Below are 113,223 nucleotides of genomic sequence, written 5' to 3' on the forward strand. Positions count from 1 at the left end.
AGCAACACATGAGGAAAGAGAAGTTCTGAATTTAAACCCTTTTGAATGAGATGGAGAATCAAACAGCAATGGAAAGCAGAACTACTAAGGTATTATCCATCCAAAGGCAAGAATACACATGAAAATGACTACTAAATCCATTGTCACAAATGTCTTTGAGTTCAGTGAAGCAGAGATATTTAGTGAGTTGGCATTGCTCGAAACCCACTAATCTCCATGAGCAGACTGAGATTCCAAGCAGACCAGAGAGCAACCCATTGTTAATCATAATAAAGAATTCGCTGTATTCAAATGAAGTCACAGCAAAGTGGATGTGTGCCAGTGCAGCACCAGTGTTCCAAGAGAAAGGCAAGCTATGAAATTATAGACCCTTCATCTCAATGTCTGCAATTTGCAAAATAAAAGAGTACAATCGAGGAGTACGTTTGCAAAATGCATGTTCAAACGGAGTATCATTCTCTGTAATCTACTTGTGGATAACTAGCAGGGATAGATGGTGTTCGTTAACTAATCTTTTTGAAAAAACTATGCTACACTTTAGTTATTAAACTTAAAATATTAAAAATAATAATTCATGTGACAGGCTGCTCACATAATGCTCTGTGGCAGAAGAGGTTAATTCTCCTCTAAAATTGGTGTCTGTTATTCTGTAAAAAGAACTCCATGCTACATAACCTACTACGTCAGAAAACAGTAATCTATGTCCCAAGTCTCCTAAGTTTGGGTTTTGCAGACAGACAAACTTGTGAGCAGCACAAGAGGCAATGTGATCACAGGAACAGACACACAGAAAGAAAATGATCCAAATTTTTAACAACAGCTGTATCAAGTATCTTCAGGACACTTACCTGCATCATGTAGTTATCCCAAGCCTCTTTCACAAAGCTGTAATGTCAGTTTGATTACCTACTTCTCTTCTCCCCTGTCCCAGTAAACTGCCTGTGAAGAAGAGTTGCATTCAAGGGAAAACTGTGGGGAAATAAATATTGGAAACAAAATGCTTGGTTTCATCAGTATCTCTGCTATCATTCACTAGCTCCGGGGCAACTCTCGGGTTGCCATTCTACCCCCTGCCCCCCCCGCCCCCAACCCCCTTTGCTGTCCTTCCTCTGTGACTATAGCCATCCTCTGCTGTGCCTTTTCCTCCTCTGTGTTGTGTTTCCCTGAGCTGCTTCACTCTGCCTTTGTTTTCCGTTTTGAGACTGTGTTTATCTAAGTAACATGTTCCAAATGACTAACTCAGACAAGGCAGTAGATGTTCCATTAAACTGTAGTTCAAGTGAAACTCATTATCACGACACCTACACCAGACTTGTGCATTGTGTTAGCACCTTTTCACGAAATATCTTTAACGCCAAGAGTAGGGAAAGCCTCCAGGAGGACTGGGGTTGGCTTCTGCCTGTGTTCCCCTCTCCCCTGCTGCTCCATTCCTCCCACAACAAAGCCTGCTGTAGAAGTTCATTCATATTTAAAACAAAAAAAAGGTTTATACACAAGTAAGTTTGTTCTATAAACACCGGAAAAGAACCCTTTGTATTTAGTAACATTTTCAGTACCCACAAGGTTTTCATTTTGCTTACACAAACCACAGATTAAAATACAACACACCTCTACTGAAGGAGCCCAGCAAAGCAGAACAGCTTTACTGTTTCCAAAGGAAACCCAACCATTTAGAAACCAAAAATTTAATTAAAATAATTTAGAAAGTCAAGCCAAAACATTACACTTAAAAACATAATCACAAGAAGATGGCTGAAATACTGCCACTTCAAAAGGCAGTTTTTCAGTTTTACTAGATCTTCCCTTTCAAAACAAAGGCAAATCCCTAATCACCAGCCAGAGAAATAAATCAGATTTAGTATTTGAAAAGCTTCTGCTGTTTCCTGGGGGGTGCTGACTTGGAGAACAGAACGTGCCACAGCAATGAGTTGTGACTTTGTGTTTTGTACTGTGTGTTCTGCCCCAAACCCACACTGTGTTTAACATGACGTGCTTGCATGCGTGTTATGCCTGTTCGACAGGTAACTGCTTGGGCACAAACTGCCCCGATGCAATCCCACTCACAGGCTCCCAGTTCATCAATTTTAGCTCAACAGTCATGAGGTGTGATTGAGCCACGTTTGGGTCCGTTTATGTGTTTGCTGATTTCTGAGCTGCCCTACTTGTTTCACATTTCCAAATGTTATTTCCCACCCCCCACCGCCTCCCCCCTGGAGGAAGATTATGAAGGTTTTATGTGTGGGTTTTGGTGTGGGTTGTTTTTTTTCTTTTAAGGAAGCTGAAGTCTTACACAATCCTCCGATTTCAGTGATCGGGGCTTTGAAATGTTTGTTTATAACCCACTGTAACACTGATCATAGCACAGACCGTCCCCCACAAGGCAAACGCGCCTACCAGAGGCGGGCCGAGCCCGGGCCCCCAGCCGCGCCCGCCGCCGCCCGGGAGCTCGCAGGGGCGCGTACCGGCGGGACAGCACCCCCGGGAGCGCGGGCCCTACCGCCTCCTCTTTCGAGCGTACGGGCGCCGCCAGGGCCGTCCGGGCGCCCGCGACAGGGCGCTGCCCGCCCTCCCCCCCGCCCCAGCCCGCGGCCCCGGGCAGCGCGGCCGCCGTTCCCCCGCCTGCCCCTCACCGCGGGGCCCCCCCATCCCTCCCCGCGTTGCTGCGTAACGATCGCCCCGCGCCCCGCCGGCGGCAGCTGGGCCGCGATGCGGAGGGCGGGCATGGCGGACCCCGCTGACAGGGCCGCACAGGTTTACGGGCCGCGCTCTGCCGGCAGGAGGAGAAATCGGCGGCAAAAGCCGAACAGGATCGCGGGCGGGAGCATGGAGCGAGCGCGGCGGGAGCCCGCCCGGCCGCGCTGCGGGAGGGCTGCGTGGCGAGGGCGGACGGGCAGCTCCGCCGGCGCCTGCCTCAGCTCGTCTTCGGTGTGACGGCAAAGGGCATGTTCGCGGAGCGGGATCGTCTGTTTTACCGAGCGAGGCCGCGTTATTTGTGCCTCTCCGGCTCCAGGGCGTGCGTGTGCCTGTGCCTCTGTGTGTGTCTTCGGGATTTTTTATGGAGGAGAGCGGGGTGGGAGGTGGGAGGGGGTCTGCCGCGTTTCCTTCTGTGGAGAACGGGGCAGCTCGTTCCCGAGGGAGGACAGAAAAGCGGAATGAACAGTCTGTAAGTTGTCTCTTTCACCCTTTTCTATTAGCGAAAACTAATAAAAACTTTCAGGTTTTCTGAAGACCCCTAAGGACTTGACTGGAAGGAGCACCTCCACAGAAACTGCCATCAGGGAGCTTCCCTGGGAAAAAAAAAAACAAAAAAAACAAAAAAACCAAAAAAAACCAAAAATCAGCTTTAATGAACCCTCTACTCACTAGAAAATAGGAACTCGTACAACACAGAAAATGGCTCCTACATCTCAAGCTAGTGGCCTGGCTTTCAGCTGGTTAATGAAGGAACCTGTGAGGTGTGGGTGGTCCCAAGTTATCTGGCTATCTGGTGTTTCCCTTACATTTTGGTTACAGTGGTATTTGCTTCGAGTGCCTTTAGGGTTAATGTCAGTGTGTGGTATGCAAGCCAAAAATATGCGACTGCCCATTTCAAAGCAGGGTATTAATCTCCAACACCAAGAATTTATGTAAATAAACCTATACTATCTCATAATTGGTAGCAAGATGATCAAAATAAAATTGTATCCATTGCTTAATTTATTGGAGTATATAATTTCATTGCTGGCTGACAGGTTTTTTTGTTTTTATCTCAGTTCTACAAAATTTGCAGTGGAGTTTGCATGTAAAAAGTGAGACTCTAAGTAGTGTTTTATATGGTCCTGTAATATTTATAAAATATAATTTTCCCGAGTGTGTGATCTGATTTGTTCATTTTGAAAGGAACAGCTGGTTGTTTTCGTTGTAATTGTTACTTCTGCAAATTCAGCCTTGACTCTCAGAATCAAGCTGAGTTCTTTGACACTTCACTGAGAAAGAGCAAGGTGACATGCCAGTCTGGCAGATTTCTTAATATAAGCATAATCTAACTTACATGGGAAGTTCCACCTAAATTAAGACAGTGAATGAATACACTTAAAATAATTTCAATTATCATCTTTCCTTTTCCAAATCCTCCCTTTAATTCCAGTGTCATTTTAGGGGTTGTTATTCACACACATTGTTGTTACTATGCATGAGTGATCACAAACTCCCCCAAACGGTTTTTTGGGTAAAAATTACCTCAACTGTGTATATATAATTATTTCTACTATATGCTCAAACATATGCATTACACAGGCCTATGTTTTCTGTTTCTGCCCTCAGTGTAGGCTGGTTGGGTTTGGGGTTTTTTTGGCCTGTGCTGCTTTTGTTAAGAAAAAGTGTTTTCTCTCTTCCCTCCCCCCTTCCCCCTTTGTGGTCACTTTAGGCTAATAAAGTAGGAAAAGGTTAGTCTTGCTTTTTGCAAATTCATCCCTTTGTCTTCCTCAAGCTAGTTAATTTGAAAAAAGGGAACTGTAATCTTTGTATTAGTTCTGGCATGAAAGTCCAATGAGGTAACCTTTTTTTCTGGGAAACAAAGCCTTTTAAGAGACATAAACATGTAAATTGCGTGAAATTAATAATTGACAACAGCAAAAACTTTAGGGAGGGGTTTTAAAAAAGCCATGCAGTTCTGGTTGATGTTCATTCTCTCACAGTCCAAGGATGAACTATCCAGAATTCCTTTCCATACCAGTAAGGGTATTCAGAACTAGTAAATGTTTCAGAGCAGTAACTGAAAAGAGTAATGCGTAATGACTGATGAATTTTGCTGCTTCATTCCAATGCATGGTTGTTGCTGGAACCTCCTTCAAGCAGAAGGCATAGCCCTGTCTGCAGGGTGGCATTTCACTGCACAAGTCAGAGGCAGAAGTGACCTTGTGCTCCCCACTCAGTTGATGAGTGAGGCAGAGGCATGTCACAGAAGCGACAATTTTGCTTACTGAGAAGGGGGTCGGAAGGTTGCCACCTCTCCTTTTGAGCAGCGTCTGGTAGACAATTTTCTGCCTAATATTGTCAATCATTCCCTTGTTCTTGAAGGTGCCTGGCTGTCCTCCCAGCTGGAGTGAGAACTTCAATGATCACTATAAAGCAAAACAAATGCAAAGTTTACAAAGGGGGTGTGGAGAAGGCAGGTCCCCAAATAAAGAAGTTGGCAGGGGCTCAAATGCCTGGGATTATGAGAGAAGTGGAACACACACGCGTGGTTCATGCACATGCTGGTTTGAATACTAAAGCTCAAACAAATATATTTTTTGCACACTAAAAAGTTAAAAATGAACAACCGCTCGAGCAGGTTGTGTTTAAAAAACTCAAGATCAAATGTGCAGAAAATTGAGGGTTTCTTTGCTTCCTATTGATGCTAGACTTTTTTGGAAGGCAAGGTACTGAAGCATAGCATCCGTCTGGGAGGACATAGCGGCAGAGGGGATCTTGCCTCTAGTGATAAAAAGCTGGCATTCATGGACAAGAGGGAAAATATTCAGAGACTAAAGAAAATAAATCAATAAATTTATTCTTTCCTTGCAGGCACATGAGAAAAAAAGAAGAAAAGGAGAGAAAAAAAAGAAAAAGAAAAAAAAAAAGAAAGCAGAGCTAGCCAAGGCAGGATTAGGGGTGGTCCAGCAAAATGCATGCTGCAATGTATCCACCTGCTCCAGTGAGGCAAACTAAAGCACACCCATACTACTGTTTGTTAGCCATTGCTAGTGCTTGTTGCTGCTGGCAGCTGCATCGCTAACTGACTGATCGTCCCTGATGGAAGTTCTGGGACCAGCAAGCGAGGTGGTTACAGAGTAGTGCCTCCCTGAGCATTATGGAAGAATCCCTGCTTTTTGAAGCAAAAGGAATTATTTCCCCAATGTGATGTCAGGCAGACTTTGCCTGCAGTCAGGATCACAGAATAATGTAGCAGAAGCTGAATGGAACAAAATGTCAAACAGGTCAGTAAATAACTACATTAAAAATGAAAATACTTAATGAGAGATGGACCGTATAAAATGTTTGGGAAAAGTATGTATCATAAGAAAACTCCACCAGATATTAATCAGTATAGACCAGTTAAGGCAGTGCCACAGAAAGCCAGATGTTTTTCTGTGGCTAGTGCACACATAGCTGCCCAGTGGATTTGTTGAAAGAAGTTAGACAACAATTACGCAAGATGAACCGCAAAGCTGCCACTGTAATTCACCTTCACAGCTTTTTCTAGAACTTCTGGAGGAAGATACATATGCTCATATATACTTATAATTCAAATTGTCTCATACGTCTTTATAGAGAGACACTTCTTTTTTTGAAATACAAATGGATTGCTATAGTTTGAGGCAAAGAAGCATCTGAAACACTTCTGCTGTGTTGGAAAGCCATATACACAAAGGGAGTGCGAATGTGCACATTAACTTTTAATAAGCTTGGAAATCATTAACATGTAAACAGCTATTATTACAGCCAGAGCCAGTACTTTCATTAGAGGCATATTATGCTGTCTCTGTTAAGCTAAGTGATGCCATATTACCCTGTATATCACAAGAATTTACTCAATGTCAGGACGTGGCTATGGGCCAGAATTGTTCAGCAGTTCACCCCAAGAGTGCCAAGATTGAGTCTCAGGGGAAAAAATGTTGATGGGTGACAGTGGATTATGGCTTGTGTTTGACTCTTAACTATTTCTGAATGTAAAGATACTGAAGAGGACTGTACCTAGGACTCCTTGACTGTCCTTAGAAAACTTTCTCCATAACTGAACTTTCCTGGGAAGCACTGAAAGGGCAATATGGGTTCAGCTTCAGCTCCATTCATACTGCAAATCAGACAGACTGGGAGAAATGAAGCAAACAGTCATTTCTATCTTTTGTTTGTATAAAATATTGTGAGAGAAGTTATTCTTACTACAGCTCCAATCTGGCTCGCCTGAGAAGTGCTAGAAATCTTTAACCAATCTGTTGTAGAGTTGTCAACACTGGCTTCTCATTGCATTTCATAACCCAGCAGGAGTAAAAAGCATTAGCAGCTTGGATTATTAATCAAAAGTCAATATCCTTCTCTAAACCCCTTCCCAGGATTGCCATGCCCATCAGCCCAGAGAACTCTGGACTGCCGTTCCTTATCCCTCCTGACCCCAAAACTATTTTGCCTCCTCTCCTTCCACCAGAACTTGGTTACCCTCTTCTGTCATCCTGCCCAACTTTTCCAAGGCTCACCTGCCGTCCTGCTCTGCTTTGAGTGCTGAGGGGCCATGACCTGCCAGAGTCCTGGGGGAGAAGAGGCAGCATCCTGGAGGATGGAGCAACCTCCTGAATGCAGGCAGGCAGGCAGGCAGGCAGGCAGGCAGGCCTGGGATGTTATATGTGGCCCTAAGAACCTGTCTGGTCCTCCTTCTCTGCCTTCTGCCACCATGCTCCCAAACAAGAGAACCCAACTAGTAATTTTTGAAACAGTTGTTGTTGAACTGACAACTAAAAGCCTGATTCTCATTTAACAATCTCTGCTTTTCTGTTCACCCACCAAAACCTCAGGGCAAGAGGCCTCAAGTCAGCTGTATCTTACAGCAGGAACTAACCTGATAAAAGGGCTGAATAGAGTTCAAATAGAGGCTAAAGCGTGAGCTGTCATGGAAGTAACAGACATGTCCACGCAAGCCCAGCTATCCTGTATCACCACTATTTTCTACAAGAGATCCCTTGGTCTCCATCCTGTTTATTTGCGGTGTTCAGGCTAGCACATCTAATCCAAGTCAGTGATAACACCTTCAGTGCATATGATTTCTAATTTTGATTCTGGTTTTGCTACAATTAAGACATACAGACCTTTGAAAAAATCAAGGAACTCTCTCAACGTGTATCCTAGTATGCAGCAGAATGGAACCATCAGTAGTGTGATTATGATTTAGATAACTGTGAACACAGGCCACCACAGAAGATCACAATTAGGTTTAGGTTGTATTCAAATAATTTTAATACTAAGAGGTATTGGAATGATTCCATTTCTATGCCTTTGAGGTACAAGTGTGAAGGAATGGAGAATACCATTTAAATTCATGGTGGAATCCCATGTTTAAGACAGAACCTAAGCATGACTCTTCTGCCAAATCTAAACCTTAATTCTGAACATTCAGGGTAGGAATAAAACTAAAAAGCTTATCTATCTTTTATATCAGCTTCAAAAAAACCGTGACTGATCCATCCAACCAAGTATCAGGAAGCTAAATACTTATGCAGTGGCAGCAAAAAAGATGTGACATCTTGTGGCTGTACATACCAGGGGCTTTGACTGCTGTTCTGCTGCGAGATGGGCCGACCTGACATTGCAGTGCAGCTGATCAAAGCCCAGGTAAAACACCTGGAGATGTCACTTTTTGGTGGGTGGGGAAATACTGCTGGAAGACCTGATATGCCAGAATTTGCCAGCAATGCTGTTGCAGATCTTGTCCAGAGGTGCACAGTCTCTGGAAACCTTCAAAGCATGAACAAAAAACAAGTGTTTGTGGGGCTGGGTTGAGAAAATTGGAACAACTTCCACAGTTTGATATGAAAAGGAATTCCATTATTTCTTTAAGAATGGGTACTGTATTATCTATGATTTCTTGCATAGGAAGTGCTGCATGCTATTTCCAAAATTAATAAATACTTATTTTTTAATAATGATAACAAAAAATGTTATTTTTTGACAGGGACAAGTTAACCTAGAGTTAAAGGTGAAGCTTAGCCTCGTATTGACATACAAGGTGTACACTTGGCCTGTTGGCATGTCTCTAAAACAGATGTGCGGGGTGAAAGGCACCGAACACTGAAAAGGGAATTGCTGTAATTCACTTGTAAATGGAAAAGGATAGATATACGGCTCAAAGATAACATGTACGTGCAGACTTAAAACTTAAGAGGAAGAGGTTAGGAAAAGCATGTGACAACCTTAAGTATAACTCAGTCTCAGGAGGATTTAATAAATGGTGTAGATCCTATAATAAATTTAAATGGTGACTGCAATAACTTAAAACTGTTTGGAAACTATTTTAATTTTAAAAACTTTTCAGAAAGCTATTTTAAAGCTTAAAGTGCAGAAGTACTACAATTTAAGCTGAAAATTATTTCTGTAACCATCCCAGATAGTTTTCTCCTCAACAGGGTGCAGACAGCTCTGGTTCGATTTTTCACCTCGAAAACCCCCAGTTTCTTCTCAGCCTTTTTCCCAGAAGTTCCATTTTTCCCATTTATGTGCTTTGCGGAGAGGTGAAACCGTTTTACCGCACCAGAACGCGAAGCGCCTGGCAGCCTGTCCCGCATGCGGAGGCTGCCGGGCACCCCCGGCCCTCCCGCCGCTTAAGCAGACCCGCGGCCGGCGGGGGCGCGGCGGCAGGGCCGGCCCGGCACCCCGCTCCCCGCGACGCCGCAGGTGGGCGGCGGGGGCCGGCGCCGCTCGGCAGGGAAACTCGGCGGCGGGGGCAGGCAGCGCGGCCCCGCGCAGCGCCTGGCGGAGCCGCGGTCGGCGGGAATCCAGTCCGGGTTTTGGTGCGGGGACCGGCGGCGGCGAAGAAGGGCGAGCGGGAGCGGACCCCGCGCCGCGCCCGACAGCCGGGTCGGGCCGGGTCGGACGGGCAGGCCGGCGGAGGAGGCCGGCGGGAGCAGGTGGGCGAGCGGCGGGGCGGCCGCACCGGCACTGGGCCCGCCTCGCCGCGCCCGCGGGGCCCCATGGCCACGGCGCGGGCGCGTCCGGCGCACACACCCACCGCCGTCTCCCGGTGAGCGCCGCCGCCGCCCCTTGGGATCGGCGCTGCCGCTGCGCGCCGGCGGCGGGGCCGCTGCCCGCAGCCGGGGCTGAGCGCGGCGGGAGGCGGGCCGGGCCGGGCCGGGCGGGCGGAGGCACCATGCAGGCGCGGCGCCTGGCCAAGCGCTCCAGCATGGGCAGCCGGCGGCTGAGCGCTGGGCCGGCGGCCGCGCAGGCGGACGGGGTCCGGCCCCCCAAGCCTGAGAGCGCCTGGAGGCCGCCCCGGCGGGAGGGCTCTGCCGCGGCGCTGGAGGAGGAGGACGAAGACGAGGACGTGGTGGTGGAGGTGGAAGAGGAAGAGGAGGAGGAGGAGGGCGGCCTGGGGAGCCCCCCCCCGGCGCTGACCGGCCACGGCAAGGGCCCCCTCCGGGGGAGCCTGAAGGTGCGTTCCGGGAGGGCGAGGGCGGGAGCGGGGCGGTGGCGGCAGCCGCCCGGCCCGGCTCGGTGCCGCCGCAGGGGCCCGGGCGCGGGTGCCGGGCCAGCGAGGCCGGGCCGGCCGGTGCCCCGGGCCGGGCCGGGGGAGCGGTGGGAGCGGCCGCAGCGGCCCGCCCCGGGCGGGCGGCCTGCGGCTGCCGGCGGCAGTGGGAGCGGGCGGGCGGCGGGGCGGCCCCCGGCGCTGCCGAGGTGCTGCGTGGCGGGGCGGCCGGTCCCAGAGGAAGCGGGTGCCGGCGGCGGCCCGCCGGGAGGGCGGCGAGCTGTTCCCGGGGGCGGCGGGTGCGGGCAGCTGTGCGGCTGGACGGGGGCGTGCGTGGGGAGTTGCTGCTACCTGAAGTAGTTCGAGTATTAGGACTTCCGCGGGCAAAGTGCGCGGCAGCAGAGCTGCTGGGGGGCGGTGGGGGCGTGCAGCCTGGCCGTCTGCGCAGCGGTTGTTTCAAGACCAGTGTCGTGCCTACGGGTGGTGGGCGCTGCGCGGTGCTGGGCAGGGCGCTGGGGCGCTCCGGCGAGGGCGGGGGAAGGTGGCCGTGCTCAGGAGACCCGGCGGGGGGGGGAGATTTGTGAAAAGTTTCCGAGTGCAGCAGTGCGGCGCACAGGCCCGGTGCGGATCCCATCTGCGTGTGCTCGGGCAGCCCTGTGAGCCTGGTGCGTTTTGAAGCAACCTGCTGAACATGCTTGCAGGCTGAAATCCCGCAGACCTAGGCTTAATTACTTTATCGTGAGGGTTTTTCTGTAATTGGCGTTCTCCTGGGCTAACCCGGATAGTAGGGTTAAGTCTGTGAGTAGGTCCGTGCAGTGTTCGAGTCATAGGTTAGGAAACAACATAGTTAGGGAAAACAAATGTGCATGAAAGTTTAAAGGGTATCTATTTTGACTATTTCATTTTTTTAAAATCCAGGTAATGATTCTTACTTAACAAGTGATCGGGATAGGCCTAGTAGTTACCATTGGGGTCTTCTCTGTATCCACAGAAGGGGGAGGGGGGGGCAAACCAAGAAACACACCAAAACCAACGAAACAACAAAAAAAATCCCTAAAAGAAAGCAGCAGCAGAAATACAGGTTATCCCCATATAGCTTCAGAGCAAGTTTGTTATAGCAGGGACAGGGTAATTGTGTCCCAGTTGGGTCATTTGACCCTGTCTGTGCAGCTCTTCAGTAAGTCTTGTCAAAGGCAACGAGATGTGGTTATTGTCTGCCTGGGTCAGACTGTCTGTGCTACTGAGGCCTGACAGCCTGGGACAGCTTTGTTGCTACAAGACCTTTTGACACTTGACTGGTAGCCTAAGGATGAAGGGCACCATAATGGGCTTCTGGTCCCATCAGTCTCCCCATGGCAACGAACAAGTGATAGAGGAAACTTAGAGAAACTTCCCCTGTACATAATAAAGGAAAAGTGTGAAGTTCTCAAGTGGAGCACAGTAATCTGAAATATCAACTGGATTACATAGGTGTCATCTGCCTATAATGTGGCAGTGTACAGTTTTCTTTTTATTGGAGTGTACTGTTCTCTTTGTCAGCCCTCAACATGCTTTTGTGTAGTAGGTCTGTTAATGTAAGTAAAGGTTGTTGATATTTCTGCCTTGCAGTTAAGACTATATGTGCATATAAGAACATTGTGCTTTCATGTGTTTGCTTCCCTGGATTGTAGGTCTGCTTCATAGATGAGATGAGTGGAGTAATGTGTGTCAGTCTACTTGTAGTCTATGTAATAAACTCTCAAGTAATCTTTGGTAACCGGGTGCAGGTATTTACCCTCTTTGGAAAAACCCTTCTAATTGTCATAACTTGTTCTTGCTCTTCGCTATTTATGCTTTGGAGTACTAAAAGCTAGAAAAACTGTTATAATTTAACATTTTAAAGGAATTGTTTTTGGTTTCTATATATTTCTTTAGGGATTGTTATCAGAGGAGTACATAAAGTTTAAGCTAAGGGTTCTTCCAGGTGATTTTCAAGCAACCAATTAAATGTGAGAGAAGCGGGCATAAAATGAATGCAGAGGTCCAACTGCAAAACCGCGGGAGGGTAATGGGACTGGCACAGCCTGGCTCGTGGTTTGTCAGACAGGATTCCTGCCAGGGAACTGGCATGGGGTCAGCAACATTTGACTCTCAGACCTGGCCTTCCGACTTAGGGTCTGGGAGCAAAGGGAATTGAAGGGGTGCCCACTGGTGGGAGAGGGCATAAATTGCTGCAGGGTCCATTACCCTTCAGAATAAGAGACATCCTGAAGAGCTTCAGAATTTAATCGGACGTGAAAGCAGAGTGGTACAGGTGCTGTTTTTGCAGTATATGGTATCCAGATAATGCAACTAGAAAGCAGCACACAATGTTTTGGTGTGTGGTGTAGATACAGATGGTGTACATGTACACTTAATATCTGTCCCATTAGGTGGAATGGCATTTTAAAACTAGCGGTTTCACGGGCTCTCCACAAAGTTACTTCTGTGGAGTGCCTGTGATACATGGATGAATGCATCATAGGATCTGCAGTGTAATTAATATATTTTAAAAGTGCAAGAGAATTTGGTCCACTGGTCAAGATGAAAAAAGTACCTGCACCATCAGGTCTTATAGCTGTGTTGTCTTCACCAGAAAGAAGTCCCCTGTGTGGTTGTGCCACTGGCAGTCTGGTTTTGAACTTCACACTTAAGTTTGAGGGTAGAGAGAGAGGAAGGAGTACTTTAAAAGACAATTTCTAGTATTGGGACAAGAGAACAGATATGAAGAAAGAGTGAGAGACTGTTGGTCATGGGGAAGAGAAAAAAATTGCTTTTTTGTATTCCTGTAGCTGCATAGATGTCGAGGTGGAGGATGCTGGAGAACACTTCTGTTGCTCTCTTTTCCTCTGTCTATTTTAATATAATGCTGGAAGAGGCAAGAGCATGCTGTGTGTAGCTGGTGGGTAATGACAGAGTAGCCAGAGAGTCTTTGACAGCCTTTTTGAGAAGTGCTAGGATTTCTTATTTTGGCAAAACTAGTTCTTTCATCTGAGTAACACTAAGGTGCTGATTTTACAGACCTCATTTTGCTTGTGAAACTTTGTGCAGCTCGTACTTGCTGCTTTGGCTGCATCTAGATTTCCAGCCATTTGAAATGAGAAGAAAAAAGAATAAATAGCGTAATTACCAGTACTTTGTCTTGAAGCGTGGATTAATTTGTAGTCATGTTTATTTCATCTTTTGTATGGAGCTTGGTTCCGATTCCACAAGCAGCCATGTTAGTTTCAGTGTTTCATTTCAGTTTCAGAAACAGCTGGTTTCAGTGATACGGAGAGAAGGTTTTGGAGCAGGGTCCATCAGTGGTCTGTGATGCTGTTTTTCTGGTACTTACAAGCAAGTCCCAGTGCAAGTAGCAGAGCTATGCTCATTTGCCTGTAAACTACTAGAGCACTACGGTTGAGGATTTGAGCTGGTTTTGAACATGGGCTTGTGATAACTTGCCAACATGTTGCAATGTTTTCTCTACTGTTGTAAATAGAAAGGGGTTAGTGCTTTCTTCTATTTAGCCCAGTTGAGCTGCCACTTTATTTCCAGCCCAGTTTCTGCCTACAGGCTGAGAGTTTGAACCCAGGATATTTGTAATCCAGTTGATTGTGGGGGCTGCTCCTGTTCCTCAAGCATTATGTTGCCACGGTCTCTGCCTTACCCTAAGCCCATGTAAAATTACTCATTCCAGATACTGGCTTGTCTGTGAGCACTTCTTGGTAGTTCAGAAGGATGAATTTCCCACAAATGGATTTCCTCCTGCAAATATGCAGCTCCCAAGATCATGGGAAATAAGCAGATGAAGAGCGAGGCATAGAGAGCTGTGCTGTGATGCAGGAGGAATATGAAAGCCCAAGCTGTGTAAGCAAGACTTCAACTTCAAGCACACTAGGCTCAGTTTTACACCCCACCCCCCCTTGTGAAGTGGAATTTGCAACAGATCAGAAGTATGGAGCACATGCAAGTCTGTCCCAGAGGTTTCAGAGTGGGAATGACAGATGTTGGTGGGAGTCTAGGTTAATCCGGGGAAAAAGTATGATTTTGAACATGATTTTTGTCAATTTGTTTTGTTGTGGGTTGGGTTTTGTCTTTTTTTAAAAAAGATAGAGACATCTGTGTGATAGATAGGATGAAGAAGAATCTTCAGAGTTTGTCTGGAAGAAGTCAGTTGCCTGTTACTAAATGTGTGTTGTTTGGCTGGGTTGAATTCACTCTCTGCTCCTTTTCTCTGCATTCTTTCTAAAGCCTAGTGTGCATTCATTGTTGTCCTTCAAATCAAACTTTCAGTTTGTTTGAATGGACTATAGGCCCATCTTGGGCAAAACAAACTTTTTTTTTTTTCCCCTTTGATTAGCGAAGTGCTATTTAATTTAGCTTTCATACGTGTGTGCAAATATACTTTAACAGGCAGTTTGCAAAATGCAGACCTCAAATACCAGATTTGCTTAGTGGTGGAGAGATCTCTAAGACACGTTAGGAACTTGCATGCTAACCTAAAAGTAAATTGAAATGTTCCCTTTCAGACTAATAATGTTAAAGATACTTCTATAAATACTTCTGTTTATTAGAACATTAGATCTCATGTTCTGATCTTGGTGCAGGGACCTGTTAGGCTAGGCTGTGGGCAAACTCAGAACAAGCATGATCCTGCTCTACCCTCTTCTGCAAAGTTGAGGAGTAACAAGAGGGATAATTAATGGATACTGGTGGACAGTGGGGAGCAACTAAAGAGTGAAATAAGAGAGGCAGGTAAACACCAGCAGCCTAGCCATTTCTTGGGAGGTATATAAACCTTTCTGATTTTTAAATTTCAAACTTCATTCAGTTTCTTACAGTCATTGAGTGAAAACCTGTCTAGTGAAGTTGGTGTGGAAACTGCACAACTAGACTTGGGATATTTTTGTTTTCTTCCTTATTAAAAATAAAAAAAAGCTTACATAGTATGGGTTACTGGAGGCAGAGCTGGGGGTGGTGAGATTATAAGATGGTAATTTTTCTCTACTCTCCCATAATAAAGAATGAGTGGGAGTACTTTGCTGAGGATTTTTTATGTACTTTTTTTGTTGTTTGTGGGACACAGACCAACTACAACCACTTTGCCCATAAAAGGAATTGTATTAGAAAACTGTTAACGATGTGAAAATAAAGAGGTACGGTGGAGGTGGAGCCACTAACAGTTTTGATTCTTATTTGCTAGACTTTTTTCAGTCTGGAATGAGTTCAATTGAGAATGATCAGTCGTCTGCCTTCAGTTATGCAGTATGTACCGGTGGATAGAGAGGTGCTGATGAGTCTTTATCACAGAATCATTGAGGTTGGAAGTAACCTCTGGATGCCATCTGGTCCACCTCTCCTGCTCAAGCAGGACCACTTTGAGCCAGTTGCCTAGGACTGTGTTCAGATGGCTTTTGAATGTTTCCAAGGAGAGAGGCTTCACAACCTCCCTGGGCAACCTGTGCCAGTACTCAGTCATCCTCACAATGAAAAAATGTCTCCTGACGTTCAGAGGGAACCTCTGTTTCAGTGTGTACCCGGTGCCTCTGGTCCTGTCACTGGGCTCCACTGAAAAGAGCCTGCTCCATCCTCTTTGTACCCTCCGTTCATCTATTTGTAGACATTTGTAAGATCTCCCTGAACCTTCTCTTCTCCAAGCTGAGCAGTTCCAGCTCTCAGTCTTTCCTTATAGGAAGGTGTTCTAGTCCCTTAATCGTTGTGGTGGCCCTTTGCTGGACCGTCTGCAGTATGTCCCTGTCTCTTCTGTACTGGGGATCACAGAACTGGACCCAGCACTGCAGGTATGGCCTCACCAGTGCTGAGCAGAGGGACAGTATCACCTCCTTCCACCTGCTGGCAATCCTTTGTCCTGTGCAGCCCAGGACACCACCATTCACCTTCTTTGCCCTAAGGGTACATTTCTGGCACATGTTCAACTTGGTGTCTACCATGATGCCAGGACCTTTTCTGCCAAGCTGCTTTATAGCTGGGTGGCCCCCAGCATGTACTGGTGCCTGGGGTTCTTCCTCCCCAGGTGCAGGACTTCACATTTCCCCTTGGTGAACTTCATGAAGTTCCTGTTGGCTCATTTTTCTAGGCTGTCAAGGTCCCTTGTCAAGGATGGCAGCATGACTAGTGTATCAACCACTCCTTCCAGTTTTGTGTCATCTGCAAACTTGCTAGGCATGCACTCTGCCCCATCATCCAGATCAATAATGAAGATCTTGAACAGGACTGGATCCAGTATTGACCCCTGGAGTGTATCACCATTTACTGGCCTCATACTAGGCTTTGTGCTGCTGATCAGCACCCTCTGGGTCTGTCTGTTCAGCCAGCTTCCAGCTTATCTCAGTGCCTACTCATACAGCCCATATACATCAGCAGCTTGTCTATGAGAATGTTATGAAAGAGGGCCTCAAAAGCCTTCCTGAAGTCTTGATAGAGAATATCCAGTGCTCTTCTGCAGTCTGCCAGGCCAGTCATTTCATCCTAGAAGCTCGTCAGGCTAGCCAAGTGTGACTTCTCGGTGAAGCCATGCTGACTGCTCACAATGATTTTCCTTGTCCTTCACATGCCTGGAAACAGGTTGCAGGATTAGCTGTTCCATCGTGTTCCTAGGAATCAAGTTGAGGCTGACCAGCATGTAGTTCCCTGGGCCCTCCTTCTTAAAGACAGAAGTGACTTTTTTTTTTTTCTTTTTTTTTTTTTTTCATCTGGAAACTACGTATTGAGAAAGGGCTTGTCATGGTCTGGTAATTAACATTTGTAATGTGCCCTATGACAAGTACAGACGCATGGACCATCTGTGCCTTTCCTGACCCTGTGCTCTTCCAGTCTTGCTTCTGTGCCAAGGTTATGGAGAAGCCTAATGGTCCTGCAGTTTTGAACCCTTGAGGCCTACTCTTGTGTTTTCCCAGCTGCAAGATTAGAAATTCCAGTGATATGAGAGCACCAGAGAGATCTTAGCAGACTGTATGATAAATCTGTGCCCCAGACTGTGCCAGTTTCAAAGATGCGAGCTTTGGTGCTTGGGCAGTAGGGAACATGCTGGTCCTTGCTGGTGTCTGCTCTGTAAATACCGCTGTGAATTGAGCAATGATTCTTTTGTCTTTTTCCCCCCCCTCCCCCTCAGAATTGGAGTGTCCATTGGCTTTATAATACTTTCACGTGATTTATTTGATTACTGCTTTCTAAAAATAGTGAGTAGCTTGACTATTCCTGCTGCTTGAGGCCAGCCCGAAGACTACGGAAGGACAGTAGGCTAAGAGAGAAATTCTTACGAGTATTTTTTTTAATTTGTGAAAATTGAAAGGGAAATATAAAGTGAATATATGGTGATCAGCTTCAATTTCATGAACTTGTGTTGACATTTGTCACCGTAGCATGTTCCTGAACAGAGCATGTAGGAATTTAATGTGACTGCTGTTGCTGAACAATCAGTGATGGGATCACTTTCACCGCTCTGCCACCTTGCCAAACTTTCCCAATCCCAAATAATGATTGTGGTGACATTTGTCTCATTGTATTAAAAAGTACATGTGTGGGTGGTATTTGTTGTCTGACAGCAAAACTAATGAAGACAGGAAACTGAACAACTTCTGTTGCTTGAACTTTGGATAAAAATACAGATATCTTTATTGGTGGTTTTGCAAAACATAAAGAATCAAATTTCCTTAAAATGCTCAGGTGAAGTTGATGGAAAAGTCCTGCTAGTTTAAGCAGATTTGGGATTTCAGCCCAATTATGTAACCACAAGGGTGAATCCATTAGTCTTAAAATCTTTCCAGACCAGTCCTAATAATTAAGTATTGCTTCATACTATAGAAGATCTTTATGATCACTGGACACAGAGTCAGAGGGAAGGTAAAATGCCTCAATGATTAGATATTAAAGTGTGACATATAGCTCATTGTTTTACCATCTTTCATGTATTTTTCTAACATAGTGGATAAAAAGTTACTGGAACTTTAGATGGGCAGTGCAATTAGGACAGGCATTCATAAGACTGGATGGTTACTTACATATTTTTGTTGTGCTTCAGCAGATGATGTGGCTAATGCCTGCATCGTACTGACATAGAGAACAAATTGTACAATCACCTTCTATAAACTGGACTTTGCAAAATTGGCCGGCTAAACATTTGAGCCAGCCTGATCTTTTATGTATACATGCATATCCCTTTGAAATAGTGGAAAGAACTCTCTTTGGATCAACAGTGCTTTTGACCTTCTATTTCTCAACAAGTCTCTTCCTTTGATGTAATTGTGACAAATGTAAGTACTGCCAAAGGGAAAAAAAAATCTGATTTTTCTGCTTTAAAATACTTCTAAAGAGAATGCTGTGAGGCAGTTCTTGCTGCTTTTAGGTCTAGATTAGTGGTGGTTCCTCTGCAGCTTGTGGTTCATAAGGCCATGGAAAGTGGTTCTCATCTAGCTTACAGAACTATATGGAAAAAGCAGAAAAATTAATAAGGGTGAACCTAGTGGTTGCTAAGCATTTACAGTGATACTTTTCTTCAACATGCATGGCCACCACTGTTCTAGACAATTGTCCTTACTTTCTCAGCAGGAGAGAAGTGGTTGGTTGGCCTTGCAGGTGTTTCTCTTGCCATGCTGGTATGTCCCTCTGCAGGAGCAGCAGTCTTTGCAGCACAATATGCTTTGTGCCCAGGCACTGGGTAAAACCAGACGGAGTTTGTGGAGCCATGGTGAGGTGACTTAATGTTTCACTAGTTCCAAAAAGGGTAAAGCACTCCTCTCTCTGTCCTTCCTCCGGCTTCCAGCCATGCACTAGCTACCTTGGGCTTGCGCCAGAATTCATTGTGTGGTTTTGCGGACTGCTGGAACAGCAGGAAACACATGCAGCAGAGAGTGTACACTATGTAACTTCAGTAAGTTAAGGTGACTTGGGGAAGGGCTTGTCAAGCATCTTGATGGTGCAGAGGAAAAGACAGGATGATATAATTAGGGCATGCATCGGGAGGAAAAGGAGGGTGAGAAAGGGAGCAAGCCTACCTCCTTTAGAGGACAGCAGCTGTTTGGCTGGGCTGTACTTATCTGGGCTTGATTGTGCTTCAGGCTCTTTGTGAAGGCTCTTCTCCCGTGAGACATCATTGCATCGTTAATCAAATCCATCAAAAGCGGTTTGATAGAGGGCTGGTTTCTGGAGTGGCTGAGGAAGAAACAGTCACGTTTGGCTTCTGCGGGTTTCTACCAGTGTTGTTCCATTGCTTCCAGGGATAATGAGATGAAACTCTGTGATACTACTTCTCTGCATAGTCAGACCCAAAAATAAACTCCCTTTTGGCACCTCTCCCACTCTGAACAGGAAAACTGCTAAATGTTGTTTCTGGAGCTGAACATAGATTTGAGAGAATCTCTTAAGTGGGGGCAACACTCCTTGCTTGTTCATCTCTTCTGAAGGCTCAAGATAAGTTAGAGGAGATAAGGATGTATGCTTAATTCTGATCTTATAATATCTTCTGCAGGGTCTCAGCTTCAGGGATCAGCACTGGCCCTTGAAGCTTTCATTCACAGCACCTATTTCATTCAGAAGTTACAACAGGTGGATGTGTCTGTGAACTACCTTGGTTTAATTTCACTGAAAACCCATTATTTAAACAAACAAACAAAAGAAGAGGAAAGTGTCTTTATTTCCAGGATGTTAAGGCAAATGGATTATATTTCCATACCCTTTTAACTAATCTGGGATCTGCAGCATCTCATCTTGGCAGGCTGCTTCAAAAGTCAGACAGTCGTTTTCACCCTTAGAAATCTCACACATCTCTGTACCTTATTTATTTGCAAGAGATCTTGAAAATAAAGCTCATCTGTTTTTCTTTTCACTAGACATACTCCGCTATGTGTGTCTATCCAGACAGAGGAGGAAGGCTTTCAAGTGCAGGTGAACACAACAAGGGTTTCTTACTGAGGAGCAGTGAGGCAGCCTTTCCACCATCTTCTGCTAAGTGTGGGGAGTTCCCCACTGCCTCTTGTATGGCCTGATTTTTGCTTCATCCTGAATTAGGTGATAGAAGAAGTGATGGTGTTTCTCCCTTCTGCTTTGAACTGCTGCCATCCTTACTGATCCCAAACCACCAGCAAGTGAAAAGAGAAACAAGTGGAGCTTCTCATACATCTTCAGCAGTGGCCTTGAAATAGTTGAAACGAAAGATTTTTTATTTGCGTGTGAAATTTGGAAATAAAGGCCAGATGGATATTTCTGTCCATAAGACAGTCCATACACAAGGCTGTATGAAGCTACTGAAAACTTAAGCTGTCACGTACAGCTTTTGAACGTAGACAGAATCAAAATTGCGGACAGCAAAGACAGTAGATACTTTGCCACAGGCTTCTAGGACCCTCTTTACATCTCTTACAAGTAGGAAAAATCACCATTTTAGAGAAAACAGATGTTCATAGGCATACCATAGAAAATACCATGACAGGAGGTTTGAGAGCTTCAGCCAATGCAGTAAGAACACCTGATTTGATGGCGCTCACTAATTACGGCTTGTAATTACATGTAACAGAAATAAGAACAAAAAAGTTTGTTTGAACTTCCCTGCTACTCCACATGAGCATGCTTGGTTTTATTTAAGTTTTTTTAAAAACTTTCCCAGAGGCGGCCAGCAAGACCTGGGTGTATCATGTCTTCTGTCCTTCAGTGCTCCTTGGCCAGCCCAGGGCACATGTTTCTAGTCCCTCTCTGGTCCTGTGCATGGCCACAGTTTGCTCCAGCAGTACTGGGCGCTGCTCGTGCTGCTTTCACTGCAGGGAACCTACTGCCTGGGAGGCACGCTTCCTGCTTGCATGGCCAGGCATGTACGTTGCTGCGAGAAGATGCGGTAGGTAATTGGTTTAGTTCATTTTAAACTCATTGTTTGTGAAACCAGTAATTGGGAAGTAAATTATGGCTGCCCATTCCTGGCCAGCCAAGTTGTTTTTAGCTTGGTAGAGTACCCAGGCACTCAGTGGAGAGCGTGTTTAGCAAAGCTTGAAGTGCAGCAACAGGACTGTTAAATGAAACATGAACCTGTTTTTTGCAGTTGTGATCCTCCGCTTCCCTTCTGTTTAAGGCTTTCCAAGCTAGCTTCTTAATTTTAAGATGTTTAGAGGCAATGTGTTTCTCAGGGGCTTGTTTTATTTAAAAAAAAAAAAAAGGAAAACAGGGCTGAAAGACCTGCTGAGATCCTTCCAGAGATGCCGTGGCTGGGGGCTGCCATCCACTTGAAGGCAGCTAGCCAGGTTTGCAGAATAGTGACTGCAAGTCATCCATTTGCATGCCCAGCATATACAGAATGGAGAGCACAGTGTTATTTCATAAAATTATTTGGGTTGGAAAAGACCTTTAAGATCATGAGGTCCAATCGCTAACTCAGGACTACTGAGTCTACCACTAAACCATGTCCCTAATACCACATCTACATGTTTTTTAAACACTTAATGATTCCACCACGTTCCTGGGCAGCCTGTTCCAATGCTTGACCACCCTTTCAGTGAAGAATTTTTTTCTAATATCCAATCTAAACCTCTCCTGGCACAGCTTGAGACCATTTCTTCTTGTCCTGTTGCTTGTTATCTGGGAAAAGAGACCAACCCCCATCTGCCTACAGCCTCCTGTCAGGTAGTTGCAGACAGCTATAAGGTCCCCCCTCAGCCTCCTTTTGTCCAGGCTAAACACCCCCAGTTCCCTCAGCTGCTCCTCATAAGCCTTGTGCTCCAGCCCCTCAATGTCCGTCTGTATTGTAGTGAGGGGCCCAAACATGAACACAGCATTCAGGGTGCAGCCTTGCCGATGCAGAGTACAGGGGGATGGCTGCTGCCCTAGTCCTGCTGGCCACACTATTGCAGATACAAGCCAGGATGCTGTTGGCCTTCTTGGCCACCTGGGCACACTGCTGGCCCATGTTCAGCCAGCTGTTTACCATCACCCCCAGGTCATTTTCCCCCTGGCAGCTTCCCAGCAGCTCTGCCCCAAGCCTGTAGCGCTGCCTGGGGCTGTTGTGACCCAAGTGCAGGACCTGGCACTTCTCTTTGTTGAGCCTCATATAATTGGCCTTGGCCCATCTGTCCAGCCTTTCCAGATCCGTCTGTAGACCCTTCCTATCCTCAATCAGATCAACACTCCCACCTACCTTGGTTGTCATCTGCAAACTTACTGAGGGTGCACTCAATACCCTCTTCCAGATCGTCGATGACGACATTAAACAGAACCGGCCCCAATACTGAGCCCTGGGGAACACCACTTGTGACCAGCCACCAGCTGGGTGTAACTCCATTCCCCACTCCTTTTCGGGCTCAGCCATCCAGCCAGCTTTTAACCCAGCATGGAGCGCACCCATCCAAGCCATGAGTAGCCAGTTTCTCAGGCAGGCAACATCGAGAGCCTTTCCCTCATCTGCTAGGCAGGTCATCCTGTGATAGGAGGAGATCAGGTTCATCAAGCAGGACCTGTGTTTCATAAACACATACTGGTTGGGCCTGATCCCCTAGCTGTCCTGCATGTGCCGCTCAGAATGTTCTGCTCCATGACCTTCCCCAGCAGCGAGGTCAGGCTGACATGTCTGTAGTTCCCTGGATCTTCCTTCCTGCCCTTCTTGCTGATGGGTGTCACATTGGCTAACGTCCAGTCTTCTGGGACCTCCCCAGTTAGCCAGTCCATTGATAAATGATGGAGAGTGGCTTGCAAGCTCTTCCACCAGCTCCCTTGAGTACCCCCAGGTGGATCCCATCTGGTTCCACCTATGTCTAGCGGGGCGGCAGGTGACTGTTTCCTCCTGGACTGTGGGGATTTCATTCTGCTCCTTGTCCCTGTCTTTCAGCTTCTTGGAGACTTAAACATTACAAGCAAATCTGGAAGATGCACACATTCTACAATTAGTATTAATATTTGGTAATTGTTACTAATTAGTGTCTGATTATCTTAGAAGTCATGTCCCATACTTTTCTGTAAGGAACTTCCTATGGCTGTGAATGGGATGGGAAAGGAAGCTGCCATACTTCTACATCTTGATCCCTTTGTTCATGTGGTAGAAAGAAAAAGGCTCAGGTAACTCTGAATCCTTTTTGTTTAGACCTGAAAATCATGTAGGGGAAGGGCCATGGATTCCCAGTGTTCCTCACTGTCTCCGCCTGTAATCTTGGTAACACCTCTCTGTCTAATTTTAATGACATCTATACTTCTTGTGCCAGTTAGTGCAGAATTTCAGAAGTCAGAGGTTAGTTATTGTTTCATTTTAGATACAACAGGTACCTGGATGGGTACTGAATTTCAAATGTGGGAGTGAAAGTTTCTGTCATTCATCTGGGTAGATGCTGTATAATTCAGAAACACCTTAGGCTGCTGCTGGGGTGCGTGGTTTCTGTAGATGAGTTGTATTTAGCCAGACAAGAACTGGTGTACATATGATGGTGAAAGGGTAGAAACTTCTTGCTGACTCCAGTTCTTTACTGCCTAACACCATATTGTGAATCCAGATAACAAAAATGTTTAGATTTGTATTTTAATATTTAGAAAACATATTCTGTGGATGGTTTGTATATTCAGTCAAATTGTGAAGATAGGACTTTGTCCCACCCTTGTTGAAAATTAATAATACTACATTACTATACATTAATGCATACTATATATTGTAAAGAGCACTTACAGTGACCTTAAAATGCATTATCTTCTGTATTGTTACAGAGGAACAGCAGTTTACAAATGCTTAGAGTGATTAGATTGACATGGTTTATGTGTAATGAGCAACCACTGGTAAAGTGAGTAATTAAATGCAAAGTATACTCGAAAATGTAATAATACATTGAAATTCATGGCAGATTATTTCCAAGCATCATTATGAGAATTTGTCTTTTCTCTTTGTCTTCCAGTATGAATAGAGATTTCTGGTGAAATTCAATGCATTCTTCCCTTTCAGAGAGGATGCTGTTTTGGGATGGCAAAAATTAGAGTCTTTTTACATAAAAATCTCTATTACAGGAACTTGAACTGGAAGTACTGTACAAAGCAGTATGACTAAACCAAAACCTTTGTCCTTCTGGGTTTTAATTTAAATATTTTTTTACTTGCATGGTGTTACCTTGGTAGTAAGTTTGGTGTTTCTCATTGCTGATTGTTGTATTTTGCTGTGAATTTACTCCCAATTTCTTTCTTGTTCAGAAAAGTAGTGGCTTATCCTTGTCCCTAGAGCATAGCCTAGCTGTTCAGGCTGGCCTGAAAACAGTCTTGCAGTTACTGAGCTCATGTTTTGGCTGAACTTTTAAAATGTATATCATGTTAAATATATCCATTTCATTATTGTTTTCCATTAATATACTAAGCTGAAATATATTGATTCCTTCTTTCACTTTGCTCATTGAGCTGCCTATTTGTTCTGTAGCGGATAAAAAATGTTGCCAAAGCCTTGTTTAAAAAAAAAAATCCTGTGACTTTTGTCTTCTTACCAGATGGAACTTTTATTGGCTGTCCCTAACACTTGGCATGCTTACATCTATTCCAGAAAACAGAAAGAGATGGTCACAAAGTCAGAATGAAAAAACTGTTTATAAAAAACAAGAGTTATACATCAGGTTGGCTGGTGCTAAACTGTCTTGTAGCTGTTGGTGGGTTTTAATTGATGTTTAATCAAAAGAGCTTTGTGATAGAATTAGACCAACTGATTACATAGTAGATCAGGATGAGGATTTTTGATTTCCATCTTAACTGTGTTCTTTTTAACAGCTATATAGTGTTAATATTGTACATAAGGCTAGGATTCACAATTAAGTTAAAATTATTTATCTATTGACAGTGCAAATATATCCAGAATTGGAGCGTTGTGTTGGGTGACTGTTGTGGTGGTGGTGGGTTTTTTTAATGTGTATTTTAATTAGCATGTTCCCCCCTCTCCTGCCTCCCCCCAACCTGGAAAGCAGCCAGTGTGGCTTGTGAGTGGTCTTGGTTTTGGAATGAAGTGACACTGGGGTTAAGTCCAGTTATGGTAGCCTGCAGCTGAAGTAAAGGAAGTATAGCTTTACAAGTTAAGGGAGAAAAGGAAGTTTGTACAAAAATGGGAACATAGCAGTGGCATCAGAATTATTAAGATAAAGTGGGGGTTTTTAAGCAGCTAGTTTTCCGAAGTTTATTCCTGCTGGTGTTTGGGTTTTTTAAATAGGGAGTTTTGGATGCAGTCAGCTTTTGTACAGATACTTCCTTCCACCCTCGTAAAATATTTTTAGTGGGTTTAGAGGTACTTTTATTGCTGCTGTTGTAGAATGAGCTTTTCATCTATGAACAAAGTATAATAGTACAAAATAGGCCATAGTTGCAAGATTAATTTATCCAGGCCTCTAGGATTCAAACTGCATGGAGGGGACTTGCTCAGATATCTAAGTCCTTCCAGAATCCCAGTAGACAATGTGAGCAGAAATAGGAGTTAGCCAGTGGCCCCCAGAAGATCAGGGGAGCCTGCTGGGCTCACTGCCGTCCTGCCCAAGAGCATGACACAAGCCTCGCCTGTTTGCTTACCTGCTTCTTGGCAGGCAGATGCCATCACATGTATGGCCAGATCTTCCTCACCTGCTGTAAATCAGCATAGCTTCACTGGAGATGCTGGGTTGAGTCACAGGGTTGGAGGCAGTTCTGCTTCAGTCGCAGCGACGCTCTGTGCTGGGCAGCTGCTCTTTGCTTGTGTACTTCCATCACATCCACTGCCCGACTTCTCATCGGTAAACCAGCCCCTGAGTTGTTTATAAAACAGTCAGCAAAGTAGGCAAGGTATGTGGCATGGCAATTCTTTCAGGTTTTTTTTCTGTTGCCATCTGTCTGTGTAGACCCTCACAAAGCCTGTTAAAAATGAGATCTGTGTTCCTGGTGTGCCCACCTGGATCCACAGGTGCTGCACAAAAATATAGGGAATATGAAAGAACATAGGTGGGATTCAGTTTTTACATTTGAAGGCACATTTTTATGCATTAGGGTCACATACAGGTAAATGATGTTAATATTCTTGAGAGTTTAATACTTTCCATTGTATAGGAAACAGACATCTTAATGCCTGTTAAACGCTAGCAAACTGCTTAAAAATAAGTAATTTCAGTTTTTAAGCACCAGAAGCAAGAGAAGATGCTAAAGCCCAGTCAGGTTGTACTCAAGAGATGACATATATAGTCTGTCAAACATAAGTCTATGCATTTACATATAAATGTGATAGGTCTATCTATTCTAGAGTTTGCTGATTTTTGACTAGGTCGTTCAATACTTGAGCTGTCTGATCAATAATTTTTCTGCCATTCAGGGCAAAATTCAAGATGAAATTCCAACTGAAATTGGAGAAGACTGAAGTTTGACTGCAGTGTGAGCATCTTAACAGGATGTGGTTTTGGGCATAACAAGAATTGACTGCAGATAAGTTAAGGCCTAAGCTGTTGAAAAACTGCAGTCTGCACATCCTCTATAGAAAGAATTATTCCTCTGAATTCCTCAAAATTTGCACTGATGTTAAGCATGCTTTAATTTGGGCAAGACTTCCATTGCAATGCATGGTCTTGATTGGGCCATGTGGAGTTGAGAATTAGCAACTTGGTTATGACAAGATGCCACCAAATACACAAGTTTCTATAGGCAGGTTAAGATGGCTTTTGCAATGAAAAATTATTAATATACTGCTGAAAATATTAACTGTGGTAATAATTTAGCTGTTGCATGGAGTATTAAACTTCATCACTTTAATAATAATAATAATAATAATAATGAATCAAACAAGAGCTTTGGCTTGAAAGTAAACCCCTCAACCTAAATATATACCATTGCCTTGACAACTTCAAAACAGAAATTAAAACACTTTGCTTTTTTTGTTTAATAGTTTATGCTTGGAAACAAAAGCAAGATACTGATTCTAGTTTTTGCAGGAAGGCTACCAAACTCTCTGGTTTAAGTGGCACCTGTCTTGGTCCGCCAGAGTAGGGCTGCCACAGCACCGTGCTGCTGCGCTCGGCAAGTTAAAATACTGAAAAATCAGCAAGGAAAGAACATTCTGTGACCCATCTCATGCCTTTGAAGAAGTTTGTGGAAATGGTTGTGTTATTAGGTGCTGAAAACTCAGAGGAGAGTTAATGGGAAGACCAGTGCTTGCTGCAAGGCAGTGGAAGGAGTAAAGCGAGACCAGACCCCAACTGTGGGGCTGTGCAAAGAGCTGACTTTCGTGAGGAAGGTGTACGTAGTACTGATCTGTCACTTCCAAGCAGTGGCACATCAAAAGTTTCCCTTGCCCAGTGGTGATGGGAGGGGAGTTGCCAAAGGCAGGTAAGGGTAACTGCAGACAGAAGCAAAGCTATTCTTTAAAATTTGCATTAATAAAATTATAACTCCTGTTTCAGTGACTAAACTTCCAAGTGATGTTGGTTGCCTGAGGCCAGGCTGCAAAGGACTTGGTTGAAATTACGCTGAAGGTGGCTCATGGCTTAAGGGTGAAAATATGCAATGAGTTGCATGGAAAAAGTTAGCCTATTACAAAATGGCTTGTATGAATGATAATTAATCAAGTGTATGGAAAAAAAGTTTAAGTTTTTATCAGCAGTTAGTACTGGAGGCAGTAAAGTGGCAACTAACAGAGGTATGATGACAAGGAAGGGCAAACCATTAGGGAGCGATGTAATCATGGAGTTTGAGACCAGCTAAGGAGAGGGAAATACAAAGTATTGGAAGTAAGCTGAAATAAATTGAGTTTATGGTGTTAACATCTGGCCAGCTGCAAGGCCGGCTGGGTCTGCTTGGACTAGACCTTCCATGAATTTTTTGCCGAAATGTGTTATGGACTTAGAGGACCACCACAAGTCTCAAAGTGGTTAAAAGAAAAAAAGAAAAAAAAGCATCTATGGGGGGTGGGGGGGAAAGTTCCTGATAAGATATGACAAAAAAGTTAACCTATCTGGAAAGATATATTGGAAATTGTTCTTGATATCTCCAAAATGCGAGAGATGGTGAAGCAGAGCTTTAAAACAGGGGTGTCCTGGTGGTTAATCAATGTGTTTGGCACAAAGCAAGGAACCTACTAAGTGGAGTGACTGTGGCCCTCTGCACTCCTGACATCGATGGCTGCCTGTGTAAGTGGTTGGATTTCCAGCAAAAGACCCTGTACCCTTCCAGATAGGGCAGGTGTATCAAGTGGAAATGGCTGCCATAGACATGGATCAATTAAAGCAGAAAAAACTGCCTGTGGAGCAGGAGAAAGCTACCAGAGAGTGGCCACCAAGGGAAATTCTTGGCTTTCCCTCATGACCACCTGCTTTTAAAGCAGAAAAGGTTCTTTTTCTGCAGTTGATCTCAAGGGAACATTTAGGAGGTTAATATTTCCAAACATCTGTTGAAAACTGAAGGAGAGGAGAAAGAGAGTTGGTCTAAGCATTGGATTTGGTCTTCTGCTGTTTCTGGTCATTTAGCCAAAGGACCTGAACTGCTTGGCAGCAGGTCTGCAACTTGAGCACTTGCTTGTATGTTTTTTGTCAGTCCTCACTTCCATATGCTTGCATGGGGTCAGCTATTAATTATGGCATGTCAACATGTAAAAACTAAGTTGTTATTTGAATATATTTGAAGTGGATGTGAATAATTTTGATATCTATGAATAGATTATCTGGTATCACAGTAAAAGTATTCTGCTTTTTAAGTTTTAGGGTTTATTTGTACAGCTGTAGTCTGAGTCTGCAACCTTTTTTATTGTAACTGTTTAGGTCTGTAAAGAAACTTAATCATGTACGGCACACTATGCTTGCTGAAATGGAGTAAAATATTACAGTTCCATAAATCAATGATTTTTTTCTTTGTTAAAATCAAGGATTTATTGGGTTACAAAAAATTAAAGCCATCCTGATGAATACCATGTTCAGTCTGGTATTGGAGAGTAGGGAAGGAGGGAGGTTGCATCTCTCCTGTGCTCTTCGTGCTTTCTTTAAAGGCTGTGCAGAGCAAGGAGGAGGGTGCTGGGTCCTGCCTCGTACATGTGCACGCCAGCACTCTGCTGTGCACAGTGGGTGTAACTGCTCTCGCCCTGCACAGCACTGTCCTCTGCACCGGATGAGGTGGAAATCTTGGGGAGGAAGGAAAAGGTATGTGGTCATGCAATGGAAGACCATATGGCAATGGAAAGGATGAAATTCAAGTCTTACATATACACCTGTGTTTGGCATTATATAATTTCTAGCAGCTGGATATAGGAACTTGGCTGTTTTCAGACTTTTTAAAAATTATTTTTATTTGCTTTAGTGCATCACTTCTGCGTCAATGTTGGTGAAAATTGAAGGCAACTCAGTATCTGTTGAGATCCTCACTCAATAAAAAGCTTATTGTAAATCTAAGGGTTTTTTTTTTAAATATCATTAAATCAGAATTAAATTTATGTTGTTTATATGTCTTGTCTTAATTCTTTGTGATCACATGCTGACTGTTTTGTCTTCCAGGAAGATTTTTTTGGTAATGTGTCATCTGTTTGTGTGTGAAGAAGTGTAAAATGACTAATTCTTTCTACTATTTACATTCATAAAGTAACAATTCTAGTTTTGTTCTTGAAACAACTGCTAAAAGAAGCCCTTCCATGGGAACAGTAGAATAAGACAATTAAGTAATCTGTTCTAAATATTTATGTGTTAGCAATGTTGCATATTTTACTGGACAAAGCAAAATTACCTTGGCAAGATTGTCTTTCCTGTGAACTTAAGATTGCTTGAATCCTTTTTTATATCTGCTGAGGTATGAAAGCTATAGACAGGAAGATCTGTGAAGAGAGGAATATATTTTTTATAGATTTTTATGCATAAATATATGCACACATACATTGATGTAAATTTTTTTGGACGATGAAAAGGAGAAGTGAGGGAAGAATTTACATAAGATTTTCAGTTTCTTGGTGCTGTTGTTATCAGAGGGTGACGCATTGTAGATTTCTCCACTGTAAAGTTCAGGAGTAATTTACAAGCATCTAAAAATCCAGTTACCAAGTCCTAGATGGTGTCTGGATTTCTCCGAGGTGGTGTGGAAGTACCTCTACTCAAGGTGGGACAAGCGGCCGTTTTGCTGGGCTATATTTTGCCTGGCTGCTTGGGTTGGGTGCAAGGGTTGCCTCCCTGGTGCATCTTCTGGACTTTTTGGCAAGTTCACAGTTAAAGCTGCTCATCTGAAAAGCACAGATAACTTGAAATAAACCATTAGCAGATGCTCCTGGTAGGCAGGGACCTGAGGAACCTTATCAGGCTGAGGGGCTGGAGGAGCTTGGCCAGATGTGTGGCAGAACGAGAGGCTCTCAACAGCCTGTGAGGTAGGTCTGCCTTGTGAAGCTGAGGAAGCACGGCCGGTGAGAGAGTGGCGTTTCAGAAGGAAATCTAGGTCCTGAGCTTTGTTTTTCTTGCTTAGAAGATGGAGTGGCTTGGTTCCGTTGGCTTTCCCTGCTCTTCACTGCAACCCTGCAATCATTTGCTGTATAAACACCAACACATTGTATTCCAGAGAGGTAGTTTATAAGATACTTATTTGCTTAGGGAGTCGTTGCTTATGGGAAGCAGCAGACCTAAAGATCTGGGAAGTGCTGGCAGCCAAAGGGACAGCCTGACATTGCTCCTGTGTGTGGCCGTGCTTCTTATTGCTTGATGGGCTCCTCACAGAGATCCTGCTGGTATCGCTTGCTCCCCTTTGCCTTCTAGCAGCTGAGTTGGATCATAGTGAATTATTATTATTCTGCTCCTGGAGAAACCATCATTTACAAATACAGCTGTTAAAGAATCCAGTAAGTTGTTGTCAGAAGCGCTTCAATTTCTTGGTTGCCTTTTATTTGGATAAATTCTGACTTCTCACCTGGAATTTTAGGAGGAGGACAACTAGGATTTCTTTTAATAATTATGCAGTGCAGATGTGTGTGTGTACATTAAATATATGTTGTACAGACTGCAGTTTCCGATATTCCAATTTAAATATGTTTTTGATTTAACATTAAGAGGTAACTGCTTTATCAAATGGACAAGAATTGCTTATTTTCTCCAACACTGTTGAGAAATTAATGGCAGTTTCAGAATTTTTGAAGGGCAAAGAAATGGTATTCTCTGATTCAAAGAACTAATTAGAAATAAATGCCTGTGGGTATTGGGTTCCCCCCCTCCCCTCCCCCCATTTTAGGAGAATTAGAGGAAAATTGAATAATTGCTTTCAATTTTACAGGCAGCCAGCATCAAGCGTGAAATGACCTTCCCTGCATTTCAACAGGAGGATGTAAAAAGTGACATCAGTCAAAAACTGCCAGACCAACAGTTTCTCCTGTTCACCACAAAGGAGGAAGATTTAAAAACAGCAGAGACCAAAAAACCAAACAGAGCTCATGAGTATGAAAAGGAAAACACTCGTTCGGTTTGCCTTCTGGAACAGAAGCGCAAGGTTGTTTCTTCAAATATTGATGTGCCTCCAGCAAGGTAAGGAGAGTTGGTGTTTTTTGTTGTGTTTTGTTTTAAGCCTTTTTTTCTTTTTTCTTCTTCCCATTTTTTATTTATTTATTTTTAATAGTATATTAGAGGCAAGTTTGGTAAGCAATACTATGAACTACTAAGACTAGTAGTATTCATCTCCTGGCAGTCCAAAGTTAATCAGAACTCCAGTATTTGAGAGATCTGCTAGAAAATTGAAAACAATAGTAGCAGAAACTGAGACCATCTGCAGCGTACCACTTTGTACTGCTTTTGCAATGTTAATGCTTTTAGAACGTGCTGCAACTGAGGTACTCTCAGAAGAGGACCTGTCTTAATACAAAGAGATTGTTGACCCAGCTTTACCCCAAGAAGTAATCTTCTGAATTATACACATAATCATCTTATCTGCTAGCAACTTTTTGTAATTTTTTAAATTTTTGTTTTATTTTTTACTGCCATACCTGCAGCCACATTATACTCATGGGAGTGTGCAGTGGCTTACGCTGCATAGTGAGGTTGTAGTATTTTATGTTCTGTTACATCCCTGTATAGGTACACAGCTGGGTCATGTGCTCTATGAAATGAATTAACAGAAAAAAGTGGTGAGGGAAGGCCAATGCTGGGAAATCAAATTTATATAAAATGGAGATTTGAGGATTTGGTATTGCTTTTTAATTTGTTATTCCTAGAGGATCTGTTGTGAGTGCACATAAGTGTTTGTCTTAAGCATTCGCATCTGCACAGTTACACTTCAAACTAATTTTGAAAAAAATAATTGTTCTTTAATCTGCGACTTGACATTATGTCACAGCAGGAAATTGAAGGATTATTTCTGAGGTTTTTTTTTTCTTCTTGATATTTAAGTGAAATGATAGTAAGAGAAGGAGAAACTGAGAATTTCATACTGATTAGTGATTTAAAGAGAAGGGGCTTCAAAATACAGAGTCTAGAACCTTGGACTTTGGGAAAGGGCATCGCTGCTTTGAGAGAGAAAGGGAATGATTCCTCTAGGAAATACATTAGTATAAAAGAAAAACACCCAGTAATGCTGAACAGACTCACTTCTATCAATGGTGAAAAACTGACAACAAATTTGGTATTCTGTGTTGCCAGATGAAAAGTGTTTTTTCTTTTTGTTGTTCATGATTTTCTGTTGCCATCAGTCTATCTGCAAATGTATTTTCTTAATCTGCCTGGTAAATTCACTTGCACATAATATTCCGTGAAACACCTTCCAAGTTTATAGTGCCACTTAAAAAAATATGTAGTAAAACTGGATGTTTTGTTTGTTACTGGTTTGTTTTCTTTATAATAACCAACATAACCAGCAGGTTCTGCCATATCATCCAGAACAGGATGACGATTGTTTTCCTTTGTCTCTCATAGATGACACTTGTGAAAACCACAAAGTTCGCGAGCATTTTGACAGGTTGGGTTTTTTTCCCCCCATATATACCTAGTAAAAAGCTGTGCATTAAAATCTTGCAAATGTTAGGATACTTACTTGAGATTTTCACCAGTAAGCAACCCTGTAATAGCTGAGTGCCCTTCTTGTTCACTCTTATGTGTCTCAAAGCAAATAGGATCATCAGAAAATTCAGGTCAGCAGAGACCTCAGGAAGTCACCTAGTCCAACCTCCTGTTCAAACCATATGTTAACATTTCCATTTTACAATGCAGACAGCTAAGGTGAAGGTTTCAAGTGCCTTTTTGTGTTGCTTCATGCAGATAATCTACTTGAAGAAGTAGTCAAGCTCCCTTTTTCTGTAGCTGCAAAATCATCCTTCCTTGGAGGGATGGATATTTTTTCCCAAAAAAGGTGGAAAAGAGGATGAATAAACATCTTCAATACCTTCTTAAGACTAATTGTGACACCACTTGTTGAGCACAAGATACTTAAGAAGATAGGAAATAAGTTCATGTGTGAAGGTGTCTTCTAAAATTGTTCTTTTTTTCTGTATTTTGTTGGGAAACACAGAATTGATCGTATTAGATTGTCGCGTGTTTTCAGACATGCGGGTTTAGTGCTGCGTTAGCAGAATTTGAGAATGAAGTAGAAAACAAACCTGGAGTTTAAATTCAATAGCCTCATAAACATCTTGGCCAGTCTTGCTACAGTTCTGCAGACAAGCTTAAGTTTCATTTTTAATGTGAGGTGAATTACTGGGCCACAATGGACTAAAACCTTTGCTTGGAGATTCTCATAAATCCTTGTTGTTGTAATGGAGGGAATGCCCAGTCTCTCTTCCTCTTCAGCACAGTTTGATCTCTTTAAGTCATATTCTCTGAAAGGTAAGAGTCCACACATTTGACAGTCTCCTGCCTCTTTATAAACCCCTTCCAGTCTTCTGTCTAGGACTGCACTGATGGAGTTGCATGTTCCCCAGAGGTGAATTACTCCTCCCGTTACCTCCTGGCAGGACCTGTTGAATTGACTGTCCTCTCCTCTGATGAGAACATCCATCCACCTTTGCAGTTTTATTGTATCCATTTGCGGAAAGTCATCTTGAATTAATCAGATGATGTTTACAAAAGCATGGGAGAAATAAGGTGTTTAATATGTTCAGTTTCTTATTGCTACATACGTCCTCCTTGCAAAAAAACTTCCAGCTATGGTTTTGACATAGAAAAATGCTATGGAAATTAAGCTTGCTATTTATTTAGTTTGAAAACCTTAGTGGAAATGACATGGTTACCCACCTCACTTCAGATGCTAAAGTAAAGGGTAATGATAAATTTTGCAGTATCTCACTAAACCCAGGACAATATGCAAGTGATTTTGAGACAGAAGTTTACCATACTGCAGAATCCTTATTAACAAGGGCATATGAGTATCTCCATAAGAGCTCTGTTGTGTCTGCAAAAGAGCTGGTAACATGGATAAGTATACTTCACCTCGACCACAAAATGAAACAAGATCCATCCCATTTTATACGTTTTTAGGGATCTTAGTGAATAAGAATGAAGGTCTTTGTCAGGCAGTATCCAAAATACTTAACGATTCAGAAAACACTGGCATAATAAATGTTGCTTCTGAGGCAGTCAGCCACAGGGCTTTCATTATCACTTATAGACTATGAAATTTTAGAAGTGTGAAAATATCTTGACTGAGTCCCTGGTGTTTCAGGTGATAGGTGGTCAGGTGGCGCTGAAATTACAGTAGATGGAACTGTAGAGCAGGGACAGGCTGGTGGCTGTCTTAGGTGTGTGCACAGGAGAATGAGAAACTAATGGAAAACAATGATGCTTTAGAGTTTTGTTTTTCAATGATATCTGGAGAGAAGGGGCAGATCCATACTAATTGAGAGCCCGACAGTTACGCACTTGTCCGGAGCATGGAAGGTGTGGGTTCATGTTCTTTTGCATTTGGAGCAAGGACCTGAACTGGGGTCTTCAGTGTACAAAGGAGGTTGTCTTTACCATCAAAGTCCTGACATATTCAAGGTGCTTCATGGGGCAGCTCTTTAAAGTAATAATGTGAGGCTAAATGTGGCAGATCTGAACTCAATATTTTATTGCATGTAGAATATTTTTAGTATTGACATTAAATCCAATTTTAAAGTTAATTGTTTACATTTTCTATTTCATCTTGCAAAAATACTGCAGACTTTTCTCTCTGTTACGTGCTTAGAGACCATGACTTTTTCTTGCTGAATTTAAAAAAAAAATGTTTTGGAATGCAAAAATGGAATGGGAGATGAATAACATCAAGTCTTTCCCTTTTCAGATTTCTCTATTTGGTCATTTTAAACAAAATTTATATGATTTAAATAGCTTTCCTACTTCTGAAACTCATATAAGCATAAATGAAACTGCTCAGCTTGAATAGATGAATTATTTAGTATAATAAGGAAATTTGAATTCCTTATTTCCCCTTTAAAGTTTAAATCTATTGGTCGTTTTGGTGCATGAAGGACTGCGGTCTTGGAGGAAGGGGTCTGACCACTGGACTATAAACTGCAATTATCTCAGAGAATTGAGATGTTCTCTGTACAACAGAGGAGAATTCGCTTTAGATTGACTTCCAGTTCAAACATGAGTGATCAAACACAGCCCAGATCGCTAGGATCTGGGTAGTGAAAGGTCATTTTCTAAACAGAGAGTGGTGTCACTGAGGGACTAATTGTCTTGTCTTGTGGGCAGAAGCAAGCACAGATCTACCAGTGTTTCAGGCAGTTACATCTCTATAGGTCAAATGTAATCAAAGATGATATCCCTGGTAGGCAGCAGTGTGGGATTTAACGGAGCCTTTTTGCTTATTTGTATTTTCATCAATTTTTATCATAATGCACACTTCTTCCCAAAGCAAGTCAACGAGGAAGATATGAAGCAGCCCAGGCTGCTGATACAGCGGTTGTGAGTCATGATGTAGGGAACCAGTGCAGGTGACACAGTGGAGAATGGCTTCTGCACCTCAGAGGATGAGGATGGAAGGGTGGGGAATGGAGAGCAAGGGGTGAAGTTTCCTTTTTTTGAGTAAAGTGTGAGAATAAATGTCTGGACATGGTGATGGTGTTAAAAGTCCTTCTAGACAGAAATGTTTTGACCAGCTGTAGCTGGAAACCCTTCAAAACTTCTATGCATTAGTGTCAGAAGTGGTATCCTTTCAGGTGTCTCAGGAAGGAGTAGCTGGAAAAATCCAAAAGGTTAAGAGAATTAAAGAAGGAACTAGGCAGGCATTGCTCCTACCCCTCTGATGGGTGGGAGTGTTTGATTAGTTTTGCTTTTGTTAACCTTTTGCTAGATGATCTCAAAATATTGTGGAATTTGTATTATCCCCTGGCCACATCATTCTCCTTTCCCCAGTCCTCCTGTACCCTATATTCCCTGAAAAAAAGAAAGAAATAAAAGCTTTCAAACTGCCTAACTTTTTCTGTATCAAGTTTGTGCTCTTAAAGGGCAAGCCAAAGCTAAACCTCAGCTGCTTAAGCACTTCATATAGTGTGAAAATAGCTATTGTGCAATAAAGCCTTCTGGTTCCTGGGCTCATCTGGTTCACTGCTATGAAGCACTGACTTTTGCCATAACAATAATATATTGGATTTTGCTGTCTTCTGTTGCTTTAATATAAAAAAAAAATTGCTCAATACTGTGAAATTACTTTTTATTCATGTACCTGTACTTCACTTACTAATTAGTTTATAATTTAATGGAAGAATATATGAAATAATTGAAAGAAAGTAAATATCTCTAGGAATTCTCTCCCCCATTGTTTCTTTAGGTGCTTCTAGAATAGCTACAGAAACTGGGGCAAAATGAATTGCAGCCATGTTTTCTGACCATCATTTTAAAGAAACAGTATAGGCAGTAGTGCATTTTCATCACTAAATTATTTTCTTGCCTGGTCTCTCCAGGAACATAACTCTGGGCGGCTTTCTGATTAGAGAGTACATTGCTGATCTGTAAGGCCTGCTGGGCATGATTGATTATGCACCATGCATTGCAATGGAAGCATTTGCATATTTTCGTTGCCCAAACTCTCCAGGAGCCTGACTTCAAGATCAAAAGCAGTATCTGCTTAAGGATGTTATCCTCACTTGGAGGTCTTCCCAATCTGCTTGCAGAGGGAAGAACCTGACAATCAAGTTATGCTTTTGTGTTTATCCAGAGGTGGTGCTTATTCAGAGGTTATCTTCTGTTACTCTTCTCCATCTGTTTTAGAAGGCTCCTCAGTTCTTCTTAGGGGAGGTCCTTTTCTGTATCTCCCACAATTTTGACGGAGGGGATTGATGGGGCAATTTCAGAGGGCATCAGCTGTTTGTTGGATGCTGAGGCTTTTCAGTCAAATTTGATGAAAACAAAAGGCCAAGAAACCAGGCTGAGCTTCAGATTTACTGACTGTAGCTCTGTGAGCTTTCGAGCTCTTTAGCTCTCCTTCTACCAGAAAAGCACTTCATTGAGGTGTGAGGTTTTTTCACCATACTGTAGGTTGAGCACTCCCATTTCTTAAGGTTCATTTTCTGTGCATCCATGATAGTTGGAAACAGTTGTTTTTCATGTAATGAGAATTACTGCCAGAGTCATTCCCATATTTCAGGGCTTCTGTAAAAATGTTGGTAGTTGGCAATACCATGTGTTAAAAAGCAGCTTCTCCAAATACCCATGCAGGCTAGTTATTGAAGTAGTAATTTGTTGCTTTGTTTTGCTAGACCTCTGTAGTTAAATATGTGTGCAGCTTGATTGGATTTCACCCAAGCAGTCATTAGAGCTTGATTATGTTTAATATTGATGGTAAACTACTTGTCATCATCTGCTGCAAAAAGGTGTGGTACCTTCTAGGATCCATTAATAGGAAAAAGAAGTTTATCCAGAAAGCAATCAGAATCAGCCTGTTAGCACTTTTTGAAGTAAAAAACTATATATTTCTTGATGCTGTTTTCTAATACTACATTTTCTTTGTGTTCTAGAAGGACTGTATATATGCTTTAAGCTCTAGGATGCCTTTGATCTGCCAGCAGCATGCAAAAGCAGTGTAGCAGAAACTTGTTTGAAAAGCATAAATAGCAAATAAAACCTCTGCAGGTAGCTAATGCAGAGCCAAACCAGAACTCCAAAAGTCACTGCGCTCATTTAACCGGAATGTCATCTTCCAGATTACTTGCCTGGGTGTGCGTAGTGTTTGTTGCCATGATAGCTGAACCAGCTTCTCACGATGCTGAGACATATGACAGTATTCGTGACGCCTTGCAAACTGTTGGAAAATCACTTTTCGAGTGGTGAGATGGATCAAGTCTTAAGGGTGCTGGGGAACAGAGGGCACGGTTAGTAGGGCTGTCCCATTCAAAGGGTGGCTGACCGTAGGGCTGCTTGAGCTTGCTATAAATAAGATGATTGCACATCTGGGTGGTACAGACTCGGGCATTAGCATTCAGCAGTCCCCACTGCCAGAGAGTCACAGTCATGCGTTGGATAGGATCATTTGTTGAAAAAGGTGTAACGTCCCCAGCTGATTGTGTTCACTCAGTTGGCAGCTTGTAGAGGCACCAGTTATATGACTAGCACAATTTATTCTTTTGTCATCCGCCTTAGGTAGGCTGTCTGGCCTATCCAGCAGGGTTTTGGCAACATAATATTCTTGTTAAAAGTGTGAATTTTGGATGAGTTAACATTACTCTTGAGGTATTTTTTTTTTCCCCAGTAATGTTCAAAGCAGAGAGAACATTAATCTCATGAATAAAACAAAGTGCTTTTTATGTTCTTTACTCGTAATGTTTTGCATTTGATAGTGATTTTCACACAATTTGGCATAATGGCAGCTACGTGTGGTTGTGGTCTTTGAGCCTGATTTACTATGCTTGATCCTGTGAGAGCTGAATGTGGTTTAAGAGTGATGGCTCTAGCAAGAATACAGATAAAGCTTACTTCTCATGAATAAGTGGCTTCCTGTTTGGTGGGGCTTTTTGTAGCAACTGATCATCACACAGACGTCTCTTAGTACATTGTTCCTGGGTCTCCATAATTTTCAGCTTTAACCCTGTCTTCTGATGTGTGCATTAGTATTAATATTAAGAGAGTGAACTTCTAATACCAGCTGGTGCCTTCAGCCATCTGGAGTTTTGGCCAATGTTATTGTCTGTTTTTTTAACTGTGGACTTGCAATGCTATTCCCAGGACATGAAATTTCAGTGAAAAATAAAAGCATGAAAATCTGATTATGCTATTAAATGTGGTGATGTTAAGTTGTCCTATTGCCTGACGTTGGATTCTGTAATTAGTTTAGGTGATTATTATTTTCAAAAGAAAATTTTGCTTGTGCATGTATACATATATATACACATACATATAAATAAGTTTTCCATTTCTCTACAAAGCCCCTTATTCAAAACACTGCTGAGAAAGATTTGTCTTCATCTATAGAAGTATAACAACTTCTCTTTAAAATCTTCTTTCACTGGTAGCCAAGACAAAAGGCTAAATACTTTTATCTGTGATGGAAGTTGCCAATGGACAGTGATCTCATTACCAAGCAAATTTCAATGAATTCCTCCAATGTGGTACAGAGGAAAAATGTGTCCTTAATCTGCAGCGACCGTTAGGCACTGGTTCTTGAAGAGCTGTATTCAGTCAGTATTGCTGCTTTATCTATTAGCCATTGATGTGAATGCATGACTTGTTCTCAGCTCTTCAGTTCCCTTAAAAAATGGAGTGTAATTTCAAAACACTCTTCAACAGCAGGCAATATTCAATAAGAGTAATTTCTTTGTGGTTTGTGTTAGCTGTGGCACAAAATTCCTCTTGAAATGCCATCTGTGCTGAGAAAAAGAAAAAAGTGAATGGGTACATCGTTTATAACTTGTGTATCTGTGAAACGTGCAACAATGGGCTACCATGTATGTGGTTATATTGGTTATATACATCATAGCTGTGTTAATAGCTATAATTTTATTTAAATGCAATAAAATTAAAATATTTTCATTTATACAGTGGTATTCAACGTTGTATTGTTGAGGTCAGCAAAGACAAGAAGCTTGCCTTTCTGAGATAAGTTGTATCAGTGATTGTTATTTGTAAAATATTTTTAGAAATTTCTGTCTTAACTCCTTTACCATCATCTCAATGAAAACATTCATTTTACACATCCGAAAAAAAAGGAGGTAGAAAGTGTGACTTTTCCCCATTTATAGTGATATACTTGCTATGTGTACAATGATTTTTCAGTGTTTTGTTCATATCCCTATGATAACTACACTATAATGAAACTTACCCCACCTTGTTTTCATTATGTGGTATGTAAAGTGTATAATCGGTTTGTATAGATGAAAGGCTATTTTAAAGGTGCCTTTTATTTCTATAAGAAAGGTTTTCTGACCTCTTTTATATAGTGGTTTATGTGCATCAGATACCTGTTTTGCCTATTGCTACTTCAGGTATTGTAACAGCAGGAGCGTTGACAAAGGATGGAGCACGTTAATCACTTCGAAATATATCTAGATTAGGATATGTATGTAAATCAGATTTTTCTAATGGATTATTTTTACTTGAAGCAGAACCACATCTTGTGGTTTTAGTAATCCACATGGTTTAATATAAGCTTCAACTCTTCCCTTTTTACCTCCTGGTGGTTCTGGGAAGATGGTGGAAGAGAAGGGTTCTAGACAATCAAGGTCTGTATGAAGCAGCTACAATTTTTTGTAAGTTGCTAGTCTTTCCAAATAAAATATCCTTTGACTTTGTTACCGAAGCAGCACTCAATGGCAGTGTATTGCACCAAATGTACTGCACATGACTTGCAGTGCGACTTTTGTTCCCTATGGAAAGCCTAGTTCCATACCCGACTGAATGGCTGCTTTTTGGAACCTGTTGTGTTCAACATATTTTTAATACGTACCGAATGACTAGTTCACAGTTTTCTTGAGCCAACAATAAAATACAGGGTTTGTTCTTAAGGTATGCTAGGCAACCTCACTACGTAGGGAGTTTTGTGATTTTGTGTGTGTATTTTAAATTCTGCCACAGGAATTCCTGCAGGTGATCTGATACTGTGTCTGACAAGTGACCTGGGGCTGTCTGTGCTTGCTAGCCAGGGAACAGAACAGAGGTAGTAGCATCTTCAGTGGACCAGGAGGAAGCTGTGCATGAAATCTGAACTTCTGCTATTAGTGCTCCCAGCAGAGAAAGTACACCCTGAAGTACCTTGCTCTTCCATCCATAGAGTAAAAGATGAAATGAGATGAGACATTTTTCTAAAAATATTTAACATTCCCGAGCAAATGTATGTTTACACTTTATATAGAACCAGTGTTTAGAAAACATAACTTCATTTTCATTTTGGGATAAAACATTCAGTGTTAGTGACAGTGTATGTGGAATGGTTTGTTTGGTAACCACATCGTCAAAATAGCCACCTTGGGGAACTGAGGGAAGAAGTATAGATTAACATTGCCAGAATACAGTAGCAGAGTGTTTCTTTTCTTTAATTATACATTATACTAAATTCTAGGTATTTGAGAATTGTCCTTCCTTCTCTCCAGGAGCATACCAGAAGCCTATATGTGGCTGGCCACCTGAGCTGTTGTCCTATGGAAACAGTTGTCCTCTCCAGCATCAACAATGGCATACTGCATTGGGGCTGCTGCAGTGTTGACACCTGGATATTTTTAGTAGTAGCAATATTCCAGATGGTAAATGGAGTCAGTAGCCAATTGATGCTTTTAATAAGTTATTCTTACAACTTAATGCTGTTGCTTCTCATTTGATTTGGTTTGTTACCCAAAACTTAATGTCTTGGCCATTTCTTCAAGGAGGGACAGAGAGTGGTATTTCCACCAGCAGCAGATGTACCATCATTATAGTCAGCTTTAGAATGAAGTAAAGCCTGTGTTTAGGTAATGCTTTCCCCAGGAAAACCCCATTGAAGTTGAAATACTTTGTGGTCTTTTACTTAATTTTGTATATGAAGGACATTCTTCGTCCCATACTGTGCTGCTGAATTTAAGCTCCCTGCTGTGTCTGTCTGCTATTCCCCTTTATCTTAATTTGGATCATCCCTGTTGTTTTCACTGTGAATGTCTGATTGGTTCCCCCCTTGAAGCTGAGGCAGGCAATGATGTAAGGTTTAAAAAAAAAAGGCATTTAGGACTTTCCTGTACACACACACACAGTGCCACATACCATGTGGAGCAGGAAACACTGTCCAGTGGCTTGGTGTGAGGAGATTCCTCACCTGCCTGGATGAGGAGGGAAAAGATGATGAAGAGGATGTGCTGAGCCTATTTTGATACTTCCTTCTAATGAAAAGTGTCTGTGAAAAAAGATTTTATGCCATTTCCCGATAAGTGTGTGCTGATGATTTAGAAAGAATGTTTTGGCTGCTTTTCTCTAGCTTGTAACTCCTGCATCCTGAAGTCATGGACCTTTGTTTTGTTTAATGTCCTCTTGGATTAAATGATTTGGCCTTCCCTCTCCCCTCTCCCCCCTCCTGTCCTCCCTCCTCATTGGTGATAGTGGGGCTATTAGTATAGGTCAGGGGTCCTCAAACTTTTTATCCAGGGGGCCGGCGCGCGGATGCAGTGGCAGGCAGTCATCTGCGGCTGCTTGGTTCCCCCCCAGCCCCCAGCGGGGGTGTCTGTAAATACCGGGGGCCGGATTGAGGACCCTGGGGGGCCGTATCCGGCCCATGGGCTGTAGTTTGAGGACCCCTGGTATAGGGTATGCTTGTGCTATTTCTTGCTTCTCAGTGTGACTTAGTTTATTTTACATAATGGTGGTTGCTTTTATAGGGTTCACTGGGCCCTTGGCTCCAAGGTTACAGATGTGTAATTCTCACAGTAAGTGCAGAGTAGCTATTAAATATTACTTTTATGCATATATACAGACATATATATAATTAGAGGGTAGGCATATATTTGTATTACATACTTGTGCACTTATCTCTAATATCCTGAGAAATATCTTGCTGATATTTAACCTTTCTAAACTAGTGTTTCTACTTCCAGTACCTAGAGTACTTCCAGATCACAGGAGTAATAATAACAGCTATAGTAAAAATACAACTGATGTTGAAAGCACTTTAAAATATGTCACATAAAAAGGCTTGTGGTTATGCTTATTTGTATTTTGTGGTATGTATTTTATGATGATGTTGACAGAAATTCAAAGTGTTGCAGAGGAAGATAAATTACTATCTCTTGCTAATCTCTGAAGCAGATATGTACAGGGGAGTACAGCAGTTTTATCATTTTATTATGTTCTTACCTGAGTAAGAAGCTTGGAGAGAATATTTAATTTACATTGAATGTGTAATGTGGTTCTTACCAAAATAAACTGGGTATGTACCACACTTACACTAAATCATTAACATTAAAGCACTGCAAAACAAGCTTTTCACATCCTAATTTAAGACATAATGTGTAACATTAATAAACATGGCTTGTATTGGTCCTACAGATAGAAGTGTTGAATTACATTATGCAGCAAATGTTGTTAGTTATCTTTGGAGGGCGGGTGTTCTTGGGTTTTTGTTTGTGGGTTGTTTTTGTTTTTTGTTGGCACCCTGTTGTGCAGACAGCCAAACTGTTCACAGTATTAATTGAGTTTTCCTGTCATTATTATGGCAGAGGAATTGGAGAGGCAGCATATCTGTGGTGGAGAGTTGGATTTACAAGCCAGGGAAAAATGTAGTTGCTGTACAAGAAACTGTGAGGATGTCCCACATACTAGTGCTTCCCAGCACTGCTGAGGCTTCATTTTGCAGGACAAGGATTGAGGTCTCTGCAGCTGCTGCCCCTCAGCGTTACCATCACAGCTGAGCCTCTACAGCGGTAGATGCTGTCCTCATTCCACCTGTGAAATCCCCCTGAGATGGAGGGAGCTGCCCGGGTACAGCTGAGGAGACCCTGGCTCCCAGGTGGTTTTTATTGTATGTCTGGTGAAATACAACCCTTGTAGAGGAGTTCCAATTCATCACAACCCTTCAGTGTCATCTGTGCCTTTTGAGGTACTGTTGGCTCTATCGTTATTTGCTGCTCTGTGGTCCTAGACGTATGACTTATTTACCTGCCATCAAATATATCAGAAACAGGAAATACAGAAGATGAAATCTTTAATCAGACTTCAGAACTGAAAACAAGCTGACCTCTGTCCATCCCTATGAGGGGCAAATATTAAGCTGATTTGTGTATTTCTGCCTTCCTTACCTACTGTTTTAAATTAAAGCTTGTCCGAGCTAAATGTATCCCTTGATGCCATGGGAACTTAAAAAGCATCTGGCCTAGACTGCCCTCCTGCTTTGTAAAATCTCCTGTTGACTCACTGTGCTATACAGCCTCCTACCTACCCATCTGTTGCTGTGTTTTCTCTCTCTCCCATTTTTTATCCCTGTGCCATCCCTGTGGGTATGCCTGTACTCCAGCCATCCCTTAAAAACACCAATGACTCTCCAAACCTCACCATTTTTCAAGTACTACACATTTTTCACAGTTGGACTTCTAAAACCTTCCTTTCAATTTCAACGAGGAATACATTTTTCTTCCTCTCCAAAAGATATACTTCCAAATACTCTGAAATTACTCTCTCCTCATGCTTCTATGATTTATTCTGTAAGCAGTGTTTGGGATAAATTGTATTGTGCTGAGCTAAGGAATTACATGGTTAAAAGCTCCTGTTCTCGTATTGTGCAGAGAGGGTATTTGTGTGCCTGGAAAACATCCAGGTAACCTTTGCCTGCCTTACCACATTGGGAAGGAAGGCTCCTGAGAGCAGTGCAAGCTTGTGGAAGGAAGGAAGTAGCTGGGAGAAAGCAAGTCTGGCTAACTAAATATGTAAATCCAATCGTCATGTTTTCACTACTATTGTTGTGAAGTCATCAACATTTGTTATATAAGATGATTGTATCCAATTTTGGGGTGGGGGGGAACAGTGAACAACAGACTGGAGTGGAAAATCTGCTTTTCTTGGTGGTATCTTCATTTCTGTAATCTAGCCAAAAGTAACAAACTTTCATAAGCAAGGGCAGACGTGTATACATGCTAGGGTATGTTTCTATACAACACTTAATCACCAACAGGATAATTAAAATTTACTGTGTAATTTCTGTGGTGAGGCCACAGACAACGTGCACATTATTTTCTTTATATGAGCAGTGACAAATTGTTACTGATTTCTGTGAACAGTACAACCTAAAGAAAACACTAGCCTTTGAAGAAGCTTATATTTCTAGCTTAAAAAAAAAAAAAAAGAATGAATGAAAACCCAAAACAAACCAAAACCCCAAACAAACAGAGCCTAAAACACCCCAAACAGAAGCAACCAAACAAAATACCCCAAACCAAAAACCCACAAGCCAAGTGAGAGGTAGACAGTAAAAAGCCCAGAGAACAACCATTATGAGCAGGCTAATTTCCTCTGTTCGTAAACCAGTTTCGTCAGTATATATTGCTAAGTCTAATTAGAGTTGTTTTCTGTTTACACTGTGCTTCAGTCCAAAATGCACATAGTTCTCTCTAGACCACTACAGGAGTCCATTCACAGGAGTATGGGGACCCCATTCTGCCAGTTCAGCACAAACATGAGTGGGTACCCGTTACCTGTTTCTCCTTGCATACAAAACCAAGCCCTTTTTTAGGCTGTCAGAAAGCTTCGTTCATTACTCAGTAGGGCAGCTACCTCTAGAGATCAAGAACTGGAGTGAGCAGTGCCAAGCTGCACATGCAATGGGCTGCTCTTGCAACTAGTGTAGCTCTGCTGAATCAAATTGCGTCTGCTACCATGTATCTTCCTTAATCAGATTTCAATGAAAACATGGCCTGCCCGTCATCTGCAGTACCCTATACTATCTATACAACGTGCCAAGAAAAAGTTGTCGGATTTATAAAAGATGTTACAGAAAACTAAACTACACTGTGATTGGTAAGTATTTATTTATTTCCCTGAAACATCTGTGTATGTATGTACAGAGAATAAATTCTTATTTTATGTTAGAGTTTAATGGAAGAAACTGGATATGCTGTCTCACTCAGAGCCTTGTCTTGTTGACAGAGAGAATTGCTGTTGTTTTAATGAAAAATATTGAACAGATTTTAACAACCTTAAACTCTACCATGTTGTGTTGAAAAAATATGCTGAATACTTTCCCAAAGTCTTATATTTTAGGAGATGCCTGACTGCATGTTTTATTTCTGGTGTATTGCCAGATTTCCCATATCATCATTTATGCCAAATAATTGCTCACTTATTATACTGGTAGCTTGAATACTGTTGCCTCAGAGATGTGTTTAGAAGATATGGTACATGTTGGCCTATTTTGATTTATACTGTTGGAGCAGCAATAATACAGGTGGAAGGTCTTCCACAGATAATACAGGTCTTCACTACCTCACTACCCCCCCCCCCCCCCCCCCCCCAAGGTCAGTTGTACATATCCCTTTTGATAACTGTTTGTCTAATCTGTTCTTAAAAGTCAGTGCCTACTGGCAGGTCATCATTCAGAGGGGCAGTCAGTTCCAGGGTTTAAATATTTTTACTGCTAGAATTTTTTTCCAGTTACAGCTAAACCCCCCCTCATTGCTTTTTATATCCATTGCTTCTTCCACATACCCCCGTGGGCATGGAGAACAATATACCCCCTTTCTTTTTTTTTTATTCTTATTTTCCCCTCCACCATTTTACATAATGGAAGACAGTCTCTTTGGTGCATGGAAGGGCCACCTTTTATCCAATTCCTATTTAATACAGGTTGTATGAATAAAGTTGAAAATTAACATCCTATGGGTGAATGTCCCATTTCATGGTGGTACAGATATTTGGGGTCTAGCCATTTGTCGAGGTCAAGGGCTTGAGGCACTCTCTGGGGAACTGGGGGGGGTCAGGTTGGGGATGGGATGGAAAGAGAAGGGGACTGATGCCAGTCAGCAGAGACGCACAGTGGCAGAAACCCTTGAGCACATCACAAGCAGGAGCTGAAGATGCCTGTGGCTTCTGTGTTGCTCATGAGGAATTTGTGGATTGTGCCCTTTAAGCATCAACATTTTCTGTGGCTTTAGTATTATTATTGTCCCCTGCCCCCCGCCCCACCCCTTTTCTCCAATTTTCATATAGAAGGTAGTATAATGGTGAGGAACGGAGGAGCTCCAAGCTGGTCAAGTTGAGTACCTCTGTGAGGTTAGTGAGCAGCATGACTGGGTGAGACTGCTGATGTTTTCATGTGGTAACAGAAGTAACAGGTTCTGAAAACCGAATCTAGCATTTGTTTTCTGGGAGAGGGAGCATAATATTTTCCACATTAATGCATTGTATGGGCTCAGCATTGGACCCAGCCCAGTCTGCTGTAGTTCATGCATGGCTGAAAGCCCAGAAATGGCACTTTTGTCCACTGAAGGATGGCACTAAAACTGGTTTAGAGAAGGCGTATCTGTTGTTCGCTTGTAAAACCAAGTCTTATCGCCACTGCTAGCTCTGCAATTTAAAATTAGTTTTCTCTTTTTTATAATGTTTAATATACTTCAGCTGCTTCTTCTGCCCCTATCTCCTTCCCAGCTGCTTCTTCTGCCCCTGTCTCCTTCCCTCTGTGCTCCCCAGAATGTATGTAGGCTCCTGGCAGTGGAGTGCTGCTCGAGGTAAGGAGGCTTGGTTTCAGGATGTAGTGCTTTGACTGTGGTTTGTTTGCAGGAGGTGTAAAGCAGATGCATTGTTTTACACTCTAAAGGAAGCGGGGGGGAGGGGGCAACCCTCCAACCGTGTGGCTTTGAAACTTCATTAATGTTGGAATAGTGACACACTAGATAGGTTTTGACAGATGATACAGATTGTAAAACAGTGCTGGTGAAGCTTTCTTTACGTGTAAGTATATATATGTCTATATAATATGTGTATATATATATATATATCTGTAGAGCCTTGTGAACATGACTTCCAACATGACTTCAAAAAAGTCTGTGGTTTAGGTGAATCTCTAAGGTAATTTCTGTTTTCCCTTCCCCTCCCAAGGATACTTTGTTTTCTGTGGGAATTGAGCTAAAGTTAGACCTGGGGAGAGTTGAAGAGATGGCCCTCTGTTAAAAGTGAAGGACAGTTTCCTACTGAGTGTTTTCAGGTGCATCATCATTTGAAACACCTGGCATACAAAAATTAATCACTCTGAGAATGGAAGCTTTGGTACCTGCATTTGATATGAATTTTTCCCATATACTTTCCCATGCCTGTTTGTGTGTACTGTTAGTTCTGCAGCGTATCTTATTAGCGTGCTGTATAATTTAGAAGAGAGAATGCTTTCTCCATTGTAAGTGAACTTCATGTGTGCACAGGGAGATGACAGTTTATTTTTCTGGGGAAAAAAAAATTACTCAAATGGTGATACCTTCAAAATTTGTTAAATCCACTTTAGTGTGTGCAGGATAGCAACTGTGCTGACACTAAAAATAATAATGCTTAGTACAGCATTTTTATGATTCAGTGTGTACAGATGCTGACATATTCTAAAATAACAGAGAACAGTAAGCAAAACCATTTTGAAGATTCAGAAGTGATACAGCAGGAGGAAGTGGCTGCCCAGCAAGACAGGGGCTGTACCAGGATTAGAAGTGGAGACTTCCTGACAGCCAGCTCTGCCCTCCTTCTTTTGATTCCAACAGCCAGTTTCTGTTTCTGACTTTTATGGCCCATTTATATTTCCCATCTGAGGTCCATAACTCAAAATCCTACCTCAAAGTAGAGTTGAAAAACAGGGAAAAACCTCTAATCCAAACCTGAAGCAAAATACCCACTCCGTATGAAAGCTTACACCCCTCATAAAAAAAATCTCATTCCTGCCTTGTATGCCTAATGGCCTTAAAAAAAAAGAAAGCCCATGGTTTCTCTTAGATGTTAAAATGCTTTTCTGTTCTTGTTTAAATTCAAAGGATGGTCAAAAGTGTGCATTCTTAAAATGCTGTATATTTATTTAAAACCTTTTATCTTTGAGTGATTAATTCAACTCATGTAAAGTGTGGCTTTTAAAGGTGCTGAGCACCCAGACTTGCAGTGGTTTGGGATGTTTTTTGGTTAGATCTATGCATGAATTCATCAAACTGGGAATCATCCACTTCCTGAAAATGTTGGGGTAAGTTAATTGTCTAGATGGACTCAATGGAGTTGTTAGCCTTGGTAGTAGATTCTGACTACCCATTCTGCTGCGCAGAAAGCAGTTTTAGGTTATTGCCAGTCTCTGATCAGTCTAGATGAGGTGTTAAACAGCGAATTGTAGTAGTGATCTGGGGATGAGGAACTGATACTTTTATTTTTTCATCTGTTTTAAAGCCGATTTTGTAGTTAGGTTGGTCTTCAAACAGAGGAGCGTCTTTCACAGCAGTAGAGGTTTAGAAGAAGAATAAAAGCATCATTCATTCTTTTTTTGTAGTTTACCTTTTGAAGAGATTGGCATCTGTGATGCCAACCCTTATATCTCACTTACCCCAAATATAAAAGTGAATAGCAGAAGAGTACATTTTTCAGATAAGAAAACACATGTTCACATGTTTGTTCTCTACGGCTCAGGCCACAGGAATAAGCTGGGTGACTCCTCTGCTGCTAGGAGGTGGGGGTTTCAAAGCACCTGTGCTGTGTTTTCAGCAGTTACATGCTTATCAACTTCATGGATTACTGACAATGGGATTTAGGCTCCCAAGGCCTCTGGCTCCGGAGGGAAACCTCAAGGGAAACAGACGCCACATAATCTCTCAGCTCCAGTAACTGATTGCAGCTAGTTTGTTTGTTTTCAATTAAATAAAAAAGCAACAAAGGAAACACCTATGGACACTGATAATCTTTGGGGTCTGAGGGTGCTTATAGAAGAGGTTAGAGCTGCCAGAGACTATTACAGCTGTCTGATTTAGCGCTGCATGTTGCAACTGAGACGTATTACAGAAATGAGGTGCCAGCAGTCCTGCTGGGGAACATGCAGCCGGTCACCTCTGAGGAGCACAAGGGGCTGGCCACTTTCTACACCTGATGCCGCAGCCTTTGAACATCCTTCTTGCAGGCTCATGGGAGGAAGGTGGGAGCTCAGACTTCGCTACTTGCTTTCTAGCACATTTATTCTCAATGGGATCTTTAAGACAGAGTAAGTCACATTTAGTCTTTGCAGATTTTACATGCACATAAATTTTTTTAGTATAACATATGGCAAAAATGGTTTGTTTTTATAGATGTAGAGCTCAAACTGTTGAACAGATTTAGTTAAAATTCTCCAGATAAACAACCTGCCTGTCCCTCTGGGTCAAACCCGAACTCATAAAAGTTTGGGCTGAAGTGAATTTGTCTGAGGTGTTTTTAGAGGAGCTTAAAAAGGAAGGGTACCTTTTGAAATTTGAGGTGAGTTTGTGATTCACAGGTGGTTGTTGCTGTTCACCTATTAAGTAAATTGTGGTTCTAGAAGTGTTGTCACTGAGGGGATGGACAATACTTGAGGAGGAAGCAGTGCCGGCAGTGAGCAGTTTGGCTTAGCCATTAGTCATACAGCTGTTACGCCCAGTTGGGCAAAAACCTGAAAGGTGTGGAGGTGCAAACCTCCCCCCCGTCTTCTTTAAAAATCACTGTAAGCGATTCAGAAGCAGGAATTGATTTGGAAGCGGTTTTGGAAGGTGGTTGCAAGGACTTGCCCTGCCAGCCATGGTGTGAGGTACTTGAGTGTACTGGAGGTCTGAGTTAGTTGGGTAGTTGAAGCTAAATGAAGGCTTGATAATTGAGATCCACTGCATTGCATAATGTATGTTTTTTCTCTTACTGTGCACCCTTATAGCTAGAGATGTAAGAGAGAAGATGAAGAGGAATTTCTTTCTCTGTATAAGCTACATGGGCAATATAAATTTTTGTGCATCAGGCCATTTCTCAACAGTATAATAATTTACAAACTCTTGTTCTAATTTTCCTGTCTTTCTTTCAGCTTATTTAGATGTTTGTTTGTTTGCTGCATCTCCAGTTGTGATCCAGCTGCAAATTTGGTCATGCTTTGAATGTCCACCAAAGCAGCATCTCAGAGAATGCTTTGTAAAGAATGGTTTTTAAGTTAATTTGCTAGAAAATGGCTTCTGGGAGACTTAAAATGGGCTATACACGGTGTGTGCATGTTTCTTAAGTAAATATAAATAAATAAATATAGTACTACAGAAAATACATGTCAGTCACAATCACAGCAGTAAAAGTGACTCTACAGCATCAGTGGTGCCCATACCTTACATTGCCAGTCTCTCACAGTGCTTCACTTTTTGTTCAGCAAGAGTCTCCAAACTAAGCGTGCCATTGCAAGGATCAAATAGCATGGAAGTGCTTAAAAGACTCCAATCTTAGTCTGATAAACGCCTCTTAGTGTTCACATAGTGGAAACCTCTGAGTCCAAAGAAAACAAAATTGTGTTTGAAATGTGACTGCTGTTACTTGAAGGAAGCAGAGCTAAATAAAGGATTATTGAAGTGCATGGTTCAGCCGAAGCAAACATCAATTCTGATGACTGATTTGATGATCTGAAGTAGCTCATTGGTGTCCTGCAGTTCTTGTCTGTTGTTTATCTAGCAGCAAATATTAGATGAAGTTCGGATTAATGGAGCTCCCCAAAATACAGTATTGCCTTATCTTACTGAAACTGGAAATGCAGTATTTAACCAAAGTAAACCTCTCTTTTTACAGCAGACGTTAGGGACCGGAGGAACTCAGAACAGCAGAGCTGGCATTCTCCTGATGACGCTGGTGCTATTTATCTTTAACTGGAGAATAAGCATTTTTAGAAAAGACAGTAACTTAACTCTTTTTTAAAACTTTAAAAAAAAAATACTGACTAGAGCTGTGCTTTGGTGAATTGGTGATTTTTCCTATTTAATCAGGCCAGCACAAGACCTGAGCTGATTTTCTCTCTCCTCTTTCATTAGTAATAGTTTATAGTGCTTCACTGGCACATTGAAGAGAAACTGTACAAGCAGAGAAATGAAGAAGCTGATGAGGAAGCGTGATTTTGTCTTCTCTGGTGGTTTCTGAAATCCTGTGCTAGCCGAGGAGCCCTTCTACTTTGCCCACTGACATTTCAGCACATCTGCTGGTGCCTCCCTGTCTCTCTTGAGCGTTGTCCTACAGATGGCCTGTTCTGTTCCCTGGGGATCTGTTCAGTCCCGTTTTCACCTCTGAATGTGTTTTCTCGTCCACTGGGGCCTACGTTAGTGGTGAAGGCTCTGTTCTCTGCTGTGACTTGACTTCTGGCTCTCACCTAGTCCTCTGTTTCCCAGTTATCCTTCTGTCTTGACCAACTCCATTTACTTCTGACCATCTTGAAGTCTTTCTGGTTATTTAATCTAAAAGTCTCTTTACTGCTTATTCCTCATACACTTTATTTTTTTTGTATTTGAGAGCTTCATGTTTCCCATGGCTTGCACAACCTGCTTTGTTCCACAGGTCTTTAAGGAATATCTGAAGTGCCACATCTGTCCGATGTTACACAACAGTGACCACCTCTGTCTGTTTTTGGGCACACCTTCTTTTGCAGCTGGTGATGATGCACCTGCCCATCTTGCATCTTACAGTTTAGATCCCTGCCTGTGAGAAACTGGCAGCAGTCCTTGGCTCAGTTCTTGTGGTATGCAGATCAAAGAAATGTAAATTAATACATACCATTATGAAAAAGCCACATAAGCAAGTCTTGCATGCAATTATGGTACTTCTATGAGGTGTTTTAAACCATCCTTTAAAAAGTTTTAAATAAGTACCCTTCCTAGAGAGAGAGAGAGAAAAGTACTATCATTGAAACAATCCCCAGAAAAGATGTTATGTTCCGTAGAGTTTCAGAAGAACTTTTATAGAATTAGATTATTAAAAAAAACCCATTAATAAGTAATCAAAGTGTACCTATCCCTTTGGCTATCCAAGTGAGAATCATTCTGTGTATCTTTTGAAAGCACTAGAAATAAAAGTCTTCTATGTCAATAGAGTTTTTCCATCTTGTGACTCTTCATTTACATATTTTTCTGCTTGGAGAGGCTTATAAAGCACTAAGGACTAAATTGTGTGCCATTAGTCACTAAATTGCGTTAAAATTTTTCTGCTGCTGTGTGCAGATGGAAAGAAGATGGGGAAGAGCTTAGGTAAAAAGTTTTTTTCTAAATTACAAATCTAAAATCACATTTTTAAGCAGAAACATTACTGATGCATTTTGTTAGCATCTTCTGGGGCAAAGTAATAGCACAGAGAAATGAAACAATCTGTTGTTTGATCTAAACTTTCAGCTTAGCCTTTGTCCAGATTAATGCAAAGTATCCCATTTTGGGGAGGAGAAGAGAGAGGTTCAAGCTGTTTGACGTTCTAAGAAAAATAAATATTGAAGGATAAGTATGTATCCTCAAACTGTGGTAGAATGAAGCCACAGAATTTGGATCTGGGGGCTAATTGCCAAATAGTTTGATGCTAAGATGGGAGATTCCCAAACAGTTCTTCACAATACAGAGTCTTGAGTATAAGATTCAAAATCTGCATTTGGATCTGAAGGGTTGTTTGGGCTAGTTTCCCTCTGCTGAAATCCTTACTTTCTGAAATATTAAGCCTATCAAAGTGCAACTGTTCACATAGGAAGGCTGGGCAGTATTCCGTGGAGTGAAAGGGGATTCAAGGAAGAGCTGAAGCATTTTTTGCAGGTGTTGCTTTACTGCATCCTGTGTTTGTACATGTCCCAGAGTCCCCCAGAAATTCCTCCTCTGAGAGGGTCAGGCCCTGCCATACTGTGCTCTCCCGTGATACAAGCCTCTGCTGTTTCACTTGCTAGTCACCAAAGGGACTGAACTGCTCCATCTGAGAGCCCCAGTGGATCATAGAATGCCTGCAGTCCTTTGCTTTGGACTTGGGTGTTTTGTAGTAGTATTTGCTTGTGCAATACTATGGCTAAAATATGGTTTTGTTAATGCATTTTTTCTTTTCTGGGTATATGTATTTTGGTTTTCTTAATCTCATATCTGAATATGTATCTGGGACTTGTTTGAAATAATGAGGCTTCCTGCTTGATGATGGAAAAATTACTCTGCAGTTCAGTGAGCAATGCACCTCTTTTGTTTTTTCTGTTAGTATCTGAAAAAGGTCCGGGAATGACACCACTGTACAAGACACTAAAAACGCTATGCAAAGTCATAGTTCTAAAGTCCTCTAACCTAAAAAACTCTTCTAACCCAAGAGTCTGGCTGCTTCTGAGCAGGCAGGTCCTGTCAAGCTGTAACAGTTCTTTGCCTCTCTGGAACCCCTCTCCCAGTGTCCTCTGGCCGATTCCTTTCTTCTGCTGTTTTTTCCAAGTGCTCCTCACATTTCTAACACTTTCACGACACCCTGGTTGCGTTCCCCTCTGAGGTGAGCAGCCATGCCTCCGCTGTGGCTGGAAGACCCCTTTTGTGGTGGCACACCTTTTATCTTGGCTTAGGCTGCATGGTCCTGCTGCTGAACCTGCTGCCTTACACCCTTCATTGCTGTCAAGTGCACTGCTTCTGTATCTTGTCTGTGTTTGGTTTCTTCTCATTTTTTATTTTTCCTGTGCATCTAAAAAGCTACAATCTTTTTCTTCAGAGGACTATTTTAATTCTGCTGTATGTTACTGTCTGCAAAGCTGTTCAGATGTTACTGAGAATCTACTGTGTGCCTTTTTTTTCTCCAAACTGTGGATTTCAGATACCATAGTTAAACAGGCAACGTGAAACTTGGAAAACCCAGCAATGTGGAATTACAACTGGCAAGCCTGTAAACCTCCTGCAGCCATCCTCTGCCACTTTCATACAGAGCAGAACCTGGTCCCTTGTTTTAGATCTGGACTACAAGGCAAGAGTAATTGTGCCCTGCACTCTAAAACTACGTGACTTAGCTTTGGGTATGTTAACTTAGGTTGTTTTTTACAAAGGCTTTTACAGGTGGATAGAAAAATGGTATCTGAAATTTCAAAATTGCAGAAAGCATTTTTTTGAATGTGTGTTTTACGAGGAGTGCATAATGGTAAGGTTGAAGGCTTTTCTTAGATTTGTTATTCTTAGATATTTGTTCCCCTTACATTCTTATATGGGGGTTCATATGGTACGCCTTTATTTGATATGAAGAAAGAAACATGATCTTTGTATGGGCTGTTTACCAGACCGGTAGATGGTATGAGACTGAGAAGTGTTTCCAATTTTGTTTCGTTGAGTGATACGCCGACTGCATTGGACAACTGAGCTGTGCTTCCTACTGCAATCAGTAATTTCATAAACTTCTCCAGTAAAATAATAACTTTAATTATTGAAGACTATGAAATAGATCGAAATGAGCTTGTTAATATTAATGCTTGCTGTACTTGCTGAAGTTACTAAGCTTGTTATGGACCTGGGCTAGCATATTCATAGGAGTAAACAAACGCAGCTGCCTTTTCTGTTCATGGACAGTTAGGAAAGCACCTGGGATTTCTGCAGGTTAGTATCTAAATTGTTCTCAGAACATTTAATTCCCATACATTATTTCTGCCTATGGGCTTTTTATTAACTGTTTAGTTTGTCTGTTAAGTTATCCATTATTAATAGGTTCTGACTCTTCACCTGTGTTGCATATTTTTGTATCTGTGCCTTAAGTGTCTGATGGCTAACTGAAACAGGGTTACAGAAATGAGAGGTTTCAACAGCATGGCTTTTACAAACACATCTGTTTGAGACCTGGTTTTGAGGCTTGTGAGCTAAAGGTCATGAAGTTGCATCCTTGATGAAAATCAAGTAAAAGCACTGAACAGTCCTTTGGAAGGTACTTGTGAATCTTATCCAAAGGCATGTCTCTTTAATACTTTTTGGTTTTAATAATTTCTTGAGTGGGACTGGTAAATGTGCAGTTTCATTCTTTTCCAAATAGAAAAATGTATTTTTTATGTCTGTGCTGGAGCTGTGACAGATCTAACAGGACAAAAGCCATGCTTTAGTGGCAGGTCCTCCAGCTTCTGTTCCTTCTACACATGTATGTCTGTATGTAATGATCTTTTTTGGAAAAAAGCTATGTGAAAAAGTAGGAGAAATCCTGTGTGGGGAGGAGGAGACAGGGAGTGAGTGTGAGAGCGCGCCTGTGGCGTTGCAAGCATGATGTCATTCTAATTTGCACTGCTAGGGGATGAGCTCATCGGGGAGGGGTCTTGCAGATTTACAGCTGTGCCAATTCATCTCTGGTTTGATTAACATTCTCCAAGCTCCCTCCTTGAACTAAACAACAGGCGCTGCATTATGAATTATTTAAAGACCTATGGGAGCTTCTACTAAATAAAAACAAGCATCAGTGCAAAACAAAAAAGAGTGAATTCTGGTTTGCTTTCACAATGTTGTTAGAAAATGGCATGTCTACCCTTCCCAAAAGGATAAGTGGGTTTGAGTTTTTTTCTCCACCTATTCCTGCTCTAACATTTTTGCACTACAAGTTTTCAACAACAATCTGAGTTTTCTTTTTTTGCAAGGTGGGTATGTAGACCTAATGTGTTTATGTATATATATTTCTTGTTTACAGTGTAGCATTGACAAGGCTTTATTAGACCACTCTATATAACTGGGTTTTCATTTCTAATAGAAATTTAAATATAAAACTTGGACTGTTAGAAAAAATGGAGCATATTCTTACTTTTCTAGAGGCCATGTTTAGACTCATTATTTGTATTTTTTTTTAAATAATCCATGAGAAAATATCTGAGAACTAAATAGGTTTGCTTTTCACTGTTCTCAGGAATTTGACTGCATTTAATGTAAGATAGTTCGGATTTTCCTTAAACAAATGTAAAAAAGAATTTTAGAATTCTGCTTTCACTGTGAAGGAAGTTGGACCTAAAACAGCTGAAGATCCAATATGTGTTGGGTTTTTTTTCACAGAAACCATGCAGTTTTGCAAATGGGTCAGAGCAGCCCATTGAAAATCAGATAAAGTAACTGGGAACTGCTGCTGCTGTACTCTGCCTTCTGCATCGCTGTGGGCTACAGGCGTCAGTGGATTTGTGTACTTAAAGTGAAATACTCCTCAGAAATGCGTTTAACAGAGTTTCCCAAAGATTAGGAAGCTAGGTTGAGATGTTGGGTGCAAATGGTGAGAGCAGAGTTGTGCCTAGCATCTGGAAAAGACTTCGAGACCTCTCTAAGAAGCATAACACAGGATAAATGTTAACATTATTTTGGTTTCTCATAGGTACCTGGTACCTCCCTTCTGGGGTGAGGATAGGGCAAATTTCTCTGTTTCTAAAGCCCTAATTATCGCTGCTATCTGTAACAGCTTTATAGTGTTGGTCACGTTAAGGTACTAAGCCACTTCTTTTAGATGTGAGGTACTTTAGCCACTTGCTTTAGATACACCTGTCTTGGTAGCTGTAGTACAGCAAGAGATACAAATACAGGGAAATCTGAAATGAAGTAGAGATTGGGTTTGAGTTATGACACCCGGTTACTCTCAGGTTTGGGTTTGGTCTCTGGGGAGTCTGGTTAAATGCCCCAAAAGTGAACTAACAGCTGAGTATTTTGCTGGGGCATGATAATAAAAGAGCTTGTTGCTGGGGGAAGTAGCTCAATCCAAAGGCCAAGCTGGTTTTGTCAGTAAGTTCACCAAAAAGTGGCCCAATAAGAAAATCATAATTTTCTAAAAATGACTGCAGCCATTTTGAGTAAGATAATTATGCACTAGCTGTCCTCTTCTGTGAAAGGAAAAGAATATTCTCTGTTTACAGTTCTACAGGTAGGTTTTTAATTAAAAAAACCCTGCTCCTACTGCTGAAGGTGTAGAAGGACTTAGTGTAATTCTGGTAGTCTCTGTAACTTGAACAGATGAAGAGGCAGGTGTTTTTTTTTCATGAAAATATATTAGAAACAGGTAACAGCTCTTCAGCACCTATGAAATGCTTCAGCTGGAAGCCTGCTAGTGCTCTCTGTCCTTCTCCCACTCCAGGAGCATTAGGAAGGTCTGGAGTAAAGCAAATAGACTTGCAATATAAGCACCTGCTTCCTCATAATCAGCTTTATGTGCAACAGAGAAATTGTGTACCATGCTAGCTTGCGTACTTTCAAAACAGTAATCTTTTAATTTCACACAGTGAGTGGGAGCGGTGCCAAAATACACTTACTCAGAGGTGAGCTCTCTTTTGGAAGCTTGCCTTGAAATGCTGATGGGCATGCCGCTGATTTCAGGAGTAACGATGGAGGGGATCTGCTCTGGGCATGACTGCTGAACTGGTAGCACCAGCTGATAGTGATGGTGTAGCTGATGCTGAGCAAACTCCTTTGCTCTTTTGCCTTTCCTTTGGACTATTTACTGTACTTTTGGGGGGTCTCCTGGAAGGAGCTAAATACTACAGCATAATAGGGTATATCTTAATTTTAGGAATGTAGTTATGATTAAGCTTGTCAGTCAACAGCAAGTACCTTGGTAAAAGTTGTTGATTAAACACAGGAGATTTCTTACTCTGAAAAACTTAGTAAGAATGGGATTTTCCTTTCAGATGGTGAAATGTAAGTATCTTGTGTCGGCTGTCATTGTGTCTACCCCAAAGAAAGCTCCAGGTGGGAGGTGGAGTTGGCTAGACATAAGCATCCAGTGCCCTGTTACATGTCATCAGGTATTTGAGATGCGTGTGGATGTCTGTGGAGGCTCTGGATGTTCCCTGAGAAGTGCCCAAGACCTCGCTCTGGGAGCAGCAGCTAATGGCCAGGGGGGATATGCTAGGGCATCTTGAAGATGCTGAATACCTAATTTTAGGCAAGCCCAATCATAACCCTGCTGGTAATGGCTAGTCTCAGTGCTCTGCTAATTATTGTGACGAGGTTTCTATTGACAATGGTGGGAGTGTGGGCACATAGTCCACTTGTATACATATAAATGTCCTAAACTGGAGCTGAATCCCACTCTGTGTTAGCCAGCTTTGCATATGTATGACCATCCTTTAACTGAAGCTTGGTGTCGTGTATCCCAAGTTTTTGGTTTAAAAATCCTCAAAATGAGTGTTTTAAAAACATTTATTGCTTGTGGCAGTGGTTTGTAAAACTTACTGATGCTTTAGAGACAATTTTTTTAAAAATGCAAGAAGGCTTGTGTGAGAGAAGTGCTACTTGACAGAAACCCATCCTTGCCTTTGCAGATCCTACAGATGGAGCAGCACTGGGTGTTGCACTGACAGGCACACAATTCTAGGCTCTGAGGTTAAAATGCAGGGGTTTGAGCAGGGGGACTTCGACAAAGATGTAGTGCTGCTTTCTTGCTAGCCCTGATAAGGATACAAAATTGGTTTCAGGGCTGCGACCAAAAAGCATCCCTCAATTATGGTAGTTAAGGAAGCATATGGAAACTACAAATCAAGTACGATTGCAAGTGGCTTGCGGGAGAGTGAGAATAATCAGTGCTCTCAACTATACCCTTTATATTCCCAGGAAACTGAATTAATCTGGCTGGAGGCAATATTTTACTACACTTAAGAACTTAAATACAGGCATGGATGTCCTAGATTTGTTACCAAAGCCTTCTGGATGTGTTTTGTTTGCTGTATTTTTTAAGATTGTGCTGACTGTAGGTGTGGTGGGAGAAGACGGGTGTGGGGGTGGAAGGAGGCAAAACACTGCTTGGTTTCATACATTAACAATCTCAACAGAATCCAGTTTTTAAATTTTTAGGTTGGGTTTTGATCTCCTGAGGTGCAGCCAAGATTTCCAGGTTCCTGCAGATGTAAGAGCTTTGTCTGGGCGATGGAGAGGATGCAGGTTTGAACTTCCTTTGCTGGTACCCGATGGTCTGTTGCTTGGGCCTAATCCTGAGCTGTCACACTGACAGTGAGCAGCAGAACCGTTGTGCTGCATTCTTCCCAGTGCCAAACATCCTACCTGCTGGGATCCGTGTCTAGCTAATTTGGAGCTGACGTGTGTGTGTATATATAAAAATATACAGGCACACAGATACGTGTATATACATAGACTATATATGCATATAGACTATATATAACTGTCATGTTGTGCCATACCAATGTATTTTAACTCATGCTCCTTTTTAGTTATTTAGTATTTCAGGAGCTCTCATTTTGAAAACTATTATTTAGTAGTGACCTGACATGTACATTTCCATGTGGTCATTTCTAGTATACCGTTTCCAGAGCTGAGTTTTAAATAATGGGAGTATTTTTTTTCCTGGTTTGGAAATGTAAGGCAATTTATCCACTTAGCTGTTGCTTAATTCTGCATTTCATTTTCAAAAATAAAGAAACAAATAAAAATAATTAATCACTCTTTATAGAGCTAAATTCATAATACAGATGCATTTTAATCCTATAACAAATGCCAAAGAGCCATTTTCTGGGTGGATGGAGGTTCTCTTCTAGAGGGAAAAAAAAAGAGTTTTGGTAAGATTCTTGGCACAAACTGAATTTTACAGGATTAGATCTTTGACATTTATGGCAAGTATAATAAAAAATAAAATATTTGAAAAATAATACATAGCTTTCAGTAGTTGACCATTTGATTTTTCTAATCTGAGGACTTCTCAAAGTATTTTTTGCAGTGCACTGGTGGTACCCTGCTGTTTGTTTGTTTCCACAAGGCTTGGAATAGCCAGTCATGCACAAAAACATTGATTTTAGCACATTTGACTTAAAAACAGCACAGGGAAAAGGATCACTAGGCTAAAGGAGCCAAGTATTTGCAGAAACTTCTTGTTGAGTCTTTTGTGTTCCCTGCTGGCAGTTCCTCCAGTGGAAAATTAATGGAAATTAAATCAAGTAGCAACTCACCAGGGCTGTCAGCTGATTTTTGCGTAGAGCAGGTATTTATTTTCTCTTGCCACCAATAACTCTATTCTTATCACCACTATAAATGAATTTTTTAGTGTTACATAATCAATTGCTATTGCATGTTAACAAGCTCTGGTTCAACTTGTTAAACTTCCCTTGTCAAATTTTATCTTAACTAAGAGAAGAAAAAGGCAGCATGTAACTTCATGAAATGTTTCTGGAGTGCAGATACAGAGTGGAAAAACGGCACCCCTTTTATCATGTCTGCTTTCTGTTTACTACATAGGACTGTGGGCTACTGAAATAAAATTTCAGCTAATGAATTCTCCTAGCAGTCTAACATGGGAGAATGGAGTCTGTAAGTGTGCTAAAATCCTCCAGTCTGTACATACAGCTTTGCAATGTCATGTTCCAAGGCTTGAGAAGGTATATGATTTCATCTGATAAAGTAGTAAGCATCACAACTTCCATGAGGAAAAGAGTGGAAAATGGGTATCTACCATAAAGTTTGATTCAAGAGTACAGTTAAAGTTCTCAATGTAAAAAAAGCTTCTCCAAATGTTTGTTTTTTACAGGGTCGTGTTAATAGAAGTGGAAGCTGAAGTGAGGCTTGAGTTAACAAAAGATAAATATTGACTCCATGAATATTTTCTCTGTGATTTAGTTTTGGGAACAGGCCTTATTCAGATCAATGCCAGAAATCATTAGAGAAAGTCTGAAAGTCTCTCTTTCTTAGCTGTCTCTCTTCTCCCAGTTTTTGAAGCAAATATGCCTTTTCAGAACTGACATTGTAATAACCCCTATAACATACAGTGACTCAAATACTGGATATTACTACTGCAAGAACATAATCCATACAATAGAAAATTACATGTTGTGTTTGTTGAGAACACAGCCCTTGCTTGCTGGATTATAATCTGAAATTATTTGTGAAATTTTTTGTTAAGGCAGCTTTTAAAACATTACATATTTCTCTGACTCCAGTGAGTCTTCTGTGATTTTCTTTAATAATGGTAGTTTAAAAAAAAACACAACTGAGAAACATTCTTGAGGAATAAAAAAATGCAAAGATGAATCAAAACCAGAAGGCTACATGTACTTTTTTGATTACTGCTTTTTGACTATTCAAAATCTTGACCATTCACCATGGCAATAATACCATAGCAAAGCTATGCGAGACATTTGGGCTTCCCTGTGTGTAACTCAGATGCCCTCTAGGCTAAAATGTGAAATTGATTTTACTTCTGCGCATCTCTGATTCACGAGGGATGCATGAGCCTGTGTTGATCATGTTATCTGACTGCAACAACTTGATTACAAATTTATTTTTTTTTTTTTACTTTTGGGGGAAAGTTGCCACTATAACGTTAATTTTCTGAAAGATTGGTCCTTCCAAGTTCCTAAGTTGTGTATTCTGAATTACTGGTTATTCCAGAAAAAGCATGACGGTGAACACACATGTAATGACATGGTTATATTTTGCTTGATTTTCATGAAATATTTTGGAAAGATGATATTTTTGCCAGGTTTTCCACCGTCAAGTGATTGAGGTAGTTTAGATATGCTCCTCTGAGTCTAGATACCAAATAACTGTGTGCTGGAGTTGACAGTACTTGAATATGTTTAAACAGCCTTAACTCATGTAGCTTTATGCTGCAATTGTCTGTTCTCTCACAAATAGATAGATGTTTAAATTTGTCTCAAATGTGTTGTTTAGAAGTGAGGTATGCTGAAGGAAGGTGTGAATTACAGAAGTTGGCCAAAGCTTATTTCTGTCCTTGTTTTTTTTTAGTATATTTGGCTGTGGGTTTGCACCCAGCACTATCCAGTTGAAAATCTGTGTTTTCTAGTTATTCTTTAGCTGAGGCGTAGGTGTTACTTACGTGTGTGTTAATCTAAACACCGTTAAATTGGAGACAAACCTTTATGGTTACCAGCAGCTCCATTATCCAGGCAGATGCACAGAAACCAGATCACTTCAGACCAGTGGGAGTCTTGTACATGCCAGTGCTGGGGTGCTTGGGCTGCTGATGGAGCAGTGGGAGCAGCTTTCTCTTTCTCCTCCTGGGCTGGGATCTCTGCTGTGCAGCTCAACCACAAACATGCATGGTTGCATCAAACGTCAGCCTGGATGAAGAGTCAGGCAAAATAAAATGGTTGAGGATGAAGCCTTTGCTTTTTCACCTCCCATTCTGTTGTTTTTTGCTGGATTTCTGCTTTGGGAAGGCAGGATTTTGCCAGTTCCTGGTACTGCAGTCCCAGAGGCAATGCAATCTGTATTGTACTGCCAGGATTCTGCGCTGCTCTTCATGAGCCAGGTACAGCAGTGAGGAGTCACACAAACGTCACCCTTAGAGTTATTTAAAGAACAAGGAGAGCCTTTTAAATACAAAGTGAGGATGCGGACATGCTTGGCTTTCCTACGGCGAGCAGTCAAAGCCAGCAGAGGAGCCACAGATGGACCCATTGTGTAACAGCCTTGCTGGTCGGCTGGTTGATGTATCCCTTGTGACAGAGCATCCCTTCAGCGTGACAGTGAGCAGGGAGGGCAGGGAGGAGAGCAGGCGTATGGAAACCGTCACAGTTTGAATCTGCCCTTGAATTTATTTTCAGTTCTTCAAAAGATGTCCCTAGTTGCAAACAAAACCAAAAAGTATCAGTCCTAAAGCGTGTGTTACTATTTTAATAATATTCTTGCTGTGAAATGTTTTTTGGAGGCTGTGACATTGCTTGTTTCGAAGTGATTTATCATGCTCTGCATATTGCTGTTCATAGCTGAATACCTTTTGTTAGCAAATTCAATTTGTGGATCATGTACAGACACAAATGTGACTGATTTTTTTTCCCCTGGGATTATAAATTATCAATTCTCTTTTTAAGATAGTCTTTTAAAATGAAAGACAAATATGCATCTGGTGCATGGTTCTCTATCATATTTTACGTGATATTATCACATTATCAAAAATTCAACTATAAGGTCCTGGGCAGGAGGATGGAAGATGACAAATGGAACACAAAAAAAAAAATTTAATACTAAAGTGATGTTTTTCTAGTTTTCTGTGACCATGCGCATATGCTGTTTCTCTCTCTTCCCAGTTTACCACAGTTTAATTGTGTACATTATCAAAACGTTAGCAAAAGTTCCAGCCATTTCAGTTAATGTAGGCTCTACCATAGTACAGAAGCAGTATTTTCCTCTGTGAACTGTTTGTCATGAGTGTTATTTTAATCTGTTTTAGTTGGTCAAGGAATTAGTCCCACAGTTCTCAAAGCCTCAAGTCAAGCAGTTCAGGATCCTGCTTTTCCTTTCTTCCTTATGGAGTAGTGCCTGAAGCACACCGATGTTTTTGGCAGGGTTCTCTGTGTGCTGTCAGTGATCGATACATTTCTGATAATGGAAACCAAGGGGTGAGTTGAACCTATTACAGAAGCTAAGCCACAATGGTCAGGGCTGTAAGAGTAGCATCTTCCCTCCCTAAAAAAATAGAGTTTTGGGTAATTTACAAAACGTTTGACATCATCAACAACAGGATGGTAGGCTGCAGTGGTCTGGGGTTATGCTTTTCATCAGCAAGCTGTCGTTACACTACTGCTGTAGCTCACATGGCTCGCTAACCAGAGCTTGCTCCTGCCAGGATGGGAACCTGACTTGAGTATTTCAGCCAAGCGCTTTGTTTGGCATTAGTGAAAGGAAGAACTTCACAAATTGAAGGTGGCACACTCTGCTAAGATAAACTTCTGCTTCCTTACTCACAGCACACTGTAAAGAAAGATGCTGGCCTAGATTTGCTCATCTGCTAAGATCTGCTGTGCAAACAGCCAAAAAACGGTCATGTAGAGGACAGAAAGCAGTTCCCACTGCCAAGGGGAGCTCTTCGCTGGGCTAGTTGTCAGGTGTGTCTCCATAGTCACTTGTGTCAGCTAGACCATATCAGTGGGATTGGGAGGGAGAAGGGGGGCTTTTAAAGGTAGGAACAGATGGGATGGGTAGTGCTTCCAGGAAAACTTACATACCTACATCCTTTCCGTAATGTCAGTTTGGGTATTTGTGTTAGGACTTTATGCTGGAGGTGAAATAAGGCAAAGATTACCCTAAGCAAGCTAGCGGAATCAGTGACCTGCTGAGTTCTGCTTAGGAGGGGAAGAGAGTCAAGGGTGTGTGTGTGTGCGTAAGAAGAGATCGTTGAGGGGAAGTAAGAAAAAGATAATACAAATAATTTATTTTGAAAACCCAAAAGTTGATGGTAGGGAAGAGGCTGTAGTTTGTGTTGTCAGCTTCACTGTGGACTTGCAGCTGCATTGCTGTTTAACGTCCGTATGTGCAAAGGAGGGAGAATAAATTCAGTTGCCTTGAATTTCTGGGGGAAAAAAAGAATCAGAAATTACGGATAAGGATAAAAATGGTAAATTTTCAAAACACAGTAATGTTCTGCAAAGATAGTGTTATAGGTGCAGTGCTCCAGGTTGCACAAGACGTAGTGTGTCTACACAATAGTAATGTAATCTGCCTCTGGAAGTGGTCGTTTTTGTATCGTATTAAAAACTGCTGTCAGGTGAATGCTTATTTTAGACAGTGACTCACGGAGAAGTAGCTCTATCTCTGTGAAGGCTGCATCGCTTTTGTCTGAAGTAGCTAACATACTAACTGGGTGTTCCCAGGAGAGCAGCGAGGAGCAAGGAGGCGGCTGTGGTTGTCCAGTGCTGCAGAGGGGACTCGATGACAGTGGATGTTAAGCAGGCACTGAACCCTGACTGCCAACTTCTCACAGACTGAAGCTACTCCTTTTCATCTGTTTTATGAAAAGATTTATTTATTTGTGAATGGCTTTACCTGTCTTAACCTTTGAGTTTTCATTAAATTGTAGCAGGTTGGTTTTTTTCTCCCAGAAATTCTCTGGCGGCTGTAGGAAAAGGCAGGCATGCTAGGGGAAGTCCAGCATCAAGGAGAAAAAGGCGTATAGGAAGACCGGAGCAGAACGTCACAAGAAAGGACTAGGATGAAAGGCGATAAGTTGAGGAGGAGAAGATGTTTGATTTTATGAAAGTTGTGGATGATCTGCCTGACATTATGCATAGCGGGATGTGTTGCATTTGCAGTTGTCTTCAGCTCTCTTAAGCCTGTGTTTCTAGTGGGTATGATTTTAAGGCTAATAACAGTGCTTCCCTGAGCCTCCATTCTGAAGAAAGAGGTGCTGTTTATTTGCTGTTGTGTATGAAGAGAATTATTTAAATAATTTTAGTGAAAAGTTTAAATGTCAATTCCAATATGACTACTCTCATTCTTTATCATGGAGCATTCCACATGCTCAGTTGCTTCTAGATTTGTGATATGAAGAAGATACTAGACTGTTAGGCCAGTGGTAATAGTATGAAAGTAGAAAAAGGATGGAAAGTGTTGTACATTGTTGATTAATTGTGGAAAAGAATCTACTTTAGTCTTTCTGTTGGTTTTGTTCTTTGTTTTTTACAATTATGACACTAGTTGCTTTAATATGTTTAAATCAAAGTGGATAACAGATGATCAGCATGCCAGTAAACTGCTTGCTAGTTTTATGTAATGGATGACCATGACTGAGCTTATGAAGATCAGTTTACCATCACAGATTCTAGAACTGAAAATCCAGCCCATTCCTCAAAATACAATTATATACACTGATAGTACTTCAAAAGATAGGAATAGGAAGAGAATTTAATTCTGTAATAGAAAATAATGCCATTTTGTCATTAAGGTCTCTTATCTTTGGTAGATAGAAGTAGAAATAAGGTTAATACTATCAACTGTAATATTTCATAACTTTGCAGTAAGACTTTGGTAAGTTTTTACAACATGCACCTGTAGTTTAATACAGAGTACTGCTTCCATAGGACAGTATGGAAGGTGGTGAGGATGGTTTTTCAAGATGAAGAAGGTAACTTCATCATAGTTAATGTTTTGTTGTGATTTCTTTAGGGGACTGTTACTATTCATGTACCTCTCAGTATCAGGGGTAACTTTATGGTTGTCTGCAGTTGGATAATGTGAGCATAATACCAGACCCACAATAAGTGACTGGCTATCTTATGTCATGGTAATTACTGCTTGTAATGTTTGTCACGGCAGTGTTTTCCTAGACAAAAAGGGGGGGGGGGGGGGGGGAAAGTATGTTCTACTGTGTAATTTGAAAATCTACAAGAACAAATTTCAATAACTCAGTCTGTACAGCAGTGTTAGGGCTTCATGAACAGTTACTAACACAAATATATATATATTACCAGGGAGAGTGTTTCCATCTAACAGAACAAACCGGAGAACAGGCTGGACCCAGTACTAGCCAGAAGTCTGGCCGTGTGTTCTCAGTTTTGCTTGGATACCTGCGGGCCACAGTTGAGGTAGTTTCTTGTTACGAAAAAAAGAGTGAATTTAGGACAAGAACACTACAGGTGGCAGTAGAGCTAAGCCAGATGCATTCTTCCGCTACCGCATATTATGTCAGTGGTTTCATTCTTTAAAATGCAAAGCTTTCAAGTAATTAAAAACAAACAAAAACCAACAAAACCCCCATCCCTGGACTCAGAGCAAACATATTATACAGCACAATGAATGCATAATGTTAAAAGCATCTTGGAAAAACATTTAGATCAGGAGTACTTACAAATATTCCTGGTACCTCCCTTCAGTTTTAATCCACCTGGATTGACCATTTTGTATGCTGACAGTGGTTTACCAAAAAACCAAACAAGTTTCATAGAACTTCCTAATCTTTTTCATAGTATCTCCACATTTTATGAAGTTCTGTCTTTATATCGTTAAAAATGTAAGTATATATTTTGGTTACTGTTTCCTAAAATGATGTTATAGATCATAGGTAAACTACTTGGAAAAAAAGGGCAAAGCAATAATTTGCAGATCGAGTTTGCCCAAATCTCCCACCATCCCAATAGAACCATAGGTGGTAATTGCTGCCTCAAGCTTTTTCTGAGTCCTTTACCACTTTGGAAGGTGTTTTGTATATTGCCACTTGCAGACTAAGAAATATAAGCTTCCCCCACTCTCAAATGGTGTGTTGTCCACCCACTTGCTTGACTGTGCAACCTGTGGTTTTTGATTTGATATTACTCTGTAGCAGTTGTCTCAGTTACACAGCATCAGATTCCAGCTTCAGGTCCAATTTGTTCCACCAGGATTGTTGCGTGTATTTTAAAAACATAACAAACATATGAAAACTGATTATTTTTTTGTTCATTTAGATCCTTCCAAAAACCAGCAATGCTTTCCCTTCCCTCAAAGAAAGGGATCGAGGGTGAGAAACCAGAGCTAAGAAATTTTGTGAGGGCATGAATGACTCCCCAGTGGCTTTAAAGAGAAACTATTGTGTATTCGTAGTTGTCACAAATCACCACTCATGTGCAGCTCATTTTTAAATGTGAGAACTGTGTATAAGTGAATAAATCTACATTATATGGTAGTGGTGGGGTCCAAAATAAATGCATATTTAGTTCAAGGTAGATCTGAAGGTCTGATACTGATACAGTTATGCTGCATAGTGTAAGTGAACTACGGCAACTTGCTTGATAGTCTTTAATGTAGTGTAGTGCAAAGCAGTGGTGCATGGTACTGTTTTCCCTGCCACGGCCAGTCTTTTCACTTTGTGCTGTTCCAGCAAGTATGATCATTCCCAACTGCAACGCTGCCAGATTTGTCCATGGAAACATCACTTTTCACATTGTGACACATGCCCATGGATGTTTTGAAAGCACAACTCTAGGTCTTGTTTTGTGATTTTTAACTCTCGTGATCTGGGATGCAGGATGCTTAGTAAATAATCCTAATGGAAACGAAACAAGATAATGACTCATCTGCCACCATTGCTCATTGCAGATATTTACCAGTTAGAAAATTGTACCCTAAGAACACATCCTGACTTGGGAAATATGGAAACAATTTTAATTGTTTATGGACTGAAGAGAGGCCTTCCACAGGAGATTATTTTAGTCATCATCAGTGGAATTGTTAAGGATGAGCATCTTCAGTCCAGTAGTTAGTGTTGAGTAATGAAGAAATATGTATAGTAATGGAGTCTAGTGCCTGACATCAGTGAACACTGTCTGCTGTCTAGAATAGATAGTCCAGATGGTCCAGACTTTCTAACTTTCTTGTTGAAATCATTCTGCTTTACACAGATACCTAAATACTCTTCGGCAGTTATTCCTGCCTGGGATTTCTGGGACAGTTGCGTGCACACGCTATACAGCATACTTGCAGGGGTCTCTTAGGAAGCCCTGACCTTTCCACAGACCAGCTGGCAGCTCTGGTGGTGCTTTGGCATGGCTATGTGGTGTCAGCCACCTTTGGCTCATGCCCAGTAGGTCCTACTCTGCCCAGAGGCTTCAGAGGCATTTCCTTACTGCACATGCATCTTCTCAAATGATCTGACAGATTTTAGTTGTTTTGTAGTGTCTGGTTTTACATCCACCATTTTGAAAGTATCTTCAGTTGATACGCATGCAGCAAGTGTTTAAGTCATGAGAAGATGGCCATTGTGAGGTTATATTTAGTTCCTTGTGGAAGAAATTGTTAAGGAACTTTGAAAGGGTTGAACAATTGTTTTAAAGGTGAGAAGAAAGATTGGTGTGTAGCTTAAATATGCTTAATCTTTATAAGAGATTGCTCAGAAAAGAGATGCGTCTGTGCCCTGTTTGTTTCAAGACCTGGTGGCCTTGTTGAGGTACTTTGTGTTGATCAGGCCTGGAGATCTGGTGATGGTACTTCACAGTTCATAATGTCAAGTTCAGATTTCGAGTGCTAACCAAACAACAGAAACCTTGCATCTTTGAAAGGGTTGAGATCACAAAAACCCCCAACCTGCCTGAAAAATCTGAAAGGCCTAATGGTAAACTAGACATCACCTGAAATTAATTTAGACAGTGGAAAGGGATTGTATGGTATAGAGTGTTTGCAATATGGTTTTAATTACTGCAGAAAGTATTTTTTAATGTGATGGTATCTATTTCAGTCTGTAGTCTAGCATGCTTTTTCCTAAAACAGAAGGACCCGATCCTTCTTTAGCTCTTCAGTACTTCACCAGTCAGTCAGAACATCGGCTTGTCTCCTGAATTCTCATGGCATAGAATTGGTGAAGGCAGTTTCTTGCCACTGGAACAGCCTTGAGGGCTTTGCTCGATATTTTTCATATTTAATTTGGAGCAACTGTGGGTTGCTATAAATTATATGAAACAGTGGCCTGGTCTCTGGCTGACTGAGATGATACTCAGAAACTCCTCTTACCTTTTCTTCCTCAGCAATGGGGGATATCCTGAACTGTGGCTTGATAAACATAGGAAGAGCTTGATGTAAAGAAATACTGAAGTCACTGTGCATGTTCACATCAAAAAGGAAATTTATAGCAGGAGATGTCATAGCAAATAAAGCGATCATGAGCTTAGAGCTTCTGCTGTCCATGTCTGGTAGTGTGAAAACAACAGAACAATCAGAGAAGTAACTAAATCAAACCTGATAAAAGGTAATACTTATCTCCTGAGTAATATTAACTAGATTGTAGTTAATACATAGTACATGGCTGGAGTCCAGACATGAGGACAATGTACAAAGGAGCGGGATAATGCAGAAAAGAAGAGTATACAGAGCCCTGGCTGATAGAAGGTGTGTTGGAAGAGCTAGAGTGTTTTATTTCTGTTTTTTAATCTGGTGACAGTGTGTAAAGAAGTTCATAATTCGTCGGAATGGGATGGTACATTGATCGTGGGAACATCCCTATTGCATCTTCTTTTACAACAGTGTCGTGGTTTAACCCCAGCTGGCAACTAAACACCCCACAGCTGCTCACTGACTCCCCTGCAGTGGGTTGGGGGTAAGAATTGGAAGGGTAAAAGTGAGAAAACTCATGAGTTGGGATAAAGATGGTTTAACAGGTAAAGCAAAAGCTGTGCACGCAAGCAAAGCAAGGCAAGGAATTCATTCACCACTTCCCGTGGGCAGGCAGGTGCTCAGCCATCCCCAGGAAAGCCGGGCTCCATCACACGTAATGATTACTTGGGAAGACAAACTCCGTAATGCCGAATGTCCCCACCTTCCTTCTTCTTCCCTTAGTTTATATACTCAGCATGATGCCATATAGTATGGAATATCCCTCTGGCTAGTTCGGGACACCTGTCCTGGCTGTGTCCCCTCCCAGTGTCCCACGCCCCACCAGCCCTCTCGCTGGCAGGGCCTGGGAAACTGAAAAGTCCTTGACTGAGTATAAACATTACTCAGCAAGAACCAAACCCATCAGCGTGCTATCAGCATTGTTCTCACACCAAATCCAAGACACAGCGCTGCACCAGCTACTGAGAAGAAAAATACCTCAACTGAAACCAGGACAGTCAATGCTGGCCACAGAGTACTGGACCAAATGACCTGAAAAGCCCCACATATAGAGTGTGCGAGTTTATGTATTACTTATACTTGCCCTGTATACCCTACTGCCCTACCTGAAATGTATCTGTGAATGCTGTTATCTCAATAATGATCTTTCTTGACAAATTGAAAACCAAGAAAGGAAAATCATGAAAATCTGGTCTGTAATCAGGTTGACTGTAAAGATAAATGTCAGTTGTGTTTGTTACTTTATTTTGAAAGAAACATTTTAGTCACTCTTTCAAAAGAAAAAAAAAGTTTGTTAGCACCAATTAATTCCAGCTTCATTAGCTGTAAACAAGTGATCAAGCAAACAGCAATGGAGAACAGCAGCGGGATAGTATTGTTCGTTACAGGTGACTCAGCCATCCCTGTGAGTCAAATCGTAGACATTTCAGCAGACAGGGAAATAATACTGTCCTTGTAGACGATGTGGGCAAGACCATGTCAGTAACACTTGGAGCAGTTCTGTTCATGATGGATGTACTCACATCAACAAGAGATGAACACAGACTTGTAGGATGATCAGGGCAATGGAAAGAGAACCCATCTGAAGCGGTATACTGGGATGCTCTCTGCGGAACGTGGGTGCATAGACAAAATTGCTGTGAACTAGCTATCACAGGTGCTGTGGTCAATATAGCCCTGCAGAACTGGTCCAGGGATATGGAGAAGATGAGAGGGCAGGAGTGGAGAGGACAAGGTGAGCTAGCTCTACGCCTTCCCAGTTCTGAAACAGGTTTCTAACAGACTGAGGACAAAAACCCAGCCAGTTGTGAGGTAAACCATAGTGTGTGTCTCCTGGATCACTGCAATAGCAAGGGTGACCCTGGAAGATAATTTACAGTACTGTGACCTATTGGCTTATGTATGCCATAGACATAATGGTTTAATTTTTGGGAATTCCACTCTCTGGGGTATAATATCTCACCGTGGCAGGAAGCAGAGGGTTATCTCAGAGGGGTTTCTGCCTCTGGTCTCCAGATCTCTTTCAGCAGCGCTGGCAGCTGTGGACAGCTTTGTCCAGAATTGGTGTTTTTTTCTTCCTAATTCTGTTTTCTTTTAGCTTGAAAAAAAAAGTAATTGGAAAGCTCAGAAGGTTGACATGTAAATATTAACAATAAACAGAAACTCACTCCTTGGGTCAGTTTCGAAACCGATTTGATTTCAGCAAAGTGCTCACTATCTTGTTCCCATTAGTAGTTATATGTAGCAATAGGACAGCCTACTTGTGGCTTTTTGATTTGGTGAGGAAAACTTGTAGGCTTTTTTTCAAGTGTTTCATCAATGTGTATTGTATTAGAAAAAAAATGTATATTTTAATGTGTGGAGGGGAAAAAGCAGTTAAGTATTGCTTTAAAGTTGGTTTACAGCAGCTTTTTAGAGATAAATTGTGCTAAGCCAATTATCCACATAGATATGTTAGGACTGTATATAGGCATTGATACTATAAACCAGATTTTGAGAATGTTAGAATTAAATTCATACAAAATGGGAATAATGCTGTTCGCAGTAGATAAGGGTAAAAGAAGGCAGAGCAAAACATTTCTGGCCTTGTATTTTGTACTTTACTCTGAGAAAGACAAAGTTCCCATAGCATCTGCTGTAAGAATATCTTCAGCTAATCACTGGTAAAATAATTTTGAAAAGTTAAGGAAGATTTATGTAAAAAACAGTTTTGCGAAAGGCTCAGTGAGAGTTGTGAAAGAGACATCAGATGTAGTAGTGTTTGGGTGGCTGTGACTGTGGGGGCCAGGTGAGGGTGGCAGATGGCACTGCCCTTCAGCAGCAGGCCTTGTAGTGGGAACACCAGCTACCTGGAGGGACAAGGTGTCTTCTCTTAGTTCCATGTTACCAGGTCACATCAAGCTGTCCCCTTAGCACATCACAGCGCTTCTTGGCACAGTTCTTGTTACATTTGGTGGGCTGGGACCTTCAGGGATTTTTTTTTTTTTTTTTTTTTTTTTTGCTTTTCCATCTTTTCCCATTTTCAGCATGATAATTTGTATTGCATTGAACAGTACCTCTTGGACATTGTAGCAAGTGATCCAGCCCCCTTCCCTGAGGAAAGTGTCAGAAGTGTGAAACTTACTTTCGGTAAACAGTACCCCATCAAAGTGGTTCCATTTATGAGGGTGAGGGAGATGTGCATGTGAACAAGTTAGAACAGTAGCGTAAGACAAAGGCAGGCAAGGGGTGAAACTTGAGTATTTTGGACATTTGGAATAATTGGTCTGTTGTTTCAGGGTGCTATTGAGACTTGGTTTGTAGAGACTGACTGATTTATTGCATCAGCAAGTGGCCTTTAAAGGAGAGGAGAGGGAACAGAAATCTTCCCAGAAAATCTTCAAGGTTTGTGCGTGACCATAAGTGATAACTGATCTCTGAAGGGTTCTGTTGCTGCTTTTTGAATATAATTTTTGCTTTGCACTCATAATCTATCAAGTGATTACCATTTATTTGATTGCTGTGTTCTGAAGCAGATGATTTCTATGTCATATTCCTACTTCAGCTTCTGTTGTTGCCCTGAGGGCTCTTTGCCAGATAAGTTCTCTTGATATGTTGGAGCTGTTTGAAAAGTAAAAATGATTCATTGTATCAACTTCTTCAATATAGAGAATAAATTGTTCTTGTAAACTGCAGCTTATCTCCCAGTGTTGAATTTGGTTTGTTCCCATTTATGCAGAGCATTTAAAAACTGTAGATTTTATCACCTGCCAATAATGATAGCAGTGTTTTACTGCCCATCCTCTCCCTCCACCCCCAGCACGCTGTATCCTGTATTTTGTAAATCGGAGAGTGAGACCTAGAGTTCAATCCTTTTCACATTTGGATAGGTTTGAAATTTCATTTGCCATTAAGGAAGTCAGGCAAGTTGCTTAAGCAGTGATAAAAAGACTTCTATGAAAAAGTCATTTTCCATCTGTTTTGCAGGCTTTGCCTTAAGCAAACTTTTCTGGGGAGTCTTAGAGAGCAGAGCAGCTAATCCTGCTGCTGAGCTTCAGAGGAATGGCAGCAGCAGAACGTGTCCATGGGATGTGTTTACACCAGACAGCGGAAATCGCAGTACTTTGGCATCCTTTTTGTTGCTGGTGCAGCTCTGCCAGCACTCCCCGAAGAGGTCTGGTGTGGTGGCAGACTAAAGAGCAGTCAGGGTAGCATCCTAGCTTGTACTCTAATAGGGGGGAGAGGGGCACTGGGAAAGGATGCTCCAGGCACTCCCAGGGACACGCCTGGCTTGGGAAGCTATCTGCTGTCCAGGAGCCGGAGGAAGAGGCAGGGACAGCAGAGGAAGAGACAGGTGAGACCCCTGTCTATGGGAGAGTATCTCAGCCAGCTTTTGGAACGAAATACTGTGTTTTCTTGGTTATTTAAATCTATTAAATGGTGTAAAAATGAATGGATTATTTTCTGTCAGCTTTCGGTGCTTTTTGTGGTAACAGCTAGAGAAATACCTGTTTTTACAGAATACTCTTTTTGTGGAGCAGTGGAAAGTGATGTGTAGTTTGATGTGAGTTAAAAGACTTTGGACAACATGCCTGCATTACACACCACTTTCTCTTCAGTTCTTGTTAAATGTGTTTTCTACTTCAGGATGCTGAGAACCACTCTGTGAATGTCTCCCATCTGATACGACTAATTTCCAAAGACTTTTTATTGCCTTTAAAACATTACAGTCCAAATAGAAAGTCGGTATCTGCATTACTGATGACTTTTATCAACTCTTCTTGGTTCTAACACACCAGCCGGACTTCCAAAGGTCCTTTGGATAACTGAATTGCAAAATCTGTCAGCTTGGCCAGGAGGAGGTGGAGAGCTTTGACGTGAGCTTTGATGCATTTTTCTTTTCTCCTTGAGAAGTTCTGGTATACGTGTTTTTTAGAAGAAAAGTTCCTGTATTAGTATAATAAAGATTTTGATCATAATTAATTTCTAGTAGCTGTCAGTATCCAAAAAATTCGCTTGTATATAACAAAGACAGCAGAGACAGACAAAGAAAGGCCAGTTACTCTGTGTATGAGCTAGTCTGCAAATTACACAGAGTTAGTATGGAAAACATAAATTTTATGTTTGGCCACGATAAGCAAAGGCAGAAATCCCTAGCTTCTAATTATGCACCATATTATTGTATCTCTGCTTCAGATATCAAACACTAGTTCTCTTTTTAGATGTGTAAGTAGTAGCGCTCTCATGTTTTCAGATGTGTTGTCATAGTACTATGCTGATATAATATAATCTTTGAAAAGATTTCCCTTTTCTTTTTGCTTTATTGTGCAAAGTTACAGCTTTTAACGAAGAGTGCTGAAGACCTTAGGCTGTTTATATGGATCATTCTCTGTAGTTTTTGCTTTTGTCTTTGGGCAAATGGGTAAATTCTTAATCTTCATAATCAACAACCAAACATAACAGCAACAAGCACAATTGTTTATTTACCTGTACTGTTAGTATTTTGAGTTGTTAGATGGTAACCAAGTAGTACTGTGAATGTAAGGTATTTTATTGGTTAAGAATGTTTTGCAGCATGATGGTTGTAGATCTTTGCTCAAAACAGGAGTGATTGTAGTTACTTTAGATATGTGGAGTCACAGCCACAGGCATGTCTTTTCTTGCTAGCTCCTTGTTAGGATGTTGCCTTTGCCATTAATGATTAATTGAAGAAACCTAAATCTTTTCATTTTACCTTTAGAATGTAATTTAGGGTTTTTACTTCTTCTAGAAGTACATCTGCTATTACTAGTACACAGATTACAATGATTCATTATATGATATGAATCATACTTGTGGTGTACAAAAGCCTGTAACATGTTTATCTATCAGTATTGATACAGTGCTCAGTATGATGGCATCAGTGCGATGTGGCTATCATCAGGTGGTCAGAGTGAGGCTTCAGAAGTCTCTGTATGAGCATTTAGCAGTATGGGAGGGAGAGAGCAATTTAAATATACTGTTATTTTGTCCTAGTTGTGGCATGTTAATACATACATATTTGTATGGTACTTCCTCAGCAAAAGGTCAGGGTGTTTTGTGAACCACTGTCATAAGTCAGTTTTTGGGTGGAGGACAGTAGCCAGCTAGCATATCATATCAGCATTTTTGTGCTTGACTGTCACTGTTCTTGATCAATCCTAGTTACACTTTTTTATTTTATTTATTTTTTACTGTGTCCCTCTGGTGAGGATAGTAAGAAATAGGTAAACACACGCCTCTGCCAAAACAAAGAAGAATGTGTAAGCCTTTTAATAAATCTGAATGTTTAGGGCATATGGGCTTTAGGTGGTTATTGTTTAGAAAGTAGGGTAAGGAAAGGCAGGCTCAACAGTGCTGGAACAGCAGGGGGATGTGGTTCTGGAGAATAAAGCCGGGTCTGTGACCATCAGCTTCTGTAGCCAACGTCCACTTGAAGTAATTGGAAACATCCTTCCCTTTCCCTTCTTCATGGCCTTGTCTCCTGGTGCTGGAGTTTGTACACCCTTGCAGCCAGGTCCCCCCCCCGCCCCTCACCTTCTCCGTGGGACTGGGGCCCTGGTGAGGAAGCACTGCCTGGTCCGCACTCGGGCTGTGTCAGGACAGTCCTGGGGCACAGGAAGGCACTTTCCGTATGGTGAACTGGTGCCTCACTGGTTTGAACATTGGAGTTAGAGGCTGCTGGTCAGGGAATTAACTGAAAGCTTTGGAGTGGTGAGCAGGGAAAAACAATGTGTCTTGGTTTTATTTTTTATTTGCTTAAAATGAACTTAGTTGTGTTTTTTTAATAAGGTCAGTTTTATCAAACCACCTGCTACCATTACCAGTTTCTCTGCTCTAAGAATATTCTCCAGGGCCCTTAAAATACGCTTGGATAAAGTACTGACCTAAGGTGCACTCTTTCCAAGAGGAAGAACTGCAGGCTTTTTGATCTAGGCCAGGCAAATAATAAAGGATAGTCTAAAGACTTAAAAACTAGAACAAAATAAGGATTTATTGGGAGAAAGTTTAAAAAAAAAAGTTCCAACAATAGATGATGGTGTGGCTGATAGAAGAAAAAACAGAGGTGTGATATAGATGTGTCCATATGGGAATAACACTTAGTAGAGAGTATTAAGGTGAGTGTGGCCAGAAGAAGACTTGTGTACCTTTCCCAAAGGGAGGTCAGGAAGACATAGCCTCACCAGAAAGTTGCTAGTAGGGAGGAATCTCACCAAGAGCTTAAACCACGGATTCAGTCCCATAAGGAACTACAGGTCTTAAAGGGAGTCAGCCGCTGGCTGAGGAAATGGGACAGTAGGAGATTGGAGGTTGTGTTGGTTTGGGACACTTGGCGTAGCCTTGGACTAGTCTTGGATCCTCTTTTGCTCATCTTTTGAAGCTTAAACCCAGCCTTTCCTCACAGAGAGCTCTGACTGAGGAAGATGTGGTATTTTCTTAAAACCATTAAATGATTATCAAAAAAGCAGTAAATTCATCAGCAAAACCAAGGAAAGGATCGGGAAAGAGTAAAGGTGGTAACTAAGTTTAATTTGAGCTTGGGTATTAAAGAAAAGGACAATTCTAAATACAAGGCTGGCTGGGTAAGTGTATTGCAGGGATCAAGTGAAAGCATCCTCACTGCTGAGAAAGTGGGAGACATGAAGCCGAGAGACGTGGGGGGGTGGTAAAGAGATCTGTCCCCAGGGTCCCCTAGTTTCTGCTGTTTATGTCTCAGCTGGTTCATTATAGCTCACCTGTTGGCTGGATTTACAAAGACTTGGAAATGAAGGATCCAAAATTGCTTGGTCTCAAATGCAGACGGGGCTGATACAAATATATCTGTCCAGAAGTTGGGAGGTGGCATTTGGAGACTGCAGCGAAGCATCAGAGGAAAGAAGAAGTTAGATGATGTAGTAGGTGATCTTGCAACTGGCTCACATTTCCTTACACCTAATAACAGTATAAGCAACATCAGGGATTATAACTTAAGTCTGCAGAAAATCACCTTAGCAATGGTGGTATAAATGGTTTGTGAGCAATTGATGTGTAAGAAACAAGTTTTTCTCCCCACTGAGTGCAAATACTGTTGAATGCCTGTGTGCAGGTTCAACCTTACAGCAGAGAAAACTGGAGAAGACTGGAGCAGTCTTAAAGCATCGATTCACATCTGATGCTGACTGAATGCAGATGGCTTAAGTGGTGCCTGTCTTCAGTTTTATGCTTTGCCTCTCTCTTGAAGGCTGCTGCTGGGGCAGCGGTGCTGGCTGAGTGACATATGAAATATGTGTGTTTACATTTATGAGCCAAACTGTAAAAATGTGTTTGGGAGCAGAGTCACATAAACCAGCGCTTGTAGCTGCTAAAATTCTTGTGGCTGGGAAGTACGAGCAGAGCATTCCTTGTTTGCTGGATACAGCTGAGGAGCAGTAAGTAGTAAAAATTACTATGATTCAAAATGGGCAGAGAAAATGTCTAGAGTTGTATTTTTGGGGGCTTTCCACACTGAAAACCTGTTAAATTGGATCAGGTAGAAAAAAACATTCCAGTAATTGCAAGAGTGTGGTTTTAGCATGGCTAGAAATGACAGGAGTTCTTATGATGGTTCCTGTCCTTTGCCTACCTGTGAAAACTTTCATCTTAGACATGGATGCCAATGCTGACAGTTTGGGGCATTACTGACAAAATGATTTGGAGCAAAGGTTAGTTTTTCAGAGCATCAGTCTGAGTCATTGGTGGTGGGGGGACAACCATCAAGACAGAAGAGCTGGAAGAAGTTAAAATCATGGACTATTTGGAGGAACTTTGGCATTATCTCTAGATGTAGACTCTGACATCTTGGCACCAACTTGGCAAACGCTTGCAACAACTGCTGTAGTGTGATTTGGCAATTCTGCAGAGGCCTGGATGGGAGCATATTAGTCCTGTTGCCACACACACAGAAGAGCCTTGTTGGGAGGGCTGATTGCAGACACTGGGGATCAGCTTCTCCAGCATATCAGGAACCTGTGGTCATCTTGGCCTCATATGTTGCCAAAGTGCAAATATTAGTGGTTCACCCACAGCTGGATAAAGGAGTAGGGACAGTCGGTGTAGTCTTGCAGGAGTGGACTACAGAGCAGCTGAATTCTTCTCAGTGAGTGGTCTTTCGTACTAGGATATTGGGTAATTGGAAAATCATCTGGCAGGGCTGATCTCCAGAAAATGTAGCATCTCCGTGTCATCCCGTAGGAAAGGTCTTCTGAGCCCTGAGGAATTTGGCATTCTGAGTGAAATACTCCTTTGCAGACAGACCTGATGGGTGGCAGATTCAGGTATTGGCTTATAGCAGGTATCCAAGATATTTCCAGTACTTGATGATGAGCATATGACTGCTGTGTTCTTTGCAAAAGCTTTGGCTGAAGGAAAGGAGGGTTTCTATGAATATAAACAGAATGCAGCAGGTACCGTCATCAGCGTTTTGGTTCCAGGCACTGATATGTTGCAAAAGACAGTCGTGAGAGCTAAGCTGTTGTGTGGCATGGGAGAGTGTTCATTGGCACCTGCATGGGTCCTTGCATCATCCATAAAGCAGCTGTGAACCTCAAGTCTGAGGTTTGTTCACTAAAATATCAAGAGGTTTTGACTGTAGCATAGTTGCCAGTTCGTGAGCCTTTCACCTAATGGGTGAAATGGGATTCTAGAGAGGGGATTGCAGCCAGCTTGTCCTGTTCTTCTTGGTGACTTACCAATCAACAGTTGATGGAAAGCATCAGGTAGCTGAACACTTCTTGTATTGGGCTTTAAATAAAGACTCGACCTGATCAGTTAAATAGAGATCCTGGCAAGTCACAGAGGAAATTATAGAAACCCCACAAGGCAGAATCGAGGCGGGGGAAGTGTCCTTTGTAAGAACAAATTTAACTTGGTCTCTAGTAAATGAGAAGATGGTCTTGGATGACCAGTCTTTGGTTGAAAGCAAACGTTTACAAGAAGCTGTCTGCTTTGATTCCACTGTCCCTGAAGGATGAAAAGCAAAAGTCTGCTAAACCTAGTGGGTTTAGTAGTTCTGTTTTGGTACGTGCACTCTTCAGAAACTCTACATTGTCAGGAAGAGGTTACTTTTGGTGGAAAAAGTAATCGTATCCACATTTTTACAGACAAAGTGAATCCTCCATTGTCTAAAGAAAATGTGACTCCTTTAGCGATGGGTCACTGAAGCCTGGTTTCTGCCAACATCCATTGTTCTCCAAATCCTCTTCTCACTCCCCTGGAAAGCTGGCTGCCCTCCCTTCCCTTATTACCTGTTGCTCATGCCCTCTCCTTTGACTTATGGCAGGCTTCCAGCAAGACCAAGCTAAGGCAGCAATGGGTCCCTCTCTTCACACTGTGCCATCTTACTGGCTCAGGTGCCTATCACACCTGCAAAAAAAAATATTTTTTTTCCCCTCCCCTCCCCTGGTTTTCTGCCAGTGTGCTATTTTAAATAGTTGGTTTAACATCTGACAAGGAAAAATTTAGTATCGGTCTTTCAGAGAAAGTACAGGAAGGTTAATAGCATTAAGCAGAAGCAACAAAGAAAAAATTGTATCCCTTAGCTCCAGTTCATAGTTCTTCCTCACCCTACAGTGAGTAGTATATGACATTAATGTTACTAGTAATCTTATTTGGGTTTGCACCTCTGTGTCTTCATCCAAGAAAAAAACCTCTTATGTACACACCTAGAACATGAATAGCTGAAATTCTGGAGGCAGCGAGGGAGGAACAGAGTCAAACTTATGAAGGGTCATAGTGATACTGACAATTTTATACAAAGATGTATTCTCTTCTCACTGCTTTTCCTATTTATACTGAGCTGGTTCGCTTAAAGTAGCCACTTGATATGCTCAGGTTGCCAGAATACACAAAAGCTTTGAGCACTGTATTTGGTGGCTTGCTTTTGCTACTGTGTCGTGCTGATGTAGGGTTTGGGCTGGTATTAAAAAAAAAAATTACTAAAAAAAAGTTAAATATTTGCTGATGTGTTTCCTGTCTCCCATTCACTGTTTCAGAAAATCTTCAGAAGAACTTGACATGGATAAAGTAACAGCAGCTATGGTACTCACCAGTTTATCCACCAGCCCTTTGGTCCGCAGCCCTCCTGTCCGACCCAACGGTAAGCCTTCCGAGGAGGGCCTGGGCAGGGGCTGCAGGGGAGGGGTGCTAGGGCTCTGTATGTGGGGGCTTATTTCCAGGAGTTGTGGCTGTGGTGGAGGACAAAGGGTGAGTGGCTGTCTTCTGGCAGTGACCAGCATACTGAGCTTTGCTCTGACCTAGTGCCGGTCTTTGGTGAAGCATTGGCAGAAACGAGAAGAAACCTTTTCTGTAACTGTAGAATAGCTCCAGTTTATGAAACTTGAGATACCCCATCTCATAAACGGGAGTGAGCGCTGCGGAAGGTCTCCTGACCTCACTGAAATGCTGATTTTCCCAACAGCTTATTTGCTTTTGCACATATACAGTGAACGTGACAGCAGTTGTTCTTGTCCCCAGCCCATGGAAATCAGATCAGATTTTACGCAACAATATGATGAGGCAAAGCACTTGCAGATCACAGCCCTCAACTGAGAGGCAGCGCAGTAGCGGTCTGTACAGCAACAGGTCTGTTTCTGCTGATGCAGGATTAGACCCTCAGTTCCTGTGCCCTTTGTAACTCTCTGATGGTCTACCATCAAATCTGTAATCCCTTTAGAAGGCTACACCATTCATGATATAGCAGAAGACACACAAATAAAAATAAATATAAAAAGTTAGCCGTAATAATGAAATCGCTAACGAAGTATAATTAATCTATGCGTTAATGTAATTAATCTTGACTGGAGTTACAAGTGTTTTTAAACAAGTGCTTAAAAACAAGAGTTCTTAAAAGCATTAGATTTTAAGGAATTATTCAATTTAGAACACCCTTGTTAGAATATCTCAGCATTATTTGTATGCTTCTGGCTTTTCTTACTCATTTGTAACTGTTAAATAGACACTAGATGCCCTTCTACTGTAAATAATCTTGAGGACTTTGAGGAATGCTTACAGCTGCAAATGAATAGGGAAGTAGTCTTTGCGTTTCTTCATGGAAGCAGGGGTGATCTACTGAATGACGTTCTTAAAAGGAATTTGTAGCGTATGTTCCAGCTTTAAAGATTTTTGAACAAATAGTGTGTTTTTTCCATTTTTTTCCAGAAAATCTAAGTTTTATCCATTTAGCTGGAATTCTGGCCATGAACACACATGGCTCCTGTTTGTGTGCTTTCCAGTGTTGAAGGGAAAGGGAAAGGTAAAAACATACCTGCTCTCCAGCTGCTCACCTCACAGCCGAAACCACAGATGAAGATGGATCTGTGCTGATTTGCCAGGCAGGGATTTGGAGTGGCCAAGTGTGGTGGTATGACCCTGCTTGAATGCCAGGTGCCCACCAAAGCCCCTCTCTCACTCCTGTCCTCCACTGGACAGGGGAGAGAAAATGTAATGGAAGGCTTGTGGGTCAAGGTAAGGACAGGGAGAGCACTCGCCAATTTCTGTCACAGGCAAAAAAGACTCAACTTTGGGAAAATTAGTTTAATTTATTACCATCCAAATCAGAAAAACACCTTCCCCCCACCCATCCTTTCTTCCCGGTCTTAACTTAATCCCTGACTTCTCTACCTCCTCCCCCAGAGCAGCGCAGGGGGGCAGGGAATGGGGGTTATGGTCAGTTCATCACACATCTCTGCTGCAACTTCCTCGTCACACTCTTCCCCTGCTCCAGCCTGGGGTCTCTCCCATGGGAGACAGTCCTCCATGAACTTCTTCAATGTGAGTCCTTCCCACGGGCTGCAGTTCTTCACGAACTTCCCCAGCGTGGGTCCCCCACACCAGGTACCATCCTTCAGGCACAGCCGGCTCCAGCGTGGGTCCCCTGCGGGGTCACAGCCCGGCCAGCAAACCTGTTTCAGCATGGGCTCTTCTCTCCATGGGTCCACAAGTCCTGCCAACAAACCTGCTCCAGCGTGGGATGCCCATGGGGTCACAGCCTCCTTCAGGCACCCACCTGCTCTGGCATGGGGTCCTCCATGGGCTGCAGGTGGAGATCTGCTCCACCATGGACCTCCATGGGCTGCAGGGCACAGCCTGCCTCACCGTGGGCTTCACCATGGGCTGCAGGGGAACCTCTGCTCCAGCCCTGGAGCCCCTCCTGCCCCTCCTGCACTGACCTGGGTGTCTGCAGAGTTGTTGCTCTCACGTAGTCTCACTCCTCTCTCTCTCTGGTGTAGATATCCCCCCAGCACCCTACCCCCCGCCTCCCTCATCCCTTCTTAATAAGCTTTCCCAGAGGCGCTACCACCGTCACTGATTAATTTGGCCTTGGCCAGTGGCAAGTCTGTCTTGGAGCCAGCTAACATTGGCTCCATTGGACATGGGGGAAGCTTCTGGCTCTTCTGACAGAAGCCACCTCTGTAGCCCCCCCGCTACCAAAACCTTGCCATGCAAACTCACAATGCCAAGGAACACACCTGTCCCACGTTGCATCCCTGGTCACAGGGAGCTGCTCCGGTGTGGGGCAAGGCAATATCTGCCGCCTCAGGCAGTTTGAGCAGATGACACTTGTCAGGAGCAGCAGTGCATATTAGCTAGCAGCCGTCGATTGGAAAAAATCTTCCGAACAAGCCCTTTTGAATTTTTAATAGCTAAATGGTAGCTGTTAACTGCCTTTGATATTTCTTCGTGCAGTCTGAGTGTTCTTTGATATTTCTTCACATAGCTTGCCTGCTTGTTTCCCAAAATCTGGGAAGACTAGCCTGAAAAAGTAATTCATGTGTTTTTGGTAATCACAGACAAGATTTGGAAGCTGTTGTTGGGCACTTTCTCCCTGAATATCTTAGTTTTGCCTGAGTGAAGACATACTGAAGACTTAAGTAAGATTTGATAATTTAAAGCTGATTCGGTGTTGTAAAGCTGAGCTCTGATCTTAGTAATAGGAGCCACAAATGGACTAATAATTAATTCTACATTCTTTTCCAAAGAAGGGCAGTAAGTAGCTGTATGGTTGAAGGAACATTTGTTGAAACAAATGGAATTTTGCCTAGAAGTTAAAAAAAACCAGCCCCAAGACATTAGCATTAATATTAAAATGTGATCTGTGCTGGAATTACTGGGGATGATCACCTATATAAACTGGATCAGAGTTTAGCCATTGTTTCACTGCAGCTGAGTAATATTTGGTCTGGTTCAGTTTCATGCAACTCCAGCAATGGGAAAAGAGCCCCAAAATAAGAGTAAATCACATTTATTTATATTTTAAACTTGTTTACATGGACAGATTTGTTAGTATTAACCAGAACTAGTTTTTGTTATTTTTCCTGTTGTCAATCTTCATTCAGTCTTTTCCATACTACTTTAAAAATGTTCTTGATTTACATCTGTTCCTCAGCAAGGTGGGGAGAAGCTGTAAACCATGAGAATACAAAGTACCGCTATAAATGTGTCGGAAAATAGTAGTTGAAGGAGTGCTGTTTCCTTTGTTTTTCTGAAGAAAAGGAAATGTTAAGCTATGCTAAGGTCGCAAGTTGATACCAGATGTACTTCTTGGCTTTGGCACAAGACTAAAGTACAGATATGTAAAAGAAACATACCCCACCTCCATTACAGCCACATGAAGGCTGTAATCATGAACCAAAACATGACATTCTCATATGTTAATTTATTAGCTACCGGAAATGTATATATTGTTTTCCAAAGAGAAAACTAGGGGGGGTGGGAGGGTTGATTCCATTTATGTTCTGTGGCCCTGATCAGTAAGTGCAGGGACTTGGCTGCTGCCTGTGCAAGGGGGTATTTTTATGCATGTGCTTACGTGATGGAGCACTGCATTCTGTTTTGTGAGCAGCTCGTGTTAACTGTTAAGGATTTCATCCAAACCCAACGGCATTAGGAGGAAAATAGTAAAAATTGACTGGTTTGGGGTTAGGCTTTTGGTAGCAAGTAGTAGACATTATTTTCTTGCTGATGTCATGAGTTAATTCTGTCTGTAAGAAATGGAGAAGGAATGAAGGAGTGACTTCTGCAGAACTCTTAAAGGCAGGCACTGACTTGAAAAGACTCCAGTCTCACACTTAAATAACTTTTCATGAACGATAAGATGTTACTTGCTTGTCAACTCCCGAAGTCTGGTGTTGCACAGTACTTGGGCACCTATAGTGTCATTGGGAAAAGCTTCCAATGCCTGAGTTAGGGCAAAACCGCACCTAAACCGTCCCTGAGCACGTGCCCAGGCTCTTGTGAGAACCTGAAGCTTCAGGCAGAGCCACCCATGGTTGCACCATTGGACACGCTTGGGCCGTACCTTTGCTGAGCTGGTGACCTACGTACTCCTCTCCTGCCAAAAGCCCTGTAGGGACTGGAAAGAGTGGTGTGTCAATGTCTAATGCTGAGGACCTCAGCACATGAAACATGGCTCAAGCTGTGCCTCAGACTGTGAAAGCAGTGCTGTTACTCCCACTCACCACGTTGTAGAGTAACCTGTTAGTTTGAGTGTTTGCTTACCACCTAATGTCAGGGAAAGCGCTGCAGTGAGGAGGGGGTTCCTCCAACGAGCAGGTATGGAGGTGATCCAGCATCTATGCATCCCACTTCTGAAACCAGATGCCTAATGATACACCTGTATGAAGAAAAAGGGATATCTTTCCAAGGATACATGGTACCTCATTTAGAGATTCAGATGAGGCAGAGGTAAGTGCGCTGGGAGATTATGAGAAGGCAGTTAAGATTATAGTAATGGTTTTCTTTGATGTTTTAGTAATGGGAAAATGATCAGGTTTTTGTAGATCTGAGTGTCCTGAGGCTCAGAGTGTATGTCCCCTTCCCAGGGGATCTCCTCTTGGCCATGTGGTGGCTTGGCACTTGCTCTGATGCCTCACCACAGTCATGTCTTCCTGTTGAAAGTTGAGGATGTATTTGAATGCTTTACCTTAATCATGCATGCAAGATCTGACTGCTTATTGTGGTTTATGCTCCAGAACAAGTTATTTTTCCAAACTGAGCATTTCTTTTTAGAAAAATTCTTGTTTAAAAAAAAAGAAAAAAACACAACTGAAAAATCAAGTGTGGAATATGTAGTTTGTGTGCAGTGGCATAGATATGGTTGTTCTCTCTACATCCAATGCTTTTGGTTTCCTTTATTGAACGTACAGTTCATTACCAACGTGGCATCTAAGCATGAGATAAAATTGCTACTTAGCCCAAGCACAAAACTGTTGTAATAATGGCTGTTGTTATTTTTGACAGAATCCCTGAATGGATCTTGGAAAGAAGGAGGATTTGTGCCTTCTAGTACCAGCAGCAGTGGATACTGGAGCTGGAATGCTCCCAGTGACCAGTCCAACCCATCCACCCCATCTCCACCTCTGTCAGCTGATAGCTTCAAAGCTTTTCGGACACCTTCCCAGCCAGATGATGGTATTGATGAAGCTGAAACAAGCAACCTTCTCTTTGATGAGCCCATTCCTAGGAAGAGGAAGGTTAGCCTCATGTTAAATTCCATACCCGTGGGCAAATAGGATGTTGGTAGACTTATTTTACTGTGAGAAGGGAACAGGTCACCCAAACAGCTCTGTATGTGTATTGCTCCTTGGCATCCAGTTAACATAGGTGCTTAGCCTAGCCACTATGTCTCACTCAACCTAGTCACCTACTGCACACACATGCTGCCATCAGCACCACATATTTGCAGGCAGATGGTGAGGTTCTACAGAGCCTCCTGCTCAGAAAACACTAGAGTGATTTCCAGAAGGTGTTGCCTCTGGCCATTCCAGGGATTTCTGTCTTACTTTGGCAAATTCTTTATATGCAGGATGCAACAGGCAGCTTATACATGTCATCACAGAAACTGGATGTGGCCTTAATACTTCTTGTTCCCTGAAAGTGCTGTTTGTCTGACAGCATGTCAGATACCTTAATACTGTGAAGCTTTCTCTGTGCAAGCATACGGAATGAAAAAAGGAGAGAGGGATCAAACCTGATGGCTTTTGATACAGTATTAGCAGTGGCCAAATTTATCCTCGGTAGGAGTGCAAAAGCAGACTAAATAAAACATAGCATTAAAAAAAAATATCTGAAACTAACACCAAAAAAGCACCATTACGCTAGTAAGCAAGCTTCTCTTGAAAAAGAAAACAAAGAGATGGCAGTAGTCCAAGTTTCCTTCCCTCCCCAACGCAAGAGGACAGATTTTACGTAGCAAGATGAAAAAGGGCTTTTTGTAAGGAGAAAAACTAGAGAATTTATTCTCCTTAGTGACTTTGTTTCTGGCTCAGTCTGAGAGAGTTATTTGCTTCATCACCAGCTAAAAGTTTTAATGATTGTTTAAACCTATTCAGATTTATCCTTTTGCTCCAGGAGTTGCTTATTTGCTGAGCTACACTGTTCTGCCCTTGCTTGTTGGAGAGGGGTGTAAAATGTTTGTGCTTCTTGCTAAAAAGGAAAACAAATATTTTGGAGAACACCTTTGTTATATTAAACTAGAAGTTAGAGTTGACTGTTAACCTAAAGACAGGGGGAATTTTAGCAGGTGTGGGACAGGAGGAGTGGGAATGCAGAAGTGTGCTGGTTTGCCTTTTATTTCTTAAAGTTCAGCTTATTAGCATCACTCTTACTGCTCAGCTGTGGTGAGACAGATGGGTTTGCAGCTGCCATCTTTATTGTTTTGTAAGTTGTCATTGAATATTTCTATTTTTGTACCCACCACAGATCTGTTACACTCTCTGTTCTGGTTTGCAGGGATTTTGCTCTGTAGGGCAAATGTTTAATTTAGATAAATATTATTACCCGCCAAACTTTTTTTTATAAATGAACTGCATTTCCTGCAGGCTTTTTTATTCTGGCCCCAGTGTGGTACTTTACCTTTCACACCTTTAGAAGCTGAAATAAAAATGTTCAGGTTATTTCTTCTTCAGGGCTGCAAAAATCAGAAGGAATAAACATGAAAATAGAGTGATCGGTAATGTTACTTTTACTCATTAAAGTTTCTTCCATTTCATGTTTGGAAAATGTCATGTTAGCAACCACTTCCTGTTAAGAAAGTTGTTTGCTTAAATGTTTCCACTAACATAGTTATTCCTCACCAAGCCATTTATGTTCCATTATTTTCTTAAATAAAACATTAAGCCTGATGAGGCAATTTTTGGACTGGTCAGAAGTGGAAGCATGATTTATGTTCTTTATTTCTACTGAGTGAGATTTCATTTGGTTATGTTTAAGTACATGGGGTTTTGCAAACTCACTAGCACTGGCAATAAAGTCAAAAACTCAGTGGAGCTAGGAGATTGGTTTTACCATCAAACTGGAGATTGATGTTAAATCATTCTGTGTTCTTGAAGGTGCATATGGTGTTCATGATGTCATACCAGAATTCCTAAGATGTAAATGATAAGCATGGTGGTCTTCTTGTTGCTATAGTTCATGGTTGGTTCTGGGGTTTTGAGCTGATGATAGTGTTTAGTATTACAAAAGCAAGAAACGTATCTATCAAAAGTGCTAGATAGATTATATTTAACTTCAGGAAAAGAAGAATTCTGTATCTTTTTGAATGGTAGTTGTATTATCAGATCAAAAAACTATAGAGGGAATTTATGTGCAATTTATTCCAAAGCAGAAGGTTTTCATACAAACTATATGATCAGGTACCTCAACTCTGAAAGCCCTTAGCATCCCTACTTTCAAACAGGAGTTGCTATAATGCCAAGTAACTATGAGAACATGCTACTACAATCAACTTGTATTTTAAAAAGCACATCAGCAGAGATTTTTGAAATTACATTCTAATCATCGTCTTTGTAGCAAATGCTGAAACTTACCGTCTACTGGCATGCAGTTGCAAAGGATCCAAATTGAAGAAAGCAGCAAGTCAACTTCTGTTCAAGACACAGTGAAGCCTATACTTGACTCTAAGGATGTGCTTATTCCCTTTTCAGTTGAGCTTTGTATGAATATATTCATTTAATCTTACATGTAACTAAAATTATGGGATAAGAAGACAGTATTTTGAAGCTCTTCCTCATGTTTTCTGTAATATTGTGTTCTGTAATAGTAGAAAAAACTATTTTTGACATGTACAAATTATTTAGATACTTTTTTTTTTTACTTAAAATTTATAAAGTAGGTTTAATTGGGGGGTAAAATTAGCTTTTAAAAAATCTATACAGTTCTGCAACATTGGTGTTGTTTGTTGCCATATAGTGTGCTTTTATTTTTCTCCTGAGTCTTCAAAATATTAAACATTGGGCTGGTTATAGCCTTGTTGGCTGTAGTCTAAATTAATGACAATTCAGTTTAGGCCAGTGAAGGTACATTAAAAAATATAACAAGAATACTAAAATAAGATTATACAAACATCCTTTTAAAAATGTTGAACACAGCCAGATAGCTTCTCATTCTCTTGTCCAAGTGAGGGTCAAAGCAGCGTCTGAATGAAATAAAAGCAGGTTTTGGCAACTTGTGGGTGAATATTGTCATAGCAGAAGCTACGGTTTTCTGGCACAATATTTTTTGTGTGTTGCAAAATTCACAAGCAGAAATTTCACAAGAGCTTTAGGAAGATCCTAATTAAAGAAGATGCCTTGCATTAAATGAGAAGTCCTCATCAGCTGTTCTTTGAAAGACTCCAAAGAAATGTACGAAGTTGATACATCATCTGCCTCTTTAGTGGGGAGACAGAACTGGAACTGGCAAATGAAAAAGCCATGCCAAAGAGTGGAGAGAGGTATTTTGTCACAAACTGTTCCTGCAGCTTTTCACTGGGATTCTGTTGTGTTCAGTAGGATGTCTCTGGTGGACAGAGACTTTTACATCATTACAAATTCGAAATTAGAGGCTCTGAACCTTCACAGTGTTCTGTAGTTGTGTATTTGTTTTGGGTGGTTTGGTTTTCTTTCTATCTTCCTACAGCTAATGTTGCTTTATTAATAATTTTCAGAACTCCATGAAGGTGATGTTCAAATGCCTGTGGAAAAACTGTGGGAAGGTACTGAGCACAGCTGCAGGGATTCAGAAACACATACGGAACATTCACCTTGGGTAAGAGAGCAGTCTCTTTGGAAGTGTAAAGGATTTTGGTATAGAAAGGGAGGAGTCGCACTTGGCTGGGGGGAGGAACTGGATTGTCCTTGGCTTCTCTGTCTCAGGTCCTTAGGTTTCTGAGGAAATTGCAGAGTAGTGCGTCAAGGTGAATGAGAATGTCTTCCAGCAGTGAGGCACTTTCTTTCCTGAACTTTTGTGAAGCTCACACTGCACTTCCCTAACAGCTGCACAACTCGGGCATTTACTTTGTGTGTGCTATCTGCACATCGCATCCAAGCTGATGCTGTGTGAAAGACGGCACATTTCAGGGTCTTGTGTGAATACTTTTGTCCTGGTTTTAACTAGGATAGAGTTAATTTTCTTCTTAGTAGCCGGTTTCACTAGTCTTGTTTCACATCAGGTGCTTGTGATGGTTCTGAGTCAATGCCAAAAAACCCCACCATAACACCAAAAAACCCCAACACCTAAGACAAAGAAGCCGAAGCTGCAATTCCATGTGTATGTTACTTGGACTAGAAGCAAAAGTGAATGAATTTTGTATAACATAAGCCTGTTTCAGAGCTTTACTTTGCAACTGAAATCTCCTGTGCAATATGCTGAGTAACCTAACTGTCTCATGTAGTTACAGTGGAGACTCAGGGTCTTCACCTGTTAGGTATGTGGACATACATCTCTGTTGTGTAAGTCTGTGTTACACAGTGCTTAAAAATTAAAGGGACCATGAGGAAGTATTCTGGTGTGGATCTCCAGAGAGTCTTGCAAAGTCATAGTAGTTGCTGTTGGGCTTAGGCTCTGAAGGGTGAGGCTATCAGGAACAGAGAAAATCTCTCTCAAAACACTGAGAGGAAAAGAAACCCTCTAATCCTACTTCTTTTCCTCTCAGACTTTCTTTTCCTCTCCCCTTTCCCTGCAGCCAGAATGCTGATAAAGTAGGTAGGGTTGAAACTGGGAATACTAATTTATTAATAGTATGAATATATTTGTGCATGCTTCTACAACTTAAATTTACCTTGGGGTTCTTGCTTTCATTTAATCGGTCATCAATTATTTATTTTGATACAGACGCGCAGGAGAGTCTGACTACAGTGATGGAGAGGAGGATTTTTACTACACAGAAATCAGGCTCAACACGGACTCGGTAGCAGATGGCTTAAGCAGTCTTTCCCCAGTCTCTCCATCTTTAGCATCTCCTCCTTCCTTTCCCACCCAAGATACAATCCGTCCTGAAACTTCCTGTGCCAAAACTGAGACTAAATTGATGACACCTCTGAGCCGCTCAGCTCCTACCAACCTCTACCTCGTACACACGGACCACGCTTATCAGGTAACACTAGTGAGAGTGATCTCCATTGATTACTCTAATGTCATTAATGCATGAAGAAATGTCAGATCACAATTTTTGGGTTTTAAAAAGCCAAGTCTAGTTTTTTAGGTTGAAAATTTTTCAGGGCAGCCCAAGGGGTTCATCTTATTTAAATGCAGATGTCCATTTTTGAGCTAGTCATTTGTTCTTTGTGCTCCCACCATATCTGGTGGATTTTGGGTGCTGTTTATCCAGCCACATGTAGGTGCATACTTCAGGTTGGGAAGAGTTGCTCTGTGTATCCCACTGCCTACATCGGTTAATTCTCCACTGACCATAACAGGGGTCCAAGGTGACATGCTGAGATGTGGTCTCCTGCATTGTAAAAATTCTCATTCAGCCAGTCGAATCCCCAGAGTCTTCAGTTCAGCTCTGCTTGTACTGCAGATATCTGTAGGCAAGTACCCAAGGGATCCCAGGAACAATTAATTTCCTTTATTTGTACAGTGTGAAATGTCAGTTTGCTTATGTGAAGTAGAGCAGGAAGAATGAAAAGGCATATGTGGTATCCTACTCCTCTTAGAGGTAATGCTTTGCCAATGGCAAAAATCCAATCAGATCCAAAATGTGCTGTTCCAAAAACTTCCAACTAAGTTTGGACAGAAAGCATTAATTTTAAAAGTGCACTAAAATTTGACATATTTTGGTCTGGATACCATATGAGAGAAGAAGAATAGAGGCTTTGAAGTAGTGTGGTCCATGACCTGTGTATGCAGCCGAGAACTGAACTCTTAAATTTATCAGATGCAATAATTTTCGTATACAGCTTTGTGCAGATGAAACCTTTTTGTTGTGCATCTGGAGCAGACCCACTAGAAGGGCAGAGGAAACTACACAGAATTCACAGTCTTGTTTAGACTCTTGTGCATGACAGAAAGCATGGGTGGAGGCTTGGCATCTCAGGTGGGAGCTACATCAGGTAGCACACCAAACTGAGGACTGATCAAGCTAGCTGGGAGAAAGGCTTTCTTCTCAGTCTAGCTTAAACCCTGCCTCTCAGAGAGTGCAGCAGCAAGTCTAAGCTGCTGAAAAGGAGTCTCGCTTCATTTAGGATTTACAGTCGTGACAGCCCTCCCTACAATTTGGAGGCTCACTCAATCTTTTTTTATAAGAAGCCTTTGAGTAAAGGACTTGCCTAAGGAAATCCTAGTTCAGATGTTTAGGCTATTTGAATTGGATTTGAATTGATGTATTCCATGACATGAGACTACAGGTGTCTGAGCCCTGTCTCCTTTTCAAGTTGCTCTGGTTTCAATACTTCATTTCATCAGCAAGGAGTGACAGTCCACATTGTTGAAGGCTTTCTAATTGGAAGCGGGAGGTGGGGTCCCTGTTCAGGCATTCAGATTGTCCTTGCAAAGGAGGCAGCTTCTGCAGAGCAGGTCCATGGCATCTTGTGCTAGGGTCCCTGTAGCCCAGAAAGAAGAGCACTCTCCAGGAGGCAAGGTGGAGATTCGCCTCTCACCAGCAAGAGGAGGAATTGATTCCAGCTTTCACTCACAGTATTTAAACATTCTTGTGACTAATCTGTTGTGTAAAAGAGAATAGAAGAGACGATGATGACGGCATCTTTAATACCACCATATTTCCTGCAGTTTGCTTGCTGGAGCGAGCCATGTCCAGAATTTCAAAACTTTTTCTACTTTTGAATATTATTTGTATCAAAACTGAAACAAAGTATTGAATGGGAATGTAGCGATGAAGACAATCTCTCATATGGATGAGAGCATGAACGTTGAAATTACTTCATTAGGAGGGAAGGGGCAAAATGCACAGCTCGAGGAATTTGGATAAGGGAGGCTGAATAATGTTCATCCCAGGATACCTGTTAAAAAAAGGGAAAAAACTATGGAACCCAAAGCTGGGTCAAAGAATCCTAAACAGATCTGTTGGATGCAATTTCCCATATGACTGGAACATGGCAATTATAATACCTGCAGTAAGGAAGATATAAAGGGAAAGTGAGCAGGCAAGCCCTGACACTTGTCTGACCCAGTCCTGTGGATGAGGAAAGATTTAGAAGAATAATCGAAGAAACCGTGGAAAGTACAGCAAATGAGGTGAACTGCAATGGAGGAACCCGAAAGGAAGATTACACTAGAACAGTCTAACATGTTCCTTGGACAGGGTAGCTTTGTAAACAACAAAGAAGCAGTACAGAACAAACCCCTCCGGATTCGAGGAGAGCATTTGATCTTAAAACATATAGTCAGTATTTCTTGGGCTAGAGAATAAATTTAGTGTAGGAGAGGAAGCTGGGGAGTCGGGGAGAACAGCAGAGAGTTATTTTGAAAGGGCTGTTGAATGTTATTAGTGGAGTTGAATGAAAACCTGGGTTTGGGCCTGATCTCAGTTTCATTTAATCATTTTGGTACTACACAAATACTGTCATAAACTTTCCTGATAATGAAGTCAGGAGACGTCAGCAGTACAGAGATTTATATATCATGCTTACATGGCTGGGTGATCTTCAGAATAATAGGTTTTGGATGCAGTTTAATGACAGAACACGCAAAGTGCTGCATCTTAGGAACTAACGAGATTTTTCTGCTATAAACTTGAGGTAGTTAGAAAATTATGTGAGGAGGAAACCTATATTCATTAATCAAGCACAGAATGACTATGAGCCAACAACAATAGAGCTGTGAAGGGGAAAAAAAAGGGCAGTTTTCTTGGGTAATCAATATCTGGGAGAGACAGGGATTTTTAATGCTGTTGGACAAGACCCCAAGATAACTTCAGCTGAGATCCTGAGTAGAGTTCTGGTCAGCTAAGTTCAAGGGCAATGGGCTTCAGTTAGAAGAGGTGGAAAGAAGGTGATCAGTGAAGAGGGAGGACATGGAGAGCCTCTCCAGCCCAGGGACTGAAAGCTCAGGCAAAGCAGGAGCAAGGAGAGATTGGGGTTGCTGCCTGGGGAGAAAGTGGGAGGACAAACATGGTAAGGGAATAGGACAAGCACATGCTATTTCAGATGTAAGGGCAATGTTAGCACAAATAAATAATTATAAATAATCCACTAATATATTCTGGTTGGAAGTCAGATGGAGGTCTCTAAGCAAAGTGAGATCGGGGTACAGAAACTCTTCAGTTTGTTGTAATGTTACAGTGTTGCTTTATGGAAGAGATCGTCCAAAATGTCAGTGTGAAAAAGGCAGCTGTGCTTGATGAGTGAAGATGCACATCTGGGAAGCAAATGAACAAGGTGATTGTCTAAATCTGATCATGTTTGAGGCAGATATTTAGACACTGAGGAAAAAAAAAATAGAGCTGAGCACCACAGTATTTTGGGTAACTGAAAATTACAGCAATTTAAACTTCTTATGTTTCATTATGAAATGAGTGCCTGTACCTGTTAAATTTTAGTTACAGAGGAACTACAGGGGGGCTCTTTCAGCGTCTGGGATGTCCACTGCGGATCTTATTCGAATACCTGAGGAAGACACTGTGCTGAGCCCGGCTTTGAGCGGATACCCTGATGGGATCTGAGCAGAGGCAGTGCTGCCTGGCTGCCAGCCCAGCTGCCTCCAGTTCTTTCTGGCAGAAGTGCTGTGGTCATTCACTCCTTCCCGTTTGAACAGGGTTGTAATGAAGCGCTACTGGTACCATCTGGAGTTGCCAAATTTTTCTTGATGCCTTTCAGTGAGGTTTTTATATTTTATGGAGCTCAGTGGACATTTGCTTCGCATGTCTGTGTGGGTTCTCTTGGAGCTATCAGCAGGCTCTGCAGCCTGCAGAGCATCGCTGTCATAGACGGAGGCATCCAGTGGTCTCTGTTTCTTTTCCTTGGAGGGACTCCAGGGGATTGCTTCAGCGCTTGTTTACTCTGAAGATTATCTTTAATAGGACTATCAGGTTGTAGTTTTTCATCACTCCTCTCTGCCTGGTGGCTCAGGGAAGCACTGTCTTCCTTGAAACGGTGAGACAACTTCAGCAGCCTCAAACACAACTGCCACTTAAATACCACGTGCAGGCAACTGAAGGGCAGAAGTAAAAGCTAATTTCTAATAGCTAGTTCTTTGTAAGTTTAAACCAAGGAGCCTTTTTTTGTGTTGAAAGCTTGAAATTCAGGAGTCAAAGAGAGCCTGTGTTCATAGTGGCTGCTGCTGCTCCTGCTCCTGCTAGGCAGGGTAACTGCAAGGTATGAATTTCCTGACTCTGTAAATTAAATGGAATTCAAAAAGGGGCAGGGAAGAATTCCTGAGGGCTCATAGCCCAGTGGGAAAACCAGAGGGAAGGCAGAAGATGAAAGACGCTCAGTGGTCTGAGCTCATATTATTGGGTATTGCACCACAGGGCAGCACTGGGTATTACAGCCCAGATGGGAAGAGCATGAGTTCAAGGGGTCCAGGTGTCCTTCAAACATTTGCTTTAGCTTAGTCTTTGAAGAGCTGTTTTTTGAATCCCAGTGATGATTTTCAGCTCCTTGTTTTTGATAGGAAAGACATTTTAATTGGAACGATTCTTAAAGCATTTATCTGATAAATGAGAAATGGCCAACCCTTACTGTTGATTATTAACCCTGTTGTCCAAGAAGCCTCGTTATCTGGTCTTCAGTTGTTTAAACCAGCTGCCATCAGTCTAAATGCAGCCTTGTTTATCACTGTGGAACAGGGGGTCATTTGTAGGACTTTTTGCTAGCTGGCATTATTTTGAAAGTTACTGGTATATGATGTTTGATTTTCTGTGGGGTTTTGTAAGATCTAACTTTTAAAGGTTTTGGATGGATTCTTGTGAGAGGTGCCATCTTTCTTTAAAAAAGGTTTTAAGAACAGTGACATACATGTCCCTTCCTTACTGGCTTATCTATGATTATCCCTCTTATAAGGGTAAAATGCTTGTCACCGTGCAGGTGGTTTCCACCTTGGAAGGTCTTCTGTAGGTTTGCAGTTTCAGGGAGCGAAAGATCCTGTGAAATGCTTTGGTAGAGGAATGGTTCTTCTTACTGGAATAATATTTTCTTTTCACACAGGCCACTCCTCCAGTGAACATTCCAGGTTCAACAAAATTCACTCCCAATGGCAGTAGCTTTAGCATCTCTTGGCAGTCGCCTCCAGTTACCTTCACCGGCATTCCAGTAAGTGAATGACAAAAAAAGAAAGAAAGAAAAAAATAATAAGTTTATAGGACTTTGTGTTTTGTTTCACAGTGTCTCACAATAGAATTAAATTCGACTTAACAGATACCAAAAACAAACAAAATAAATATATGCCTCAGTTTGTCAGCATGGCTGATTTTAACGCTTTGCCAGTCTCTTTAATTCAGTACAGTTAGTTGTTTTTTGAATCGGTGTCTACAGTCAGAGAATTGGATCTATAGTACATATGTTTTTAAACTATATGCTTACAAAAGAACATTCTTATAGGTGCAGAGCCTGGCACTATATGCTCCTTTTTGTGCCACTAAGAGATTTCTCAGAAAGCTAGATGGAAAATCAGCAAGGTGTTCATTATGCTAACAGGCTAATTGGTTTCAAGCAGTAAGGCCGTTACATAAAGGAAGTCTGAAGCATACTTAAAAGTCAACTGAAAGAAACAGTAAGGTGAAATGCAAAGTCTGATTTTTACATATAGAGGTTACATATATGTAGCCCCTATTGTTAGCAGAAAATTGTTGTTTTATACAGAAAATGTGTTCAATACATATTGCATTTTGATATTAATACATATTGCAGTTTTACAACTTTTTAATGAAGATATATTACATGTATGTGTTAGATGTTGAGTCAGCTCTGACTCTTTCTTCAAAAATGTTAGTGTACGAGACCTAATTTCATGACCAGTACTGCAAAATTGTGGTGTTTGCTTAAATATCAACTTCCAGTAGTCCTAAACGTAATGCAATATAGATGTGGATACTGTAGGGGGAGTTAAAAACCTTTATGAAGAGTTCAAAGGGATTAGGCTTCTGGTGCCTAGCATGGTGAATACTAAAAGTAAATGTAAATCACTATTTATGAGAGTGGAAAATCTTCTGTATAATGAATAGAAATAAATATTAATGTATTGTATCCTAATTTTTATTGGAAAGCATTTTTCAGTATAAATTGGTATTCTGTAACCATAAACCTTTTTGATATCATAACATCTCATTTAATATTACACTTAATGAATTTATGAATTTTTAAAGTGTGTTATATAAGGCACATTGCTAATCCAAAGAACCATATAGCTTTTTTTCTACTGACAGTGAATGTTACACATGGCGATAGGAGATACTATTTCCTTCCCTCCCTTCTCTTCACCAAGTGAATCTCCAAAGCTTCTTACTGTCAACCTTTGGCAAATCTTGGAGATTTTCTGCAGAGGCTGTGGCATCCTGCAGAGCTGATAAAAAATGAAAGTGGCTGAATCAATTACACTGCGCTCTGCCAATGAATATTTATTAAATTCCATCAAGAAAAAACTAACAGTGAAAGACATCATGCTGGCAGCAATTTCAACAAGAGTGCCTTGACAGAGCATGCTATCCATAAAGTTCCTCGAGAATTTTATTTCCCAACAATGGGCTTGATACGGAGTAATTATCAAACTGGCTTCTTTTGTGTAGTAGCAGAAATTGGTGCCAGGAGTGTTGGGAATCTAAAAATGCAATTAGCTACATTGTAAATCAGACACTTAAGAGGACAGGATTAGACATGTACACATTGAATTTACTTGTTCGAGCAACAACGTTGATCGGTGGCTGTAGAGTTGAGAGTTCTTAAAAGAGTTTTAAGAAATGCAAAATCACTTTCTTGAGAATTATATGGAGATGCCAGTGATTTAAGTACAATTTAAAAATAATCCCAATACAAAAACCTGGGAAACAGTTATGATGGCAGAATTATAAACTGCTCAGGGAACGATATGAACTGTCTTTACAACTCTAAAAGCATTTATAAGGCTGTTTAGCAAAAAAAATACAACAAACAACAACAAAATGAAACAAACCAACCTGCCTGAAAAACCCAGCCTTCTAGGTTTGCACACATTTGACTATTCTTTCACCAGTGGGATAGAATCATCAAGTAGAACCATAGAATGGTTTGGGTTGGAAGGGACCTTAAAGGTCATCTAGTTCCAACCTGCTGCCATGGGCAGGGACACCTTCCACCAGACCAGGTTGCTCAAAGCCCCATCCAGCCTGGCCTTGAGCACTTCCAGGGATGGGGCACCCACAGCTTCTCTGGGCAACCTGTGCCAGGGGCTCACCATCCTCACAGTAAAGAATTTCTTCCTAATATCTAATCTAAATCTACCCCCTTTCAGTTTAAAGCCATTACCCATTGTCCAATCACTACAGGCCTTACTAACAAGTCTGTCGCGATCTTTCATATAAGCCTCCTTTCTGTACTGAAAGGCCACTATAAGGTCTCCCTGGAGCCTTCTCTCTTCCAGGCTGAACAACCCCAACTCTCTCAGCCTGTCCTCATAGGAGAGGGGCTCCAGCCCTCTGATCATCCTCAGCCCTCTTCTGGACTTGCTCCATCAGGTCCATGTCTTTTTTTATGTTGGGGCCCTCAGAGCTGAACGCAGCACTCCAAGGTGGGGTTTCACGAGAGTGGAGTAGAGGGGGAGAATCACCCCACCTTGACCTGCTGGCCACACTTCTTTTGATGCAGTCCAGGATACAATTGGCTTTCTGGGCTGCAGGCACATGTTGCCAGCTCATGTTGAACTTCTTGTCCACCAACACCCCCAAGCATTTCTCCTTAGGGCTGCTCCCAATCCATTCTCTGCCCAGCCTGTATTTGTGCTTGGGAGTGCCCCGACCTGTGAGCAGCACCTTGCATTTGGCCTTGTTGAACTTCTTGAGGTTTGCACATTTCCACCTCTCAAGCCTGTCAGCGTCGCTCTGAATGGCATCCCTTCCCTCCAGCACATTGACTGAACCACTCAGCTTGGTGTCGTCAGCAAAATTCCTAGGGGTGCACTCTGTCCCACTGTCCGTGTTGTTGACAAAGATGTTGAACAGCACTGGTCCCAGTACTGACCCCCAAGGAACACCACTCGTCACCGGTCTCCACTTGGACATCAAACCATTGACCGCATCTTTGAGTGCAACCATTCAGCCAACCCTTATCCACCAAGTGGTCCATCTGTCAAATCCATGTCTCACTAGTTTAGAGACAAGGATGTCATGCAGGACAGTGTCAGAAGCTTTGCACAAGTCCAGGTATATGACATCAGTTGCTTGTCCTTCATCCATCAGTGCTGTAATGCTGTTGTAGAAGACCACCAAATTTGTCAGGCACTGTTTGCCCTTAGTGAAGCCATGTTTGGCTGTCGCCAGTCACCTCCTGATTTTCCATGTGCGTTAGCATAGTTTCCAGGAGGATCTACTCCATGATCTTGCCAGGCACGCACAGAGGTGAGACTGACCAGCCTGTAATTCCCTGGCTCTTGTGGACATTGAATTTCGATGAGACCGAGCACTGCCTACTTGCTGTTCTGGGAACTGGGGTGTTTGGACAGGCATCATGACTTGCATTAAGTCCTTGCTTTCAGGCAGTCTTTAGCAGAGCAGTACCCAAAGGCCTTTGTGAACATGAATGTGCTTACCAGCAAGTTCCTAAGTGCCTCAAAACAAGCTGTACATACAGCTGGATCAGTCGGGGTTCAGTATGCGGCTGCTTTAGGCTCAGGGCTATTCACAGCATCTAACTGTACGCATTTATTTAGAAGGCTTTTAGTGCTAGAGGAGAATTAGGGGAATCTCCAAAGTCCTTATACTTTCTGCTCTGAGTCACACATCAAGTTCGATTCCCAAGGCAGACGGGAAATACACCTTTTCTTAGCATCTTCCTAAAATAACTTAGCGAAGTGCAAGAGAGGGTTGAGTATTGGCAGAGCTGTGCATCATTGGTAGGTGCAGTTCTCCGCGTGAAGCAGAAAGGACAAGTTCATGTTTGCTTTACCACTTGAGACTGAACTAGGAGAAAAAATAAGGCACAGCATGAGGACGAATGAGCAGAGTGAATTAAATGACGCAATGATTTGAGCAATGATGAGGGATGAGCAATGGTGGAGTCTGTATCTCTTGGTACTGGAGGACTTGACATAATGACCATATGGTTCCACTTTTATGTAACGTCTTCTGGAATGCCAGCATGCTCTCTAATGTGTGATACTGATTTTTAACCTGCTTGCTCATAAGACCCAAAAAGGTTGAACAGGAGAGAGTATCTTTAAATTTGACAATCTGATGTTTACAGGTCACAAATCTCTGTAACCACAGGTTCCCCTAGGAGATGTAACTGGAAACAGGTTCTTGCTTCAAACACACGTTATTGTTTCACGTTAATTGTCTGTGTTAGACAACACTTCAAACATGAAAAGCCTCCAGGGGCAAGGATTGCCTTCTCAAGCCCACCTCTAATATGTTCTTGGTGTTGCCTACAAAGGAGTACAGCTAACTGGTATTGTTAAGACCTGCTGCAAAGTGTATTAAAATACACTGAAGTTCAGCCTCGGTGCAGTTTAGCTGCCTTGGTATGCCAGTCTGTGGAAACCACGGTGTAGAGACCTTCTCTGGAGAACGTGAGGGAAGGCGCAGTCTGTTCGCTGCAGTTACTGCTCAAGCCTGTTCTGTGTTTGGAAGCAATGAGAATTGCTTATAACACAGGAGGTCATCAAAGTACTTTTTTGTTTAATGATAACCAAAGACTACGTTGAGTATCAGTTAGTAGTGGTAGATATAAAAATTTTCTGTTTTTTAAAATGTTTAGGCATCTTAGCAGAATTGATTGGAGATCTGTGGTTGCTCTTGATGACTAGGAAACCGTGCAATGTGTAGTAAATGGCAAAGACTAGAAAAATGTTACCATCTTGCATTTTGTCTTCAGTGTTTTGATCGTTACTAGGTAGAACAAGGTAAGTGGTTGATGAAAGATAGGAATAAAGTAGTAGACAACACGCTGCCCTCTATTCTGGAGTGATAGGATAGAAGGAGCTAGTGTCGTCTCTGGACGTGTAAAACACGACTTAGGGTAAACAGGCAGAGAGGAAATTCTTTCAGGTTTTGGAGATACATCAGTAACGGTCAAAACTTGTTTAGTGTGAGCTGCACATGCAGTTAAATCAGAAGTTTCTGTAGTTAACAGCCAAGAGTAAAAGTTGAGAATGTGTCTGCATTCCGCTACAAGTCTTGGTTAGTTTTTTGTTACTGTGAAGCAGCTATAAAATAGACTATATAAAAAAATCAAAGCACATCCTATAACTCTCTTGAAGTCAGGTCAGTTGCCATTCTTCCAGATACTATGAGACTGCAGCAATGCAGGGAACTATGATAGTATCTGCAGTTTCTGGCTGCTGGAGGCAGTGACTTTGTGAATCAGATGCCAAAATGAAGCTCGCTACGTTTTGTGCATAACAAAAAATGAGTGTTCATAATTTTTTTTCCTGTGTTTTAGATGTAAAGTAGTTGTGGCCTTCACCCAGGAGCAAAATAAGACCCTAGCAGTAAATAATTTAGGAATTATTTAAAGCCAAGCTTTATGCTATGTGATTTCTCAAATAATGTTGCCAACTCCTAGGGTCATGTAGGAGGCTTATTTCGAAAAGTCTCAGAAGACCAAACAACACCCTTCACTCAGGAACATTCACAAAGGATGACACCCGCTGAGAAGGTTTACAGTGCAGAATAAAGGAAATAATCCAGTACATCTTACTAGCAGCACTGATCAGAAGGGCTGCCTTGCACTCCCATTAAAACCTTGAGGGCCACAATGTTACTGCTCTGCAGCAAATGCCCTTCTCCCAGGCTGTCTCTCCACAAAGACTGCCAAGTCACAGACAGGAGCAATGCGTGAAATCCCTTTATTTCGTAGTGGTTATTGGTATTGATCTCAGCATAGGCTGGAGTTTTATTTTTCCAGTTATTTTCTCTGCTGACATTGGAGGAAGTTTTCATAAGAGCTATTCAGAGTTCTTAAATAGGAATGAATGCATTTTCTGTATTTCCTAAAACCTGCAACGATGCTAATCTGTGTTCTGGTCTGTTCTGTTAGGAGGACTGGAAGTACAGGGAAACAAAATGGAGCTAATATAATGTAATGCTAAATGGACATCTTTCTAAACAGACCTACAGATTCTGTTTGCACGTTGTATGATAACCTTTCCTGGGTATCCTTGCCACCATGCATCATGAATTGCATTTTCTGGGAAAAGTGTTTATACTACATTCATATGTGTATGTTCTTCATAAGCAGTTTCTTTGTCTGTATTGACAGGTCTCACCAACTCATAATCGTCCTGCAGGGAGTGGAGAGCAGAAACAGTCCCACACAGTTCTTTCATCACCGCCTAGAGTAGCATTTGGCTTGAGGTATGGGACCATTAGCTCCTGCTGACAGACCAGCAGCCTCAGAACCTGGAGGGCATTTAGTAAATAAGATGTCAGTGGCCAAAGGAACAAAAAGAACACGCTACCAACCATGATTGCAGTTGTCAGGCAGTTTCTTACTAGAACACTTCAGAATAAGCATTCTGGACCTGTTTTGCGTTTCATTACCATCAAAGGTAATGAATTCAGGGGAAAAGTGAGTTGTTGTGAAATGAAAAAGGCAGACTGAAGCAAAACTGCAGGCCTTATGCCAGGCATGCCTGGAGTTCAGATGCAGATCTAAATTGCCCTGTAAAGCAATGCTGCCCAGATTCGCTGCTTCAGCTGAAGCATCCTGAACTGCATTATGTGGCTCTGCTTTTTTCCCTGAAAGGCTGGGCTGGTTTGTGTGTTCAGCACCATTTCAGTCAGCGTGGTATTTGGCTGCAACTGAATTCTAAGAAACGATATCTTACAACAAATTAGATCGAAGCAAAGCTTTTTATACCTTGTCTTCCGAGACATAAGCTACATTCACTTCCATTAAAGCTAACTGATGTTGGACTGGAGTCTACTTTGAAAGTGTTCAAAAAATTACGTTGAAAAATCAGACTGTGACGCTAAATTTCTTACATTAAAGCAATTCCTTATTTCTCACAGTCCTAAGTGTGACTGTACGCTAAAATGAGACAAAAGGGAGATTTCATGCTTTTTATTTTCTTCGTGACTCTCAGACCATTGCATACGCTACAAACCAAACTTAGGATCTTCCCAGTTCAGGGATTGTGCCCATTAATGAATGTTAACTAATCAGAGTGATGTATGATATGCAAGAGAGGAGTCACCAGGCAATTCCGGTGTGTGCCACGCAGCGTGTAACGCAGGTATTAAACAATTCTGTCTGTACAGTTACTTGATTCAAAGATGCCAGGGCAGATGGCACTGCTGTAGTGAGCATTGGGTTACTCGTTGTAGCGTTGCTCCTCAGGTTTGCTGGCTCGCTATGTGTTGAATAAAAAGATCTCCATTTTAACCGTTACTTTGATCATTTTCTAAACTTCTGAACTTTTGAGCATGGTTATAAGATGAAAAATATGACAACTGCTACAGCTTTAAAAGCAAATACTGCCTCCCTTGCTGACTTTGGGGACGACAGAGAAGGAGCACACATGAACGTGCTGCAGATGAGGGCAAGGGTTAAGACTTGTGTTCAGTCACTTGGTTGTTTTTCAGTCAGTGAGCTCAGAGCAAACCATGCAGGAAGCACTGGCAAGCTTGGGAGCTGGTAGCTTTTCCCCTCTTTTGCATAGCTGCTGCCTACTGGCAGTCAAGGTCTGCTGCTCAGAGCTATGCAAAATATTTATACCGCAGCTCTACAGCAAAGAGGACTTCTGCCTGGCGTGACCTGAACTGTGTTGTAGAATAACTATGACTATCCATTACGGCTTGGCACTTAATGTGGCCGAAATACCATTTATCTAGATCAAGTTCAGGTGCTGGCTGAAGTCAGGGCTGGTGTATTGCTGGCATCACCCTTGGAGCAGAGGAGCAGGCGCAGCAGCTGCTGTAGAGGCCGTAGAAGCCAGGCGAGGAGGACTGGTCCCTTAGAGCTGTGGAGTCACAGCTGTATGTCTGTCTGCTTTGTCAGCTCCCAGCTGACTCAAAACCCCTTGGAAAGGCCAAGGGTTCTCTGCCTGCCGCACTCCATTGAGATTGTTGTCCTGACCTTAGGGTGGTAAAGCAAAGCTACAAAAGCGTCTCGTTAACAAGCTTCCCTTTCTCTCTGACAGGAAGCCTAGAGGGGAGGGGAAAAAGTGTCGGAAGGTCTATGGGATGGAGAACAGAGATATGTGGTGTACTGCCTGCCGATGGAAGAAGGCCTGCCAAAGGTTCATCGACTAAAGATTGAAATTATGCAGAGGATTTGGGGATGGGGAATGACAACAGCAGAACCAGATTGCTGCAGCTGCACTGTATCACTTCCCATTTTCCCTCCAGTGATGTGGTGTTGGGGGTTTTGGGTTTTTGGGGTGGGTGTTTTTTTGGTTTGTTTTTTTTTTTTTTAAAAGAGCTTTGTCTTTCAAAGTGAAGCACTTGTAGCCAAGGAGAAGCACTAATCAAAACCTGTGTGGAGCAATAGAGAAAAAAAAAAAAAAGCAAAACCAAGAACATACAAGAATATTCTGTCGTACCAATTATGGAAACCAGAGCAGCTATTAGTGTTTTTCTGTAAAAGAAAGGAAAAAGTTAATTTTTTTGCTAACTCTGTGAGCTACTTGCTCCTTAGGATCATTTTTAACCATTTCAGTCTCTGTGCTGTGAACGTCTGTATTTGCTAAACTGAACAATTTTTCTTTTCCTGAAATGAAGATCTCTTTTTGAAAGCTTTCTAATAAACACTTCAGAGTCATATAAACTACAGTTTTCTCAACAAAAGCTGTACCAAGACTGGAGACTGCTAAATAATTCTCCTGATACAAATGATCATGTTTATATTATATTTTTGGAAAGGGAATGTGGGGAGGAGTTGGGATTTTCGTTTGTTTGTTTATAGGAGAAAAGCAAAGTCTGAATTTGCAAGAAGGACAAGCAGTGCTTCTGGAAGATTTTTAAACCAGGCACAGACCAGTGGAGTGGAACAAAGTAATTTAAGTACCAAATTGGATGTTGATCCTCTAGAGGAAGAAAAGCAGCAATGGAAAGTCACCAGCAGATATTGTCACAAGAAGCTGAGAGAAGAAATTCAGTGATGCTTGATTGAAACCCTTAAGAATATAATGGGGGTCCAGTAGCTATTAGCACTCTCCCATTTCTGAGGGAGGATGAACAGTTGGACCAGCACGGCTGTTGCTGCAGGAGGCCTATAAAGAAGTGGTAAATGTGGCCACTAGGATTATATGTAATACCTATTCAGGGACATGATCCAGCCCAGCAGTTCTGCTCTTGCTTCCTTTTCTCTTATTTGAGAGATTGTTGTTAAGATAATAGTTTGCTCAGCTTATTTTTTCCTCCCTATTAAAGTTGCTAAGATTTATTTGACGCAAAAAATTGGTAGAGAAAAGGAAAATGCCTCCTTTTCACATGTCATCTCAAAAAAGTACAACAGCAAAGGAACAACATGCTTATGGTAAAAGTCCATTTCTTAACTCCTTTTGATATACGAATTAACAAGTTTCTCTACTTGCAATACTTGGATAGATTTGGGTGCTTTGGTTTCTTTGTCCGTTAGAAGGTATACACCAGAATGCGGCAAGATGGTGTTCTGTCTCAACTTGTATTCAATTACCATTAATTAAAACTTGCTTCAGTTTGAAAATGAAGTGAGGATTTACTAGGCTATGAATCTATACAGTTAAACAATACTTGCCTATTAAAGAAAGCCAGACTCCTTAAAGAAAATCAAAGACATAGAAGCAAAATTTTGCTTATCAGTAGAGGCATGGAGGACCAGAAATTCCTGGATTTATTTTTTTTTCATACAATTTGAAATCAGACCAGAGCTTTTTCTTTTTTATTGTTGTTAGACAGTTATTGTTGTCTAAGATGGCTCATTCTCACTGAAATAAGGGAACTCTAAGTATCTAAACAGCTTTCTAAAATGTGGTCCAAAGTTCACTTGGTAGGTTTATTAAGTGTGCATTGCTACTTATGCCTGCGTAAAAGCACAAAATAACAATGCAGTTGTTTAGAATGTACACTCTGAATTCAGTAATGTAGTACTGAGAAGTAAAATTTATAGTAGGAGCTACCAAAAGTTATTATCTGATTTTCTTTGAACAAGCTAATTGGGCGATCAGATGCTTAATTTGAGGATGCTATTTCTGCATTTGTTTACAAATTGTGTAATTTACGTGCGCAAGTGGCAAGATACGCTTGCATGCACGCAATTACTTGATTTTTTGCTCAATTGTGTTCTCTAAGTCATTTAAAAAACCAAAACAAAAATCTGACTCTGAAATCTAATAAGACCCTGAATAAATATACATATGCGTGTATGAGTATTTATATATATATAAAACTATATATTACATAGGTTATATATATATAGTAAAAAAAATCGGGATCAATAGGGAGGAGAAAGATTGTTTTCTTTATAAATATAAAAAACAAGACACTAAAGGTCAGTGGATATACATAGCCACTGTATTATGTTGTTTCCTTTTAGTGAATTGTGGGTCATGGTGGTTTTTTGGATGTTGTATTTTTTCAATTTCCTTAGTAAAATACCTCACAGTAATTCATGGTTATTTCATCTTCAAACACCGAGCTTGTGGATGGTGTATTTACTTTGGTAGAACTTAGAAAATCCGGGACTTTTCCAAGATACTCCTGCCAGTTTGCCCCCTCATTTTTACGAGCACTCCAAGACTTAATTAAAAAGCGTTCCATAATTAATTTGACTGTTGTTAGACTGACAGTATTTGCCTTTATATTTGTTGTTCCCCTCCTTTTATATTTTCCCTTTTGCTTTGGAAGATTCTTTTGAAAATAATGTATCCGATTGTATATTGTTTCTATAATGTCATGGCATTGTGAGCACCTTTCCTGAGGGCACTTTACGAATTATTGTAATAAGATTATTCTTTATGAATTTCTGCACAGGAGAATGGTTTTGTTGCCAGACCGGATTGCCCTCTGGTACAAATTCGATACGGATTACATATAGGCACAAAAGCCACAAATCATCGAAAGAGGATGAAAAGTTGGTATTAGCAAAACAGAGGACAGAAGATACTTGATTGATCCTGCCAGGACAAAGCTAAATTACCAGTATTTTTACACAACCTTTAATCAGCAGTTTATATTAAATCAGTGTTGCATCTCATGGCTGTGGCATTTTGATTCAAAAGTAGGCACTCCTCGAGTTAACGTGTCTCAGCCATGGCCAGCGATAGCAAGACAGCACAGCTGTCTGGACCTGCCTGAAGCGTTCACCGGTCGCTTCATGCTTTGAACTCAGATTACTTCATGCCGCATGAGCACTTCAGTGGCCGCCGAGATCCCCTTTGTCCTCCCGACACACCCAGCAGGAACAGAAATGTCAGCAAAGCCTTTCCTGAGCTGGCGGTATGGAGCGTGATCTGAAATAACCTCTTCCATTTTTCAGTCTCTCGCTTCTGTGTTGCTTTAGGCTGCATCGGTGTCCTCCCAACGTCTGATTCATCTCGCACTTCTGCACCAGCCTCTCTGAAAGAGCCAGATTTCTTTGTTTTCCCAAGGAAGAGCTAGCCTGAATGCTGTGGTCATTTATCGTCATCGGTACATGTCATTTCCCTTATTTTTGGTTTCTCTGTGGGAGGTAGGTCATTGTCTCTGACCTGGAGAAGTCAGAAAGAGCAGCCTGAACTCATCACACTGTCTCTGTGTGCTAAAGAGATTTGGACATGGGTTCATTTATATCAAAAGCCAGATCTTTCCCCCCAAGATATAAAAATGGAAGGATCTATTCTGTTGGGTTTAACCCCTTAGTATTATTGATGCTGGTAACAGAAATTGCCAGCATCAGTATCAGAGTGGAGATCAACTGTATAGATCCCAATTATTTTTTTCAGGAGTTTTCGTGCTATAACAAAGCTATTTCCCACTTCCCCATTTACCCCATCCCCCAAAAGATCTGGAAAAGGAGATAATTTTAGAAGTGGGAAATTTTATGGCAGTTTTTAAAATGTGACTGTGCTCCAGCTGCTCCTATATGAAGCTATTGGATGTTACAAACTCAGATTATCTTAGTCATAAAATGGTTTCCACCTGAAACAATGTGCCTGATTCTCTAGTGCCTTGCACAAATCTAACAGGGTACGCAAGATGCAAAGTGAGCAAAAACTCTTCCATTCCAATTTGCAGGTTTATACCTACTTTTAACAAATACCAGTTGTCAGCTAGCAGGTATCTTGTCACATAAGCTAAACCTGTAAGCACTGCTTGTGTGACTAAGCTGAGCAGAATGCCTATGGGTTGAATTATTTTTTCCAAATCATTAGTGTGTTATGAATGTCAGCTGTCTAACGATCAAAAGATTCCTTGTGCCTGAAGATTCCTTTCTTCATTCTTTCACCCCTTCATTTTTTTAAGAAGATGACTAGGTCGGCAGCACAACAGGAGGCAAAGCTTTAGCCAGAAGTTCTTGTAGAACCTGTGTGTGAGAACAGATTCCAGCTCCATGCAATATCCCAGATGTTCTTGTCACTGACCCTAGTTTTTCATGGTTTTCTGTTTCTGCTGTGGTCTGGGACCAGCTAGAGTGGCCCTGCCAAAAAATTCGGGACATTCACTCTAAGTGTGGCAACACAGAGCTATTTCTTTCTTCCCCTTCCTGTAATTGTTGAAACAGCACCTCAGAAGCAGGACACGAAATGCGAAGCTTGCTGGCCATGTGCACAGGCATAAGAGGCTGCTGGCGAGACTTGTTCAAACTTCAGTCATCTGTTGGAGAAAGTTGTGCTGCACCTTTTCTTAGAAATATTTTGAGGACCTGTTTGTAAAGTCTCATCTTGGTCTTACATTTACACTTTATTCAATCTTCCTGTAAGATGGTAGCACTGGAACTGAGACCTGTACAGAGTATGGGATTTAATCTGCATTTGTTAGGGGTTTTTCTGGTAGGTAACTGTGGGCTGTTGCAAAGCATCGTCGCATCGTTTTTGTTCTCGTGTTACGTTCAGGAGAGTTTGATGGCACCTTTAGCAAATAAACCAGGCTGAGGGTTTAAATGCATTCTGTATCTGCTAGATGTAAGCAGCCCTTGTCTGCATCTCCATGGAGCCTGACAAGCTTCAAGATAGAAAAAAAAACAGTGTACACCTATAGTTGGCAGTGCCCACTTGAACTGTTTTTTCCATCTTAGACTGCAGTGCTTTTGCATAGACCTTGCTCTCACTTGTATCCAAATGCAAGATTAAAGATGTGTATCTTCCACTTGCAGCTTTTTTAGTTTGTTCCTCAATATGAAAAACACAAATCATGTTTTTCATTCTTCAGACAAACCATTTCTAATAGCAATCCAGAAAGACCCTGAAAATAGAAATCAGTCTGTTGGCAGCAGGTGAAATAAAACATGGGTTGCTCCTATGCTTGCTCATACAGCAAGAATTCATTTGGACAGTCAGCTGATGAAATGTAAGGGAATAGATAAATTTAGTAACAAACCAGTGTTCTGCTGTTTTTTAACACAACACCAATAATTTTTTTTCTTTCCATGCTTGGATCTGAATGTGAGATCTCTAATAGTCCCTTGAGGGAAATTAATTTAGCAACAGAAAGGCTGTTTCAGCTTTCCTATTACTTGGGCATATATACACAATATTATACTAATGAGGTAGAGTTTCAAGATTAAATCCAAATTCTTGATGTAACTCAATGCTAAAGATGGACTCAGACATTTTTAAATGTTTGAATGTTAGTGTTTACCATTTGCCAATCATCTTAAAAATATACAGATTTGACTTTGGAGTCTTTGTCTTAGTATGTTATACCCTGCAGCAATTAGTATATGATGTGTAATGGTCAGATAAACAAAAGTTACTAAAATGTTTGTAAAAAAACTGCCTTGGGAAGATAGAAAAAAAAAAAAAGATAGTACAAATTTCCTCCGAGAACAGAAGAGGGCTGTAAAGGCAGGATGTAGGTTTATTTGAAGGAAAGATGGTTAAGAAATTGATTACTTTTTTTTCTATTCTAGGCAAAAGTTGAAGGGCAACATGCCACTACTTGAATTCCTAAAATATGAGGGAAGCAGCAACTGGTGAACATGGTCTTACTTAATGCTACAGCTTATGAAGTTCCAAATAGAAAAAAAACCCCAGTATGTTATATCATGTAAAAATACAGAAAATTACTTCGAACCATAACCTAATTATAAGAGAAATTTGTACATTTGTGTAAATCTTTAAAGGATTTACTATAAATATAAAGGCTTCTTGTTTACATAGTTGCTTGGTCAAAGCATACTTTGTCTGTAGTTGTATTACTTCTTACCAAATTACTTCAGCAAGCAAAAAAATTATGTTATCGTGAAATCGTGGAGATGTTGAATACTCTTTGCAAAGTGCTCATTCTGTGTGAAGTTAGAAGAAAAAATGCCAGCACACATTTTATTTTTTTTCGTATCTGCAAAGGTATCAGCTTCAGTAAACCCAAGGCTTTATTAAACCATGTTAACTAGTATTTTGAAGGAATATATATGCAAATTCTCAAAATTTTCTTTATTTGTATGCAAAAAAAATATTTTTGATGCATAGAAGTTTTTTCTGTCAACTTTTTCCTGGCTCCAGGGGCTCCATTCTGCAAATGGAATGAAAATACTGAAGTGAATAAAAATCAGAATCTTCAGTATTAGGGCCTAAAAATGTAAATAACACCTGGCGTCAGAATTTTCAGTATCAGTATTTAACTGTAGTAATTAATTCCTACAGTGATGCCAACAAATCTTTCAGGGAGGGGGGAGCACGTTACCTATAAATCATCAGGTATGGCTGCGCAGAGGTAGAACTACTGGTATTCCAACAATAAAATGTAGGCTCGGATTCATCAGAGCACTCAAGTGTGTGTTTGGCTTCACTTGTGGAGTTTGTTGATGAGACTATCCATATTTCTAAAGTTAGGCATGCATTTTTATGCTCTTCTGAAACCGGGCCTTGGCAAGAGCAGATACTCATAGCCTTGAAATACGCACTTTGTAGACAATCTGTCTTTCTCTGAGTTTATGCAATTTATCTTGTACTTAGAAGACCAGATGAATTTAGACAATTCTCTTTTTTATTTTTTTGCATTGCAAAGGGAAAGTGAGAAAGACACGTTTAACTGTACAGTTCAGCATGTGAAAGCATTGTTTAGGTTTGTAAAAGGTTGTTTGCCATCAAGCTCAAAGGAACTTACTTGAGCACGTCAGAAAAAAAAAAGCATGACAAGCAGGTCACATTCTATACATTTGTATAGTTCTATCTGTATTCCCTGTATAGTCAAGATTCCTCCAGGCAGCTGGAGACACGCGAGCTGTGAGTATGCAGGGAAATAAATAAGTTTACCTAAAAATTTCAGGAATACTGTGCTTTTAAGCCACAAGTGATGTTGTCTACGTGTAATTTTTAGTGTTAAAAGAAAATAGACAGTAGCCTTATTAACAAGGTGCAATACTTACGAAGGGCTAAATGTGGAAGCAAGTGTGTATTTGTACATCACTGCGACATGTGCACTCTTTTTAAAACTGACTTTTATAGCACTGGGATCTTAATACCTCTCCGAAATTATAGTGTTGGTATAACTTTATCACCATTTATTATACATTATGAAACAGGATTTGGGATTTCCTAAGAACCATAAGGAAGAGAAGGGGAATTGTAAATGACATAGGATAGTGGTATGTTGTTTTACATGGCAGAAGTAACCTAAAACACCTTTACAAAGCTATACAAATTCTGGATTACTGAAAGAAAAAAAAATATATTGCTCTTGGTTACAGAGGTAGTTTAGTCTGAAATGTTGCATGATGTTATGAAAATGCCTACTTCAGTGTTCAGAAGTTTGCTTTACCTCTTGCATTTTATTACTGGGGTTTGTCTGTTTGTATTCTGATTGTGAAGACGTTCATAAATTACCAGTACTTGGCTTGAAATTGTATTCTTTTGAAAATAACTTTTGAAGTGGAGAGGTTTCTTCATCATACTGTACAGTCTGAATGTGATCATACACGTAATCTGCTCCAATTTACGTGGAGAGGTCATGCGCACAGAAGGTTATGTAGGAGATTACGTTGAGGGTTTGTTGTTCAGTTACGAGCAATCAAACTAAAAGCTCCACTCACGTACTTCTCTCATCTGCACCGTGAGGTCAAAAGAGTACAGGTTACCAAGTATGATGTATCTTGCTATCTTACACCTTTTGGGTTTTGCTGTTAGATTGTAACATACACATCATTTTCCCATCTCTTAACAGTTTTTGTCTTACGCTGAGAGTCCAGAATTAACTGAAAGACAGAAGTGATCAGCTCTGTTGAACAGTAGGCTGGTTGGTTGGTTGCGTGTTTGACTGACTTCTTGCAGAGGGCTAGAGTACAAAATTTAGAGAAATTACTTGAAAGAGGCTTGAGCCAGTCAGGTAAGACCTGAAACAAAATCGCTCAGAATTGGATCCTTAAGAATAGTCTTAAGCAGTCAATTACAGAAGTTTTTTGGTTTTGGGTTTTTTTTAAATGACAAGCCTGACAAAAAGTCTTGTTACACAATGAAGAGCAAAGTGCAGAGAGCATTGTAACTAGCTGAGCCCTGGAAGCATTACAGATTTTCTCAGCACAGTTGCAGTTATTCCTGTGAATAACTGCATTGACTAGGACTGCTTACACAGGTAAAGACTGTAGAACGAAGGCACTTGGGTTTT

General features: G+C 41.5%; 1 protein-coding gene across 1 annotated transcript; it reads left to right on the top strand.

Annotated features, from left to right (window-relative positions):
• The first annotated feature begins 1,111 nt into the window (after window positions 1-1,111).
• ZNF704 (zinc finger protein 704) lies at window positions 1,112-107,677 on the top strand. Its single transcript, XM_080380228.1, has 9 exons — window positions 1,112-10,159; window positions 31,376-31,623; window positions 81,155-81,258; window positions 86,400-86,632; window positions 90,085-90,185; window positions 91,251-91,512; window positions 96,521-96,625; window positions 102,761-102,855; window positions 104,643-107,677. Exons 1-9 carry the CDS (start codon window positions 9,878-9,880, stop codon window positions 104,752-104,754), a joined length of 1,542 nt encoding a protein of 513 aa, XP_080236354.1. The 5' UTR covers window positions 1,112-9,877; the 3' UTR covers window positions 104,755-107,677.
• The last annotated feature ends 5,546 nt before the right edge of the window (window positions 107,678-113,223 follow it).

This window comes from Falco punctatus, assembly GCF_963210335.1.
Source record: "Falco punctatus genome assembly, chromosome: 3".
Classification (NCBI taxonomy): Eukaryota; Metazoa; Chordata; class Aves; order Falconiformes; family Falconidae; genus Falco; species Falco punctatus.

Excerpts from the sequence above, each read along its gene's own strand:
- ZNF704 (XM_080380228.1), top strand. The coding sequence starts at position 9,878 with ATGCAGGCGCGGCGCCTGGCCAAGCGCTCCAGCATGGGCAGCCGGCGG. Across the intron at positions 90,186-91,250 it reads ATACGGAACATTCACCTTGG|ACGCGCAGGAGAGTCTGACT; the intron begins GTAAGAGAGCAG and ends ATTTTGATACAG. Across the intron at positions 96,626-102,760 it reads TTACCTTCACCGGCATTCCA|GTCTCACCAACTCATAATCG; the intron begins GTAAGTGAATGA and ends CTGTATTGACAG.